Source organism: Acinonyx jubatus, chromosome C1, assembly GCF_027475565.1.
Source record: "Acinonyx jubatus isolate Ajub_Pintada_27869175 chromosome C1, VMU_Ajub_asm_v1.0, whole genome shotgun sequence".
NCBI classification, from domain to species: domain Eukaryota; kingdom Metazoa; phylum Chordata; class Mammalia; order Carnivora; family Felidae; genus Acinonyx; species Acinonyx jubatus.
The window spans coordinates 11689241-11808533 of record NC_069381.1 but is presented as its reverse complement, the minus strand read 5'-3'; the positions used below and the strand labels follow the sequence as shown (position 1 = coordinate 11808533).

The 119293-nt window shown below is 44.3% G+C and overlaps 2 protein-coding genes and 1 long non-coding RNA gene across 9 annotated transcripts; all 3 read left to right on the top strand.

Moving 5' to 3' along the window:
* The first annotated feature begins 3138 nt into the window (after positions 1-3138).
* FBXO42 (F-box protein 42) lies at positions 3139-95461 on the top strand. Of its 2 annotated transcripts, XM_027060308.2 has the most exons (10): positions 3139-3279; positions 48156-48422; positions 51607-51723; positions 62645-62779; positions 85341-85494; positions 86677-86787; positions 88242-88338; positions 88823-88879; positions 89528-89644; positions 90547-95461. In XM_027060308.2, exons 2-10 carry the CDS (start codon positions 48173-48175, stop codon positions 91660-91662), a joined length of 2154 nt encoding a protein of 717 aa, XP_026916109.1. In that variant the 5' UTR covers positions 3139-3279; positions 48156-48172; the 3' UTR covers positions 91663-95461. The 2 variants fall into 2 exon arrangements, with proteins under 2 accessions (XP_026916109.1, XP_026916110.1); XM_027060309.2 differs by lacking the exons at positions 3139-3279; positions 48156-48422; positions 51607-51723; positions 62645-62779 and adding an exon at positions 62794-69903.
* A 155-nt stretch (positions 95462-95616) lies between these two features.
* CPLANE2 (ciliogenesis and planar polarity effector complex subunit 2) lies at positions 95617-110216 on the top strand. Of its 5 annotated transcripts, none has more exons than XM_053207712.1 (6): positions 95617-100502; positions 105610-105748; positions 107004-107156; positions 107706-107830; positions 108134-108270; positions 108516-110216. In XM_053207712.1, exons 2-6 carry the CDS (start codon positions 105637-105639, stop codon positions 108763-108765), a joined length of 777 nt encoding a protein of 258 aa, XP_053063687.1. In that variant the 5' UTR covers positions 95617-100502; positions 105610-105636; the 3' UTR covers positions 108766-110216. The 5 variants fall into 5 exon arrangements, with proteins under 5 accessions (XP_053063687.1, XP_053063685.1, XP_014928425.1 ...); XM_053207710.1 differs by lacking the exon at positions 95617-100502 and adding an exon at positions 100530-103690; XM_015072939.3 differs by lacking the exon at positions 95617-100502 and adding an exon at positions 104874-105191.
* Positions 110217-110250: 34 nt separating this feature from the next.
* LOC128312699 (uncharacterized) lies at positions 110251-114960 on the top strand. 2 transcript variants are annotated; one of them, XR_008292341.1, is made up of 3 exons: positions 110251-110503; positions 113094-113213; positions 114768-114960. It is a non-coding gene; the product is annotated as an uncharacterized LOC128312699 (long non-coding RNA). The 2 variants fall into 2 exon arrangements; XR_008292342.1 differs by lacking the exon at positions 114768-114960 and adding an exon at positions 114122-114252.
* The last annotated feature ends 4333 nt before the right edge of the window (positions 114961-119293 follow it).

Sequence of the window (119293 nt, the reverse complement as noted above, 5' to 3'; positions counted from 1 at the left end):
TAAATGTTGTTTCCAAAAAAATTGGAAAAAATAATTAACAAAATTAACAACAACAACAACAAAGGCTTTGACGTAAAACCACCTGGGTTCAGACCTCTGCCTGTGATCATGGGTTGAGCTACTTAATCTCTGTATGCCTCAGCTTTTTTCTTTTTTTTTCTTTTCTTTTTAAAGATTTTATTTAAAAAATGTTTTTTAACGTTTATTTATTTTTGAGACAGAGAGAGACAGAGCATGAACGGGGGAGGGTCAGAGAGAGGGAGACACAGAATCTGAAACAGGCTCCAGGCTCTGAGCTGTCAGCACAGAGCCCGACGCGGGGCTCAAACTCACAGACCGCGAAATCACGACCTGAGCCGAAGTCGGTCGCTTAACCGACTGAGCCACCCAGCGCCCCTAAAGATTTTATTTTTAAGTAATCTCTGCACTCAACGTGGGGCTTGAACTCACAACCCCAAGATCAAGCGTTGCATGCTTCACTGACTGAGCCAGCCAGGCGTCCCTCCTCAGTTTCATCAGCTGCAAAATAAGCACAAAATGGCCCCTACTTAGCAGTTTGACTCATAAGACCAAACAATAAACATCAGCTGTGATTATTTTTGACAATTTTGTTTTAATGATAATACTTTCATTCTTATCGCAATTTATCCTTTCATGTTGGTTTATTTACTTGCTTATTGTCTGTCTCTCCCAGTAATGTAGGGGACTTCCATGGGTTCCTCCACGAATATATTTAAAAATATATTACCAGGGGCACCTGGATGGCTCAATCAGTTAAGCGACTGACTCTCAATTTTGGCTCAGGTCACGATCTCACGGTTGTGAGATTGAATCCTGCGTCAGGCTCTGCACTGGCAGCATGGAACCTACTTGGAATTCTCTCTCTCTTCCTCTTCCTCTGCCCTTCCCCCCTTGTATGTGCACACGTGCATGCATGCTCTCTTTCTCGACATAAATAAATAAACATTTAAATAAAATAAAATAAATAAAAATATATTACTATACATATTACATGGTTTGGCATATAGTAGGCACTCACTAAATATTTGCTGACTGCATGCTCTCTCACTTGGCAAATTCCCAATGTGTTCACTTATTCAACACATATTTAGCAAGTCTCTACTGTATGCCAATCTCTGTATTAGATAATAAAGCTGTGAACAAAACAGAGCAGTATCTGTTGTCTTTGAGCTAGGAGATTCAGGGTGGAGTAGTTCTATGTTTTAACCTGTTCTAACATGATCGAGCAGTTCCAAACCAATCCGGGCATCAGAAGCCCTAGAAAGTTTTAGAAAAAGTCTGAAGTGGGGTCTGAGGCCATCCCTGGAACCTGCATTTTTAAAAGGAAGGAGTTAGTAGCCAGCTCAGTGTTTCTAACATTGAGCTCTATAGAGTATTCTGGTGGGTGGTAGTCACAAACTCTATGGCAATTTTTATGCTTGGGTTTTTAGTGACAAGATCACATTATTATATTATATTATATTATATTATATTATATTATATTATATTATATTAATTACATGCTTATTTATTTTTGAGAAGGAGCAAGCAGGGGAGGGGCAGAGAGAGAGGGAGAGAGAGAGAATCCCAAGCAGGTTCAGCACTGTCAGTGCAGAGCGCGATGGGGGGGGGGGGGGGGGCTCGAACTCATAAACCGCGAGATCCTGACCTGAGCCGAAATCAAGAGTCAGTGACTTAACTGAGCCATCCACGTGCTCTTTAATGACAGTATTTTACGATTTCTTTTACCAGTTGCAATTGCCAAATTTCTCTTACACAGTGACATTTCCATGTTTCCTACCTGAAAGACTTGAGGTTGTTTTTTTTTTTAACCTTTTAATGTTTACTTACTTATTTTGAGAGAGAGAGAGGGAGAGCAAACGGGGGAGGAGCAGAGAGAGAGGGAGAACAAGAATCCCCATCAGACTCTCCACCGTCAGTGCAGTCACCGACATGGGGCTCAAACCCACAAACTGCAAGATCATGCTCTGAGTCGAAATCAAGAGTCAGATGCCTAACCAACTGAGCCACCCAGGCGCCCCGGGAAGACTTGAGTTTCTTAAATCGGTGTTTCTCATGCTGGGATTCGGTGAGTGTATCCCCAGGGGTTTCTGCATTATTCAAGTTTGAGGAACACAGATCCAGTGCCTTCTGAGGCTGACCCAAGTCTCCTCAGTAGCACCTTGCCCTCCCTACTTGAGAGGGGACTTGGGTTCTGACCCAGACCTACGTCCTAAGAGGTGTCCCAGAAGGTCCGCTTTATTCCAGAGTGGTGGGCTGGCAGCTTAAGATTCCTCCAGTCTCAGGTACAAGGGGTGTAGACTGAAACCCTTGGGCTCTGGCATTTCCTTAGACCACGCATGAGTTCATGAAGATTCTCACCTACACACCAGGTTGCTCCCTTGGAAGGGGTACTTTGCTGGACCCCGCCGCCTGGTGACAGTGATACCGTAAAGTATTGGAGCTTGTGAATCATATGTGCCTATTCTGTCTTGCTTCCCCCACCCTCACCCTGCCCCTCAGATGTGTGGCCTTGAGAAAATATACTCATACGACTCTGCACCTCAGTTTTCCTCATCTGATAAATGGAGCTGTAGGAACAAGTCACACAGCGGTTGCTTCCGTTAAGGGACACCTCGACTGCCCGATCAAGGCACGTTGTTTCCCTTCTTCAGTTGACATCCAAGAGTACTTCCATTCACCACTGCCCTCCCTTGCTCTCATCAGGCCTCCGGGGGTCCAAATGAGGTAATTCCAGGCCAGGGGTCTATCAGTCCCAAGCCTATGGGAAAACTGCCCAGTTGCCCCTAGGCAGTGCCAGAGAGGGTGGGTGCAGCTCTGAGGTCGGTGCCAGGGACCCAAGGAAGGCGGGCGCAGAAGCGCGACCCTTCTTTACTCCAGCTTCACACCCGCAGGCGGCGTTCTAACCCCTGGAGAACCTCTGCCCAGGACCGCCACCCTTCCCAACATGGCCGCACCATCAGGCCGCCTCGCGCGGGGCCGCCGCGCTGACGTATGTGCGAGCGCCTCCTCCGCGCCGGCCCCCGGCGCATGCGCATTCCGCGCTGTCTTCTCCCGGCCAGAGCAGCAGCGGCGGCGGCGGCGTTTGAGTGGAGGAAGATGGCGGCTCCGGGCGGTTCGGGGTCCCGCCAGCTGTGAGGCGCTTGAGTGCGGCAAGCGCGGCCTGAGGCGAAGCGCCTCTGCTCTGGCCCTGTCCCCGGCTCCCTCATCGCCGTCGCCAGCGGCGCGAACCCGAGAGCGTGGCGCGGGCTGGGCCAGGTGAGGCCTCTCCCCCTCCTGGGGCCGCGGCGGGGAGCCGGCGCCTTCTGCCCTTTATGCCCCAGGCCCGCAGGGGACAGGGGGCGTCCCGGGTCCCGCGCTGGACGCGCATCCTGCGCGGGGGTCGGTGCTGGCTGGCCTGGGGGCCTTGCTGTCGTCATCCTCGGCCTCCCTGGGTTGGGCAGGGAGGAGGAGTGCCCCTTTCCACCCGGCCCCTCTCCTCAAGCAGGGCGGTACACGTCCCCTCGCCGGGGCCACGAAAGGGGATCTGACCGGAGCAAGGATGGCTGTAAGGGTGTCAGGTAATCTTTCGCCCAGCCCCGGAATCCCGTAACGCCTTGCGCCGAGGAGCCGGAGCCCGGTGCCTTCCAAAATTGGGGCTGCGGCGAGGGGGCCAGCGTCTTTGAAGCTGAAGCTGCAAAGGAAAGATTTTGGAACTGGCTTTGAAAAATTAGACGCAAGCAGCCGGTCTCACCGCCTAGCTTTTCGAGGGTTCCTCCGGCGAAGTGGGAACCGCGGGTCTCCTTGCTTGAGACAGCCATCCACGTTGTGACTGTGAGAATTGTGCAAAGGGGACGGTGCAGGGTGGGAACGGGTCTGTAAGCGGAGAACAGCCCGTTCTGAGATCTTCGTGGTCTCTGCAGGCTCACTTAGGTGCTAGTGAAGCCTTCGTTTGTTTGAAACCTTTGTATTTTTGGGATTCGGCGTAGCCGGTTGCTTTTTGTCTGTTAAATCTCCCCGAATTTTATTAGGAAAATAAAAGCTGCTTTTCTTAATTGCCGAAGTCTTCGGAGTTTCGATGGTGGGATTCTGATCGCTCGGGGTGAAGATTCAGACACCTTACCAGTTCGCACTTGCTGGCAGGGGCCTTGTGCTATGCCTGTTATTCCTTTCTGAGAGTAAGTTTTTGTTGTTGTGCAATTGCTAATTTGGAGATTCTGATTTCGTTTATCTCACGCTGGGAAGCCGGTTTGAAGCCTTGTGGTCTCTTCCTTGAAGGATGATGGAATCAGTTGGAATTGTGCTATATGGGCGTTTGTTGAGGCGATGGCTTTGGGCTTGGACACACCGACTACCTTTGTAACTTAAATTTGCTTTGCTTATGTTTAAAATGATGACATCATAGGTAAAGGGAGAAGGAAATTAGAGGGGGAAATGCCCCATTTAGAACTGAACATTTACCATGCATCCTGAAAAAAAACAAATAAAATGCATCCTACATGTAGCTTTTACAGCGAGTAGTGACTCTCTGTGTCAGATTCCTAACTTTGTGCATATTCATGTGTCTAATCTGATTGGGTGTCCTTTGTATTGTGTGTTGTCATTTTATACCCTGTAAACTGTTTGCTTTTGACAAACCCAGTATGAATCTTAATCTATGTCGACCACGGATGTTTCCTTTACTTCAAAAAGCTTTTAATTGTTAAAATGACAACTGTTTGGTTTAATATTAGCTAATTCTTTGTGTTTTTTTTTTTCCTTAAAGCCTTTCCCATAGAAATTTGTAGATTTTCTTAGTGCCTTCCATAAGGACGTAAACGTGAGCAGATAACGTCTTCATCATAGAAAATTTGAGAGCCACTTTACATTTCAATTTGCTAATGAAGAGTCATGAAATTAATGCAGTAAAAGATCCCGATCGTTTGACATTATGCATCTTGGCATAATGTGTTGCATTGTTGTGCTAAATCATCACCAGGTATTGATGCAACTTCATGACATCCATGACATCATTCATTCTCCAGTGTTTGGCCTTTTGCAATTCTTTACCCTTCCAGAGTCACGAAAAGAATAGGATCAGGGGAAAAAAAATAGCTTAGGATGCTCTTTACTGTCTGATTTCTAAGAGCCTTTGTGTAACACTGCTTTATGTAGTTAAAACTCTCCTGTACGATTCAGGGCGGTGTGTGATTCCTACCTATTATGAAGAGCAGACACGGAAAATGCTAATAAAACCTCTGGGTTTTACAAGAATATTGAGGTCCCAAGGAGAAGGTATTTCAAAGATGAACACATACGTGATTATCTTTTGTGATTTCAGGGTTGTTTTAGTCTGTGCATTAACAATTCTTTATAAAACCAGAAGCTGTCTGGTTAACTAATGCCTTTTCCACTCCCAAGATTGTTACGTGAGTCAAAAGAGGTGATGTTTTGTGAAAGTTCTTTGTAAAATAAAAGGTAAACGTAAGATTGATTATTCGATGATCGGTTTCATGAAAATCCCTACCGAGGGCCCTCTAAATATGCTGGGCATTTTGGGAAGTAGGCACTAATGATTCTAAGATAAGACACCTTTTGATCTCAAGTTGCCTATAGTCTGGTTGGGGAGCCAGACAAGGAAACTGGTTAAGTATATTGTAGCGTAAGAAGTGAGAAATGCACAAAATCCAACCAAGGGAGTCAAGGAAGGCTTCTCAGGACCAGGATTACTCCCCATTCTTTCCTGTTGCTGCAGAAAAATCTGCCTTTTGTGAGTGACTTGCTTTTTATGAGACCTTAAAAATTTTTTTATCGTGAGTTCTTTCCCCCTTTTATTCATTCAGTGTCATGACACCTCCCACACAGTATGCCCCAGGTATGATTTCTGCATTCTCAAAAATCCAACAGAGTCTTGGGAGAACCTGAGAGTGAGTCATACACCAGGCAGCAAACACAAACATTGCAGCTGCAGTTAAAATATCTCAGATTACTGAATGGTGACAACGTTGGAGTGGTGCTGTTTTTGTTTTTGTTTTCTAAACTGGCACAAGAAGTACTGTATGATTTTATTTACTTTGATCATGTTTGGTTAATGTTTAGTTGTGAGTCCCTTAGAATCGTGATTATAAGTGGTTATTGGTACTGTCTCCCTTCTCCCAGTAATAAATTAAGTGAGAAAGTCCTTTGCCTTTTTGGGTGAAGTTGATAATTTAAACCAGAACTATACTAAGCTGTTTTATAGAATCTACTCATGTAGATTGAGATCGCTTAGAATCTGTGATACTGAGTTTCTGCATCCCAATACAGTTCCTCATCTTAGTACTGTGGTAGTTTTATAATTAATTAAGCATGTTGTCCCATATGTTGCGAAAATTTTGAGTTTTTGGATGTGTAGAATCTTTGGTGCAGTATTAATTGAATATTTACAATTTGGTAACACTCATGTTTACATGTTACCATGTAAACACTCAACACTAAAAATGAGGGCTTTAATGCTGTGGTTGACAGAAAAGTGAAAGTGATGTGTTCACTTATTTTTTTTTTGTAATTGTGAGTTTGTTACATGTACAAGGACAATGGACAAGTCATTTAAAAGTTGCCCAGGGGTGCCTAGCTGGCTCAGTTGGTAGAGCATGGGATTCTTGATCTTGGGATTGTGAGTTCCAGCCCCATGTTGGGTGTAGAGATTGCTTTACAAAAATAAAATATTTTTAAAAACTTGATTTGGGGGTTGTGAGTTCAAGCCCCACATTGGGCATATAGCTTACTGTAAGCCAAAAAAAAAAAAAAAGTGTTGGAAAAAAAACTAAATTGTTTTTAGTGACCTTCTAAATGTCTTATAAAATTATGACTTAGTGGTATTCCTGTAGTTTAATTTTACACTTCCTTACTCATGCATGTATTAGAAGGCAAATTTGCTTTGAATTTTGATTTGTTCTGTATGGAATTTCTATTAAAAAAAATTTTTTTTACATTTATTTATTTTTTTGAGAGACGGAGAGAGACAGCATGAGCAGGGGAGGGGCAGAGAGAGAGGGAGACACAGAATCCGAAGCAGGCTCCAGGCTCTGCACTGTCAACACAGAGCCCGATGCGGGGCTCAAACCCACAACCCGTGAGATCATGACCTGAGCCAAAGTCAGACGCTCAACCGACTGAGCCACCCAGCCGCCCCTGGAATTTCTATTTTTTAATTTGTAAAGTTTTCTCCCAAGTTTTTATTTATTTATTTATTTTATTAAAATTAAAAAAAAATTATTTAGAGAGAGACAGAGACAGCACAAATTGGGAAGGGGCAGAAAGAGAGGGAGAAAAGAGAGAATCCCATGCAGGCTCTACACAGCACAGAGCCCACGAAACTGTGAGATCATGACCTGAGCTGAAACCAAGAGTTGGATGCTTAACCAACTGAGCCACCCAAGTGCCCCTTCTCCCAAGTTTTTAATTTAATTTTTTCCAGTGTCACTATGTTTTACTTCCAAAGTGGAAGTAATCTTGTGGTGCTTTGATGCTTGTTTACTTATGATAAATATATAGATATTATATAAAGTATTGGTTGCTCATAAATTTTTACATAAAATTTTACTTTTCTGGACAGTAACTTATTTTATTTTCCAGTAATAAATAAATTTGAGGTAGTTCAGTTAATTTCAATAAAGGCAAACAAGATTTACATTTCAGCTATTAACATTCCTTTAGAATATTCAATATTGTGGATACTTTTTTAAAAAGTTTATTTTTATAGTTTATTTATTTTGAGAGAGAGAGAGCGAGAGCACTGAAGGGGTAGAGAGAGGGAGAGAAAACCATAAGCAGGCTCCACACCATCAATGTGAAGCCTGATGCGGGGCTCAAAGCCACGAACCATGAGATCATGACCCAGGCTGAAATTGAGAGTTGGACACTCTCGATTAGAGTTGGTTGGATTAGCCAACCAGGTGCTCTATTTATTTATTTTTGAGAGAAAGAGAATGCAGGAGAGGGGCAAAGAGGGAGAGAGAGAGAATCTCAGGCAGGCTCCACACCATCAGCCCAGAACCTGATTCGGGGCTCAATTCCACAAACTGTGGTCTGATCACCTGAGCCGAGATCAAGAGTTGGACACATAACTGACTAAGTCACTCAGGCGCCCCAAGGATACTTTAAAAAAATTTTTTTTATTTTTAAGTAAGCTCTATGCCCATTGTGGGGCTTGAACTCATGACCCTGAGATCAAGTGTCACATGCTTTACCAACTGAGCCAGCCAGGTGCCCCTATTTAGGATATTTTTATTTCAGTTATTTTAAGGAATTCATTGGTATGACATTATTTCCAAATTTGTGTTTCCCATGTTATTCTCATTTTATTTAAAAATTTTTTTTTAATGTTTGTTTATTTTTGAGAGAGAGAGAGAGAGAGAGAGAGAGAGAGAGAGAGACAGAGTGTGAGTCAGGGAGGGGCAGAGAGAGAGAGGGAGACACTGAATCTGAAGCAGACTCCAGGCTCTGAGCTGTCAGTGCAGAGCCAAACAAGGGGCTCAAACTCATAAACCACAAGATCATGACCTGAGCCGAAGTCAGACACTTAACCGACTGAGCCATCCAGGCATCCCTTGTTATTCTCATTTTAAATGCTTGGTTCATGTAGGGTGCCTGGTTCCTGGGTGGCTCAGTTGGTTAAGCGTCCAACTTCAGCTCAGATCATGATCTCACAGCTCATGACTTTGAGCCCTGTGTTGTCAGCTCTGCTGACAGTGCAGAGCCTGCTTGGGATTCTCCCTCTCTCCCTCTCTCTTTGCTGCTCTGGTCCGTGTACTCTTTCTAAGTAAATAAATAAGTTAAAAAAAAAATAAAGGCTTGATTCATGTTGCTAATTGGGAACAGGAATTTTTTTCCAGAATGAACCTCTTGGTGCATTGTTTGGAGAAAGATTGATTTTTTTTAAAGTTTATTTATTTTGAGAGAGAGCGAGAGAGCACACACACTCATTGGAGAGGGGCAGAGAGAGGGAGAGAGAAAATCCCAAGCAGGGTCTGCACAGTCAGCACATAGCCCAAGGCGGGGCTTGAACCCACGAACTATGAGACCATAACCTAAGTCGAAGTCGGACACTTAACCGACGGAGCCACCCAGGTGTCCTAAAAACAGTTAAGATGGCGTGTATGTATGTTACGTATGTATTATCACAATAACAATTTTTAAAAAGGTAATTTAATAGTTTATATATGCTCTGTAGGATAGCCTGATAACCATTTATTTTAACATAGTAATTAAGATCCTAGGCTCTGGTCCTAGGTCGACTCAGGCTCATAGTTCTTCTTTCCTTAGATATGGACCTTAGCTTCTCTGTTTTTCATCTATAAAATGAGGATACTGATACCTATGTTGTGGGACAATTAAATGTGGGAATGTATGTGATGATCATCTTAGTACATTGCTTAGCAAAGAGTAAACATCCAAATCTTAGATGTTATTATATTGTTTTTTTTAATGTTTATTTTGAGACACACACACACACACACACACACACACACACACACGGTGTGCATGCGCACATGTCTGGGAGGCTGGATCCCACAACCACAAGATCATGACCCAAGCCGAAATCAAGAGTCGGATGCTCAACCGACTGAACCACCCAGGCACCCCTGTTATGCTGTTTGTATGGAACATCGAAACTGGGACAGAGAGGGGTGCCTGGCTGACCCAGTTGGTGGAGCATGCGGCTCTTGATCTTGGGATTGTGAGTTCGAGCCCCAGGTTGGTTGTAGAAGTTACAAAAAATAAATAGCTAGGGCTCCTGGGTGGCTCAATTGATTAAGCATCCGACTTTGGCTTAGGTTATGATCTTGTGGTTCACGAGTTCAAGCCCTGTGTAGGGCTCTGTGCTGACAGCTCAGAGCCTGGAGCCCGCCTTGGATTCTGTGTGTGTGTGTGTGTGTGTGTGTGTGTGTGTGTGTCTTTCTCTGTCCCTTTCCCACTTGCACTATCTCTCAAAAATAAATAAATGAACATTAAAAAAAATCTTAAAAAAAAAAAAAAACCATGGTAACTCATTGCCTCTTTCCTCCACGTATCTTTTGAACTCTCTGATCTTCATTGTACCTTGCCTTGCCTCTTGTGTATATTATGCTCATTTGTACAAGAACATTCATCTTCCCAGGTAGGGAGCCTTCTTTTTTTCCTTTTTCATTAACTACTGTCTGCAGCTCTGTATAGTGTCTCCTGTATGCTATACCACTGAACCACTTGTCCTTGCACAATTAGGTTAAAGTTAATATCCAAGATGAAAATTGTGCTAATTAATTTCTGCCAAATAGCTTAAAAGGGATATATCATACAGTGTAATTCATATGTAATATTTTTAGTGCCCTGTTGGGCACATTTAGTGCTTATGTATTAGGCACTCAGATATTCATTTAGAATATACTTTTTTTTTTTAATTTTTTTTTTGACGTTTATTTATTTTTGAAACAGAGCATGAACGGGGGAGAGTCAGAGAGAGAGGGAGACACAGAATCTGAAACAGGCTCCAGGCTCTGCGCTGCCAGCACAGAGCCTGACGCGGGGCTTGAACTCACAGACCGCATGACCTGAGCCGAAGTCAGACGCTTAACGGACTGAGCCACCCAGGCGCCCCTAGAATATACTTTTAATTCTTACAGATTTATGTTCCTCATGAGTTTTCTGAGATATTGTGTGATCCCAAGTATCTGTTGAATCTTTCTTGCCTTTTTGCCATTGAATGCTATAATGGGATAGGGAGTAGGGATGGTTCAAGGTAGTAGGGATACAATATACAAAACAGGCAAGGTCTTTAATTTTCTGGATCTTACTTTTGAGATTGGAGAAACCAATTAATGAGTGAACAAAATCTGTGCTGACAGCTCAGAGCCTGGAACCTGCTTTGGATTCTGTGTCTCCCCATCTCTCAGCCCCTCCCATGCTCATGCTCTGTCTCCCTCTGTTGCTCAATAATAAATAAACGTTAAAAAACAAACAAACAAACAAACAAGCAAACAAACAAAAGTACCCTATGACCCAGCAATAGCACTGCTAGGAATTTACCCAAGGGATACAGGAGTGCTGACGCATAGGGGCACTTGTACCTCAATATTTATAGCATCACTTTCAACAATAGCCAAATTATGGAAGGAGCCTAAATGTCCATCAACTGACGAATGGATAAAGAAGATGTGGTTTATATACACAATGGAATACTACTTGGCAATGAGAAAAAATGAAAACATGCCATTTGCAGCAACATAGCTGGAACTGGGGGGTATTATGCTAAGTGAAATAAGTCAGTCAGAGTAAGACAGATACCATATGTTTCCACTCATGTGGATCTTGAGAAAGTTAACATAAGACCATGGGTGAAGAGAAGGGGAAAAAAAAGTTACAAACAGAGGGAGGGAGGCAAACCATAAGAGACTCTTAAATACGGAGAACAAACTGAGGGTTGATGGGGTATGGGGGAGAGGGGAAATGGGTGATGGGCATTGAGAAGGGCGCTTGTTGGGATGAACTCTGGGTTTTGTGTGTAAGCCAATTTGACAATACATTATATTTTTAAAAAGATTAGGTGGTTTAGAGAAGGCCTCTGTAAAAGGGTAATACAGAAGGCTGGAAGACACAAGGCTGAATGTTTAGTGTTCAGTTTTGGGGACAGAGAGAACACAACTGCAGAGGACTAAAGTAGGAACCAGGAACCAATGAGGATTCCTAAATTGCATTTGGCTGTTACTGAGTTTTTGCTTCTTAATCTAAAACAGCCCACCCCTCACTGACACCCCTCTCCCCTTTTCTTTCCCTAAATGACATTGGGTTTTTGAAGATACCAGTCTGGTTCTCTGATAGACGTTTCCACATTTGTGATTTGTCTTAGTGTTTCCTTGTGTCATTTAACTACTTTATCCCCTTTTAAGACAACTCTAAAGGCTTGATTATATTTATATCTGCAATCCTTTGTCATACCCTATACTCATATCAAACTAGATGTCATGTTTTTCCATGATAATGATGCAAAATTTGATCACTTGGTTAATGTGAAAATCTTGATCTTTGTATTGTAAAGCTTTCCCTTTACAGTGATCAGGTAATCTATGGGGTGGCAATTTAACATAATGTAGTAAGTAACCTGTTTCTCAACTGTCTTTCACTTGTTGGTTTTAGCATCCATTAATGATCCTTGTTTGAATCAGTTGTTTCATTGGAGGTTGGAGCAGGATGATTATTATTACTCTTGGTTCCACACTTATTAGCTGACAAGGAACCACCAAATGAGAATGAGCTACTAAAAATCTCTCCTAATCAGATAGAGTGTTTAATTCTTTGCTTTTCACTGTAGATTTTCTTAGTAAACAATTGGTCACCCCAGTGGTGGCAAGTAAGTTTCTCTGCTTTTTTCTGCATCACTGTAGGTACATGGATTTTTATTTATTCATTATTTCACACTTAGTTGCCGCCATTATTAGTCTTTTGATGCTAATGCTCTCCCTGGTCTTTGGATTGTTTTCAGTCACAGCAAGATATCCCAGATTCACCTTGTACTGTTCCTGTCCTTGACCTAAAATCAGTCATTTTTCTAGGAAGGCCTAGTTTCGTTTATAGGGAATGCCACTGGAAACCCAAGATCTGAGTGCTAGGGATGCTCATCGAGACTGGGTCTTCATTATTTCTGGGTCCTTTGGATGGGCCACTTGGAAAATGTGTTTTGTTTTGTTTTTTTAGAAATGAGAACTTCATATTGATATTTCCAGTTTAATTTGAACATATTGCAGTTTTTTTTTTCTTTAGATTTTATATTTGTCTCTCCTTAACTGGAAATCTTGGTTTTTAAGTACTGTTCACATTTATTTGCTTTCTCTTCCAATAGACCTAAGAAATTAAAAAATAGATAGTATCTATATTCTAACAAAATTACTGAGGCAAATTTAAGATTCCTTTGTGATTCTTTTTGCCCTTACCATTCTGTCAAGATCCAGTCAAGAGAATGGAAAACGTACTGGGTATTCAAATAGAGGAGATTTAATGTGGAGAATTTGTGATGCAAGACAGTAAAAAAAGAGTCGGGTGTAGTTTAGAGATTCCTAGCTGTAGGATGAAAGTATTATCTCAAGAGTCAGGGGAACTTAAGGGGTAGGTGGTGTTACCAGAACTTTTGAAGAATATGGAGGAGGGGTCACCATCTCAAGCATGCTGCCACTTGCAGAGCCGGGACCATGAGGAGGACTTGCCACGATGTGCCACATGGTTGGGGCCTGGACTGTCCTCTTACCCCTAAGTTTTGTTAGTTCTTAGTTTAGCCTTTTCAGGTTTTTTTTGGGGGGGGGGGCAAGAATCAGCAAATATCTGCATATATTCTTTTTACTCCTTCTTACACAAAAGGTTGCCGTATTATGTCCACTATTCAGCACCTTTCTTGCTGTGTCTTAGTGATCTTGTCATAACGGAGCAGGTAATCCTTAATCATTTTCACAGCATTTTTGTTATGTGGATGTGCTGGATTTGTTCTAGTCAGTCTTTGATAAACATCAGTAAGGAATGCTTTACTGCTGCTCTTTTGAAAATAGATCTTGGTATGGTGTGTTAGAAGGAGCACTGAGACACAGGTTCTGTTTTGTTCCCTTAGGAAGTGGCATGTTTTCTGACCTCAGTTTCTCCTCACTGGAAAAATAAGGGTTCAATTGCTGTATGATCTCTAAGATCTCCTGCTGTATTTTATATTTTTCTGGAAATTTTATTAGCCATTTTTTAATTTTTAAAAATATTTAAAAATGTCTATTTTTGAGAGGGGGGTGAGTGGGGCAGAGAGAGAGAGGGAGAGAGAGGATCCAAAGCAGGCTTTGCGCTGACAGCAGAGAGCCTCATAGGGGCTCAAACCCATGAACCATGAAATCATGACCTGAGCTGAAGTTGGACGCTTAACCAACTGAGCCACTCAGGCACCCTTATTAGCCATATTTTAAACCTATTGCTTACCAAAGTATGCAAGGCACAGGAAAACCATAAATGAGAACATTAAGCTAAGTTTTATTTATTTATTTTTAAAATTTTATTTATTTTTGAGAGAGAGAGAGAGAGAGCGAGCGGGGGAAGAGCAGAGAGACAGGGAGACACAGAATGTGAAGCAGGCTCCGGGCTCCGAGCTGACAGCACAGAGCCCGACGCGGGGCTCGAACTCACTAACCGTGAGATCATGACCTGAGCCAAAGTCAGATGCTTGACTGACTGAGCCACCCAGGCGCCCCTTGAGAATTATTTTAAATTAATTTCAAAGCCTGATTTATCCTCTTTTTTAAAAAATGGAGTCATAGAATTGGATTCAAATTCTTATTTTTACAAAGTTGTGTAATCATGGGCAAAGTAATTTATCTGAGCCCTGTTTCCTCATCTGTAAAACATGACTGATCATATGCCCCTTGCAGAGTTGGGGTAAGGCAGCTGGCACATACTCTCAATACCTGTTGATTCCCTTTCCGTTGATTATCTTGACACCAGCCACAATTTTTTACAGTTTATTTATTTATTTTTGAGGGGGGTTAGGGGCAAAGAGAGGGGGAGAGAGAGAATCCCAAGCAGGCGCTGCAGTGTCAGCCCAGAGCCTGATGTGGGGCTCAAACGCACAAATAGTGAGGTGATGACCTGAGCTGAAGTCAACAGTCAGACGCTTAATTGACTGAGCCACCCAGGTGCCCCTGACACCGGCCACATTTTAATGGTTACTCAAGAACTTGATACTCAGAGTCAGTGGGCTGGCAGCATTGGCATCACCAGGGTTAGAATGCAAAAGTATGTCAGGTTGCACCCCAGGCCTATTGGGTCCAAGTCTGTAGTTTAATGAGATCCATGTTACAACTTGAGAAGCACTGGAACCTTAAGAGATTTCTAGTGAGATTTCCTCCTTTTTGTCTGAGTTCCTAATGATTTGGTGGTTCTTTGTGCCTTTGGCAGCTTGGTTTTGCCATACACTATTAGCTGAAACTATTTTGTTTTATTATTTTTAAAGTTTTTGTTCTTTTGTGGGACTCAGACTTATGACCCCGAGAACAAGAGTCACATGCTACACCGACTGAGCCAGCCAAGCACGCCTGAAACTGTTTCAGATGAAATATATGAGCACCTGTTCAGGATAAAAGTTCAGTTGCAGAAATCTTTACATGCTATTATTAAATAGTATTAAAGATTAGGTTCAGCTAGATATTTAAGCATTATGAGACATTCCAAATAATGCATGAAATATGTGTTTAAAGAATAATTATAAGCGAACACCTATGTAACCACCAACCAAGTCAAGAAATAGAATATTGCTAGAGACCAGAGGCACTCCAGTGCACCCCACCCTTGATTACATCCATTTATCTCTCTTGAAAGTAACCGCTATTCTTTTTTTTTTAACTTTATTTTTTTAAAGTCTATTTTGAGAGAGTGTGAATGGGGGAGGGGAGGGTAAAGGGAGAGAGAGAATCTCAAGCGGGTTCTACGCTAAGGTGCCCCAGAAGTAACCACTATTCTTTCTTTTGTGATAATTTCCTTGCTTTTCTCGATAGTTTTATCACCTGCATATGTATCTCTAGACAGTAGTTTAGTTTTGCCTATTTGTCAACTTTATGTAAAGGAGACCATACTTTATGTATTCTTTTGTTGTCTTCTTTTGCTCAATTTTAGTATATGTGCTGCCGAAGCGAGCACATCTTTTGCTCAATTTTAAAGTAGTGAAGCCAAGAACAAAAGTCTGACAAGTTTCAGTTTTAGAACAATTTTAATTATAGCGTTAAGCCTTGATGTTCAGTTGTCTTTGTAGAGCACCCATTGATACAGAATTTGTTTCTGTCCTCTACTTAAAGATACACAGTTGTAATATGTAAACCATTTAGCACTTTGATTCTAAACATTACAAAATAGCTAGTTTTTTAATATTTATTTTTGGCAGGAATAGTATAAAATCTCCTAGGTGTCTTTTTTTTTTTAAGTTAGGCTATAGAATATTCTACTTTTAAATTTGTATTTTTATATTTAAAATTGGAACCACGTTGGATTTACTGAAAATTTGGAAGATATTTATTTATTTATTTATTTATTTATTTATTTATTTATTTAAGAGAGTGATCTTGTGCATGAGCAAGCACACACACATGTGCATATGGGAGGGGCAAACAGGGAGAGAGAGAGAATCCCAAGCAGGCTCTGTGCTATCAGTGCTGTCTGTCGCTGTATAGGTCCAGGCAGGGCTTGAACTCAGGAACTGTGAGATCATGACCTGACCCAAAATCAGGAGTTGGATGCTTAACCAACTGAACCACCCAAGGATCCCTGGCATGTGCATTTAAAATGTTGTCAGGTAACATTTTAAAAAAGATTTTAACAAGTATGGTTTAATTTTCCTTCACAGCCCTCAAGTTGATTGGAAATTTTGAATTAGGGAAAGGAAGGAAAAATAACATAAAAAAAAAGAGAAGGAGGCAAAGCATAAGAGACTTAAATGCAGAGAACAAACTGAGGTTTGCTGGAGGGGAGTTGGGTGGGGGTATGGGCTAAATGGTGATGAGCATTAAGGAGGGCACTTGTTGGAATGAGCATTGGGTGTTATATGTAAGTGATGAATCACTAAATTCCACTCCTGAAATGTAACATATTACATTCTATGTTAACTAACGTGGATTTAAATAAAATTTAAGAATAAAAAGAAATTTTGAGTTATCAGTTATGTTCACTTATTCATTGTCTACTACTGCTAGTTACTAAAGGCAGTACATACATAATTAGATATAGAACCATACTTGCTGAGAAAGGTGTGTACCTGATTATCATATTTGGTAGAAAGAAGGAAATATAAAGGGAATCCAGAAAAAGATCCCTTCTAGTTGGAGCAATCAGGGAAGGTTTTCTAGACTGGGTGGTGCTTGAGCCAGCCTTGAAGTATAGGCAGATTTGCATGTATGAAATTGTATCCCAGACAGAGAGCATCAAGGACAAGGGATCACAGAGGCAGGAGGAAGAGGCTCTGTGGAAATTTAGTTTGTCAAATAATAGAGGACTAGGCTGGAGTGGGAGAAGCACACAAAAAGTGAGGTTTGACCCAGGTTGTGGTGACTTTAAAGTGTTATGCTAGCTGTGGATACCAGTTCCTCAAAAAAGTAAACATAGAATTCCCACATGATCTAGGAATTCCACATCTAGGTTTATATCTAGAAGGATTGAAGTAGAAATTCAGACAGGTATTTGTGCATCAATACTCACAGTAGCATATGCACAATAGCCAAAAGGTGAAAACAACCCAAATGTCCATTGACAGATGAACAGGATATTAAAATACAGTGTTACAGCCAGCATTCCGTATGATGAATATTCTTCAGCCCTAGAAAAGAATGAAATTCTGACATATGCTACAACATAGATGAAGCCTGAAGACAGTGTGCTAACTGAAATAAGGTAGACACAGAAGGACAAATACTATACCATTCTTCCTATATGAGGTACCTAGAACAGTCAAATTCGTAGGGACAGAAAGTAGAGTAGGAGTTGTTGGGGCAGAGGAGAGGGGAGAAACGGGTTTGTGCTCAATAGATAGGGAGTTTCTGTTTAAGATGATGAAAAAGTTCTAGAGATGAATAGTGGTGATGGTTGTACAATGTGAATGCACTTAATGCCATTGAAATATATATTTAAAATATTTAAGTGTTATATTTTATGTTATGTATATTTTACAATAAAACACGAAAAATGCAATGCTAAAGACCTTAAATGTTAAAGAGAAAGCATTTAGTAATTGATGAAAGTTTTTTTTTACTGAAGTATAATTAATATACAATATTAGTTTCCGGTGTGCAACATTGATAATTCTTTTTTTTTTTTTATTGTTTATTTATTTTTGAAAGAGAGAGCATAAGCAGAGGGGGACAGAGAGGGAGACAGAGAATCCAAGCAGGCTCTGTGCTGTCAGCGCAAAGCCCGGTGTGGAGCTTGAACCCACAAACTGTGAGATGATGACCTGGGCCGAAGTCGAACAGTGAACTGACTGAACCACCCAGGCGCCCTCATTTGATAATTCTGTACATTACTCAGTGCTCATCCATGATAAGTGTAGTCCCCACCATCTACCACTATACAAAATTATTGCCAATTGCTGGCTGTATTCTTTATGCTGTATTTTTCTTTTCTGTGACTTATTTATTTTATAATTGGAAGTTTGTATCTTTATTTTAGAGAGAGAGCAGGGGGAGGGGCAGAGGGAGAAAGAGAATCTTAGGCTGACTCCATGTTCAGGGGGGGAGCCCAGTGCAGAGCTTGTGGGATCAAGGCCTGAGCCTGAGTCGGTAGCTCAAGCAACTGAGCCACCAGGTGCCCCTGGAAGTTTAGATCTCTTAATCCCTTGATTTTTTTCACCCATCCCCCCACTTGATGAAAGTTTTTGATCCAGATTTGCATATGAAAATTAATTCTGAATTAAAAGAGTAAATTGGAGGGGTGTCTGGCTGGCTTAGTTGGTGGAACATGCGACTCTTGATCTGAGGATCGTGGGGTTAAGCCCCATGTTGGGTGTAGAGATTACTTTAAAAAATAATAATAAATTGGAGAAGGAAGGAGTAGGCAGTGGAAAAACCAAGTCCTCCTTTTTATTAAAGTAGTTTAGTTAAGAGATGACTTGGGCCTCTAAGGCAGCAGTGGAGAGAAGTGGGAAGAAGGGCTAATGCTGGGGGGTGGGGGTGGGGTGGAATTTGACAACAGGTTAGATGTGGGAGGGAAGAGAAAAGGAAAGATAAAAGATGACCGCTAGGGGCGCCTGCGTGGCTCAGTCGTTAAGCATAGGACTATTGATTTCTGCTCAGGTCATGATCTCTTGGTTCACAGGTTCAAGCCCCATGTTGGGCTCCGCAGACAGTGTGGAGCCTGCTTGGGATTCTCTCTCCCTCCCTTTCTCTCTGCCCCTCCCTTGCTTGCTTTTTTTGTCTCTTGAAATAAATAGACTTAGAAAAAAAAAAAAGATGGCCGCTAGGTTTTGGGTCAGGTATGCAGGAGGATAAACAGGTGGCTGGAAGAGTGTTCATTATGAATCTGGCGTCACCTCCCCAGAAGGCAATAAAAATACGAAAGTGGAGAGATGTAATTCAGGAGAATCAGGCCTACAGATAAGTTGTGGGGTGGTTCTCCTGTCCGTCCATCCATCTGTCCTGAACATTTGTTCTGCCTTTGCTGGGCATATTAGATGGACACAGCAGTCTGTAACCTCAAGGATCATACAGTCTTGTGAGTCATTTAGTGGTTATATTCGAAACCATGTGATTGTCTAAGGAGAAAATGTGGCAAGGAAAGAGAAAGCCAAATGGAATTTTAGGGGCCACCTCCACATTTAGGTATGAAAGGAGAGAAGAACCCCAGAATGAGGGGTCAGAGAGGTAGTAAAGACCCAGGGGAATATATAGTCATCAAGAATTAAACGATTTGAGGAATCAAAATAGTGATAACAGGTGAAGTTGGAAATTTTCAGAAATGTGTTCTTCAAAATAAATTTAAGGTTTGCTATTTCACTTTTTTTGTCCATAGGTGTGACAAAAAAAATATTTTTTCTCTTGTGCCGTTTTTCATATTTTTTGATCCGTGACTGAGATAGAGTTACATCAGTGTGCCGTCGGCTGTGGTTTCAGTTTTGGATTTCTGCTGTTAAGCAGGAATTCCCACTTGGAATTTTTGTCCTTAGTTTTTTTCCCTGTCAGAAAATTCGTCTTGCTTCAACTTAAACTGGCTTGACTGATAATACTTTTCTTTCTTATTGTTAAAGTATGCATAACACAGAATTAACCATTTTAGCCATTTTTAAATGTGTAGTTCAGTGGCATTAATATATTCACCTTTTTATGTAACCAATAATACATTTCTTTGTTCTTCCTGCTTTTTAAAAAGCAAACCTCTTTCCTAGCAATTTTTTCATCTTTCCCACCCATAAGATTGATTCTTGTTTAATTTCACTAGAAGATTTAACACACTTAATTTGAAGTACCTAGTAGAGTGATTCAAGAATGATATTTCATTTTCCTAGGGTTTTTTTTGTTTTTTGTTTTTGTTTTCGTTTTTAAGAAATACAATGCCTTATACCACGTTTTACAGAAAGATACTTATAGGGGCAGTAAAATTTTTTAAACATTGTAGCTTTATCAAGTTTGTCTTTTTGCTGTATTTGCTTCAGATTTTTCTAAAAAATATAAGACACAGGTAACAGTTGAAACCCTGTATGTTCCCCATCCAATCCCAATTGCCTTGATGTCTAACCATAATGAATTTGGATCATTATTCCCATGCATGTTAGTATATTTTACTATATATTCATGTATTTGTAACACGATATAGTGATAGTTTTGTTGTGTAGGTATTTAATATAAGTAACAATTTTTATTTTTATTTTATTTTTGTTTAAGTGTCTATTTATTTTGAGAGAGAGGGAGCATGCATGTGGGCAGGTGAGGGGCAGAGAGAGAATCCCAAGCAGGCTCCACGTTGTCAGCACAGAGCCTGATGCAGGTCTCGAATTCTCGAACTGTGAAATCATGACCTGAGCTGAAATCAAGAGGCAGACACTTAACCGACTGAGCCACCCAGACACCCCCAAGTTTTATTTTTAAATGAGTAATATTGTACAAATTAGATTTTGTTTTATGAAGTCATTTTTGTGACTGTAAACATGAGTTAGTCAAGGGGTGCCTGGCTGGCTCGTTTGTAGAGCATGCAACTTGATCTTGGGGTTGAGAGTTCAGGCCCCATATTGGGCATAGAGAGTTAAAAATAAATAAAAAAAAGAGTTGGTTAAGCATGTCTTTCTGTACTAATGTACAGATTTTTTTTTTACTAATGACTTCCCTTTTTAGGTCTAACGTTAATGTAACTTTTTTTACACTGGAAATATGCATTTTATGAAATGTATACGTAATGAAAAATTTATTTCATTAATTTAATGAAAGTGTATTCATTAGTACTGCAACTAAGTTTTGGATAACTACTGCTGCTAAACCAGCAGAGGGGGCTCAGCAATGTAAGAAATTGCCAATGTCAGTTCTGACTAGAAAACTTGAAAATTTAAAATAGAAGAGTCTTAGTGATTCTATCTTTGCATGTAAATGACTACATCTTGATTAATACAAATTTTAAATCAGTACCACTGTGGGTGAAGGTTAATAACAAAAATCTTTTGTAACATCTAAATCTCAAGTGTTCACCCCCACTCCCCATATATATGTGTGTGTGTGTGTGTATACATGCATGCAATTGTATATTTCTTTCTAAATCAGATTCTGGTAGACAGCAAACATGTGTAGAATTCGTAATTGTGTTGTTTAAATTCTGAATACTTTTTTTCCTGTCAGTTCTTTAAATTTGCAAATAGCTTCTGGTTCTGGCCATACCACTATAAATAGGAAGATATTTATGCTAACCTGCAGTTTTAGTTAAGCAGGCTTTTCTTTATAAAATTAAACACTTAGAACTATAATTCTAGGCTTTCCTCAAGTAACACTGCATTCTATAAACAGAACTTATAAGTTCTGGCAAGCTGGTTTTAAAAGAAAGTTTTCATTATATTAGGCTTCCTGAATTGGAATACTGTAGTCAAGAACTCAGCTATAGGGGTGCATGGGTGGCCCAGTCAGTTGAGAGTCCAGCTCTTGATTTCAGCTCATGTCATGATTCCAGGGTCATGGGATCGAGCCCCTCCTTGGGCCTCTGCGCTGGGATTCTCTCCCTCCCTCTGCCTCTCTTTCTCTCTCTCTCTCTCTCTCTCTCTCTCTCTCTCTCTCTCAAATAAAAAATCAGCTGTCAATCATTTTGGAGGGAAATAAGAATATATTTCTCTTTTAGTGTAAAACAAGCAAATGAGCATTAGTATAAATAAATTGTCTAGATTTAGTTACTTTATCAGTAAAAGTAGTTTCCATACTAAATTGTTTGTAAAATGTTAATTTTACATAACATAATTAGAAAAATGTTTGCTTTTTGAAAAAATTTTTTACTTATTTTATCTTTATTTTTATTTATTTTTAATTTTTTAAAATTTTTATTTATTTTTGACAGAGAGAGAGCATGAGCGGGGGAGGGGCAGAGAGAGAGAGGGAGACAGAATCCAAAGCAGGCTCCAGGCTCTGCGCTGTCAGCACAGAGCCCGACACGAGGCTCGAACCCACATACTGTGAGATCATGACCTGAGCTGAAGTCGGATGCTCAACCGACTGAGCCACCCAGGCGCCCCGCCTTTTCAAAATTTAAAAGACAGTATTTTTTATTTACATTCAAAATGTTCTGCTCTGGCAAAAATAGGAATATTATTTATGCAAAGTAACAGTAACAAACTCTTCCATCAAAGTGAAACTAGAGATTCTAAAATCATTTGGAAATCAAGCAATACATGTTACATGATGAAAAATGACTGTCGGCACACAGCTGAGTGCATGGCTTGAACTCACAAACTGTGGGGTCATGAACTGAGTCGAATCAAGAGTCAGGCACTTAACCCACTGAGCCACCTGGGTGCTGCTACAGTTTCTGACAGTCATCATCACTGGTTCTCAGCAATTTGATTATAATACGCCTTGGTGTGATTTTGTCTTTGTGTATGTGTTTTTATCCTGTTTGGTTTGTTCAGATTCTTGGATCTCTGGGATTATAGTTGTCATCAAATTGGGAAATTTTTTCACCATTACTTCTTAAAATCTTTATCTGGCCCCTCGCCTCTTTTCCATAAGGACTCCAATTATGTGTATGTTAGACCATTTGGTATTTGTCCCAAAGGTCACTGAGGCTTTGTTAATTTTTTTCAGTCTTTATTCCCTATGTATTTCATTTTGGACACTTTGTGTTGCTGTATCTTAAATTTCAACTGATTCTTTTCTTCTGCATGCTCTAATCTGCCATTAATCGCATACAATGATATTTCCATTTCACATATTGTATTTTTCATCCCTACAAGTTTCTTTTCTTATAAATGTTTCCTGTTTCTTTCTGTTATAGTGATGTTTCCCTTTAAGTCCTTGAGCGTAATAAAGTTCTTAAAATTTTAATGTCCTTATCTTTTAGTTACATTTGCCATTTCCAGGTTTGTTCTGTTCACTAACTTTTCTCTTAGTATGGTTTTGTTTATTTTTTATTTTTTTTCTTTTTGTCTCTTGGCACATCTGAGAATTTTTGGTCGGGTGTTGGATGAGTGTCTGGCTTTTGTTGTCTTTCTATAGTGAGTGTTTTGGCTTTGTTTTGGTAGTTAAGTTGCCTGCTGATCATTTTCATGTTTTTGAGATCTGGCCTAAAGTCTTGCTGGAATAGATCTACAGTAGTCTTCATTTCAGGGACAGTTCAGCCCTATACTAAGGGGTGAACCCTCGCAGGTCTCTACTGAATATCTCAAGTGATCACTGAGGACTCTTTACTCTGACTTGCTGGAGCTTCAATATTTTTCTGCTTGTGAGCTGTGGCAGTTGACCAGATTACAACTTCCCTGTCATTCTTTGCCTGACTTTGTGGAGTTTTGCTATGCATGTGTTGCCCAATACTTAGCAAAGATTCAAGAGGATGCTATGCAGATTTTAGTTCTTTTTCTGCGTAGCTTCCTTCCTTTCTGGAATTTTGCCCTAGAGTTCTAAACTCTTCAGCCTCCCTGAGCCCTGTTATCTGTGTCCTCAACTCAGAGGCTAATGGGCTCTTTTGGTTCCCCCTTACTTCATTGAATATAAAAATTGCCTCTAGGCAGACAGCTTGGGCTATCAGTCTTTTGAATATCAGAATATACCATAGTCTGCATTTATCTGATTACTTGTTTATGGTATCATTTAGCTTGATCTACAGGCTAAATGTTTAAATTAAAAATTTACAGCAAGAACCCTTCACAGGCAGTCCTCAGTCCTGCAGACTTGCCATTGTTTGGCTCATGATGCACAATTTCTAGAGGCCTCGCTTTTTTTTTTTTTTTTTAATTTTAGAGAGACAAAAAGTGCAAGCGTGAGTGGGGGAGAGGGGCAGAGGGAAAGAGAGGGGATCTCAAGCAGGCTGCATGTTCAGCATGGAGACTGATGAGGGGCTCTATCCTATAACCCTAGGATCATGACCTGAGCCAAAATCAAGAGCCAGACTCTCAACCGACTGAGCCACCCAGTCACCTCAAGAGGTCTCCAGTTTTAACCGTGTTCAGATTGAGCATTGGGTTCAGATGATAGTAGCCCCATATCTCCATTAGAATATTTTCCATTAATCTTTCATGGAATGGTTTTAGTACCTGTTTGTTGACTGTAAATTATTTTGGGGATTGCAAAATGGTAATTTTCTTATTGTGGTGTTCTTCATATAAGTGGAATTTCCAGAAAGAACATTACCACATTAACTGTTTGGTTACTCTCTTGATTAGTGTAGGAAAAGTAGGAAAGGGACTTATTCTTTCCCTTATTTTTCGAGTAATTTTAGAGTAATCATGAATTAGTCCCTTTAGTAGCCTCCCCTGGTAACCATTGGAATTTTTTTTTAGTAGCGTTATGAACATACAGATTTTTATATATTTCATATGTTTTAATCCGTAGTAGTTTTGTTTTTTGTGGTTTTGATGCTCAAATTGTTTCCTCGCAGGCCTGTGGGAGTGAGTTTTATTTGCGTCCCATGACTTTTTCACATGACTATATTAGGTTTTTTTTTTTTTTATGTTTATTTTTGAGAGAGAGAGAGAAACAGAGCACGAGTGGGGGAAGGTTAGAGAGAGGTAGACACAGAATCCATAACATTCCATGCTACATGCTGTCAGCACAGAGCCTGATTCAGGGCTCAAACCCACAAATGGAGGGATCATGACCTGAGCCAAAGTCGGACACTTAACTGACAGAGCCACCCAGGCGCCCCTACATTAGTCTTTAATAAGTCTCCTTGCTTTGGGCCCAACAAGATGTTCCAGGCTCACCTTGTACATTTCCTGCCCCAATTTTAGAAACAGCCATTTCTCCAAGGAGACCATCTTTTTAGTGAAAAATAGGATATAAAGGCCACAATCTAGGTTCTGGGGTACTCTTCACTACTGAGAGGTCATTGCTTTTAAATCTTTTCAAAGTAATCTCTACCCTCAACACAGGGCTCAAACTCACGACTCTGAGATCAAGAGTAGGATGCCCTACTGACTGAGCCAGCCAGGTGCCCCAGGAAATGCTTGCTTGCTTTTTTCTTTCTTTCTTTTTTTTAAATAGTTTTATTTAAACTAAATAGTTTATTTATTTTGAGAGAGGGAGAGAAAGAGAGCTCAAGTGGAGAAGGGACAGAGGGAGAGGGAGAGAGAGAATCCCAAGCAGGCTCCACACTCAGTGTGACCCCCCCAACGTGGGGGCTCAGTACCCTAACCATGAGATCATGCCCTCAAGTGAAATCAAGAGTTGGACACTTAACTGATTGAGCCACCCAGGCACCTCAGAAATGCTTTCTTTAAAGAGGAAAAAAAATGAGTTCCTACTGATACCTTTTTTTTTTTTTTAATGTTTATTTTTGAGAGACAGGGTGCAAGCAGTGTAGGGGCAGAAAGAGAGGGAGACACAGAATCCGAAGTAGGCTCCAGGCTCTGAGCTGTGAGCACAGAACCCGACGCAGGGCTTGAAACCATGAACGGTGAGATCATGAACTGAGCCAAAGTCGAATGCTTAACCAGTTGAGCCACCCTGATACCTCTCTACTGATACTTCTGATTCAAATGTATAATTATAGGGTTTTTATTTGACCTCTTTAATTTTATACTTGTATATCTTTGTTTATGGTGAATGTTTTTGTTTTTTAATACTGTTAACATGTTTATTTGCTTTATCCTGTAGAGTATCTATATTCCTTTTTTTTTAAGTTTATTTATTTATTTATTTTGAGAGAGAGAGAGAGAGAGAGAGAGAGAGGGAGTGTGTGCAAATGGGATAGGGGCAGAGAGAGAGAGGATTCTGAGACCAAGAGTCACATGGTTATCGACTGAGCCAGCCAGGTACTCCATGCTTTTATACTTAAAATATAACTCACAGAAGATATGTAGTCAAAAACACTGTACTTTAAAACTGCTTGAATTAATTCCTCTCTCTATGATGTTATGCCACCAGCTTGATATAAAATTAGGTCATTTATGTATTAAAAATTTTTCTTTCCTTCCTGATAATATATCAAGGTCACCTTTTACCTTTATACCACTCACTCCCATTTAATGGGGATTTGCTTTCATCCAGAGAATTTCAGTGTATAGGAATAAGAGTATTTGAATGTTTCCATATACCTGTTTGCCTATATGGTTCATCTTCATGGACTCTCTACTGAATATCTCTCCTGAAGGTTAGGTTTATGGTTTGCAGCTTAAAAGAAGTAACAGAGAAGTAAATAACTCCTAATAACATAACTATTCTCTTTCTTTTGTATGATAATGTTATTGTGTGGGTGGGAAGTCTATCAATGTATGTCAGTTTTATTTTAGAGTGTGTAAACTGATCCAGAATAGTACATGTGAAGCAGTGAAATCAGAGGTATTTTGTTTTATATTACGTTCTTGTGGGTTTCTTTTAAAGAATTTTTAAAGTCAGCTGTTTAGAACAGACCATACAATTGACCTTTGACTTCAAACACCAGTAAAGTGTTGTATGAGGCCATTAGTTTAAGTGTAGCATCAATTTTAAGTAAGTACAAAATTTTGCCTTCACATATTTGTGTCTGATAGCTGAATTCAATATTAATAATTTGAATACATTTATATTTTGCACAGTCTTCACTTATTTTTATAGAAATGATATAAAATGCCATAATTTGAAATTTCTGGTAGATTTTTTTTTAACCAAATAATTGATATGGTATGCAAAATCAGTTTCTCTCAGGTCACAGCAAATTTAAAGGCCAAAGATGGAAATCAGTTTTCCTGACTCCATCCTTTCATATGTGTCGACTCCCTTTTTTTTTTTTTTTTTTTTTTTTATGAGAGAGAGCACACACGTGCACACCTGGTTGGGGGGTGGGGGGGGGGGGGAAGAGAGGGTGGAGAATGAATCTTAAGCAGGCTCCAAGCTCATCATGGAGCCTGATGATGCTGGGCTAGATCTCATGACTGAGATCATGATCTGAACCAAAATCAAGAGTCAGACAGAGGCTTAACCGACTGAGCCACCCAAGTGCCCCTAAACGTGTGGACCCTTACAGAGTGTTAAAGATTTTTAGCCATCACACTACTCATCTGAAGGACAGTATGAGGCAGCACATAAAAAAAGGGCAGTTGGCATTGGTCATTTTCACATGTTCCTAGACCCCTTATCTTAAAGTATATTGTCTGCCTGGAAGCAAAATTTGGGCTGTATATGTTGAATCTTGAGTGCTTTTTGTGCTGTTTCTTTGTCTGGACTTTATTGGAAACCATAGCAATAAGAAGTGAAATATGGGTTTTAATTAGGCGAGTTATTAATGAGCAGAATTGTAACTTGTGAAGTGATGAAAAGTAGGAACTATCTGTGTTATTTATCTAATGTTGGCTTAGGTCTTGTAGGCCACCTAACTCAACAAATATTTATACAGCTCTTAGGTAATGATGATACTGTACAAAATGAATAGAACGCCAGAAGGAATATTTAATAAGCTGGAGGGGATGGGAGGATCTCACAAGGCATAACTCTTAAATAACAAGTAGGAATTTGCCAAGCTGGCAAGTAGGAGAAGGGTATTTTAGGAAGGGGGGCGGGTAGCCAGCAAGAACAAAGACCAGCGATGGGAAAAGAGCTTAGTCTATTACAGGAACAAGTAGTTCAAAACGACTGAATTGAAATCTGTGAGAAAGAGACATTAATCTTATTCTTAAATCCCTGGCATGCTTTGGTAGCTATTCCTTAGTAATTTTATTCATTACTTCATCTAACCCTAATTACCTCTGAAATGCCCCATCTCCAAATACCATTGGGGTTAGGGCTTCAACATATGAATTTGAAGGGGACACAAACATTTAGTCCATCACAGAGGGCATTGAGTTCCTTGTCAGCATTTTATGTTTTTATCCTTCCAAGAAAATTCTCAAAGGAAATGAATAGAAGCTCTTAAGAGTTTGCTTAATAATGTGATCAAAACTGGGCTTCAGAAAATCCTGTCGTGGGGTTCAGTTGAGGCCTTGCCTCCTTAAGATTGTGCTTCTGTCCTACAGCTCTTTTACCAAAAATCTCTATTTTTCATTTGCACAGGATCTGAATATATATTAAGAAATGTCAATAGTTCACTTTAGTTAAAGGGAAAAATAGTTTGTAAGCAAGGGGGTCTTGTGATTATTATTATTAAGTCAGCTATCATTATCAAGTCAGCCACCAAAACTGGCAGAGTCTAGTTCTTGGTGTGCAAATATGAAGGAATGCTTGGTAGACAGACACAACTTGGAAATCATGCCAGTTGGAAATGAGGTGCCGGGTGCCTTGGTGATGCCTCTTAATGGAAAGTACTTGTTGGTTTTCATTAAAAAAATTTTTTTAATGTTTATTTATCTTGAGATTGCATGTGTAGGGGAGGGACAGAGAGAGAGGGGGAGAGAGAATCTGAAGAAGGCTCTGCCCTTACCTCATGTACTATGAGATCATGACCTGAGCTGAAATCAGTCGGACACTTAATCAGCCGAGCCACTCAGGTGCCCCTTCCTTCCTTCCTTCCTTCCTTCCTTCCCTCCTTCCCTCCTTCCCTCCTTCCCTCTTTCCCTCTTTGTTTCCTTCCTCCCCCCCCCACCTTCCTCCCTCCTTTCTCTTTCTTTCCTTCCTTCCTTCCTCTTTCTTCCTTTCTTTCTTCCTTTCTTTCTTGGGCACAAGTGAGCCAGGGGCAGAGAGAGAGAGAAAGAGAGAAGCAGGGCTTACCTGGGGCCTGTGTTTTACCTGAAGCAGGACTTGAGCTCACCTGATGTGGGACTCGAACTCACGAACTGTGAGATCATGACCTGAGCCAAAGTCAGACGCTTAACGACTGAGCCACCCAGGCATCCTTATTTCTTTATTTTTAACCTTTATTTCCCCATTATGAATTTCCTGGCATAGGTATACACAGTTTTATTTGCCCAAGGTATGAAGAGTGACATTATGCAGTAGTCTTCTGGTTGAAAGTATTTTCTATTTATTGTAAAATTACCTTAGTGTCTAGCTACATTGTGTGCTAATAAGAATTTTACCTAGGTGGAGAGAAGTTTAGGAAGATAGGGAAAATTAAGTCCCACCTATTGAAAGGGGGAGAATCTACATAAATTATTTGGAAATCTGCAAAGGGGATTTGTCTTCTGTATTTTTTTTTTTAACCAATCATTTATATTACTATAAACTCATGGATATTGTGCTTGAAATGGTTTAGCTTTGACCACTAGGAGCTCTTTTCATTTGTCTTGCGTGTCCCTCAGACATGATCTTATAAGTGTTTTGTTTTGGGATTGTATCCTTACTTCCTGACACTACAGGATTATCCAGGCTCATCTTGTACAGTTTCTGTCCCACTCGTAGATTCTGCCATTTCACCAAGGAGCCCTAGTTCCTTTTATTGGAGGATGGTATTAGAAGTTAAGATCTGGGTGCTAAGGTATGCTCATTGCTACTGGGGATGTTGCTGCCCTCTCAGCTGACAGAACAAAGAAATACATGTGTGTACACTAACTCATGTATATACATAAATCTATAAATATTTCTGTGTGTAATCATCTGTATCTATATGAAGCTAAACATGAGTTTATATTAATGCATTATCACGTGATCATTAAACCTTCTCCTTGCTTATCTGTGAGTTCCTACCCCAAAAGTGAGGAACTGGGCTCCAGCCATCAACTTTACTTAATTGTTCAAGTCCAGTATATGTGTATAGCTGTATTAGAATTATTAACTGTGCTCCTGTAGGAAACAACTTCATCCACTAGTAGAAACAGTAAGCTAGTGCTTATTTGCAGTGCCTTCTGTATGTAGTCTTACAGATGTCACGCGTTTTCAGAGTTACTTAGGTTAGCATGGTTTCCTCCACCCACAGCTCTTTTATGTGTTTGTAATACAGTTAGATTCTTTTGTCAGTCTCATTCCTTCCTAATAAGTTTGTTAAAATATGTGTACATTAAGGTTTTTTTAAGTATGCATATGTGTGTATATATATATGTGTATATATATATATATATATATATATTTTTTTTTAAGTAATCTCTGCACCCAACATGGGGCTCAAACTCGTGACTCCGAGATCAAGCTTTGCATGCTCTTCCAATTGAGCCAGCCAGGCGCCCCATAATTTGAATACATTAAGTTTCACTGTTTGTGCTGTAAAGTTCTGTGGGTTTTGACAAATGTGGATTGGGATAGTTTTACTAGAATTTTAAAATGCTAAATAATATGGTTTGGCCAAAATGATATCCGGCCCTAACTTTTAACTCTACAGTGCTGTGATTCTAACATTTATCTTTCTCATTTTGGCTTCCCTCTAATATTTTTCTTCTAGTACTTATCACTATTAAAAGTTGGCAATTTGGGGGGTGGGTTTGCTTCTTTCTTGTTTTGTCAGCTAAGCTCTTAAATCTAACATGCAGATTTTCATAAAGGAACAGTTAGATCTTTGAAGATTCCAGGCATTACCGAATCTGTGATTGAATTGATGACAGGTATTCAAAATCTGGCATTGAATAGTATCTTAGCATTTTTACCCTTGATTGTTTTGGGGTGTTATCCCTATTGGTCATTTTACAGTTTTATTCTTAGGTGGTTGACTCATTTGGTTAGCACGAAGTTACCTACAGCAAGTAGTTGAAGATTTATTTTTAACTTAGTAACTTAATGCATTAGTGAAGGCAAACCTGTTTAATGTTCTTCTCCCAACTAAGGCTGTCTTTCAGATGGCTTTGTGCCTTTGATCACAAGGAGGGCCATGTGAAAGTATTGTTCAGTAGGAGTCCTTCAACACTAAACATCTTAACAGTGGCAACCAGAAGTGAGTCAGTAACACTCATCTCTTCAGTAGGGGACCTTGTAACTTGTAATCTTCATTCATTAAAAAATACTCATTGGTAAGGTACCAGCTAATGTGCCAGGTGTTACAAAGATGAACATGACTTGGCCTCTTCTCTCAAGTAGTGTATCATGTAGTGGGAAGAAAGGAAGTTAGAATGAAATTTGGAAGCAGGTCATAGAGATGAAGTCTGTATAAGTGAACAGGACTTTTTAGTGACATCTGTTGAGATTAGAAGAATTTAAATGTCTCATCATAAATTGAAAGTTTTTGGAGGATATGTATCTTACTTAAGAGCATTTACCCATTACGTAGATGCCATCTATGTAATTCACTTCTGTGTTTTGGCAGTGGTGGTAAGTTTAAATTATGTTGGTAACGAAAGCTATAGTTGATTCTGACTAGTGAGTTTTCTCTTGGATGAAGTGTAAATTTCTAGAAAAGGATAGGACTTATTAAAATTAACTCAAGAAGAAACAAAACTCAAGTAGTCCTATTACAAAGGAAATGGAATTGGGACAGAAAAATCTCAAAAAGAAAACCCTAGGCCTAAATAGATTTACAGGTGATTTCTGCCAAATATTCAAGAAGCAGATAATTCCCCGTTTTATAAAAGTAAACTCTTCCAGAGAATGGGGGAAAGAGGAACAGACTTCAAATCATTTAGTTTTTTTAGTTTATTTTTTGACCCCAAATCATTTTATGAAACTAGCATACTTTTTGATTCTCAAACTGGAGATAGACAATAGAAGAAAGAAGAATTATAGGCCATGTCTCTCATGAACATAGATACAAAAATTCGAAACCAAACATTAGTAAACTGAATCCAGCATTGTAAAAAATAGAATAAATCATATTCCATTTTATCTCAGGAACGCAAGCTTGTTTTAACATTAGAAAATCAATTAGTAGGGGCACTTGACTGGCTGAGTCAGAAGAGCATGCAACTTGATCTTGGGTTGTGAGTTTGAGCCCTATGTTGGTGTAAAGAGTAAATAAATTAATTAATTAATAAGTTAACTAACTTTAAAAAAAAAAAAGAAAATATAATTGACTTAAACGGACTAACAGGAAACCATACATTTTAGTAATTGCAGCAAAAACAATTGATAAACTTTTAAAACCCATTTATGATTTTATTTTTTATTTTAATAAAAATTTTTTTTTAATGTTTATTTGTTTTTGAGAGACAGAGAGAGACAGAGCATGAGTAGGGGAGGGACGGAGAGAGAGGGAAACACAGAATCGGAAGCAGGCTCCAGGCTCTGAGCTGTCGGCACAGAGCCTGATGCGGGGCTCAAGCCCACAGATGGCAAGATCATGACCTGGGCCAAAGCCAGGTGCTCAACTGACTGAGCCACCCAGGCACCCCTATGATTTTAAAATAAAATAAAATTGGGGTGCCTGGTTGGCTCAGTTGGAAGAGCATGCAACTCTTAATCTCGGTGTCATGAGTTCAAGCCCCATGTTGGATGTAGAGATTACTTATAAATAAATAAACTTTAAAAAACTAAATTAAATTAAAATCACTTGTTACATACACTGCAGATGGGAGTGTGCGTTGGAATAATGACTTTAGAAGACAATTTGACATTACCTAGGGGAGATGCACACACTTGTACCTACACCCTGCAATTTCACTCCTAAATATGTAGTCTAAGTTCATTTATTTATTCATTTTTTTGAGAGCGACAGATGTTCACGAGAGTGGGAGAGGGGCAGGGAAAGAGGGAGGGAGAATCTCAAGCAGGTTCCATGCTGTCAGCATAGACCCTGATGTGGGGCCTGACCTGAGTTGAAACCAAGAGTCAGACACTTAACCAACTGAGCCACTCAGACACCCCTCCTAAATACGTATTCTAGAGCATTGTTTTCAACCTATGGTTTGCAGCCCATTAGTAAGAATGAAGGCAGTTTAATAGCATTTGACCAACAATTTTCTTAAGTGTTAAATACAACAGAAAATGTCAGTGTACCTCATTGTTAGGGTATTACTTTTGAAAAACTTATTCCCAATTATTTATCTGTAGGTGTAGGTGGACTGATTTATGAGGTAGAATGTGTTTTCTTATTTTGTTTGCTGTCAAGAAAGTTTGGAGGCCACTCCTAATCTACACAAACTAAAAAATGCTCATTATTTCATAAGAGCAAACATTGGAGACCTTGATTTCTTTCAGAATGGATAAATTGAGATGTATTCATGCAACAGTTTTACGCTGTGTTGAAAATGAACTACAACTACATCCATCAACTAAACAATATATTGCTTAGGAATAAATTTTTATGTGATATCCTTATGTGGCAAAACTATAAAGAAAGGTAAGAGAGTGATAGAGAAAATAGCATAGTGATTACTTACAGTTGAGTCAGAGGTAGATGGTAATGAGGGGGGCGTACAGAGGCTTTCTAAATGTCCTGGTGATGTCATATTTCCTAACTTGGATGTGGGTACGAAGTGGTTCATTTTATTATTTTTTAAATTGTGTATCTATGTCTATGAAGTTTTTTTAATTGTGGTAAAATATACATAAATTTTACTATTTTAATCATTTTAAGTGTGCAGTTAAGTGGCATTGAATATGTTCACATTGTTGCCCATCACCACTATCCATCCCCACATGTTTTCATCTTCCTTGATTGAACCTCCATACCCATTAAATAATAACTCTCTGTTCTCCCTCCCCTCCCTGCTGGCAGCCACCATTCTGCTTTGTATCTGGATGTATTAACTACTTTAGGTACTGCATATAAGTGGAATCCTGCGGTATGTCTGGCTTGGTTCCATGTTGTAGCAGGTGTAAGAATTTCATTCCTCTTTAAGGTGAAGAATATTCCATTGTGTGTATATGCTAGATTTGACTTATAATTTATCAGCTGATAGACATTTGGGTTGTTTCCACCTTTAGCTATTGTGAACAACGCTGTGAACATGAGCGTACAAATACCTGTTTCAGTCCCTCCTTTCAGTTCTTTTGGGTATATACTCAGAAATGAGATTATAGAATGTGGTAATTATGATTAATTTTTTGAGGAACTACCATACTGTTTCCCACAGTGGCTACACCTCTATACAGTTTTGTATGTATGATATTTTTGGCTGTTAAAAGTTAATTTTAAAAAGGTAAAGACTCCATCTTTCCCTCCTCAGAGATTATGTCTTAAATTTGATGTGTGTCTTTCTAGATAATTTTTCTGTGTTTATGGGGTACTACATGGATTTATGTTTGTTTATTCATTTGTTGTTGAACTGGCTGTGAAAGAGTTGTTGGGTGCTTCATTAAAGATAAAAATGATGGGGGGTGCCTGTGTGACTCAGTCGGTTAAGCGTCCCTATTTTGGCTCAGGTCATGATCTCATGGTTTGGGCGTTCGAGCCCTGCATCAGGCTCTGTACTGACAGCTCAGAGCCTGGAGCCTGCTTTGGAATCTGTGTCTCCCTCTCTCTCTGCCCCTCCCCCACTCATGCGCGCTCTTTCTCTCTTTCTCTCTCAAAGATAAACATTAAAAAAAAAAAAAGATAAAAATGACTGAGATCCACTGACCCCTCCACTGTGTGCCCCGCAGATTTTGATATGGTTGGTTTGAGTGATCAGGAATCTGAATTTTAATAGTTTTCAAGGGATTCTGATGGGCAGCCACTGATTTATTCCTTTTTTTTTTTTTTTTTAAGTTTTCTTTAAAGGTCATTCTTTTTTTTTTTTTTTTTAAGTTTATTATTTATCTTGAGAGAGAGAACGCATGTATGAGCAGAGAGGGGCAGAGAGACCAGGAGAGAGAGAATTCCAAGCAGGCTTCTTGCTGTCTTTCTGGAGCCTGGAGCCCGACTCAGGGCTCAATCCCATGAACCATGAGATCATGACCTGAGCTATAACCAAGAGTTACGCTTAACTGACTGAGCCACCCAGGTGCCCCTTAAGTTTTTATTTATTTTTTTAGTAATCTCTACACTTAACATGGGATTCAAACTCACAACCCTGAGATCAAGTCGCATGCTTTTCCAACTGAGCCAGACAGGTGCCCCTGATTTATTCTTTAACATAAATGGTATTATGCATTTTTTGCATAATAGTTTGTCTTGGAGATCTCTTCATGTCAGTATATGCTGAAATACCCATATTTTTAAAAACTGGTGTTCTAATTCTGTAATTTAGATTCAGCATAATTTATCTAGCCATTCCGCTAATGGGCATTTAGGTAGTCGCAAGTTTTTGTCATTACAAAGAAGATACAACAGACCTCTTGTGCATACATCTTTGGGCACGTGTATGGATGTTTGTGTTGGAAAGATACCTGGAAATTAAAATTTGCTAAGTCAAAATTTGCTAAGTCAAATTAAAAATTAATAAACATTGTAGGGGCACGGGCAACTGGGTGGCTCAGTGGGTTAAGCATCTGACTTCAGCTCAGGTCATGATCTCACAGTCCGTGAGTTTGAGCCCCACATTGGGCTCTGTGCTGACAGCTCAGAGTCTGGAGCCTGCTTCAGGTTCTGTGTCTCCCTCGCTCTCTGCCCTTCCCCCACTCACACTCTGTCTCTCAAAAATGAATAAACATTAAAACAAATTTTAATTGACAAATATTATTAAATCCAATACATTCTTGAACTTGTTTTTTTTTCTGTTTATTATCTTAATGTTTATTTTTGAGAGAGAGAGAGCAGGAGTGGGGGAGGCACAGAAAGAGAGAGGGAGACACAATCTGAAGCAGGCTCCAGGCTTTGGGCTGTCAGCACAGAGCCCTACACGGGGCTTGAACCCACAAACTGTTAGATCATGACCTGAGCCAAAGTCAGACACTTACTCAGTCACCCAGGTGTCCCTGTGTTTATTTATTTTGAGAGAGAGAGTGCACTCACGTAAGCAAGCAGGCAGGGGAGGGGCAGAGAAAGAGGGAGAGAGAGAGAATCCCAAGCAGGCTCCGTGCTGTCAGCGCAGAGCCCAATTCAGGGCTCGATCTCATGAAGCATGAGATCATGACTTGAGCCAGGATCGAGAGTTGGACACTTAACCAACTGAGCCACCCAGGTACCCCAAACTTTTTTCTTCTTGTGTATGAATTTCTTCTTCTGAAGGAAGTATTTATACAAATATTTACCTGTATAAAGTAAAATGAATTTGATTTAGAAAAATTTCTCCTTCCATTGAAATAGATCTGCAATGGACGAGTGAACCAGAAAGGTGTTAGCCTTTCTTAAAACTGAAGCCATGAGGTGGTGATTGCTTTAGTCAGTCTTTAACCCAGGAGAGACTTCTGTTTTCTTTATTATTTCAGACTTTCTACTGGATCTTGAAGAGTTTTCTAGCTTATATAATTTTGGAATGAAGTTTAGACTTGTGGTGTTTTTTTGTTTGTTTGTTTTGTTTTTTTAAGTAGCACAAATAGCATCTTTTGTGAGGACCTGGTGCTTAAAACTTTAGTTTCTATGAAAAATTTTGAAACTCTGGTTTGACTGTAATACTCCCAATAACAGTAATAAAATGTGACTAATATACTCAATTACAGTTTAAAAGAAGAAAAAGTGCTATAGTTAAATCTTAATAAAAATATAGACCTTAAAAAATATATAGACTTTAAGAATTTAGTGGAGAAAACACAAGAGTGAAAGTATTGTAAATGTAAAGCCTTGTAAATTAAAAAACATTATTAAAAAAGCCAACTAAAGAAAAGAACAGCTAAGATATTTTTAAAAGAAATCAGGTTGCATTCATCTTTTATGTATTCTTGCCAGTAGCCATCGTTGTCTCTGATTTAGTATCATTAGGGAATGGTTTCCCAGTATACTGGGAAGAGCTAGTTTTGTTAAAAATAACAACCTAGAAGAAATGGATAAGTTCCTAGAAACATATTACCTACCAAAACTGAAGCAGGAAGAAATAGAAAAATTTGAACAGACCAATTACCAGCAATGAAATTGAACCAGTAATCAAAAAAACCCCAACAAACCAAAGTCCAGAACCAGGCAGCTTCACAGGTGAATTCTACTAAACATTTAAAGAAGAATTAATAGCTATTCTTCTCAAACTATTCCAAAAAAAAAAAAAAAAAGGAAGAGGAAGGGAAACTTCCAAATGCATTGTATGAGGCCAGCCTTATCCTGATACCAAAACCAGTGTCTTAAAGACACTGTAAGAAAAGAGAACGAGAGGCCAATATCTCTGATGAACATAGATGCAAAAATCCTCAACAAAATACTAGTAAACCAAGTCCAACAATATATTAAATCATTCAGCACAGTCAAATGGGATTTATTCCTGGCATGCAAGGGTGGTTTGATACTTGCAAATCAATCACTATGATACATCACATCTGTAAGACAAAGGATGGGACGCCTGGGTGGCTCAGTTGGTTGTCTGACTTCAGCTGGAGTCGTGATCTCGTGGTTTATGGGTTTGGGCCCCACTTGGGCTTGCTGCTGTCAGCTTAGAGCCTGCTTTGGATCCTGTCCCTCTCTCTCTCTCCCTCCCCAACTCACACTCTCTCTCTCTGTCAAAAACAAATAAAAACATTAAAAAAAAAAAGGATAAAAACCATATGATCATTTCAATAGATGCAGAAAAACCATTTGACAAAGTACAACATCCACTCGTGAAGAAAACCCTCAACAAAGTAGATTCAGAGGGAGCATAAAGTCCATATATGAAAAACTCACAGCTTGTACCTTCAGTGGGGAGAACTGAGAGCTTTTCACCTGAGGTCAGGAATAAGACAAAGATGTCCACTCGTACCACTTTTATTCAATATAGTACTAGAAGTCCTAGCCATAGCAATCAGACAACAAGAAGAAATAAAGTGTGTCCAAATTGGTTAGGAAGAAGTAAAACTCTTACTTTGCAGATGACATGATACTATAATTATAAAGCTGTAGTAATCAAAACAGTATGGTACTGGTACAAAAATAGACACATAGATCAATAGAATAGAATAAAAAACTCAGAAATAAACCCACAATTATATGGTTAATTAATCTTTGACAAAGGAAGGAAGAGTATTACGATGGGAAAAAAATAGTCTCTTCAAAGATGCTGGGGAAACTGTACAACTACATGCAAAAGAATGAAACTGGACTACTTTCTTACACCATACACAAGAGTAAAGTCAAAATGGATCAAGGATCTAAATGTGAGACCTGAAATCGTAAAAATTCTTGGAACAGGCAGCAATTTCTCTGACATCAGCCACAGCAACAGCTTTCTAGATAGATCTCTTTGGGCAAGGGAAACAAAAGCAAAAATAAACTATAAAAAAGCTTCCGCACAGCAAAGGAAACAGTCATCAAAACTAAAACTCGTCATCAAAACTACAGAATGGGAAAAGATATTTGCAAATGACATATCTGATAAACGGTTAGTATCCAAAATATATAAAGAACTGATACAACTCAACACCTCAAACCAAATAACCCAATTAAAAAATGGGCAAAAGACACAAACAGACATGTCTCCAAAGACATACAAACGGCCAAAAGACTCATGAAAAGATGTTAAACATCATTCACCATCAGGGAACTACAAATCAAAACTACAATGAGATATCATCTCACACCTGTGAGATTGGTTAACGCAAAAACACAAGAAACAAGTGTTAGGATGGCTATGAAGAAAAAAGAACTTTCTTGCACTTTTGGTGGGAATGCAAACCAGTGCAACCACTGTGGAAAATGGTATGGAGTTGCCTCAAAAAATTAAAAACAGAACTATCATGTGACCCAGTAATTTTACTACTGAGTATTTCCCCAGAAAATACAAGAACACTAATTCAAAGGGATGCACACACTGTGTGTTTATTGAAGCATTGTTGTTTTTTTTTTAATGTTTATTTATTTGAGAGAGAGTATGCACGCATGAGCAGGGAAGGGGCAGAGAGAGAGGGAGACAGAGGATCCGAAGCAAGCTCTGTGGTGACAGCAGAGAGCCTGACCGTGAGATCATGACCTGAGCTGAAGTTGGACACTTAACCGACTGAGCCACTCAGGCGCCAGTTTATGGAAGCAGCCCATGTGTCTGTCAGTAGATGAATGGATAAAGAACCAACACACGCATGCACACACACACACACACACACACACACACACAGGGGAATGTTATTCAGCCATTTAAAAAGAATGAAATCTTGCCATTTGAAACAACATGGGTGGAGCTAGAGAGTATAATGCTAAGTGAAATAACCCAGAGGAAGACAAATACCGTGTGATTTCACTAAAGTGCAACTTAAGAAATAAAACAAATGAGTGAAGGAAAAGAGAGACAAACCAAGAAACAGACTCTTAACCTATAAAGAACAAACAGATGGTTACCACAGGGGAGGTGGGGTGGGGGTGAAATAGGAGATGGGGGTTGAAGTGTACACTTAACCGTGATGAACACTGAGTAATGTATACAATTGTTGAATCACTATACATCTGAAACTAATAGAACAGTGTGGGTTAATTATACTGGAATTAAAATAAGAAAATAAGGGCACCTGGTTGGCTCAGTCAGTTGAGCGTCTGACTTTGGCTCAGGTCATGATCTCTCAGTTTGTGGGTTCGAGCCCTGTGTCAGGCTCTGTGCTGACAGCATAGAGCCTGGAGCCTGCTTCACATTCTGTGTGTGTCTTTCTCTCTGCCCCACCTCTACCCCCCCTGCCCCGCCCCGCTCTTTCTCTCTCTCTCAAAAAAAAAAAAAATAAATAAATAAAAATTTTTTTAACAAAATTTTTAAATTCAGATTATATAACATTTTAATTGTAGGATTTTTTTCCCCACAAAGCAAAGTGTTAAAGTTTCCCCCACAAACCACAATAGTGGTTCCCAAAAATAGTCATCCACACTTATTATCTTGAGGGTGTGTGCATAAGTGTGTATATGTGTGTATGGTTTCCTTTCTTGGAAGGGAAACCTTTTATTCAAACACTGTGATCTTCCACCTTGTTCAGGTTTTTAAATGTCCTTTTGTGAAACTATATTAGATGGCAGGATTTGTGTATACGGTGTTTCTTTCCCCCTTGTCCTTACTTGGGAAAATAAAAATTTGTTGACCCTATATCAGTCCAAAGAAAATTGCTGATCTATGAAATTCAGAAGTCTGGGAACCACTGTGAAAGAATCTTTCCGCAAAAGGCTAAGAGAACCCTGGCATGCAGTGGTTTTTGTGCAGTCCTCTCTTGTCAGAGGGAAGGTGCCTGATACTGTATGTTTTTAATTTAAGAGTAAAAATTCCCACTTATTCAGGCCCGTTTTTTACTCTCTGCTCTCTGGTTTTGTTAGTCTTTAGCCATCTGAACTCTGATTTCATTGCTTTTTATCTTTTTGATATGGTTTGTTTCTTTCATGAGAATATGTAGGAATTAACATTTAGGTTTTGTTTTTGACTCAAGAATCAATTCACAAAGTTGTGTTTGTTCATTCAGCAGCCTTTTGTAGAGCTTGCCTGTGTGGATGCAGAAAACAATTTTCTATCCTGCGCTAAGGGGAGAGTAGGAGGCAGGCAGACAACTGCAGTGTAGTAATTTCTAGTACTGCAGGCACGTATGCAGTATTGTGGGAGCCATAGCATGTAGAGAGAGGTATGTATGTTCTGAGCATTTCCTACAGCCTGATACAGTCAACTTTGAGTTAATACAGTTTACTACTGTTACAGTATGGTTATTTGCTCCTTTTGCATTTTTCTTATTTTTTTAATTTTTATTTATTTTGAGAAAAAGAGAGAGGCAGAGGAGAGGGAGAGAGAGAATCCCAAGCTGACTCCATGCTGTCGGTGCAGAGCCCAACCCAGGGTTTGGTCCCACAAACTGCGAGATCATGACCTGAGCCGAGATCAAGAGTTGGACTCCCAACTGACTGAGCCATCCAGATGCCCCCATTTTTCTTAATGTCTTAAATAAATATTTTTGAGAGGGAAAGAATTTCCAAACCCAGAATAAGGCACCTTTTTTAAAAAAATGTTTATTTATTTATTTTGAGAGAGGGAGAGAACGCGAGTGGGGGAGGGGCAGAGCAAGAGGGAGACAGATTCCCAAGCAGGCCCCGACTATCTGTGCAGACAGAGCCTGACTTGGGGCTTGATCCATGAGCTGTGAGATCACGACCTGAGCCAAAATCAAGAGTCAGACGCTTAACCGACTGAGCCACCCAGGACAGCCCAGAATAAGGCACCCTTTTAATGTACCTTTTTTCTCCTCTAACTCCTCTATGATTTATACTGTACTTCAAATGAAAACCTATTGTTTAAAATTGTTATATGTTAAATTATTACAATCCAAATTATTCTATACTTTGTAAATTACTACTGTCTTCTCTTAAAATCTAAAGATTAAAAAAAATCTAATAATTCAAGCTCTCACACAATACAAATTTGCATGTTAAAGTTCTGTTATACTCTTTCTACCAAATGAAACATTTTGCTGAACCTAGAATATATGGTTCCTCCATATGGAATTTTCAGAACCTAGAGTATTTCCATTCATGATACGAAACCAGCACATTTTTCTTGACCGTTTATACTTAGTAATAACAAACCCTTTAGCTTCTACATATGAATATGGAGAACTCCTGAGAACTGGTCCATTTCTGTCATAAAGTGCTTTCATTTAATATCAGCCATTGTGAAGAATAGAAGTATACTAAGTAGGTAATTTGGCAAAATACTTCATTTCTCTATTTCATTGAAGAGAGTCTTCATTAGATAACACATTGATGAGTTAGCCACTTAAAAAAATTACTGCACCTGATATCTCTTTTAGGTTTGGAGTGCTTTACAGAAACAGCTCTCTGAATTTGCTTGTCAAAATAGCTCACAGTTTGCTAAAAGCAACAGTCGTTATGCCGAATTGTTCTATTTCTAGACTTTGTCACAACATTGACTGTCAGGAACTAAGGAGTATCCAGATTATGAGCTTCTGTTAATGTGGATAAAATAGTAAGTAGTGTGTACAAGTGGTAAAACATCCATCAAGTAGGAGATAGTTTTTACCTTTGTCCTAAAGGTAGTTGTGGAAAGTAGCAAAGCATATCATTTCAAGAGATAGTAATTTGAAGATCTTTATCCCTCCACCTTCCCCCATTTCATTCTCCGAAATCCTGCCTATTCTTCAAAGTTGAAATGCTTGCCTTTGTGTAATTTCCTGCTCAGACTAGTTGGAAGCCATCTCCTCCTTACCTGAACTGCTAAAGCTTCTTGTTTCATACCACAGGTCTGTCCTGTGTTGCTCTTCTTTATTTAGGTGCCTTTAGTTCTTACCATGTTAATCCCCTTGAGAGGAAAGAGTGGCATCTCTCTCTCTCTCTCTCTCTTTTTTTTTTTTTTTAAATTCTCATGGGATGTAAGCACAGTATTTTCTTCTTTTATTTTTTAAGTTTATTTATTTTGTGAGAGAGGGAGAGCGTGCTTGTACAGAGGTGGGGGGTAGAGAGAGGGAGGGAGAGATAGCAGGCTCCATGCTGTCAGCGCTGAGCCGACTGGGGGCTTGAACTCATGAATCATGAGATAATGACCTGAGCCGAAATCAAGAGTCAGATGCTTATCCGACTGAACCACCAGGCACCCCACACAGTATTTTCATGTATAGCAAATGTCTCATTGATATTTGTTGAACGCATGAAGGTATAAATTTTTATTTTCCCATTTTCTTTTTTTTTTTTTAACTTTTTTTTTTTTTTGCTTAGTTTTGAGAGAGCAAGCAGGGGAGGGACAGAGAGAGAGGGAGACAGAATCCCAAGCAGGCTCCATGCTGTCGATGCAGAGCCCAATGCGGGTCTCACAAATCGTGAGATCATAATGTAAGCCGAAATCAGAAGTTGGACACTTAACCAACTGAGCCACCCAGGCACCCTCCCCATTTTCCCATTTTCTATAACTCTTTCATTTGACTTAGTACAATGATAATGTATGTTATTAATAAGAAGGCCTTGTTATCTTAGATTGAATCATTTTGTAGTGTTCTATAAATCTTCACTTAACAGTATTTTATATTTTTAAGAGTAGAATTTAATACCTTTTAGTTCATGCTAGTACTGCTAAGGTGGATAACTTCATGAGTTCATATCGATATCCAGAAGCCTCAGAAGCCCTCATGTTGAGGGATGACTGGGGTGCTTTTCCATTCAATTCAGCCACATGATTTTCAGTTAAGTCTCAGTGCTTTATTTTACTGTCAGTAAGAGGTTCCCTTATTGAATTTTTGAAAAGCTTTTTGAAATTGTGAAGAATAATCTCGATTGCATTTTAAATGTTTGTTTGTTTGTTTTTGAGAGAGTGAGAGAGAGAGAGAGCGAGAGATAGAGAGCATGCACACGACGGGGAGAGGCAGAGAAGGAGAGAATCTCAAGCAGGCTCCGGTCTGTCAGTGCTGGACTGAGCCACCCAAGGGCCCCAATCTTGATTGCATTTTAAATCTTCAGGTTCCTTTTAGGTAGGTGAAGTGTATTTTGATTTCCATAAAGACATGTTTACTCCAAAAGGATTGTCAGATGTCTAATGTACAGAAACCAAGGCATAGTTAATCAAATATTGTACTAGGATCTGATAATAACTTTTACATGGATAACGAAGTAGTTTTGTTCCCATCCTGAATTTCTGTGAATTGATTTTAACTCTTTCCAAGTTAATCACTTTCCTCCAAGGAGTTCAGAGTAGTTTGTTGATATCTGCTACCATTATAGAATCTTCATATTGGTAGGGAATTTTCATTACTTACGGGTAAAGAGGGTTTTCCCACGTTGTTCTGTGTGACTTACCCTGGATCACACAGCATTATATAGGCAGACTCTCCATCTCAAAATCTTAACCTTAGTTTATACTTCAGAAGGGCAAGGTATTTGGATTTTTTTTTTTTTTTTTTTTGGTAAATAAACTCTACACCCAATGCGGGGCTTGACCCTGCCATCAAGAGTCACGTGCTCTACTGCCTGAGCCTGCCAGGTGCCCCAGGGCATTTGGATTTTTGAAAGTGATTTGTATTCAGTTGGATGTGGTCTGGTAGTATACTGTATATAGTATAGTATAGTATAGTATAGTATAGTATAGTATAGTATAGTAGTGATACTACTGGGCCAAATAAATGGTTTCTCTAGTACCACCCATCTTGACCTAGCCAAGGGTCATTGGGTCTGGCTCAGGAGTCCGGCAGCAGACTCACAGGCCAGTATACACCTTAAAAGGCCAAAATTCAAGGGACCAGAGAGAGATGTCCATTCTGACCAATAAAATACCTTGACAGCAGCTCGTAACATGTAAGGGTAGGGTCTGCTACTCCTGGATGTACTGACGATGTAATTTCGATTATAAAATAACAGGAAGTCAGCACAAGGGTGTTGTGAGTCCTTGTGCTAATTTGAATGTCTAGTGCTAGCGAGACAAGATGGCCAGGCAAATGGTCTCTGCCCTCAAGAAGCTCAGATTCCAGTAAACCGACTTCGTTTGATGTTTGTCCCCAAAACTTGGGGAAACTAAGAAGGCTTCACACAAACGTGAAGGGTATGGAAGATTTTTTTTTAAAGACTTCATGATCTCGGAGTTGGTTTGAGCCCTATGTTGGGTCTAGAGATTACTTAAAAAATATATATATCTTTAAAAAATAAATAAATAAATAAAGACTCCATGAAAACCGTGGCACCTGGCTGTCTCAGTCTGTAGAGCATGCAAGTCTTGAGTTCGAGTCCCACATTGGGTGTAGAGATTACTTTGAAAATAAAATCTTAAAAAATAATAAATACTTCATGAAAACCACATTCGGTGAGTTAACAACAATTGCATGTGAAATGTTTTATAGGGCTTCTTTTGGCATGAAAAAAACTGTTTCAAAATGCCTCCATATCCTGTGGGAATGTGAGTGATGATTTCATTACCTAATCATGGAAGTGAAAATGAGGGACCGTGCAAATTGGTGCTGGAAGTGTAATTACAAGGAATTACATCTGAGCCCATCCCTGTGTGTTCTTACTGGCATTTGTGCTCAAGGCCAAGTTCGCAAACGTGCCCCCAGGAGCATCGGGTTTGGTGCTTTTGTGGACAGTAAAATGGTTGAATGGTGAGAGTTACTTAAAACTGGGCATTACAAAAGTTTGCATCCCTTTATGTAGGCTTACTAAAGGGAGTAAGAAGTTGTTTTATTGAGCCAAACAAATTTATTTTGCTTGGGGGAAAAATAGTATTATACAAATAACCTTTTGCAGTCTTCATTGATTCAGTTTGTTCTGAAGCAGACCCTAGACTCACAGTCTGTCGAGTTGTTGAGTAAAGAACAACTATATTTGAGATCCTATGTTTAATTCAAATGTGAAAGATGCAGCCAAACTTAAGGAATCTGTTTCTTTGGACTCTTTTCCGTGGTGAATTCCAGAGCCGAATGGGAGTTAAAAATATGAGAAAGTCAATAAATTAGGGAAGATAGCCAGTGAGAGGTGAGAAATGATAACTTGTAGAGGGGAGAAAAAGAGGGAATATGGGAAGTAATTTTTTTCCAGTAGTAAAAGGTACCTTTTTTATCCCCCAGAAAAAATTTTTAGTTTTTGTTTTATATTGCACCCCAAACTGCACTCTTCCGGGTAGATGTTGGACCTGGAAAGGGAAAGACCCCCTCTAGCAAGTTAAGCATGTGGAAGAATCGCTCACCCAAAGTGGGGAGCAACTGTCTAGGATCCTTTATGTGCTATGGTTACAGTAACCCTACAGTAAACGCTTCTTCCCTGCTGCAGGGGAGTGGAAGACATTGCCACCACCTTCCTCTGCTGCTGCCCCAACGGGGGAGGGGGGGGATTTTGGCTGCCCCACTATGTGTATAGCTCGCCACCAGTCCTTCACCATCAGCAGGACTCCAGCAGCCACTCTGCCAGGATGCATTGTCTTATCATGAGCTAATTTGATAGATTAGTTTCTTGGAAGACTTGATTCACGTTTTCATTTTCCTTAATGTGATCATCCTTCCAGTTCTTAAGATGTACGCGATTTCCTGTATGATTTATAGGAGTGGCAAGGTGAGGTGGGAAGCTTCCCTTCTTTGCTTTCCTTGTCCCCCTCACCTTTGGGAACATTTCAGATCTTTGTTCGTTTTGTTCTGTTTTGTTTTTTAAAGATTTTATTGGGGGTGCGTGCCTGGGCAGCTCAGTTAGTTGAGTGTACGTCTATTGATCTTAGCTCAGGTCATAGTCCTGGGTCATGAGATCGAGCCCCACAACAGGCTCCACGCCTGCTTAAGATTCTCTCTCTCTCTCTCTCTCTCTCTCTCTCTCTCTCCCCCCCCCCGCCCCCTCCCCTGCCCTATCTCTCTTTTTAAAAAATTATAATAAAAAAAGTTTTTTATTTTTTTAAGTAATCTCTGTAACCAACGTGGGGCTCGAACTCACAACCCTGAGATCAACTGTAGCATGCCCTGATGACTGAGCCAGCCAGGTGCCCCTGGAACATTTCAAATCTTTCTCAAAACCCCAAGTGTATTTCAGAATCACTCTTCTCTTCCCATTATTTTTTGTTCTTTACATCAGTGCTAGAGGCAATGCTGGAAATTTGTAAGGTGAATGGCATAGTGAATGGTCTGGGTAGGTATGTGTGGTCAAGGGGAATAGGTGTATTAGAAAATAAGAAAACAAACTCAGATGTCCTTTCAAGAAAAGACTTCCTGCCCATCTGTAAGGAGTGTAACTGAAGAAAGCTGTTAGTCTCTTCAGGGTCAGCCTCAGCTTTGGAGCAGCCCCCCAGCCAGTGGCTGAGCAGAGCAATGACAGATATGCTGCATTCTGGAGCCTTCTAAATGGCCGCCTTGTTCCAGGCGTTGTCAAATCTGCATCACACTCTGCTCCCCCCGCCCAGTCCTGCTTCCTTCTTTTTTCTTCTCACAAGACTTCTCCCCATGAAACATTTTTTCATTCCGAATTTTGTTTTTTTAGCATTTGCTTCCTGGATAATATAACCTGTGACACACTTCTTACATAAATCACCCTACTCCCTTCATTTTACTGTTTTTTACCCCAGGCTGTGCATGAAACATCATGGGAATGGTGTGAGTGAGTTGCCTGCCTCTGCATGTATATTTCAACATGTTGTGCTCTTTCTAGAAAATTTAGGGAATAGAGAAATTAAAACTCAATCATAATGATTTTTTTAAATACCTTCACAAGAGGTAACTTGATAATGGCTTATTTTGATAAACTTTAGAGAAGTGCATTAAACATTAAGTGCTCATCTTGGTGAATTTATCACAGACTGAACATATCCGTATAACATTACCCAATCAGGAAACAACTTCACCAGCACCCCTGCGGCACTCACTTTGAAGAGCATGAATTAATTTTACCTGGTTTTGAATCTGATATAAGCGTGGCCATGTAGTATTCACTCTTCTGTCTTTGGTTCAGTGTTGTGTTTGAGAGTTACCTGTGTGGGTGTCTTGCAGAAGTTCCATTGTGTGAATGGACCACAATTTATCTGTAACATTGTTGATGGGCATATATATTATTTCTGGTTTCTTACTCCCTAGATCTGTTTTGATGTTTTCTAATACAAATGTTGCCTAGTAATTGGTATTTTAGCTGGGTAAGCCTATTCTTGGAATGTTTATTATCCTTGTAAGTGAATTGTCTTATGTAAGAAGACTTTGTAAGAAAAACTTTTCTTAATCCACATCCTCAGAATGTTCTTACTACTCTTTATAGGACCCTCAGTTAGTTTTTCCTTTGAAGTCTGAGGTCTTGAATCATGTTACTGGCCAAGGGAGTTTAGTTGCTGTTCCTTTTGCTGTCTGCCAGTCAGATGCTTGCCTTAGAGGAGCTGTTACGGAACAACTTTCGTGTTTTATGGTTATGCCAGAACTCGGCTGTCATTCTGATTTACAGTGGAGAGAAAAAATATAATCAGAAGCTTTTAGGGGTGCCTGGGTGGCTCAGTTGGTTGAGTGTCTTACTCTTGGTTTCAGCTTAAGTCATGATCCTGGGATAGAGTCCCGCATTGGCTCCACACTGACAGTGTGCAGACTACTTGGGATTCTTTCTCCCTCTCTCTCTGCCCATCCTGCATGCATTCTCTCTGTCTCTCAAATAAGTAAGCCTCAAAAAAAAAAAAAATAAATAATAAAGAAGCCTTTAGGGATTTGTTAGATATTTGGGATGGGCTTGGTATTTGAGCTCTACCTGTCAAATTAAGGTGGCTCTCAACTAGTGTGGGAAAGTGCTGGAGAACAGATTTCACACCGAGGGTCTAAAAAATATCATGTGCAGCTTGGATGCATGTGCCTGAGTTATTTCAGAGCTTCTGACAGTGTATACTGATGTTTGTTCATTTCCCACTATAGCTGTTGAGTGGAATGTCATGGCCAGCTCCTCGGACAGTGAAGATGACAGTTTCATGGCCGTGGACCAAGAAGAAACTGTGCTGGAAGGGACAATGGAGCAAGATGAGGAGCCCCACCCAGTACTGGAGGTTGAAGAGACTAGACATAATAGGCCCATGTCTGAGCTGCCAGAAGAGGTTTTGGAGTATATCCTGTCCTTTCTTTCACCATACCAGGAACACAAAACTGCAGCCCTTGTCTGCAAACAGTGGTATCGACTTATCAAAGGTACTGTGCAAAGTGGAAGGCTTATTTATCTATTTAAATGTGTTTTCATGGTTTATTTTTAAGGTCCCAGTTTCGTTTTCTCCTTTCTCCCTTAAATTTATTGTGGTTCTAAAATTTAGTGTTAGACAATTAAGCGTACATTTTCCTTTTCTCTTAATTCTGGTTAGTTTTATGAACAGCTTGGGTTTTGTAGTATTTGATCCAACTTGCCGTTTTAAAATGTGGATTCTTTTTTTGCATATTCTTAGAGTTGGTCTGGTAAATTGTGTTGTTCTTGAACAGACGAAGCAGGGACGGATGTGGGATAACAGTACAGCTAATGTTAATATACCTCTTACCATTGTCAGCCACTGTTGTGACTGCTTTACTATCCTCACAGAAAACTCTGAACAGGTGAAGAAACAAGAGTGTGAGAGGCACAGTTAAGTAACTTACCCAAGGTCACACGGGTATCACGGGGGATGGAAGATCCACATTCAGGCAGTCTGGCTTTAGTGTCCGTGTTCTTTAAGAGGATATCATTTTGTTTCTTAAAGTAGCTAATTGTGGCAAATATGGGATTGTGCAAGTATTTACTGCTTTATTTTATCTCTAAGTGATAAAGGCTCTATGCATATCTTTTACTTTTTAAAATGTTTTTTTGTTTAATGTTTATTTTCGAGAGAGAGAGACAGACAGAATGTGAGTGAGAAAGGGGCAGAGAGAGAGGGAGACACAGCATCTGAAGTAGGCTCCAGGGTCTGAGTTGTCAGCACAGAGCCTGACAAGGGGCTCGAACTCATGGGCCGCAAGATCATGACCTGAGCCGAAGTCGGACGCTTAGCCAACTGAGCCACTCAGGCGTCCCTCTTGTACTTTTAAAAATGAGTTTCTCCTCTTTTTCTCCCCATTTTTCTCTCTCTCTTTTTTTTAACGTTTATTTATTTTTGAGAGAGAGAGAGAGAAAGAGAGAATCCGAAGCAGGCTCTGTGCTGACAGCAGAGATGCAGGGCTCAAACTCACGAACCATGAGATTATGACCTGAACTGAAGGTAGATGCTTAACCAACTGAGCCACCCAGGCACCCCTGCTTTTGTTTTTTTTTCAATGTTTATTTATTTTGAGAGGGAGAGAGAGAGAGAACACACGAGTGAGCATGAATTGGGGAGGGTCAGAGGGAGAAAGAGAATCCCAAGCAGGCTCCTCACTGTCAGTCTACAGAGCCCTACTCAGGGCTTGATCCCAAGAACCGTGACCTGAGCCAAAATCAAGAGCCAGCAGCTTAACAGACTGAGCCACCCACACACCCGTCTTCCATTTTCTAATCAAGTTTTCAACTTTAGCTAAATGTACTTACCAGGGGTGGTGTATTTTTAATTTAATAGATAGCAGTTATTTTTTTTACATTTACAGTTTTACATTTACAGTTACATTTTAACTGGAAAGGGCCCATTTTTGAATGAAGACCAAGCCAGTTGAATAAACTTTGATCAAGCAGTTTGTTCCTTCCTAGTGGGAACAGGCAGTCAGAAATATGACAGGAAAAAACCTTTAGATCAGAATCAGTCTTAAAATCATTTCCTTTCATCAGGGTGGTTCTCATGGGGCATGGGGTCATTGTCAATTGCTCAGAACCCAACCTAGAAGGCTGAGGACCAGCTGTGTTGAAACCGTTTGCTGGGTCCTGTGCTCATCTGCTTACAACTGGTAATGCTTGCTTTCTCTTTGCAGATTTAATGGACCCTTCAGTAGAGATTGAATGCTTACCCTGTGAAAATAGATGATTTCACCTCTAAAATAGAGGTGGAAGAATCACAGATGAGGGGCTATGAACTAATCAAAGTTACGAGTTTATTCTTGGTTTTATATGGCATTCTTACTGTTTTGATATGTATGTATGTGTGTGTGTATATATATATATATAACATATGCACATAGATATGTGCATATGGTATGTATATATACATATGTATGTATATGCACATACATATACGTATACATACATGCATACATACATACATATACATACATTTATACACACACACACACACACACTTTTTTATTTTAAAGAGGGAGGAACCCTAATCTAGCACTCACAGTCTTAGATCTTCTGGGAGAAGGAAGTCACTGCCAGGATAGCTTCTTCTTTCCCCCTCTCTATCATTATGTATCTGTCCCTTATTCATTACTGCCTTACCTCAATTCAACATTTTCAAATCTGTTACTTTCTTCATCAGAGTATAGTTGGCACTGTAGTCACACATTAAAGATGACTATCTTTTCATATTCCAGTTCTTAACTGTGAGTTCAGCCAAAGGATAGTAATCATCATTGGAAAACATTTTTAAATACTGTGATCCTGCTTAAGGATCCACTAAGGTGACATGAATTAAAAAATGATACATTCTTTCAAAGTGTAACATAAATTATTGTACTCTTCATTCAAAATGTTGCTCTTTGAAATAAGGTAGTCATTTCATGTGTTAAAAACATAGATTGTTCCAGAAACATGAAGCTCTCACCTTTTAAAAAACAAAGACTTTTATTTTTCTTTCTTTCTTAAGAGAGCTCAAGCTAGGAAGGGGCAGAGAGAGGGAGACAAAGGCTCCAAAGATCCTAGCAGGCTCCATGCTGACAGCAGAGAGCCCAAAGCAGGGCTTGAAATCATGAGCCGTGAGATCATGGCCTGAGCCCAAGTCAGACGTTCGCCTGACTGAGCCACCCAGGCGCCCCCATAGACTTTATTTTTTAGAGTGGTTTTAGATTCACAGCAAAATTGAGCAGAAAGGTCAGACATTTCCTGTTTTCCCACATCCACAACCTCCCCTACTATCAACATACCCCGGTGCATTTGTTGCAGTTGACAGACCTGCATGGACACATCATCATCACCCGAAGTCCAGAGTTTACATTGGGGTGCACATTCTGTGGGTTTGAACAAATGTGTAATGATATGTATCCACCATTACAGTACAAGTGCTCACTTTTTAAAACAGCTTTCCTTAGTTGTAAATTCATCATTTCATAATTCAGTGTAAGCTAATTATTGTCTCTTCGTTTATTAAGATGGAATATGCTTCTTGGTTCCCATGGTCTAACCATAGGCATTTATGAACACCTGTTTTTTATATTCCAGATGCAGTTTTAATAATTTGGTTGAAAAGTGAAGTATCCAGGCTGAAGCATTTGTTATTTTTGTCTTTAGGTGTAGCCCACCAGTGTTACCATGGTTTCATAAAGGCTGTCCAGGAAGGAAACATTCAATGGGAGAGTCGGACTTACCCTTATCCTGGAACCCCGATCACTCAGCGGTTCTCACACAGTAAGTATTTACTGTGAGAGTAGATGCCATCCTGCCCGTGGTCATATTTCCAAAAATTCCTCTGGAGACATGTATTTTGTTTGACTTTTTAATGAAGAGAATGTAAAATGAGGCCTTATATTAACTTTAGAATCAGGGAAGAGTGTGAGCCTAAGTACAGCATAGGCACCTTGGTATAATTTTATATTTGAATTTTTCTAGTATCTCTACCCCCAAGAGGTCAAGGTGTTATCGTAGACTTGAACATTGATATCAAGTAAGAGGATATCAAAGAAGTACAGAAAGGTGTTTCCAAGATCCTGCTTAGGGAGTAGCCAGAATTTAACACTAAGAGTTAAAATAATTCTTTATTTTAACATAGTATATGTTTAGCCAACACTGAATTTGGCTGGGATCACACAAAGATTTTGAACATGAAGGGTATTAATTTTAAAATGTCAATTTAAATAGTAAAATTATAAATGCTCTGGTAAATAGGACACAATTTAGAGTTTTTATTTTTATTTAAATTTTTTTAATGTTTGTTTATTTTTGAGAGAGAGAGAGAGAGAGCGAGCACATGAGCAGGGGAGGGGCAGAGAGAGAGGGAGACACAGAATCTGAAGCAGGCTCTAGGCTCTGAGCTGTCAGCACAGAGCCTGAGGTGGGGCTTGAACTCACGAACTGTGAGATCATGACCTGAGCCGAAGTCAGATGCTTAACCGACTGAGCCACCCAGGTGCCCCTAATTTAGAGTTTTTAGATTATTCTAGAATTAACTCTCCATTTGAATTTGATTTTTGTAGACACCATTTTATTCTATTAGTGATTCATACCTTCATCAAAATGAGATTAAGATGTGGTATATCTTAGGCCAGTACAGGTATATTAACAATGGTTCTCCATCAAGAAAGCTCGTGGCAGTGGGGTGGGGGTGAGGGAGCTCTAAATACTTTCTCATAATTACAGCTTTAATTATATTACTTCCCAGTTCAGAAACCTTCAGTGCCTGTTGCTTACAAGATAAAAGCTAAACTTAGTCTTATATTCAGAGCCCTCTTTAATTTGACCTGTGTTCAGATTTACCACATCATCTCCCAGCTTTGCCCAAGAGCTCTCCTCTTTCAAGCGGTCACATTGCCATGCTGGATTCTTCCTCCCTGGAGTGTTTGTATCCACTTAGCTAAAGCCTGCCTTTCCTTGAAGACTCCATTGAAGTTCTGGCTCCTTCGTGAAACCTCTCAACTCTTTAGCTCATAGAAAATATTTTCCTGTTCTGAGCCTTTGTTGTTGTCTTCTGATACTTTTTTTTTTTTAATTTTTAATGTTTATTTTTGAGAGAGACAGAGCACGAGTAGGGGAGGGGCAAAGAGAGGGAGACACAGAATCCAAAGCAGGCTCCAGGGTCTGAGCTGTCAGCACAGAGCCTGACATGGGGCTTGAACTCATGAACGGTGAGATCATGACCCGAGCTGAAGTCGGACGCTTAACCGACTGAGCCACGCAGGTGCCCCAACTTTTTGATACTCTTGAATATTACTACTAATTTTGAACTCTTGTGTTATTCAGGTTTTAATTTTAATTCCAGTATAGTTAATGTACAGTGTTATATTACTTTCAGGTGTCCAGTGTAGTGATTCAGTACTTCTGTACAATACTCAGTGCTTATCATGATAACTGTGGGTATTTGGAACTCTTGAGGGAAGGAGAGTGTATTGGTTATTCATGTGTTTAAAAAACTTAGCAGCTTAAAACATTTATTATCCCACAGAGTTCCCAAGGGTCAGGAATCTGGGAGTGGTTAGCTTGGAGGTTCTGGCTCAGTGTCTCTGATGAGGTTGCAGCCAGTCTGTCAGGGCTGTAGTCACCTGAAGGCTTGACTGGGGCCCAGGCGGGCTGCTTCCAGGTTCACACAAGTAACTGTTCACAGGAGGCTTCTGTTCCTTAGGACTTGGACCTCTGGGGGCACTTGGGTGGTTCAGTTGGTTAGGCATCCAACGTTGGCTCTAGTCACGATTTTGCAGTTCATGGGTTTGAGCCCTGCGTCGGGCTCTGTGCTGACAGCTCAGAGCCTGGAGCCTGTTTCAGATTCTGTGTCTCCCTCTCTCTCTGTCCCTACCCCGTTCATGCTTGCGCGCGCGCTCTCTCTCTCTCTCTCTCTCTCTCTCATAAATAAACATTAAAAAAAAAGGACTTGGGCCTCTTTGTGGAGCTGCTCATGACTTGGTAGCTGGCTACCCACAGAATGAAAGAATGAATGATTGGGGAGAGAGAGAGAGAGAGAGAGAGAGGGAGGGAGGGAGGGAGGGAGAGACACCAAGATAGAAGCTGTAGTGTCTTTTACAACCTAATCTCTGAAATGAACCTCTTTCCTGATCCGTTCTATTGGTCACACAGATATTGACCAGCAGGGTAAATACCAGGCCGTGAGGACCTTTGGAGGCCATCTTGGAGGCTGGCTGTCCCAAACCCTGTGTTGTATTCTCATTTCCAGAGGAGAATTCAGTACATAACTATAATTTATCATTGTCTTGGAACTGGATCTAAATAGATCAAAGGAGCAGGCCAGATTGTTGCCGTGTTCTCCGTTCTCTCTAGGAGCTGTTTTACTTTTGCTGTCGTAACCCCCCTAGGGCAGTGGGTCTCAAAGTGTGATTCCTAGGCCTCTGGGGAAGAGGGCAATCTGTGAGACCCTTTTGGGGGTCTGTGAAGTCAGAACTGGTTTTCTTTGTTTTAATGCCCCTGCCTTGAGTTTTGCACAGGCTGTAACACTTTTACTCTGCATTGCTTTTGTACCATTAGTGCAAATGTCAACAGAGTGGAAAAGGCCATTAACAGCAACTACTGAAAAACAAAAAATGTAAACAGGGCACCTGAATGGCTCAGCCCATTGAGCGTCTCTTGATTTCAGCTCAGGTTGTGATCTCATAGTTCGTGAGATAGAGCCCCAAATTGGGCTCTCTGGTGACAGCATGGAGCCTGCTTGGGTTTCTCTGTCTCTCTCTGTGCCTCCCCTGTTCACACTGACTTGATCTCTCTTTCAAAAAAAAATTTTTTTTAATGTTTATTTATTTTTGACAGAGAGAGACAGAGCATGAGTGGGGGAGGGGCAGAGAGAGAGGGAGACACAGAATCCGAAGCAGGCTCCAGGCTGTGAGCTGTTGGCACAGAGCCCGACGCGAGGCTGAGGCTGGAACCGTGAGATCATGACCTGAGCCGAAGTCGGACGCTCAACCGACTGAGCCACCCAGGTGCCCCACTTGCTCTCTCTTTCAAATTAAATAAATAAACATTAAAAACAGAAACAGCGGCTACTGTCGGTTAAGCATCTGACTTTGGCTCTGATCATGATCTCGTGGTTCGTGGGTCCAAGCTCCACATCCAGCTCTGTGCTGCCAGTTCAGAGCCTGGATCCTGCTTCAGATTCTGTGTCTCCCTCTCTCTCTCCCCGCCCCCCCCCCCCCCCCCACTCTATCTCTCAAAAGATGAATAAATGTTAGAAAGCAAGCAAACAAACAAAAAACAAAGCCCAGGCTACTGTTACTACTACCGGTACTTCCTTCTCTTCCTCTCTCCCTTCCTTCCTCCTCCTCCTTCCCTTCCTTCCTCCTCCTCCTTCCCCCCCTTTCTCTTCCTCTCCTCCTTACTACAAAAATAGTTTTTGAAAGGGACTTGAGTGTTTTCAGGAATCCACACTTCAATACTTAATTCATTTAAGACTATAAATGAATCCTTGTCAAGCATATGTAATGAGGGGCACCTGGGTGGCTTAGTCACTTTAGCTCAAGTCATGATATCATGGGTTTGTGAGTTTGAGCCCTTAGATCTAGCTCTGTGCTGACAACTCAGAGCCTGGAGCCTGCTTCAGATTGTGTCTCCTCTCTCTGCCCCTCCTCCACTGTGTCTCTGTCTCTGTCTCTGTCTCTCTGTCTCTCTCTCCCTCCCTCTCAAAAATAAATAAACATTAACAAATAAATTTTATGTAATGAAATTACAGGAGAATCCATGTTAGGTCCAGTATTTGTTGTTGAGGGAGGGTTAACTTCAGTTACTGACAGATAATTGGAATGAGAGGCAGAGACAGAGTTTCTAAAGACTGTTTTAAGATGTTTTTTTGAAACAAGTATTTTTAAGAACCCTAAGTGAGGGAAATGGAGTGACTCTGGATAAAGTAGAAACCAAGCTGGGAAGTATTCAGGGGTGAGTAATTATCACAGGACAGACAACTTAGCTTTCTAATGAGAGAAGAAAAAAATTTTTCGATTAACTAGCTTTTGAAAGAGTATCATTACAAAATAGTGACAGTTATTTGCAGGGGACATAGAGAAAAAAAATAGAGTGAGTAATCTCACAGAAATTCAGAGGTTGGTGGATTTCAATATTTGTTTTTACCTTAAATTTTTTTTCATGTCTTCATTTAAAATCCAAGAAAAGGTGCCATAGATTTTTTTTTTTTTAAGTTTTTTAATGTTTATCTATTTTTGAGAGAGAGACAGCGAGCAAGCAGAGGACGGGCAAAGAGAGAGGAGACGCAGGATCTGAAACAGGCTCCAGGCTCTGAGTCATCAGCACAGAGCCCGACACAGGGCTCAAACCCACAAACTGCAAGATCATGACCTGAGCCAAAGTCGGACGCTCAACCCACTGAGCCACCCAGGCGCCCCAAAGGTGCTATAGATTTTTTAAAAAGGTGTCTGTGTGTCTGTTTCCTCTCTCTCAGCTCATCTCTCACTGTTGGCCTTTCTCTCTGCATGCTGGCAGACTGAAGAGAACTGTTACACAGAAATGGGCATTTTTCAGAATAGGTTGAAAACAAGGAATTCCTTCAGTGTTTTTCCTTAGCTCCTTCCTCTTCCTACTGCATGTTTCTCCCCAGAGTTCAATTTTATTTCTTTTTTCTTTTTCTTTCTTTCTCTCTCTCTCTCTCTCTTTTTTTTTTTTTTAGAGACAGAGCGCAAGCGAGAGCAAGCAAGTGGGGAGAGGGGCAGGCAGGGGAGGGAAGAGAGAGAGAGAGGGAGAGAGAGAATCTCAAGCAGGCTCCACGCTCAGTATGGAGCCTGACACAGAGCTCAATCCCATGACCCTGGGATCATGACCTGAGCTGAAGTCAAGATGTGGATGCAACTGACTAAGCCACCCAGATACCCCTCAATTGTATTTCTTATTCCTGATTCACATTGAGCTGGAGATCTGCATTTCCAATTCTTTGCTCATATTGCCACAGAGATACACAGATGCTTCATATCTAGTCAGCTAAAAGTGGAATTCAGTAGTTCCTCCCAAGTTTTCCCCTCTCCATAATTTAGTTAATGGCATTATCATTCTCACAGTTACACAAGTGTGAATTCTCGGATTTATCCTCAATTCCTCTTCTTCCTTCAGTAACAAAAGTCCAATCTTGTTGATTCTGTTCATCTCTGCAATCTCTCTCATATCTTTCCTTATTTTTCCCATTACTCACATTTATGAATGTGAGTAATGATTACATTACTCATTAGAATGATTACATTCTATCGTTCCTAAATCTTTTCTAAATGATTGCATAAATAAGTTCAGGTTCTCCATCTGAACCTGAACGAGACACTGTTGGCAACCATCTCTAAAGCTGGGGACAGTGCCACCTCCTAGGGCATTTGGAAATGTGTAAGGTCATTGTTCATTTGCTTGACTGGGTAGCACTGTATGCATTTAGTAGGCAGGAATGCTCGGTGTCCTGCAGTGAATGGGCTGCTATTCCACAAAGAGAATGGACCTGCCTAAAATAACAGGAGTCCCTGTTGGGAAACACTGTAAGTGAAGCATCAGACCAGTCTCGTCACTCCTCTGCTAAAAAACCTCAGTCTTTCCAGGCTGATGGAGGGGTTTCCACTCCCCTTGGCTTTCGAGGCCCCAGCTTACTCTTTCAGCCTGAATCTCTCCCACATCTTCACACAGCCAGGCTCCACCCACACGAGACTCTTTGTTAGGTCTTACACTTCCCTACTTGATGGCCTTGCTTGGATGCCTGATTTCCTTCTCCCTTCCCCTCCAGTTCCCCTTTTCGTCCCTGGACTTGTTTGCCCATTGTTAATGGACTAAAGTGTTCTATCCTCTAAAACCCATCTCAGAGATAAAGCCAAAAGCCACCTCTTCACAAGCTCCTGTCAGATTCCCTGCAATGGAGATTAAGATCTTTTTTTCCTCTGCCTATACACCCCTAAAACACTCCTCTTGCCTTTTCTTTTACTGTTTATTACCATCTGTCTGTCGCCATAATTGTCTGTGTTGGAGAGGCTGCATATGAAAGAAGAATTTTAAACTTGGGAAGTAAGTTCCTTGGCTCTTCTTTTTTTTTTTGAAGATTTTTTTTAATGTTCATTTTATTTTTGAGAGAGAGAGCAACTGCAAGCGGGGGAGGGGCAGAGAGAGGGAGACACAGAGTCCAAAGCAGGCTCCAGGCTCTGAGCTGTCAGCACAGAGCCCAACGAGGGACTCAAAGCCACGAACCGTGAGATCATGACCTGAGCTGACGTCAGACGCTCAACCAACTGAGCCATCCAGACGCCCCCAAAAATATGTTTTTAACTGCAAAATGATAGAGTGGTGAAGAGATCTCTTCCTCAAATGGTTGTCTGCTTGAGGACAAGCAGGTTCCAGGTGTTAGACATCCATGCACCTTTCACAACACTTGGTCCATAGTTGAAATCATTGAATTCTGTGAAATTAAGTGTAACAAAGATGTAGCAGTACAGCTTCTTTCCTGTTTAAAAGTCTGGGACAAAGAGGGGAAGGAAAATGAAGCCAGTTTTCCTAACTCTTTGGTGAGTGTGCGCGTGACCGATCATGCGAACCTTGACTAACAGAGAATGTCCTTTTCAGATTAATATAGGGATCTGTTGAGTCTCCAGCATCGTGCTTTTTGTATTTCAGTGAAGGCTGCAAATAGGGTCAGGTCATGTCACACCCATGCTAGCTGTGCTCCTGTAGTAGCTAAGCAGGCCCAAACGGGATAACCAGCCTTGCTTGTTCCATAGTTATGTAATTACAGGCCTTATCAAATATGTCCTGGCTTGTAGACGTGAGACACATGACAGCATGGTCTCTCTGAGCATGGGATACATGCCTCAGGACCTTTCCCTGGAAACAAGTGTGAAACAAAAGAGAATTTAACATCTGAATGCAAAAGTTAGAGTTAAGTAAACATTTCTCAAGTGACTCTCTGAAACAACTGGAAGACCTTGCACTAGAGAGGAGTATACTACAGTACAGAAGTGTTTAGGATGCCAAAGAACTACTGGTTTGCTGTGTGTTGATATGAATATTTGACTTGTCTTCGAGTAGGGATTATCAGATATTAACTGGAAATGTATGTTTTGCAATAGTTGTTCATGGAGCAGTCAAGCCATTTCAGAAAATTTGAAGAAATGTAGCAATTAGAATAAGCATTCTTTTTATTTTTTAAGTTTATTTATTTATTTTGAGAGAGACCGCGCAAGTGGGTGCGGGGGACAGAGCGAGACTGGGAGACAGAGAATCCCAAGCGGGCTCCGCACTGCCAGCACAGAGCCCAGTGTGGGGCTTGAACCCACAAAACCGTGAGATCGTGACCTGAGCCAAAACCAAGAGTCGGAGGCTTAACCAACTGAGCCACCCAGGAGCCCCTAGAATAAACATTCTTAATGTTACTAAGAGTATTCATACTGTACTATGAACTGTAACTTTCGTATTGCACATTCCACTGGTCTAGATGTTTTGAAAAGAAAACTATGTGGGTGGAGAACGTTGGTAAAAGGGAAATGACTACTTGAGCACTGGTATTTGCTTAAATTCTTAATTTTTTCTAAAAGGCCCATTGAACTTGTTGAGTCTCCCCACACCCACCCAGACCAACATGTAGATGTCTTAAATAAAAATAGACAATAAACAAAAGCTTAGTAGGATGCTTAAAATATTTGAGGGTATTATTGATGGCTGTTTTCTTATTCCATTATATTGGAGTTCTAAACATAGCTGCCCAAACTGACTCTCTTCCTCTCTAAGCTTCATTGCTGATTAACTGATAGACATTGAGAATACGGTGTGTGAAACTTGTCATTTTAGTCCTGCTAGCTTTGCACAGTTTGGCCTATGCCTTCCTCTTCCAGAAACCTTTGTTTGTTCCAAGAGAAGCAGGAGAATGCCGATTGCCTTATTTTAGTATAGGATTAAAATACATGTGGCAAGGACCTCATGGGGCCTGGCTGTTGGCTGGGTTTTCAATCCAAATAGAGAAGAAGAATGTTTGCTACCTCTTTGAAAAATAAAGGCACTGTGCTCTTTTGCTGTATGAAGGAAGCAGCTGCCAAGAGTTGATGTTTGAAGAACGGGGAGCCATAAATGAGCCCTTGACTCTTAGTTATGCAATCACAGATTTGTCTTATTAAAGATTGTTATAATGGACACACATTAAGGCTTTAGAGGCCATAGGACATTGCTAACTTATTTTCCGTTAAGTGTGGGTTATCAAGAAGAAAAGAATGTTCTTTTATGCCTGGTACCAGTTGGTTCCGTTCAAAATTTCAGTCAATTTGTTGGAGTAGCTAATTCAAGAAAGATATGAGAAGACCAAGATATCTGAAGCTCAGCTCCTTTAGTGGAGATTGAAATGTGACTCTAGCAATTATCCTTCTTGTTTGTCTAATATCAGCTAAACTTGATCCTTCATTATTTACAGTTCTTTTTAAAAAATGTTTATTCATTTATTTTTGAGAGAGAGACTGTGCACACACATGTGTGCAAGCAGGGGAGGGTCAGAGAGAGAAGGAGAGAGAGAGAATCCCAAGCAGGTTCCCTGCTGTCAGTGAAGAGCCTGACTCAGGGCGCAAATTCACAACCGTGAGATCACGACCTGAGCCAAAATCAAGAGTCGGATGCTTAACTGACTGAGCCACCCAGGTGCCCCTTGTTATTTGCAGTTCTTAACCAATCTGAAATATGAGCATTGGAGTTTCATAGGATTTTATTTCTTAATAGATTTTCTTGTTAGGATGTGGATTTTTTTTTTGAGGGGGGGAGGGGCAGAGGGAGAGGAAGAGAGAGAGAGAGAGGGAGGGAGGGAGGGAGGGAGGGAGAGAGAGAATCCCAAGCAGGCTCCACACCCAGCCGGGAGCCTGACGCAGGGCTCCTCTCATGAACCGAACTGGGAGATCATAACCTGACCCAAAATCAAGAGTCAGATGCTTAACCTACTGAGCCACGCAGGTGCCCCTGTGATGTGGATTTTAAAACATACAGATAAGAAGTTATTTGCAAAGGCAAAGAAAGTTAGTGGAAAGTGTAAGATCATTTAAATCTTCATATACTGTAGTGTGTCTGTTAATTTGAAAAGTCTGCAGCTCCATTGTTGCACAATGTCAGAGGTCAAGACGATTTGGATCTGTGCCTTCCACTGGCTGAGATCACTGGGTGTAAGTGACTAAATACACTACTGTGGTACCTCTTAACTCCTGAAGTTTTCTGACTTGGCCTTTCTAGTGCAGAGGTTCCTGAAAGGGCCTACGGGGTGGGCTGATTTAAGAAAAAAAAGGAGGGTTATTCCCAGAGCTAGTACGTATCACAGAGATAATTATAGCAGTAGCATTTCTCTTTTTCTGAATTTGACTAAGTGGTGCCAGAGTTCAGAAGAGATCTTAAAAACAGAGGCGTGCTAAACTGCACTAGACCTACAAATAAGCTGACTGGTCACTGAAACCATGCACTAGTGGATTGAATCTCTGAGTTTCTTTTCACTTTCCTCTTACGTAAGGGGAACATTGAGAATTCTTTTTTTTCCCACCAGTATGCATGAAATGAATGGAAAGGAAAGTTTTGCTTGGCCCCCTTCCTGAGATCCAAGATGGTAAATGCAAGTCTGTAAGGAGTGGGGTCATCGTTTCCAAAGAATAGAGACTAAGTGAACTTTTTAGGGCAAAACAAGGTGGCAGTGCCTCTCCTCTAGACTTTGGCTGTGGTCCTTCTGGTTTTGGAGGTACAGCCCAGCCCCTCTCACAGTCCTTACCCCTTTTCTTTGGAATGGTGTCTGTCGGTGAGGAGTGTATAATCATCTGATTGAAAAGGCTCTTCTCAGAGACCTGGATGCTTTTTAAATGTTACTTCACTGGTTTTCTGTGTAGCACCAAACAGCCTGTCTTGGTGGCTTTCTGATGCACCTTGGTGGCTTTCGGCTTAACGACCTCCATGCTGTTCTCTCCGTAGCTTGGGGACCATCCTACTTCTGAGATCCCCGAGATACATTGATCTTCATGTGTGGTTACTTCATGGCATCGATTAAAATGGTTTTCTGTCATTCTCTTCATGTAAAGATGTGTTTATTAGTTTGTGCTTCAGGTTTCATTTGAAAACAAAAGCAATAATAGGAGGGCTGGAGGAGAGAAACAGGAGGACAGAGTGCATCCATTGGCACTGGCTCTCTCTGCCTAGACCTAGAGGGTGAGGATGCAGATTTAGGTTAATTGTGCAGCTGTCCTGAAATTTTACCCATTGAGCACCCATAATCTGAATTCCTGTGTGTTCTTGCTGGAATTATACGGTCTTATTTAATGGTGACATTGTCAATTTGCTCAGTGTTCTCAGAAATGATATTTCTATAGCTTTCCTCTGAGCTTTCTTTTACTTTATTTTTTTAAGTTTATTTATTTTTCATAATCTCCACACCCCACACTGAGCCCAGACTCACGACCCCCAGATCAAGAGTCACATGCTCTTCCAACTGTCAGCCAGGCGCCCCTTGCTGGACCTTATTTTAAAGAAGAATGTGATATTAACCAATCTGAAGACAAGAGGCTGGTTATAGAAAGTTGGTACGTGGCCACAGAGTCGCCGAATGGCTGAAATTATTGATCTTTGAAAGATAAGTGTTACAGTTAAGGTGTCAGAGGGGCTTCAGTATTGAACATCAGTTATGCTTTTATTGTTTTCTTTCTAGGTGCATGCTATTATGATGCTAATCAATCTATGTACGTGTTTGGAGGCTGTACCCAGAGCAGCTGCAATGCTGCTTTTAATGACCTCTGGAGACTTGACCTAAATAGCAAAGAGTGGATCCGACCTTTGGCTTCAGGTAAGAGCCAAAGTGCTGATGTTTGCCTTCTTACCAGGTAACTCCCTTTGCATGGACATTCTATCTGATCTGTGTTGGTGTTGGTCTCTGGTACTAGGGTCCCAGGTCAAATCTGTGTAAATGCTAAAAGTAATGTGTTTGTATAAGGTCTTTGAATTAAAAAAAATTATACTTTATTACTAGTATTGGTGCCCTGCCAGAATTGTACTACTGTGTGAATTCATTTGTGTGGTTTTCTCAAGTCCTCGCACTGGTGTGATGTGCCTATTGGTATGAAGTTGAAGTAAGCAGAAACACAGCATCGTGAGAACGGTAGTTCACTGACAGAAGCTGTTGTTCCAGGGCTGAGATCTCTGAATATCTTTTGTTGTTGCCGGCTCAGACATTTGGGGAGTGTATGGAACATGCCTCTGCTGGTTACTCTTAACGACTCAGGAACGTGGGAAGATTCTCCAGTAGATACATTCCTGCATAGTCCCACTATGCCGAAATTCTGGCAGAAAGAAACTAGATTATTTTCTTTTAAAAAAATTTTTGTTTTAAATATTTATTCATTTTTGAGAGACAGAGCACGAGTGGGGGAGGGGCAGAGAGAGAGGGAGACACAGAATCCAAAGCAGGCTCCAGGCTCCGAGCTGTCAGCACAGAGCCCGACGCGGGGCTTGAACTCATGAACCATCAGATCATGACGAGCCGAAGTCAGACACTTAACCAAAGGAGCCACCCAGGAGCCTGATTATTTTCTCCTTTTTGATTTAACCTTTCGGGGATTTGTTTTTGCACTCTTGAGGCAGGACAGTTTGAAAAGGCACAGCCGTAAGACCGAAGGGGCTGGTGTGCTGGAGAAATAAGAGTCCTCTGAGCATAGAGTACTCTATTAGATTTGTTGACAAGCTTTTCCCAGACATTCATGTGGCTTTTCAAGATTGGAATTCACTCTAGGACTAAGGAGACTCAGGTTTTCTTGGGCAGATTCCTTACTCATTTAGGTCTTGATTTACTAGTTTGATAACTACATGGGAAGTGACTTGGTATAGTAGAAAGAGCCTAGGCTAAGAGTGAAGAGACCTGAGTTTCATCTCCTGCCATAATAGCCAAGTCTGCATTGTCAGTGAACAGATGACTGCATCTCTCTGGGACAAATACGGAGAGTAGTAATCGATGAGATGATTCTGTTTTCAAATGGCTAGTTTATGCTTTTCTTTTTTTCTGGAATGACTGCTATGATTGTCTAAGCCAGGGGCTTAAAACCTTTTTAAGAGAAGAAACTATAATTTGCTTCCCCAAAGCTGTAAGCTCCTGTTCCCCTGCAATAGAGAAATCTAGGAAGCAGAAGCCTACTGACAACAGGTACTCACAGGTGGGGCTGGGTTTTGTACAGATGAAATTCTTTATTAAAATCATTAGAAAGAAGACCAAGTGTTAATCTTAAAAATTTTGGAAGTTACTGCTATTTTAGGGCCCTTAGAATTGTGTGCTTTGGAGAGTTTCCTTTTCTAGCCCCCTGTCCCCACTTGCACTTAGAGCAATACTGATTAATATTTGGAATCACAGATCTAAAATGTCCAAGATTTCTTCAGCTTCAGCATCCTGTTGCCACTGTACTTGGTGTCCAGGTCCCGTTCCAGAGCAGTTTTGGCTATTCCAGTTACAAAACGCCAATACTGCCCCTTCTCTATTGTGTAACCAAGCTCTTTGCTTCTGATACTTTGGCCTGGGGGTTGATCTTCCTTCTAGAAGTGGAGCCCTGGACTGTGGGACCTTCATAGCATACTGCTACCTACTGGCTTATTTCCCTAATTTCCCTCTGTAAGGTAGACGTGGGACTTTTTTTTGTTTTTAAACCACTAAGACTCTGTTTTGAGATCCTCAAGGTAGAAGTATCAGAGAAATAACTGACTTTAAAAATACAATGGTAGACTGTTTCCTTTTGTAAAACATAGAAGCTCCTGAAGGTTCAATTTTCTAACAAAGTGTCTCAAAGAATCTGCTTGCCACTTCACTGTAATCTACAATTAGAGCCTGGTTTTCAAGGGGGGAAGACAGTTTTTTGAAATGTCTCCTTTTTTAAACAAACAAGCACTAGTTTTTAATAAAGAAGCCTGTGAGATTCTCCTTCGGGCAGAAATCCCATGGGAAGATTGCCTGAGGACATGCTTCTGTGTGCTGTCATGAGTCCCAGCCAAAATGACTTCCTCACTGAAACATCAGTGAGTCTTTCTGAACAGCACCCCGTTGTTGATACGCCTTGGTGTGCCTGACTCACCCGTTCTGGCGCACGGAGATGGGCAGGTTGGAAAGTGACTGAGGGGAGGGTGTCAGCTGTGGAGTCCCCTCACTTATATTTGTAAGCAGAGGGTATTTAAAGCCGTAACCTCAACAGGGTTCAGTCTTTGAAAGCGTAGCCGTGTGGAGAGGAGTAGCAGACAAGCAGTGGGGCAGTTTCATTTGGAGTGGAGAGTCTTTCTGGAGGGTGCTTCTGCATCAGGTGTCTTTTTCCTTGTTTATCGGCTGCCCCTAGGCATGAGACAGGAGCCCTGCCACGTGGGGTGGTGTCCTAGCCAGCTCAGGCTGCCGCAGCAAAATACCGCAGACTAGGGGCTTCAGCAACAGAACTTGATTTCTCACAGTTCTGAAGGCTAGGAGACTGAGATCAGGGTGCCGGTGAGGGTTGTCTTCTGGTCTTGGAGACAGCTGCCCTCTTGCTCTCTCCTCATCTGGCAGAGACAGAGTTCTGGTGTCTCGTCCTCTTCTTATAAGAGCACCAGTCCCTTTATAAAAGGCCTCAACTTTGTGACTTCATCTAAATCTCATTAATCTCCCAAAGGTCCTATTCCCAAAGGCCCTCACATTGGGGTTGGGGCTTCAACATATGAATTTTGAGAGGACACAGTTCAGTCCATAACCATGGGAATTAATGCGGCTTGCCTCTGAATCCCGGTTGTTAGTTCCTTTTGCAGTGATAGAAGCACTCCATCTAGAGGGAGTGTGGTGGTGACAAGTGTTAGAATGAGAACTCTTCCAGCTGAGCCAGACCTACCTATAGCTAGTACTTCTCAGATGTTTCCAGTGAGGTGCCCCCTGCTTCCTTTTACAGCTGTCTTGTAGCCCCTCCCCTCATGAAGTGTATATCGTATCCTGTAATGGGGGAGAAACAAAAACAAGCAAGCAAATTATTACAAAGTATGGAGAAAACAAGGAATGAGCCAGAATAAGAGGGGGAGAGCTACTTTAAACAGAAGGCAACTTTTTTTTTTTTTTGCTGAGATTTGAAGGATGAAGAGTGGAAAGGGCGAGGCCAGCATATGCAGAGGCCCTGGGGCAGCAAAGAATAGCACACGTAAGAGGACCCGAAAGTGGACCTTGGTGGACAGACATAGTATGCTGAGCAAGGAGCAGAGTGGCCCAGGTGGAGCTGAGATGTAAACAGGAGCTGACTCGTTCACGCTCCAGCATCTGAGAGATTTTGAGATTTTAAGCAGAGGAATATGATCCAATTTACATTTTAAAGAACACTTTTGCTGCTACTCAGGAAGTGGATTGAAGAAGGCAAGAAGACAAAGCCGAGAGAAGAGCTAGGCCCTCACATGGTATGGGTGAGGGGATGTAATGACTCGGACTAGAGTCCTAGGAGGAGAGGTAAAGGGAAACGGAAGAATTTGAGCTGAAATTCTGATAAAATCAGCAGGACTTCTTGATGGATTGGCTGTGGGAGGGTCAGAGGGCCGGTCAAGGCTGACTTATGCTTCAGTTTGACAGCTGGGTAGATAGAGGGCCCGTTCCCTAAAATGGACAATAAATATTTGGAAGAAGTTTAATTTTTTTATTTCTTTACACATTTCAGTGGTGGTATCATGTAATTAGTTGTTATGAGAGTTTGATGTTTAAAGTAGAGTGCTTGACATCCCGTAAACGACAGCACAGTCCTTCCTTTTGTTCCGTTAATTCTACTCTCATCCTTCATTTGTTCTTGCAGCAAATACTTATGGATTTCCTACTCTGTGCCTGGCATTGTTTTAGATGCTGGGGACACATGAGTGAATAAAACAGACACAAATCCCGCTCTTGATGGAGATCAAATCCAAATGAGGGAAGACATATTTAAAATGCCAAATAACATAATATAGAATGTTAGAAGATGGTTACTGCTACTGAAGCAAAATTATAGCATGGTAAGGAGGGTCAGGTGGGAGTTATAACTAGGTCCATAAGGGTAGACCTCATGGAGAAGGTAGCATTAGAACAAAGACTTGATTGGGTACAGAAGTGAACCAAGGGATAGCTAAGTAAAAGAACATTCCAAACTGAGAATAACCAGTGCAAAGGTCTGGAGGTGGGAGTGTGCTTGGGACAGTCAAGGGGTAATGAGGAATGAGAGTGAACAAAGGAGAATGTTCTAGGAAAGGGGGTTGGACAAATAATGGACGGAAATGTGTCATACACATAAGACTTTCAGGCTGTCGTGGGGACTTTTTCACATTTTTTGAGTGCAATGACTGGCCATTTAGGTTTCTGAGAAGAGTGTATAAGAAGACAAGTGTAAGAGTGAGGAGACCAGCTAAGAAGTGGTAGCAATAATCTAGACAAGAAATGGTGACTTGGGTTAGGGTGTTAGCAGAAAGTTAACAACTGGATGGATTGAATGGGGCCAGTGGGATTTGCCCATGATGTGGATGTGGAGTGTGATAAGAGAGAAGAGTCAAGGGCAGTCCTAAGGATTTTTAGCCTGGGCATTTGAAGGAATAGTGTTGCCATTAACTGAGATGGGTAAGAAAGGCTGTGGGTGGTCAAGGTCGGCAAAGTTCAGGAGAGATGAGAAATTCAGTTTGAAACACATTACATTTGAAACACACATTGGGACATCCAGGTGGAGTTGTGTCTGGAGTTCCAGAGAGACCTGCACGCCTGAGACAGTTGTCTAGACAGCCATATGGGAGTGATTAGCATCATGGATTCCCTGGGTGAGATGACCAGGGAAGTGAGTGAAGATAGAAGAAGGTAAGTCTGGGACATAGCTTTGTTTGGGGATCAGGGAGAGAGGGAGAAACAGCAAAAAAACTAGAAGAGGCATATCTGTGGAGGTGGGTGGGGGAAGACAGGAGAATGAGGCATCTTAGAAGCCACCAGACTTGAAAGTGTTTCTGGGAGGGGAGGAAATAATCAGCCAGGTCCTACTCAAGGAAGAGGTCAAGTCATTTGAGGACTTAGAATTGTCCTTAGGTTGAGTGAAGAGTATTTTATTTTCAATGAGTGATAAGGACGAAAGTGTATTTGGAATGGTTTCAAGACAGTGGGAAGAGAGGAGTTGAAGACAGGAAGTATAAACAGTGCATTGCCGTTTTTGAAGAGTTTTGCTGTAAAAGAGAGCAGAGGAACCAAGCACTGAGTGGAGGGGAATGTAGATTTGAGAGGTTTGTTTTTTTAAGATGGCAGATTTTATAGCATATTCATGCTGCTGGGAATGATCTAGAGGGAAGACTTGATGTGGATAGAGAGGAAGGATTGTTAGAGCTTGTCCTCGAGGGGTAAGAAAGGGAGAGGGCTGGCCACGGACGAGAGCACTGACCATTTATCCCAAGGAGCAGGAAGGAGTATGTGATTACAGACGCTGGCGGATGGGTAGACGTGGGAACCGGTAGAAGTTCTGATTGCTTTATCGCTTAGATAAAATAACCGAGGGGGAGCAGAACAGGCCATTGAACATCCTGGCGGTGATTATGAATGTACGATTGTCTACATTGTAGTCTTTGCCAGGTGTTCTAGGAAGTTGAATCTTCCGCCTTCTGGAGTTGTGCTAGGGGAACACCTTAATTCTTAATCAGCCTGTGCTGATTCCCCAGCAAACGCACAGCTCTTGGGACAGGTCCTTCAAAAGACTAATTTTTAAACACTGTTTCTAAAATACCCTCTAGTCAGACGGAAGCTAATCGTGGCATCTGTTTAATGTATAATAACATTATAAGTCACGGCCTTTTTTGGTTACTTTAAATCAAAGTAGAGATGTTCAAGTACACATTTTTGCACTTAAAATTGGAGTGTTCTGGTTTTCAGAACTTCAGGATTAGCCCACACCCATTTACAAAAGGGGAACAAATTTCAGTTTTAGAATTTTCCACAGGTAGGAGAGTTGATAAATGTTAGATAAGGATTTAAGACTCAACTTGTCTTCTCTGTTAACGAGTCCTAGAGCACAGTTGATTTTCCCACTACATTCTCCCTGTAGAATCTTATTGTCCAATACATTTTTTTGCTTTTCAGTTTCTACCCTATCAATCACACATGAAATTCCAAGTGATGGCTTATGGCTCAGACCCTTTGTTTTAGAAAACACTCAGGGACAGAGATACACAACCAGGCTACCCTTGCCACTCCAGAGCCACTTGCCTCTGAACTTAATCCTTGATCACTTCTGTATTCGTTGGGCCTCGGTTTCTTCTCTGTGAAAGAGGCAGAGACAAGATCACTGTTCCTAAAAGTCACAGGTTGACAAAAGTCACTTTTGTCCAAGTAACCTGGGAAGAAGCTTACTAAAAAAAATAGATTCCTCTGCCTCATACCAGCCTCACCTAATCTCAGGAGGTTGGGAATAGAGTGGTGGATCTCCATTTTTAAAAAAGAGAAAATATCCCTAGCTAAATTTGGAAATCCTGGATCCCTCCAGAATCTTTTGGCTTTTCTTACTGCACAATCTGTGACTTCACTTTGTTATCGTGGTCTGTTAGGTGAGTGTGTAATGCTCAAAGCTAGACTCCTAAACTGTTGTTAAGGAAGAAGGATGACTGCTCGGTGTTCTCTTAACTGCTTCTTTGTAGAAACAGCTACCTTTTACTCTGCTTAGTCAGGAGTGGCCTGCTGTCTGAGGAAATGTGTATGGCTGACACCCTTGAAAGCGTTTTAGGGGTGGGGTGTTGGTTGTCTCAGATTCTTCAAACAAACTATCTAACCTTCAAACCAACCCAGTTAGGTTGGCACTGCTATTATCCCCATTTTACAGATGAGGAAACTGAAGCTCAGAAAATCACCTAGTAATTTACCTAAGATCACACAGCCAATAAATGATGGAGCAGTGATTGAAACCCAAGATTTTGTCTCTAAAGTCTGTGTTCTTTCTCCTCTGCCATGCTGTGAGTAGTTTTATTTTTCTATAATTTCTTTCACGTTTTAAAAAACTTTTTAAATAGACTTATTTTAGAATAGAACAGAGTTCCCATATGCCCCACACCTAGTTTTCCCTATTGTTAACAGCTTGCATTAGTGTAGTACATTTATGACAATTAATGATCCAGTACTGATACATTATTATTAACTAAAGTCTGTACTTTATTCTTTTTTTTGAGAGAGAGAGAGAGAGAGAGAGAGAGAGAGAGAGACAGAGTATGAGCAGGGGAGGGGCAGAGAGAAAGGGAGGCAGAATTTGAAGCAGGCTCCAGGCTCTGAGCTGTCAGCACAGAGCCTGACGCGGGGCTTGAACCCACGGACTGTGAGATCATGATCTGAGCTGAAGTCAGACGCCCAACCAACTGAGCCACCCAGGCTCCCCAGTTCTTTTTCTTTTGTTTGTTTAATACATTTTTTCTGTTCCAAGATCCCATCCAAGATACATTACATTTAGTCTTTGTGTCTCCTTAGATTCCTCTTGGCTGTGATAGTTTCTCAGACTTCCCTAGTTTGATGATCTTGACAGTTTTGAGAAGTACTGTCAGGTATTTTGTGGACTGTCCTTCGTTTTGAGTTTGTCTGATGTTTCTCTTATGGTTAGATTAGAGTTACAGGTTTTGGGGAGGAACACCACAGTGGTAAAATGTCCTTATCACATCCTGTTGAGGGTACATACTATGAACATGATTTTTTTACCATTGATCTTAACCTTGATCACCTGGCTGAGATAGTGTTTATTAGATCTCTCTACTATAAAAAAAAAATTTTTTTTTTTGCCCTTCCTTGAAAATTCTTTTTCCTAGTTTGCTTTTCTTTCTTTTCCTTTGATTCCCTTTATTTGTAGTTGCCCGTGGTCCTTGATATTCTATTGAATTTGGGGAAAAACTAAGCACTCTGGCCGTTATGTCTGTCATCAGAGTCAGAAAAGGATAATGAGCAGAAGGGTATATGTCATTTGAGGAAACCTTTTCACAGCTTAGAGAATTTTCAAATATCAATATGATTTGCCTTTTCAAATTTCTTTTGGCGGGGAGCAGAATGCTGAAGACATCTTTTTTTTTTGACCTAACACATCAAGATTTTTCCAGCCGTGCAGAGTCAAAAGCTCTATTGGAAATAATTTTGTTTTCATTAAGACTGTTTCCTAAACAAATAATCACATCTTCCAAAATCACTGAGTAATCTAGCAGAAAAGCTAGTTTACTTTTGGAGTTGGGCAAGAAAAAGAAAGAATATTGGTCATATCAGATGTCTGTGGGAAGGCCAGAATATCCTTAAAGCTGGAAAGTTCTGGAACTGCCCAGAAATAACTGCCCAGAGTGTTATTGTTTCTCTTACTCTGTAAATGATATCTGAAAAATGGTGCACACAGGGCTCTTGGATCCATTGATGAAGCTTTGCTGTCCTGTGTCTGGTAGAAAAGTTTAGCCTTTCCTGAGCCTGTGGTAACATGTTCAGGAAATGTCAAAACAAAGAAGGGAGTGTGGGACTGATACCTGGCACCAGGTATACCCAGAACAGCTAACCAAGAGAGTGTGTTCTGGAAAAGATCACCCAGTCCTTCCCTTGGCTTAGGTCCCAGGTGTCAGTATTGACATTGAAATAGCTGGATGTGGAATTTTTTTAAATAACTTATTAGTGTGTTCAAAGGCGTTAGATTCTGCTTTGTAGTGTTGTTTTGAATCTAAACACTTTATACATTTTTAAAAGTTACCATTATGTTCTGAGAATGCCAGTTCTGTGGAGATGAGAGAGAGGTAGATGCCTATCAACTGGTAAATATTGGACCATATTTAACAAGAGGACTTTCAAATACAATCCAAGCTTCTTCTGTTCTCTGTGCTAAAAACTGATCATTGACCTCACTGTTTTAATACTTTCTTTATGAATGAGAAGGCCCAACTAATTTTACCTATGGATCTTTGTTTGTTTTTTAATTTTTAAAAAATGTTTATTTATTTTTTAGAGGGAGAGAAAGAGTATGAGCAGGGAAAAGACAGAGAGAGGGAGACACAGAATGCAAAGCATGCTATAGGCTCTAGGCTCTAGGCTCAGCACAGAGCCCAGTATGGGGCTTGAACTCATGAACTGCGAGATCATGACCTGAGCCAAAGTCGGACACTTAACCAACTGAGCTTCCCAGGTGCCCCTTTTTAAAAAAATTTTTTAATGTTTATTTTTGAAAGAGGGGGACAGAGGCTCTGTGCTGACAGCAGAGGGCCCAATGTGGGGCCCAGACTCACAACCATGAGATCATGACCTGAGCTGAAGTCGGATACTCCACTAACTGAGCCACCCAGGCGCCCCTGGATCTTTTCTTGATTATTTAATATCTTGATTGCCAAAATGTATTAAAATCTGTCCATGTTGAAAATTCTGCATCCTTTCACTTTTATTTACTTGGTCCAGCTCATGAGTTTTTCTGTCCTTTCTTAAAACTCTATAAACATTTTCTTATATTTTATTTTATTTATTTTTTTAATTTATTTTTTTAATTTAAGTTTATTTATTTATTTTGAGAGAGAGAGAGAGAGAGAGCAGGGGACAGGCAGAGAAAAAGGGAGAGAGAATCCCAAGCTGGCTCCACACTGTCAAGCACAGAGCCAAACGTGGGGCTCAAACCCACAAACTATGAGATCATGACCTGAGCCAAAGTTGGACGCTTAATCAACTGAGCCACCTGGACACCCCTGCCTTTTCTTATTTTAGATAGAAGTCTGAGTGTCACTGAGCATAAGCAGTGACGTTCCTTAGAATTGTGAGCCTCCATACCTGCACTGTTATCCTGTCTGCCTACCCTCTTGACAGGCAGTTTTTGGTTGCATTTCCTGTGCAGTGAGACTCTCAGACCATCTAGTGTTTGTTTTTCTCAGGTATCCATCCACATAACCACCCCCCACCAATAGCACTTGGTGTTTTATGAGCACAGTAGACTTCATTTTGTATGATGCTTTATCCCTATCTCCAGTGCTATTCAGATTTCTTAATTTTATTTTGTGTCCTGAGTGAAATTGCAGAAGGCTAATCTTATGTGGGGGAACACAAAAGATACTATGCTAGAGTCATTTCTGACTCCTTCCCCATGACACTATTGGTTTCTAGAAAGACTCGGCAGTGCCTTGCACCAGCTCATGCCCTAGTGCTTATTATTTGGCTCTTTATTCTCTGTACAGTCAGGATTGGGCTGGTTTTTCAAGTTTTTCAGTTCTTGTGACCTTGAGGAGATTTTGTAAAGAATCTGCAGGGTGGTTGGTCTTCTAGGTGGGTGAGAATTGTGATTGGTCATTTATTAATTTGAAATATCAACTTAGGTTCTTAGAGACTACTTTAACTTTTCAAAACTTAGAAGCTACCTCTCATCTCCTTTTTGGGAAATGAACTCTTGAAATACTGCTTTAATTAATTCTACTTTTTCAAACAACAGTGTGCCTGATAATTTCCTCTGTTCCATAGTTCTCTCTAGGAGTGATTATGGGCTATTTTATATTTGATTTGTCGGCTTTTATGCTGTGTTCCTTTTTTGCCTTCTTTCCCATTTAGTAATGTTTCTGAAATTCATTGCCCAATCTTAAGTTGTTTCTTGCTGTTTTATTTACATATATGAGTTACGGCGTGGTTGTGTTTTATGGAAGGAATATGTTCTCAAAGACCTCCCGTAATGAATTTTCTGGCAGTGGATTAGTCTTTCTGTTTCCTGGTAAAAGGAGGGGCTGATGCCATGTGACGGTGGTATAAACATGATTTACAGTTCACTTCATTCTATCAGCTCTGACATTAGCTAGTCTTTCTTTCTTAATACTTTATTAAAACATACTTTACATACAGTAAAATGAACAAATCTTAACTTAGATTTGCTCTCTGCACAACTCAGACTTTTTAAACTGTGTATACACCCATGTGATTATCACCCAGATCAAGAAACAAAATGCTTGTCACCTCAGAAAGTTCCCTCATGCCCTTTCATGTCAATACCACTCCCCACCGAGGTAACCACCTTCTGACTTCTAGGAGACTTGAGATTCATCTTGGTCTGTTTGAGATTCATCTGTGCGGTTACATTTATCAGGGGTTTATTCCTTTTCGTTGCTGTGACTGTTCCGTAATGTGAATATACTACTTTTTTTTTTTTAGCCTATTCTAATGTTGATGAATACTTGGGTTATTTCTGCTTTGAATATAGTTGCAGTCAACATTCTTATGTGAGTTTGTTTGTGGACATATCACTCAGTTCTTACTTAAGACCTACCATGTCAACTTTAAGAAATATTCTAGGGGCGCCTAGCTGGCTCGGTCAGTAGGGCATGCAAGTCTTGATCTTGGGGTTGTAAGTTTGAGCCCCACAATGAGTGTAGAGATTACTTTTTAAAAACCTTAAAAAAAAAAAAAAGACATATTCTAGATACAGTGAGTATCCCAGAGAGTTCTCTATTCACTTAATCCTGCTCTAAGTAGAAAGATCTGATGATCTAACTAAGTATTATAGAGATTTGGGGGAGGAAAGACTGCTTGGCTAATAATTAAAGGTACTGCTCATAATTAGGGCCTCCCTACCTAAAATGATGGGAGGAATGTGTTGTGAGAAGGAAGGAGACTGGTTAGTAATAACATTAAGAGCTTGGTTTTTGTGCCAGGCAAACACAGGTTTGCATCAGATCTCTGTTGCTTAGTAACCGGTGACCGTAAACAGGTTATGTAACATCTCATTTGCCTCACCTTTAGAATAGAGATGGTGATATCTACCTTTCATAGTTTTTGTTCAGATTACATGCAATACAGTATTCAGATGGAGGGAGATGTAGAATCTGATCAAGTTCAGTTTGTATATATACAGAAGTACTAGCTAGGGAGTGGAGAGTGGTCAGAAGTTATCCTCAAGTTCCCAAAGCTTGAAAAGGGATTGCCTTCATCCCTTTGTTTATTCATTTCCATGCCTTTATTTATTGAATGTTTATGCCCGGTGCTGTCCAAGCTGGGGCAGATATAGGAGTGAACAAGACGCAGGTCTGTTTGGGGGGAAGACAGCCCATAAACAAATCAGTCAATACAAAGAAAATCTAATGCACTAGGAAGAAAATTAACTGGTGATGCAAGAGAGTAGACGGAGGTGTTTAAAGTAAGTTATAAACTGTATCGATCCAGGACTTCTGTATGGATGGATAGATTGTTAAAGGAAATCTGATTCATGAAGAGAAAAGTAGCAAACTAATGAATTTGGATTCTGTTCACAATTTGTTACAGTTTATTTTTAAGGCCAATTACATGTTTGTATTAAGATGATGTGCTTTTGATTAAAACGCCTATGAAGTATCCTAAATATTTTTCTGTTTTCATAGAAGGAAGGCACCCAGCGCTCAGCACTTCCATGTACTAATCTCTGTGAAGAAGGCATAGGATGTTACTTAGGCAACTACTTTCAGTTCTTTGCAATATGTTACTATATTAGCTCCTTCCCGATCCCTGGACCCGTTCCTAGTTAATCTATATGAGCTGGTGATTTCTCCTTGTCTCCTCTAGCCATTTGCAGTCCTAGAACAACCTGGGTCTGTGGTGGTCTCAGGACAGGTGAATGAGAGCAGAGCCTTGGGGTTCCCCTAGGAAAGGAAGGAACTCTTCCTGTTTGTTTATAAAGTTCAGATGCTGGGATTTTTCCAGAATACATACTTTTCTGAGGTGGGTATACATTATCTCCTACTGGAGAGAAGAGTGGGAAAATGTGCATAGCACAAGTCTGGGTAAAACCTCAGTCTTCCAGGGGAGAGAATATATAGATTATACCATATTTCAGTCTGGCTCTCTCCTGCCTGACTAGGATTTCCCTGTTTTGACACCAGGCCAGAAACTTTATGACTGGCAACATTGTTTTTACTTCTAAACAGAGCCACTTCAAAGAGTACCCGCTCTCCAACCCCCATTAGAACTGCAATTAACAAGTTATCTGATTAAACTGACTGTGGACCTCCTCTCTTCCAGGAGAAATTGGATCAAAAGACCACTTGAAATGGTAACAAGGAACTATTATTGGTTTTCATGCTGTTAATTTTTAGCTGATAAGTACTGCCCTATTCATCAAGTGGCCTTTCTCATGGGTTTATTTAGAAGTGAAAACAATGCCAATATGGAATTTCTTTTTTTTTTTTTTTTTAACGCCTGTGGTATATGCAGTCATACAGGATCTAAACTTTTCTCATGCCCATTACAAAAGTTCCTCTTGTTTTGGATGTTCATCTTGCTTTGGATGACCTAAGGAGCGATGTTTTTAAAGATGTAGGTATAATTATAATAATGAAAATGTATGCCCTGAAGCCCAAGATCCAGACAAGCTTTTGTCTTAATATTAGTGAGTTGTTTTGATATCAATCAGTAACTTTCTGGCCATGTTACAACTGAAGAATAAAATAGGAAAAGGAAAAAAAAAAAGGCAGTGTAAGGGAGACACCCAGAAAAGTGTTTGCCCTCAGCCCTGCTGAGTTTGCTGAGCCCTGCTGAGCCACTTCTTATCCCACCTCATGAGGAATCTATAACCATTTGGTTTCCAGGATTGGGTTTAGTTCAGCATTTTCATAAGAAACAGTTCCTGTCCTTTAGGATAGTATAATCTTACTGGGAGAGTCTAAATGGATAATTTCAACACAATGTGCTAAATTCTGGGATTGGGGTTGATACAGTACCCTTCCCCCTCCAGGAGGCTCTTTAGCCTAGTGTGGGAAGGGATGTGCTGGCAGAGGTCCCAAAGAAGGCCATGCCTGTGCAGAAGAATTTAGTACCATGTTCTTTGTGAGTAACTGAAGTCTCTATTTTAGACTGAGTTTAAATAGCACACTTGACTAGAACCAAGTTCTGGAAAGCAGCATAGGGATTCTGTAGAGACTTTACCAAAGAGCAACTTTGTATTTGTTTCCTACTTTGTTTCTGTCAAATAAGCTCCATATACTTGTATCTTCTGAGGGCATCTCTGTAAATGCAAAGACTTCTTGTAGTTACTATTGGCCACATTGATGGTAAATTGGAAATGTTTTCATTATCGGGGAGAGACTGATTGCGTTGCAGACAGAACCCCTGTGGTCTTTCCTGGAGAACATTTTGAACAGTTAGTCTTCTAGGTGTTTACAGCCCAAGATGGACTTTACACTCAGGGATTGTAAAATGTTCTTCTCAGTTTTCCTTTTGTCTCTCCATTCCTCAAATAATAAAACCGTGAAACATGGCTTTTCTTGTTTCCGTGACAGAGTATTATTACCTATAAAACCAACAGTTTGGAGATATAAGCAGTTAAATTATAACTCCAGTAGTTTTTCTTTAAGGAATTTCTCCCCTCCTAAGTTATCGATGCCAGCCTGTCCTCTCCTGCCCTCTAGGTTTTCTAATTCAGATGCTAATATGGTGTTCTGGGAAATGCCTTTCCAAATTATTCTTTTCCTGACCTCTGAACTCTTGCTATCAAGGTCAGTTACTTCACACACTACCATAATGACAGCTCTATCAAGCCAAAGGCTTGGTCGGCTTCCCAAGACCCAGCTTGGATTCTGTCAGCAAAATGCATCTCCCCTACCCACTGTGCACACACCAGCTCAAGGCTCCTGGCTACCACAGAGAAGAAGTAGCCACACAAAAGAAACTGGGCCATATGGTTGTTGGTCAGTCTGGTCTGTCTGGTCTTGCTTTGCCCTTGAGGCCAGTTCCGTCCTGCAGATGGAGCTTCTTTGGAGCTACCCTGAGGAAGCGAGTGTTTGCGAAGAGTGGCTAGAATGAGGTGGGACTGTGACCTGAAACCTCAACAGTTACTCTTGAATGTCCCATTTGGCATCGTTACTGTAAAAGATTTGAAAGCATCCTAGGGAAAACTTTTTGATTGCCAGATAAGAACCAGTTCAGAGTGGCTCAGTCAGTTAAGTGTCTGACTCTTTCTTGGTTTAGGCTTAGGTCATGATCTCGTGGTTCGTGAGTTCAAGCCCTTGATTCCGGCTCTATGCTTACAGCGCGGAACCTACTTGGGATTCTTTGTCTCTCTCCCTCTCTCTGTCCCTCCCCCGCGCATGCATGTGCTTGCTTGCTCTCTCTGAAAAATAAGTAAACATTTTTTAAAAATCTGCAAAACAAAACATTCTATTTTTGGAAGAGAGAGCAGGGGAGGGGCAGAGAGAATCCCAAGCAGGCTCTGCACTGTCAGCACAGAGCCCAACACAGGGCATGATTTCATGTTCGTGGGAGTGAGCCATGTGTAGGGTTCTGCACTGAGCATGGAGCCTGTTTAGGGTTCTCTCTCCCTCTGCCCCTCTCCCCCACTTGTGCGCACACGCGTGCGCGTGCATGCTCTCTCTCTGTCTCAAATAAAAAATAATAATTAAATAATTTAAAAAAGAACCACATGGTACAACATTCTGGAATTCCATGAGCAAAGTAAAGATTTTGCCTAGGACTTCTCTTCTGGATTTATCAGTATGCTCATGAATCCCATGGTTAAATTTTTCATGCTCATAGTTGTTTTCAGACTTTACCTCCCGGAAGTCCCCAATTCCTAGTCTTAAATCTTCTGTTTTCAGAGTCATGGAGAACTATTAGCAGCTCACCTATGTCGCTATGAGTAGGTCTTAAAGTGATTTGCCTGAAAGCCAGTAGACAGAACGTGTTTTTTTTCCTTTTATTTATTTTGCAAAGTGTAACTTCAGTGACATAGAGACGAGAACGACTGGAGAATATTTGTATACTGAAAATGTGAGTGTTCTTTTCAGCACCCCCATGAGCAAAGCATTTGTCAAGGGAAGCCCACCTTGGACCCTTGTCCTTACTCTGTTCACCATAATGAAGGGTTCCATGTAGTCACATACTGAGTATGCTTAGAAAAAATTCTGCATATGGTCCATGTTAATGTCATTTTGGAGCACTATTTAAAGGCTCACTCAACGATGGTTTAACTCTACAACATGGTTCTCTAAGTCTGGTCCCCAAACACAAGCATCACCTGGAAGCTTTGTTAAAAATGTAAGTTCTAGGCCCCCACCCTGTACCCACTAAACGGGGAGCGCAGAGTGAGGCCCACAGTCTGCATTGTAACAAGTCCTCCGCCTATTAGCAGAAGCTGGAGTTTGAGAACTAACGTTCCAGGGGAATGGTGGCTGTTGTTTAGACCATTGTAATAACATCTCAATAATATTAACAAAGACTGATCATGGTATAGAGATGTAGAAATAACTTTTTAGTCATGCATAAAATATAGGCATCCCTAATTAAAACCAGTCCTTGTTTTGTCTTGTACCCGCAGTAGAGCTGCTCTTCTAGCCCTTGGTTCTGTGTGAGTAGAAACTCCAGTTGTGGGAAAGTGGCAAAGAAACCAAACCAGAATTTGGAATTGCTTCACCATTTTACCATCTTTGCAAAAGTAAACAAGAATGCCTTGTAATTCTACCACTGTCTTCCGCATGTGAGATTTCCTGATTTCATAGGAACCTTGGGAAACATCTGAACTAATGAGCAATTTTAGGGAATATTAGTTCTGTGTATAGGGTGCCTCTCTGATTATCCAGTTTCTCACAGCTGCCTTTCTGGCTCGTGCCTCATTCAGAGATGTCCATTGATCATGTCTGCTGTGTGATTAGGAGACCTTTGGTATGTTTGGGGAATGAAGCCTATGAGGCTAACCGTCGGCTCTGGGGGAACAGGCCCAAGTAACATGTCCCTCCAAGTTTGCTGGTGGGCACATTTGGTCCCGTGGTGCTCAATGAGAACCTGCATGGGAGTGACACCCTTTCTTCCTCTACTTCTGTGATACAACGATTTTAGAGTCTGTCTGGAGGCTCAGTAGCCTCATTATGTTGAAGGTAGGCCAAGAAACGTCCTAATGAGTATAAAACTTTCATGTATAAGTTTTCTTGAGGGCAGGGGATTTATTTCATCATATGTCACCGTGATGATGATGGGCCTTTTAACTGTGGAGGGTCTGCAAGTGTCAGAGTACCTTCTACCAGACCAGATTCCCAGTGAATCAGTCTGTGGTGTGGTGGGCAGGTGTGTGTTAATAAAAATTTATTGGGGCACCTGGGTGGCTCAGTTAGTTCAGCATCTGACTTCGGCTCAGGTCATGATCTCACAGCTCATGAGTTTGAGCCCTTCATCGGGCTCTGTGCTGACAGCATGGAGCCTGCTTGGGATTCTCTCTTCCTGTCTCTCTGCCCCTCCCTGGCTCACATTCTCTCCCTCCCTCCCTCCCCCCCCGCCCCTCAAAAATAAATGAACGTTAAAAAAAAAAAAAAGAAATGATAAAATTAGGGACTTTTTAGAGAGGCTTCACACTGTTGATTTTTAAGTAACAAGAATTTGGGGCGCCTGGGTGGCTCAGTCGGTTGAGCGTCCAACTTTGGCTCAAGTCATGTTCTCACAGCTCGTGAGTTCAAGCCCTGCGTCGGGCTCTGTGCTGACAGCTCGGAGCCTGGAGCCTGCTTCGGATTCTGTGACTCCTTCTCTCTCTGCCCCTCTGCCTCTCACGCTCTGTCTCTCTCTGTCCCTCTCTCAAAAATAAATAAACATTAAAAAAACAAAAAAAATAGTAAAGTAACAAGAATTTAAAAGTATTCAATTTGCAACAAATGCAAACATTATATGCATAATTGGGGTCGCAGAAAATTTGATACACCAGTATCTTTGACCTCTCCTTGGTGAACAATTTTATATAGAGGTTGTATGTTGAATTCTCTGCCTGCCCTCCCCTGCTGCTTCATTTGTTTTCTTATGGTAATTTTTTCCCACTTTCAAATTTAGGTGGAGGAACACAGTTAATTAACTTTAAGTGTGACCCTACTTTAGTTGGCTCAAAATGTTAAGGTGCTGAAATTAAAGTGTGTATTTGTGACATGAAACAGGCCTTGGAAATACTGGATGAGGGAGTTCTCCCACTCCTTGGGATAGGAAGTAGAGGGAAGGATTTTGGCTTTCGCAAAGCTCAAGATATTTGTGTGAAATCACTTTGGAAAGTCCTTACCTAAGATAATCCATAAGGATTGAGTTGTCATTGTCACCGGCCCCAGTTTACCTTTCCTTGGAAAGTCCCGAGGACAAATAAAGGGTCCTGTAATAGAGGTAGGGTGTGACCCGGAGCCTTGTGGAGAAAAGGAGGTCCTAAGAGTAGCCTTCTGTTCAATTTACTCAACTCTCATCTACTCTGTCTCTGTGGCCTACCTAATTAATTAAGACTTAGGAAAGTGCTTTTTCAGCTTTGAAACACTCCCACCTTTTACGGTATCTGACTTGTTTATGGCATCTACTCAGAAGGAATGTCTCCATATGCATGAAGAGCAGTTTAATACGATGGCTAAGAATGAGTTTTAAATCCAGACTAAACGGATCAGAATCCTGGCTTCACCACTTATTAGTTCTATGACCTTGGGTAAACTATTTATACGAGCTGTGCCTCTGTATTCTCATCTGTAAAATGGGAATAAAACTAGGAGTTTGGGGGAAGAATTAAACTAGCTTATACATGCAAAGCACTTAGGTGCCTAGCATATGATACATGCTTAATAAATATTAGTCATTATCATTAGTTGTAATTGCAATTTCTCTTAACAATCAAGTCCCTGGGGCACCTGGGTGGCTCAGTCAGTTAAGCCTCTGACTCTTGATTTCCGCTCAGGTCGTGGTCTCACGATTCATAATGGGTCCGCTGACAGCCTGCTTGGGATTCTCTTTCTCTCTCTGTCCTTCCTGCTTGCTCTCTCGCTCTCTCCTGTGTGCGTGTGTTTTCTCAAAATAAATAAACAAACTTTTAAAAAAAGTAGGAAAAAGTCAAGTTACCCATCCATTCCTACCATCCCCATAGCCCCTAAAACAGACACACTGTCACTTGCTACTTTCAGTTTCCACCTAATAAAGCATGGGCGTTGATTGTTCTAAGACAAATAAAGAGCCACCGAATTTTTTTTAAGGTTTATTTATTTTTGAGAGAGTGCGAGCAGGGGAGGTACAGAAAGAGAGGGAGACAGGAGCTGAAGCTGGCTCCGTGCTGACAGCAGAGAACCTGATGCAGGGCTCAAACTCACACATCGTTGGATCATGACCTGAGCCACCCGGGTGCCCCCAGAGCCGCATGATTTTTAATTACCACATACTGTTTTTTTATATGGATATTTCTTGGTCTACTTTAACACTTTAAATGAGCATCTTTGTATCTATTTCTTTTTTCATTTTGCCCAGCTATCATTAGATTAATCCTTAGAAATGGAATTACTGATTGAAGTATATGCTTTCAATACTGATTGAAAGTATATGCACTTAAAATTTTTTGATATAAATTTGATACAAGTGTTCAATGAAAAGTTCTGTTTGGGGGCGCCTGGCTGGCTCAGTCAGTTGAGCATCCGACTCTTGATTTCAGCTCAGGTCATGATCCCAGGGTTGTGGTATCAAGCCCTGTGTTGGACTCCTTGCTGGCCATGGTGCCTGCCTGAGATTCTCTCTCCTTCTCTCCCTCTCCCCTGCTTTCTCTCTCTCAAGAAATAAAATAAATTCTGTTTGGTTGTTTCCGTGTCTTTTAACTTAATTAATTAATTTTTTTAAAGTAAGCTCTAGGCCCAACACGGGACTTCACCTTACAACCCTGAGATCAGTAGTCCACGTGCTCCGCCGATGGAGCCAGCCAGGTGCCCCTGATGGTTTCCATGTTTTGCTGTTTTGGGAACCCTGGGTCTGCTGCCTCATTTTATTCTTTTAAGCTTTTGTTTAATTTCCGGTTAGTTAACATACAGTGTATGTAGTATTAGTTTCAGGTGCATAATATAGTGATTCAGCATTTCCATACAGTACCCTCTGCTCATCACAAGTGTGCTCCTTAATCCCCTCTCACCTATTTAACCCGTGCCCCTGCCCACCTTCCCTCTGGTGCCATCAGTGTGTTCTCTACAGCTACGAGGAGTCTGTTGGTTGGTTTCTCTTTTTCCTTTTGCTCATTTGTTTGTTTGTTTGGTCTTTTTTTTTTCTCCTGTTGATTACCTTTTTTTTTGTTTGTTCGTTTGTTTTGTTTTTAAATCCAAGTTAGTTAACATACAGTGTAGTATTGGTTTCAGGACTAGAACCCAGTGATTCATCACTTACATAGAACAGCCAGTACTCATCCCAATACTCATCACTTACATAGAACACCCAGTACTCATCCTTAATACCCATCACCCATTTAGCCCATTCCCCCCAGCAACCCTCAGTTTGTTCTCTGTATTTGACTCTCTTAAGGTTTGCCTCTTTCTCTGTTTTTATCTTATTTTTCCTTCCCTTCCTCTGTGTTCATCTGCTGTGTTTCTTAAATTCTGCATATGAGTGAAATCATATGACACTTGCTTTCTCTGACTTATTTCGCTTAGCAAATAATACACTCTGGTTCCATCCACGTTGTTGCAAATGGCAAGATTTCATTCATTTTGATCACCAGGTACTATTCCAGTGTGTGTGTGTGTGTGTGTGTGTGTGTGTGTGTGTGTGTGTGTGTGTGTACATATCTTCTTTATTTGTCATTCTCTTACTGACTTATTTTGCTTAGCATCATACTCTCTAGCTCCATCCATTTCATTGCAAATGGTGCTGCTTTATTTTATACACTTGATTTTAAAAGCCAGGATTTCCAGTATTTCAAATCCAAACCCAGATTTTAGTCTGGTAAGTTTTTTAAGCTTTTCCCAACTTTTTCATAGTATTTACGAGTTCCAAGGTAAGGGTAAGAACTTGAAGCTTTGTTTGATATTTTACAAATTAAATAATTTGGGGATAATACTAACATTTTAACTAGACCGTTGTATTAGGTTTTCTCATTGGTCTAGGAGGCTTCCTTCTGGGAAGGCAAAAAGTTTACCCCAGAAATCACAAGACTCTTTGAAGGACAGTAGCCCCTTAGTCATGATACCTGGGGGGTAGGAGGGTAGCAAGAGCGAACTCATGCAATACCTCAGCCAGTATGACCTCAGTCTGTGCTGCTGATTGACAGGAGAATCATTCCTAGAGAAGACTCATTTCTGTGGTCAGATCCTGTCTGGATTGGTGTCTGTTCTATTAGGAAAGTATTCAGAATAGCTGATGCCACATCGTACTCTGAGATGCCCACTCCATATTCTGAGAATTGGTACCTTCTCATTACATGGTAAGTTACTCTTAAGTTGGATCCCAAGAAGACCATCACTTACTCCGCTTTTTCAGCCTTGAGACGTTGTCATCAACACCGTGTCCCCAAAAACCCTTTGCTGAAGGGGAAGGCACCTCTGTCTCCCAGAATGGGAGCACCTCCGCTGCCATGAGGTTAATACACTGTTGGGATTCCTTCTGCTGATGATTTTTGTCTTTTTTAAGGGACCCTGCAGCTTTAACAAATTTTTCTTCTTGAATATTAGTATTTACTGACACCTGGGTACATGTGTACATATTTACATATGTATTGAGACAAATTTCTTTGGTCTTAAGCAAACTAAAGCAAACTCACTCTGGCATGCAGAGTAAGAGGTTGGGAGAACTAGCAGTTGTTACATAAATGCAGAAAGGGCTCTGAAAAATCATGCTCCTGTGTGACATTTGTTATCTGTAAGGTTTTCTAGCATAAGCCACATTTCTGTTGTTCCAAAATTTGGTCAGCAAAGCTCACAGATCCAGCCTGGAGGCCTTCATAGCCACTCTTGGTACCGCGGCCTACCTCTTCACTGGAATGTCTTCATACTGTGCCTGAAATTTCGCCCCCATTTGTGCTAGTGAAGCCCACAGTTAGAGGCCTAGAGGCCACTATGCTAACAAATGAGAACTGCGTGCCTCCTTTTTTACCTGTGTTGGGTAACAGCAGTTATTTTATTTTTTAAGTTGCATCCAGGAACTAGCCTGTATATATACTCCTTGAGCTGTTATTTTCTTTCCTTTGTTATGTCTATTAAGCTTATTAAAGGGATGGGCAGGAGAGTCAACATTTATTGAGCACCTACTAGGTGCCAGGCACTGTGCTGTGTGCTTCAGATGTATTATTTAATACTCAAAACAGCCTTATGAGATAGGTACTCTCATCCCTCATTTCAGGTAAGCAAACTAAGTAACTTTCCTCTAATTCAGGTTTCTCTGTTTTAATTATAAAAGACGTATAAATTGATAGTGATATTGTAATAGTCGATGTAGCTATTGATGGTAGCTACACTTGTGTTGAACTTAGCATAGTGTATAAACTTGTGGAATCACTATGTTGTAACATTGTGTGTCAACCATACAAAAAAAAAATGTATAAATTGGTGATGGTTTTCTGTCAGACCTGCAAACCAGTTTTGTCTCCGCCTTTCCCTTATGTTTTATGGTATTGGTTCCCCTTTTGTGACTCTTCCAGGGAATGGTCATATATAGACAACCTCCCTACCGCTTGTGAGACCCTGAATCCTGACGATGGTGTTATTGACTTTCCTAGGGTCCTATCCTTCCCCTAAAGCTGGGGCAACTCTGGTCGTGTACAAGGACCTGCTGGTGCTGTTTGGTGGCTGGACGCGGCCAAGCCCTTATCCCCTACACCAACCAGAGAGATTCTTTGATGAAATACATACTTACTCTCCCTCTAAAAACTGGTAAGCCACAAAGATAAGATTCTTCCAATCTGGAATAAAAGATTTTAGATAAATGGATTCCTGGGGTGCCTGGGTGGCTCCGTCAGTTAAGCGTCTGACTCTTGATTTCAGCTCAAGTCATGATCTTGCCATCTTGAGATCAAGCCCCTCCTTGGGCTCCACTCTGAGTTCCTCACTGGGCATGGAGCCTGTTTAGGATTCTCTTTCTCCTTCTGCCCCTCTGCTGCTTGTGCTCACTCTCCAAATAAATTTAAAAAAAAAAAAAAAAATATATATATATATATATATATATACACACACACACACATATATTTATATATACATACATATATGAATAAATGAATCTTTTCTGTGACCAGGAATCTCTTTGAGAATTTGGTAAAAGCTATGGACTCTTTTCCAGGAAAAAAATTTACATATTCATAGATTTTGCTGACAGTTTCAGAGAGTTTACAGGACCCCCTGAAAACCTAAAGCTAAGGGGTGTCCGGCTGGCTCAATCGGTAAGAGCACGTGACTCTTGATCTCCAAGTCGTGAGTTCAGGCTGATAGAGCTTACGTTTTTAAAACATTTTTGTTGTTGTTGTTAAGTTCAGAGAAAAGGTTAAAAATTTTTTGAAAGAAAAAGAAACTAAAGCTATGAACCTTTATTCCCAAGAGAAAAAGTGGAAGAGATTTATTCCTCTTCCTAGAGAAATGAATGTGCCAGTTGGAGAATAGTTCTGGCTGCTAATTCCCCAGGTGTGCTGTGGATTCAGATGATTCATTGTTCCTTCTGCCCAAGACTGACTCCTGACTCTTTTTCCTTTGTTCTTGGAACAGACTACTTAGTACAGGGCTCTCAGTAGCTGCAGCTGATCGGGACTGTAGAAGGAAGTACAGGTGATGCTCCTTTAGCACGCTAGCCTGGAGCAGCGAAGAGCCACGGTGGCTTCCCTGGTCCTCTCTCCGCTCTACCCCTAAGCCATACACACTGAGAACTTGAAAGTGAATATAGCTTTAGTAGGTTTATAAGAAGGGCATAAGTACCTTCTGCCATCCTCCATTTATTGTCCTACCAGTAGCTCTACTGAAGGTGATAGAATCGTCACGTCAAGTGGATACTGACTTACTGCTGCCACCTGAAACACATACGACCAGGTGGTGCTGACTTCTTGGCTTCTTTCTGTCTTTTTATATTAGGTGGAACTGCATTGTGACAACCCATGGGCCACCTCCCATGGCTGGCCATTCCTCCTGTGTGATAGATGATAAAATGATTGTCTTTGGTGGCTCCTTAGGATCCCGGCAAATGTAAGTATATTTGGTTTGCTGACTATCAACCTGAAGGTAAATACTCCTGGGAATAACAGGTCAGAAGAGTGAACTAGTCAGGTTAGTATTCCTGAGCATGGTTCTAATTAATCCAACCACGTGTTGCTTCCTAGCATTCCAGTTGTTGATCCCCTCATCATAGAGCAATACATTGGAAACCTTCCTCCATAAAGTCAGAGCTGTGTAGGATCTTTTTATTTGGTATGTGGTTCATTCGGTGGGATCAAATTCTGAGATAGCCTCCACCTTGTCTGTTTCTACCTGTGCTTACGGAAGGCTGCTGTCCAAGAAGCACAGGGTGCTTTTACCTGCTCTCCTTTGTGAGCCAGCCTGTGCCCTTTTGGGCTTTAGCAGAGAGAGCTAGATTGACAGGACAGGTGAAAATGGTTCCTTCTCCAGACAGGATGGGTTGGGGGAGTGGGTAGGAGCAAGAAATCTGTCAGGTCTGATACACCGACTATCCTCATCATCTCTGGCCATGACTCAGCAGCTCAGGCCAACGTCAAGAGCCAGAGCCATCCATCTGAATCCCTCTTTATCTGGTTTGGTGGTAGCTGCAGTAGTGGTCATTTTCCCTGTGCTCTGAAAGGCAGGTTGATGGGCTGTCAGCAGTAAAACCATTCCAGACCCAACCCTGTTCCCTGTCAGGCAGCGTACCCCACATCTTCCTGTTTTAAAACAGTTGAGACACCGTGAGCTGCCCTTCAGCTGAGACAGTTTAGGGCTTTACGGTATTAGAGTTCTTATTCCGTGTTCCTCTATGTGAATAAACGACCTTAGCAAGATGACTGTAAAATAGAGACTGCCTTCCAGGAGTCTGTCCTTGCCGTACTGGTCCCTTGGGGGTTGGAGATGCCAGTTTGTCCTTGATAAAACTGCAAATCTCATTAGCCACGGTGAAATTAATTTGTATAGCCAGAATTGACAAATCTTTATCTCCTAGACAATCATAGAGCTACTTTTTGCATCAGTTTTTTTCTCTTCCTTGTGGCTTTTGCTTTTGAAAGACTGTATCTTGACCAGTAGCTGTTGCCAATTAAACTTCCAACGAAAATTCATTCTTACTTTAGATACTAGTATGTCGCTGTAGGTTTGACTCAAAAGAGGACTTACGGGTCAGTGGGAAGAACAAAGGTTTGAAGTTCTTGAGGTGGGTTCCAGGGAAAGAAGGGGAAGAAAAATATAATTTAAGATGGCATCAGCATGGCACTTTGCTAGGCATCTTTATAAATGTGACTTCAAGGGGCACCTGGCTGGCTCAGTTGGTAGAGCATGCAACTTTTGATCTCAAGGTTGTGAGTTCAGGCCCCATGTTCAGCATGGAGCCTACTTAAAAATAATAATAAATAAAATATCAATGTAACTTCATTTATATCAGCTCTGGGGTCCCTGGTGGCTCCTGACTCCTTCATTCTCCTGTCCTTATCTTATAGGAGCAACGATGTCTGGGTCCTTGACCTCGAGCAGTGGGCGTGGTCCAAGCCGAACATCTCCGGCCCCAGTCCTCATCCTCGAGGTGGCCAATCTCAGGTGCTCAGGAATTAAAATAACTATTCAGCAAACACTGTAGCATCTTCCTGTTAGGATGGGAAAGGGAGGAGGGAGTCAGGTAAGATGCCAACATGCATAAGCCAAAGAGACTTTGTCGTTCTTTTTTGCTGGTATTTATTTTTCAACTTCTAATGGGTTGTATTAATTTTTAGTGGCTTTATATTATGCCTCTCCCCAAAGCATTTACTTTGCTATTTCATTTCTCAAGAGAACCCTGCATTTTATGTGGTTGGTACGCTCATTTTAATGTTTGATCAACAAAGGATATATCCATTCAGGTGAATCATCAGTAATTTGCCCCCAGACATCAGAATTAACATGGTTTGGGGAGACTGGAGAGCTTATGATGACTAGAATACTCTCATTTGGGATCTGGGTAGGCTGTTTTCATATACCACTGATGCGTAGGAGGTCAGGTGCCTGTGTCTTTGTAGTTTTATTTTAAATGTCTTCCTCTCTCCAGATTGTCATAGATGATGCAACTATCTTAATCCTTGGAGGGTGTGGCGGTCCCAACGCTGTGAGTATTGCTGGTGTGGCATATTCTGATGCACACGTTGCTAAGTGTTCGAAACTTGTTTCCCTGTGTCACCTTGTAAGCAGTGATAAGACCATTTCCACATTTGTACTTAGAGAATACGTTTTCACTTTGGGTATATATATAACCTTTGTATTTTCTGGCTGAGATCTGCTTTTTGTTTTTGTTTTTTGGAGGGGGGAGAGGTGCTTTTAATCAGAGATGTTCGTCTCTTAAATATTTGTATATTCTCCCTACTCCTACTTCCTCTTTTAGGCTGTAATGTGCTGTCATGTTTCTAGGAGGAGTGGGACAGAAAAACAGTTTACATGGAATTTATTTAAGAATGCAGATTCAGAAAGTTATGGATATGTATTATTTACGCCACCTACACATGCGCTGTACCACAGGCAAAATTTAGAACCACTTAAAATTCATTCGTAGGTCACAAGCACAGTTTCATATTTCCAGGCCAGTGGTGGTATATGAATAAATGAAGGGGCATGAATGAATGGCTAACCAAAAATTTTGCTCTTCTGAAGAGCCCACACACTCTCTAGACCAAACAGCGTGGCTTTGAGATTCCAACTGTGTGTGTATGTTTTGTGACCTGTCCACACCTGAGCCCTCCTGTCGGTCCTTCTCTTACAGCTCTTCAAGGATGCTTGGTTGTTGCACATGCATTCAGGCCCCTGGGCCTGGCAGCCACTCAAGGTAGAAAATGAAGATCATGGGGCTCCAGAACTGTGGTGCCATCCAGCTTGCCGGGTGAGCAGAGGACTGACAGGCCAGTGAGAGAGGACGTCCTAACTGTAGGGCCAAATTAGCTCGTCAGACTTCCAAGCAAATTTGTCTAGAAATGAAAAACACCTTGACATCATAAAAGAAGTGGGCATTAACCATAACTCCTTGGGCATTGCTCATATATGAACCTTTAGATGAGAAACCTGTGTGGGCCCCACTGATCCTATTTTTTTTCTTTTAAGTGTATTTATTTATGTAATCTCAACACCCAACGTGGCGCTCGAACTCACAACCTCAAGATCAAGAGTAGCACATTCTCCTGACTGACCTAGCCAGGCGCTCCCCACCCCACCCCATAGACCCCACTGATCCTTTTAGTGCTAGCTTTTTTTTTTTTTTTTTTTAATTTTTTTTTTTTTTAACGTTTATTTATTTTTGAGACAGAGAGAGACAGAGCATGAACGGGGGAGGGTCAGAGAGAGGGAGACACAGAATCTGAAACAGGCTCCAGGCTCTGAGCTGTCAGCACGGAGCCCGACGCGGGGCTCGAACCCATGGACCGCGAGATCATGACCTGAGCCGAAGCTGGCCGCTTAACCGACTGAGCCACCCAGGCGCCCCTAGTGCTAGCTTTTTAAGCACCTCTTTGTCTATGAACCTTTCTTCAGGGTCCCCAAACCAAAACTGATTCCTCCCTCCACCCCTCCCCTGTCCTGTACATACAACTCTAATGGTAACACCTGTCTCGCTCCAGCAAAAATTATCCCCATGTCTATGTCCCCTTCTAGCCTAGAAGGCAGGCTCCATTATTTTCATCTCGGTGTCTCAGGTACCTACAAAATGCCTGGCCTCCCCAGATGCTCATGATCAAATGTTTGCCGTTTAGATGAATGATCAGAACTGAGCACAGGTCTTTTGTCTTCCAGGTGGGGCAGTGCGTGGTGGTCTTCAGTCAGGCTCCTAGCGGGAGAGCCCCACTCAGCCCAAGTCTGAACTCTCGCCCGTCACCTATCAGCGCCACTCCTCCAGCCCTGGTTCCCGAAACCCGAGAGTACCGCTCTCAGTCTCCAGTAAGGAGTATGGATGAAGCTCCTTGTGTTAACGGCCGCTGGGGAACACTGAGGCCCAGAGCTCAAAGGCAGACCCCCTCAAGTTCCCGGGAAGGGAGCCTGTCCCCAGCCAGAGGAGATGGCTCCCCCATCCTCAACGGTGGGACTTTGTCTCCAGGAGCAGCAGTGATTGGCGGCTCTTCCTTGGACAGCCCTGTGCAGGCCGTGTCTCCTAGCACCCCGTCTACCACTGACGGACATGACCTCAAAATGGGACTTTCTTTGGCCCCCCGGCGAGGGTCACTCCCAGATCAGAAAGATCTGAGGTTAGGATCAATAGATCTGAATTGGGATCTGAAACCCACTCCGAGTAGCAATCATATGGATGGTGTGGACAACAGGACAGTTGGGGGAAGCACGAGACACCCTCCCGAACAGACGAATGGTGTGCATACCCCACCGCACGTGGCCAGTGCCCTTGCAGGGGCTGTCTCCCCAGGTGCCCTGCGTCGGAGCCTAGAAGCCATCAAAGCAATGTCATCCAAAGGCCCCTCAGCGTCCACAGCACTAAGTCCTCCTCTGGGGTCTTCTCCAGGCTCCCCCGGGAGCCAGAACCTGAGCAGTGGAGAAACCGTGCCCGTCCCTCGCGCAGGGCCCGCCCAAGGAGATGGGCATTCCTTACCTCCCATTGCCCGCCGCCTGGGCCACCACCCTCCGCAGTCCCTGAATGTTGGCAAACCTTTGTACCAGAGTATGAACTGCAAGCCCATGCAGATGTACGTGCTAGACATTAAAGACACCAAGGAGAAGGGGCGGGTCAAATGGAAAGTATTTAATAGCAGTTCTGTGGTCGGACCTCCTGAAACCAGCCTGCACACAGTGGTACAAGGCAGGGGCGAACTCATCATATTTGGAGGACTCATGGACAAGAAACAGAATGTGAAGTACTATCCAAAAACAAACGCCTTGTACTTTGTGCGAGCAAAGAGATAATATGTTCTAAACCCCCTTCCCTTTCTGTGGCTTTTAATTTTCCAGTGTGCAAGCATTTGGACTGCGAATTGGGAAAACAAAGGACAGAATTACCCCATAAACCAAACCCCCAGTTCCCAACCTCACTCACTGCAGGCTGGGGTCAAACCTCCATTACGAAAAAAATGATATATAAATATATAAATATATATTATATAGCCGACTGTGTTTACAGAGAGGGAGAGGTCTCCGTCCTGGTTCAGATCAAATTGTTGCTGTGTTTTAGCAGAGGCTCGGCTGCCTTTTTCTACGTTGCTGGTAACTAGACCAAGAGTTTAGGGAACAGACTAATGTCAGAACGCAACCTAGGGCAACTGAAGAGCCCCCATAAGTCCTTACGTGGCCTTCTTGGAGTTAGAGAAAGAAAGCGCGTGTGTCAGGTGCACAGGTGGAGGCTCCAGACCCACGAGCTCCAGGAGCTGGCAGAGGGAAAGGAGCCTGTAGAGAACTGTTCCTCCCTTCCCTTGAAAAGCACAGAGGACCCGAGCGGTAAAGCCCTCTGCCTGGCCCCGTTCTGCCCTCGTGACTGAGGAAAGTTACCCAGCCGGGAATTCTTTTCCACACGTGTGTGCCAGGATCACCGTGAGACGATGTTTATGCAGACACGCCTGTCTACCTCGTGTCCACTGGTCTTTTGCGTGCTCCCTCTGTGTCTCAGAAAAAACATTTTGGTGTCTGATTTTGGAATTTTCTGACAATCGTATTTGATTGCAAGTTGCCAAAAACCACATTTGTTCCCTTAAAACTTGATCCTCAGAGGCTGCCTTTTTCTTTTCTTTTTTTTTTGGGGGGGGTGGGGGGGGCATATGTGGATTTTTTTTTTTTAAGCCCTAAAAGCTTTCTCATTTTCTGTTTCTCTTACAAAGCTAAGGTGCCCAGGGAAATCTCTTAGAGATATTTCTTTTCTGGAACCCTTTCTCCGGTACCACTTAGGAGGCTGGTAGGGAATTCCAAGATGCCAGTATCATGAGAAATCCTTGAAGCATCAAAAAATACTGTTTTTTCCCTTTGGGGCTTGTTTTTACTTCCAGAGCACATGGGGCCCACCCGTCCATATTCATGCAATGTGGAAATTGATCCTGGAAGGAAATCCTAGTGATAGCTCCTTCTAGAAATGATTTTTGCCCTTGTCCTGACATGCGTTTTTCTGCCTGGCTGTTGAGTGGTGGTTGGGTTGAGCATCACGTGCTTAGCGTCTTTGCAAGGCTGACCTCGGGAGCAGCCCCTCCTTTGTGATTGTGCTGTTCACGTATGACACAAATAAGGTTTGGGTTTTTACTTCACGCCATTTCTGAGATAAAGTGCAACCAGCTGGAGCATGTCTTTGGTTGACATAGGAAGTTACAAGTTTACCAATCTTCTTGGAAGTTACCAGTCTCTAAACCATGGTCTGGACGTAGGAGATGTTAGAATAAAGTCAAATGTCACCACTTCAATGTGGATTCTTGGTGATTTCTCATCAGTGCAAAGAGGATTTTTACTTTGCCCTTAGGATTTGAATTTCAAAACATTGCATTTCCCATCTTTCACACTCCCCTTTTTCTCGTTCGCATTTCCCAAGCACAAGCCTGCTACAGCTGGCCCTGGGTCCTGGCTCTCGGCCAGCACTTAGCAGTCTGTCCGATAAGTGTGTTTTCTCCTATTACATCATGTTGAATTCTTTCCCCTGGCCATTAGCTTTTACAATGTGGTCTTGGTGGGAAAGCCCTGTGGTGCCAAGCGCAGGAAGGGGCCAGCTCGCAGGGAGAGGTCTGTGTTCTAGAAACTGTTCCATGTGCTCCCTTAGATGAGGAAACTACCAAGCCTGCTTGCTGTGGTGTGCACCTACTCACAGCTCAGCACTTAGCTTTCCAGACTCCTCGCTCTTGGGCTGTTGCCGGTCCTTCTTTGGCAAAGACTGTTAGACCACGTGGGGTCCTTATCCACAAGATAAAGCAGCCTGTGAGATTAGATACTACACTATTGCTATTGCTGAACCTTGTTTATGACGTTGCACTTGCGCATGGACAGCATCTCCTAACTCAGTTCCTATTGAAATATAAAGTATTTGGAAGCCTGAAAGTTCAGACTCTCAACTTGGTGATCATTCCCTTTGTCCTGTGGCCTCCCTAAGCCAGCTGTTAGCTTGTGGATTCCCTCCGTTTTCCCCAAACAGGGAGGCAGTGGAGATGATGATGCTCTTAGAAAGTAACCAGCTCCTCGGCACTCCGTGGCATCCAGTATTGTCTACACCGCTCCGAACCGGGCTGTTGACAGCTCCTTAAGAAAAATTTGCCTCATCCGCACCCGGTGGTGTTGGTCTCGGTGGCTCCTGGGCACTGTGGGCAGATACCTTAGGAGAGCGACTCGACACAGTCAAGGCGATTGTGTCCTCAGGCCCTTGTGAAGCCACACGCGCGCGCGCGCTGGGACTCCAGGCGTCTCGGCTGCAGAGAGCGTTCTGCCAGCCGCCCCCCCCCCCCCGGGGTGCTTCCGCCAGGTCACATCTAACCACAACTCTGGTTTTTGACATGACGCCAGTTTTGTCTTAAAATTCACTGAGAAAAAGGAGACAATTTCTTAAGCCTTCAGGACCACCTAAATTAGCAACTATTTATCAGTATTTAAGTTATTTAAAATACATTTTGTTTCTACTTGAAGCTTTAACCCCTTCCATTCCTGCACGTGTGCCTTTGTGAGCCCCATGTCCTGTCCGCTTCATCGGCCACCCTGCTGAGACTCTCACGTGAGAGTCTTGGTGTCTTCCTTCCCTCTTGGACGGAGCTTCCCTTTCCTCACTTTACAGGCTGGGCAGCAGAGAGGGTTCTGTGTTTTCGCTCACATTTCTACTAACGTGGATGGTGGGCTGCACAAACACCCCTTCATCCCCCCCAAATAGTATATTTTAGGAGCACAAATGAGGTGTTGAAACAAGCTTAAATTTAGTTGTAATACTAGGCTCACTCTCCTTCCAGCCTTCTACGGATTGATCTGATTTTAATGTTTGAGTTCTGTATCAAGAGCTAAAACCATGAACTATCCTAGGAACTGTGTTGGAACTCTTTAGAGAAAAGAAGAAGAGGAGGATGAAAGAAAACCAGCTTGAGAAGTCTTGACTTTGGAGAACAGAAAGCCACCAGCTGTTGGAGAACAGAGGGATACTTCTTGCCCTCTGACTTTATCTTTCTGTGTTTCCGCCTGCTTTGCTCTTTCCTTCCCCGTAAAAGTGATGTTCCTGGTGGGTTTGTCTGTCTGTCCTTGTCCTTGTGGTGATCCTGGCATGGTGATGTGCTCTGCTTTGCGTTGTCTGTGCTCTCTTACCAGTGCACGAGTCAGTGGGGAGGATCTGAATACCCCCAGGGGCAAGGAAGCCGAACTCTGAGGCCTGCATCCCGTGCAGCCTCCCCGCGAAGTGCAGAAGGCATGTTCTGCACGGTCACCAGTAAGTGGCTCCCTCTCACTCTGTCCCTTGTCAAATGAGAGCAACCCCTAGGTGTTAACTCCACCCCTGCTCTCTTTCCTTCGCTCTGCTCCCCTCCCACCAACCAGGGTACATGTCAGCGCACACCCATCGTGCCCTGGCGAAGCTGGTGCTGTGAGTGAGGTTTCCCTGCAACTCAGGGGTCCCAGGTGGCTTCCCCTGAGATGGTCATCTTAGGCACGTAACAGTGTAGGAATGAAAAGTGGACTTCACTAATATCTTAATCTCTGTTTCATTTTTTGTTAAGGTTTTCCCTGATGACTTTTTAGCAATTTAACAAATAAAACAAAATGGACAGAATTGTCTTAACTGTTTCATTAGTAGAAAAGAAAGAAGAAAGAAAGCTGTAGTAGCAAGCAGTTGAGGTTGGAGACGGAAGTTGAAAGCAAGGTAGTTGGGAGACTCCCTCCTCCTCCGGGAGGGGTGTGTTTTGGGGTTGAGGCGGAGAGCTGCCCTTCCCCAGGGACAGCTCCATTTAACAGTGACGTGGCTCCCTCAGTCCTGCTTGAAGGACTTGGTGTTTCAGAGCCTCAGTTACTACCCTGTGGTGCACAGCTAAGAGAGGTGATCAGCTTGGAGCGGAGGCCCCGGGGGCCAGGACAACAGCCACCCCGTCACTGGCCTCCTGGGCGAGACGAGGACACGGAGCCCTTGGATCTTGGGACATAGTCGCGGATGGTGGTGAGAAGCAGGCCTGCGGCTCTAGAGGCCTCTGACCTGATCTCGCCTTCCCCCTGTTAGTACTTCCCCTTGGATACAGGTTTCCTCATGTGTAGTTTTAGTTGTTTTTATCTGAAAGGATCGTGAGGGTGAACCGAAGTTGAATACGAAAGCACTAGCACAGGCCCTGGCACATGGCGAGAGCTCGTTAGGTGGTGGGTAGTGTTTGTAATTAACCCTTGAGAAAAATACAGGATCGTGAAGGAAAGGGTTGGGCTCGTCGTGTAAACCGTCACGAGCATGCCCCTGCTGAGGATTATGCGTGTCTGTGGTCGTCCGGGTCATCTTTTAGATGTCACCGTGAGAACCTCTGGGGCTTTTGCCTCTCGAGAGCAGTAAGTAGCAGCTGCTGCCATCAATCAGGTCAGAACTGTCTCATCGTTTAATCTCCCTTCCGGACTTCATTCTGCGGTGTGCTCGTTGAATTCTGCCTCCGGCACGTGAGGTGTCCTTCTGCCTGGTTGCAAGGGCACAGTTAGTGGGCTCCCAGTTTGGAAGTGTCGATTAGGGACCGACGACACGAGTCTGCCCGGTTGTGTGGGGGCCTGGGAGGAGACAGGCACCACCAGGGCAGGGGGCTGCCCCAGTGCTGAAGCCACCTGCCAGGTGTGTGCCAGATCCTCACACCCACGGGCCTTTGGGCCGAGCACCATCACGGGCTTTTCGTTCAGCGGTTACTGTACCAACTTCGTCCCAGGTTCAGGTGCTGTGGAGCTGCGGCTGTCATCCCGTCTGCACGGTTGTGTTTCCCAAGCTGTGGGGTGAACCTTCCACCTCTAACAGCAGGTGGTCTGATGCTGTCTGTTCCGTTTACCATACTTTAAGGCGGATAGCAAACTACAGCATGGTCTGGGGAAGGGCCCTGGGGTACAAATGGCCCAGCACCACGTGCTGGCTGCTGCTGAATTGGCAAGGGGTAGCATGATTGTTCTGAATTCTGTCACAGTCACCCTGCGGACGGGTTGGACTTGTCCCTGGTGGGTCTGTTGGGCTGAACAAGGTCCGGTGGGTAGAAGCTCTAGGGAAGAGATTTCAGCATCATTGGGAAATTCCTCCCAATGGCCAGAACTGTATGTATCAGGTAGAACCAGTTTGGCACCATTGGGGGAATTCAAGCACTGCCCAGGCAGTCTATGTACGGAATGTTGTGGAGGAGGCTGTGTTTGGTGGGTAGGGTGCTAGGGGTGACTGATTGGTGGTCCTGGGGAAGGAGGCAAACACCGGTGCCTGAGGAAGGCCCCCCGTGCCCAGTCTTCAGGATAGGTCAGACCTGCACAGCCTCCCAGACCACATCCTAACTCGGTCTGTCCCTGCCAAGGGCCATGCTCCTACCCCCTGATGAGCATGTTTCTGCTCCAAAGATGACCTGAACTTGACAGCAGCCTGATCAGCCCCAGGTCAGAGGGTGTGTGGGAGCATAGAAGAGAGGACATGCCAGTCTGGGGGGAAACCTTAATGTGGAGACGAACAGAGAAGATCCGTGACTCTCCCAAGGCCTGACCGGAGGTGGCGACCACTGCCTTCTCACGCAGGCCTAGCACAAGACTCCCTCGCCACTCCCCTGGGTGTCTGCAGGCCAGAGGCCTTTGCACATTTGGGTGTAAATCTCAGCACCTAGCAGGGAAAGGGCAGCTCCACACTGCCCTCTCTCCTTCCCAGGCCTTGGCCACTCTTCTCCAGCTGGCTCTGTGGGTCGGCAGTGCAGGAATCACTGACTCAGACTGGGAGGCCAAGGCATCGCACAGGTCGCTACCGTCAGCCAGCTCTGCAGCCCAAGGCTTTGCCTCGCATCACCCTCATCTGGGAGCCTCTGCAAAAAGCCAGCCTTTGAGCACCCTGTTGTCCAGTGGGACAGGAGGCATCACCTCAAAATCTTGCAGGCTGGCCTGCTTGTAACGCTGCCACGGGGGACCGGACCCTTGCTTCTCTGTGCCTTGCCACCGCCCCCCACAACAAGGGAGCATCCCTAGCTTAGGTCTGCCTTCTGCTCTCAGTGGCCACAACTGTCCCCACTTGCCCACAATATACCACTGACAAAAGCAGCCAAGTGCCCTTGTGGATACTTTGTGAGGTAATGATGTCGCCGTTGCTGGAGGTGCTCAAGCAGAGACTGATTAACTCTCACGGGAAGGGAAGGTAGAGCTGAGGTATGCATCCGGTCAAGAATGGGGCCAAGGGACCCCTCCGTCCCCTTTGCACTCAGAAAGGACTTCCTAGAGAGGCTGCAGGACAGGGACGAGGGCCGGCTTTGAACCAGAAAAGACCTTGGTTTCAAAAGCTGGCGCTGTCACTTTGGGCTGACACAAGTCATCTCACAACTCAAGAGCTGAGAGGGCACCTGGGGGTCCCTTGGTCCCACCTGAGCCTCAGTTTTGTCACTCAAATGGCGGTGATGCTGCTAGCCTCACAGATGAGCGGCCTAGCTGGATCCAGCAGTAACTTGGTCCACGGAGTGGGTGCGCTTCCCCAAAAGACCACTTGGGGGCACCCCGTGAAAGGCTTTGTGGCCTGGGCACTGCATCAGAGGCTGACTTCAGAGGGAAACTGAATGGGCTGGAGGAGAAAAATGCCCATTTCTCCCCTCCCACTGTTGGTAGAGCCCGGGTAGGGCCCCTTCCCTGGCCTCTGCCACATGTCTGAACACCGTCCCAGGCTGCCTTCTGCCCACGCCCCCCGCCCTCTCTGCCTCAGCCTCCAGCTATGGGAAAGCCAGTGTTGTCTCCACTGGGCTGGGCTGTGGGCCCAGGCCCTGTCAGCCTGCACAAAGCTGAGCCGATGTTACAAGTAGATGCCTCAGAAGCCTGGCAGAGTGTGCCATTTCCCCACCGGGGAACCTGTCTGCCCCCGCCCACTGCAGGGAAGTGAAAGAGGGCTGAGGACCAGACCTTACCAGGCAGAACCCTGGAAGGAAGAAGGAAGCTGCTGCCCACCCATCAGCAAGGCCAGGAGAGCCCGGGACTGCCCTTCGGGGTCAGTCATTCTCGGCACACCTGAGCACACACTGACCCTCGAGGCACTGGGACTCAGATGGCTGAAAAGAGGCCTGCTCCTGGAGGAGCCCACAGCCTCATCACAAACCAGGGAGGCATCACACTGGGCTGAACAAAGATGACAAATCCTGAGCTTCAGAAGCCAAAGACAGTCCAGGTGTCGTACTAAAAAGATACAAAGGAGGCAGAGTCAGAACTGTCTGTAACCAACATAGCCAGTCAAAGGCAGGACAGTTGTTGGGAAGCCAGAGAGCGCTAACAGATGGGTTTCTCGTTGCCCCAGCCTCACCCCACTGAAATGAGAATAGAGCCTTTCTTGGGGGGATCCCAGGCCTGGCCTCTGGCAGTCAGTAATGCAGGGTGTTGGCGGGCCTCCAGGCCTCACCCTGGGAGGACAGACTCACTGTGGTCCAGGAAAGGTGGAGAAGGGCTGTGGGAGGTCTGGCATATCCAGAGGGGCTGGTGTTTGGGGCTGAGGACAGTACAGAGTGGCCCATATGGATCTGTTGACCAGAGGTCATCCCCTCAGATGTAGCAGGGAAAGCAGCTTATGAGCAGAATCCACAGTGGGAGGAGAGGCCCGCACAGCTGGGGCCATGGCAGAGTGATGACAGAGAGTTCTCCCAGTAGCGGGAGGCCCACAAAGGTCCAGGACAGAGGACACCCAAGGAGTGGGTGCCCTCCACAGACATGCTTCCCTGGCATTTGGGCAACACCTCCTACACACTGAAGATGAGCCCCAGGGCCGGAGGAGGGGGAGATGAAAAGAAATAACCTCGAGGAGATTGAGTTTAAACAGTAGAGAATGAGAAATCCATTGAATGTAAGTTTACCAGGAAATTATTGGATTAAAATGTCGGCAGACAGACTAAATCAAGCCAGGAAACAAAGCTCTGTTTCTTAAACATCTGAGTCTGCCAAGGTAAAAGCTTGCACTTGCTCCAGTAGAAGGAGAGAAATCAGATAAGGTGCTAGGGAACCCCAAGACCCAAGGGTGAGAGGGGCTGTGGCCGGTGCCAGAGGAAGAAAGGAGAAGGGTATTCCCGTAGATGGAAGAGCCTTTGCAAAGAAATCCGAGTATGACCAGCCCTTCCGGAATCTTGAGAAGGTCAGTGTGAGACTGGAGTGCACGGGGCAGAGCTGGAGAATGAATTGGAGATGGGGACGAGAGGCAGGGGGGGAGTGGGATCTGGGCCCATGCAGTGGCAACCGACAGAGGACAGGATGTTAAATGTGTAGGGAGAGGAGGCCTGGTGGCTGCCTGGATCAAGGGGGGCGGAGGCCGGCACTCATCCCTGCATGGAGCAAGTGTGGAATGCCACTGTGTGCCAGGCACTGGCCCTCCCCGTGGAGGTGGTATTTCAGTGGGGGGTGAGGGAGAAGGGGCAAACGTGGAAAGAGCTAAGCAGGACCATTCCAGATGAGTATCCCGAGGAAAATTAAAGGGGGATGTGACAGAGTGTGATGGGCTTGGGCTCATCAGAGAAGGCCTTTCTGAGGAGGAGACATTTCAGCTGAGACCTGAATGTAAGAGCAGCCATGCGGAGAAAACAGCAGGAACAAAGGCCCAGAGGCAGGCATGAACTCAACAAATTCAGGGAGCAGAGGAAACGCCGGAGTGCCTGGGGCATGTGAGTGAAGGCAGAGGGCGCCAGTGAACCTCGTAGGCCATGGGGAGGGAGGGGTGGACAAGACTCCAGGTGCAGTGCGAGGCCATTAGAGGGTTTTAAGCAGGGAAGTGACACATGAGGCTGTCCGGGTCGAGGACACCAACCTTGCTGCCAAGCACAGGCCTGGCACATTCCAGGCTCAAGAAAACCTCCCTGGGATGATTTGGCAGCTCCAGTCCCAAACCCTATATTTAAATGGAATCTGGACATTTTTAATCTACCCTCCCGCCCTGCTTATAAGTGCAATTCCCTGGTTATTGGATTATTGTCCCCAGCGGAGTGTGGAATGCACAAGGACAGGGTCTGTAGCTCCTTTACAGTCGTCTTTCCAGTGTCTGGCCTGGCACGGGGAGTGCTCATACGCATTTGACAAGTGCATGTCTTCACCCACTCGTGCCTGTAATGTTGGCCGGGCTTCCTAACTGGTGGCTTCTTCCAGGCACCCTCTTCAGGCCATTCCCCAAGCTGCAGCCACAGCCAGTCAGCCAACACGTTTCTATTGAGTTTTTACTGTATGTCCAACATATTCTAGCTAGTAGGGGTTATTATGGGCTTAATTGTGTCCCTCTGCCCCCCTCCCTTCTCATACTGAAGTTCTAACCCGCAGAACCTCAGAATGTAATCATATTTGGAGATAAGGTCTTTACTGAGGTGATTAAGTTAAAATGAGGCCATTCAGGTGGGTCCTTATTCAGTGTGACTAGTGTCCTTATTAAGAACAGCAAATTTGTACTCGGATTTGTACGGAGGGAAAGTGATGTGAAGACGTGAGGAGAAGATGGTCACCCACAAGCTAAAGAGAGAGGCCTGGAGCAGATCCTTCTCTCCTGTCCCTCAGAAGGAACCAACCCTACCAACTCCTTGATGTATTTCTTTAAAAAAAAATTTTTTTTTAATGCTTATTTACTTTTGAGAGATAGAGCATGAGCAGGGGAGGGGCAGACAGAGACAGACAGACAGACAGAATCTGAAGCAGGCTCCAGGCCCTGAACTGTCAGCACAGAGCCTGATGCAGGGCTCAAGCTTGTGAACCGTGAGATCATGAGCGGAGTTGAAGTCGGACCCTTAACCAACTGAGCCACCCAGGTGACCCACTGATATATAACTTCTAACCTCCGGAACTGAGAAAACACATTTGTGTTGTTTAAGCCACCCAGTCTGTGGTACTTTGTTACTATAGGTGTAGGAAACCGATACAGGGGTATAACAGAATGAAAAGACAAGGCCCCTAGCCTCATGGAGCTTATGTTCTAGGTGAGAGAGACAATAAATTTAAAATTTCAGAATCAAGGGGCGCCTGGCTGGTTCAGTTGGTAGAGCACACGACTCTTGATCTTGGGGTTGTTAAGTTCAAGTCCCATGTTGGGTGCAGAGATTACTTAAAAATCTTTTAAAAAATAAAATTTCAGAATCAAGAACAGGAGGGCGTGAAGGAGTGAGTCTCGGAAGGTAAGGGCGAATCCTTGAGTGGAGGAGGAGGAAGGCCTCTGTGCAGGTGAAGCAGCCATCCACGGGAGGTTGTGGGGGTGATGCAGGGAGGTCTGGGTGTTGGACACTGGAGGGCAGAGGCCTGTGTGGGAACAAAAGGCCGGGCTCGCTGGAGGGCATTGGGCAAGGGGAAAAGCGCGACCATTGAAATGAAAGCAAGAGGTGGTCAGATGGCCACAGATGGCCTTGACGGCATGGAGTTTGGATTTTATTCCGAGTGCAGTGAAAACCATTGGAAAACTATAAGCATGGGTGTGGCATTGCTGGATTTACTTTGCCTAAAGACGACTCTGGTGCCTCCGTGGCATTCCAGAAGGCAAGCAGAGAAACCTACAGGAAACAGCTGCAGTGTCCAGGCAAGAGAAGAGACGGACACCCAAATCTGACTGTCCCTCCTCCACTCATCCTCCTGGGCATCCCACCCACCCCTGCCCCTGAGGGCCTCAGGCCTGTGTGTCTGCCCATCCAGGCCTTATGGTGCCCTGTCCAGAAGGTGCTCAATCAATTTGGGGGATGGGGGGAGACCAAACCATGAACAAATGAGTAGATGAATCAGAAAGTTTTACGCCATATGGGCCTTTAGATAGATGGTCCACCTGCTTCACCTTAGGCCTTGAGAGGAGAAACATTTTGCTTTAGAGGGACACTCAGTTTAATGGTCAGAGGGGGCACAGGACAGCAGAACTCACTAGACCAAAATGGTCCACAAGCCTCCTCTGAAACGAAATTCTGACCACCTCACTCCCAGGCTCTAACCATTGACTGGCTCTCTCACCAGCAGTGACGTCTAAGTGAGGTCTGTGGACCCTGCCATGGACTGAATTGTGTGTGACTCCCCTCACCCCCGGCCAAAATCCATATGCTAAGTCCTAACCCCCAATGTGACTTACTTGGAGATAGGGCCTTTAAGGAGGTAATAAAGGTTAAATGAGGTAATAAGAGCAAGGCCCTAATCCAATAATACTGGTGTCCTTATAAAAGGAAAAGACATCAAGGGTATGTGTGCACAGAGATGAGACCTTGTAGGACACACTGAGAAGGCGGCTGCCTGCAGGCTGGGAAGAAAGGCCACACCAGAAACCAACCCCGTTGGCAACTTGATTTTGGACTTCCAGCTTCCAGAACTGCGAGAAAATAGATTTCTGCTGTTTAAGCCGCCTAGTCTGTGGTAGTCTCTTACGGCAGCCGCAGCGGACTGATACAGAACCCAACTTCTGAACTGCCCCGTGTTCACATGCAAGCTTACAGACCCATCTGGCCCCCCAGAGCAGAGTCTCTGGAGGATGGACTCCAAGAACCCATGTTTTGAACAGGCTCCTGATGCTCCCCAAGTGTCCTCTCCATGAGCTCCTGAGGGCGGTGAAGGCTGATTCCCCCAAAAACCTCTGGCCCCTAGATCCTCTGATCACCGGCCTCCCCCTCTGTCCAAGAGGACTTCACATCTGGCCTCCAGGATAACTGGCAAGCTCATCCTGCCAAGCTGCTTCATTTCCTCACACTCCCCGAGCCCTCCAAGCCCTCCAAGAGTCAAGACCGGGCACGGCTAACGATGAAGTGCAGAAACTCAGAGATAAGTCAGATCTGAGCCCTGCCATGGAGGCACTTCAGGTCCACGGAGAGAGGGCGCTCCACACAGCGTGACCAATCCTGAGTCTGGGCAGGTGCGGTAAGAACGGCAGGAAAGGGAGCTGAGCAACCTGGGACTGTGGGCAGGGGTTTCAAGCTGCAGAATCCCGGAGAAATCAGTGCTCATTTGTTATGTTTCCGCCTAGCTGCAGTGGAAGCAACTGACAGCAAGCACCCTGTCTTATACAGCCACGTCCCCTCTACTCTCTCGGACATAATGGACCTCGATGCTTTGTGGGTTGATGGCCCTCTGGCTGCTTTCAGCATGACTAAGAAGGGCCCTCCTAGTGGCTGGGGACAAAGTTTAAAAAAACACGAGACCCAGTCTGGCAGAACAGATGTTCAGAGTCCAGGAATCCTGGGTTCTGAGTCTAATTTTGCCACTGGCCAGCCGTGTGATGTGACCCCAGAGAATCATGTTGTCTGAGTTTCCTCACCTGTAAAAGAAAAGGGAGATGATAATATTTCCCATACAGGTTTGTTTATAGAATTAAACGAAGTTAACCTCTGTAAAGCCCCCGCTGTCTGGCACCAAGTTGGCCTTCAATAAAGGTTAACTTACAGATTATTCCTTACAAAGCAGTGATTTGTCCTACTTGACAAATTTGTCCCACTTGAAGGACAAATCTTCGTGCTACTTGCACGAAGATACGGGTAAAAATTAAGTGTAATAGATAACCTCTCAGCAAGGACCCACCTGCATCCTGTCCAACTAACAGGCATTTACTGAGCACCCACCTTCTGGTAACAGGTCGGTGCCCATAGTTGGAAGGGTGGAGGGGGGCTCATGGCCTCAGTGCTGAAATGTCAGCCGCAGAAGGGTAGTACTTCTTGTCTTTCCATTGTCAGTGCCTATAACGGGCAGAACACTTAATAGGTGCTCAGTAATTATTTGTTGAATGGATGGGATGAATCAATAAATGAATGGCCGGTAGATTCCTGTGGCCCTCTGACTCATTTTTAAGACTTTGAGCAAGTCCCTAAACCTCTCTGAGCTGCTGTTTCCCCACTTACGAAGCCATAGGCAGAATTAATAGAGCGATAACAATAATAAGCAACACTAACTAAACTTATTGAGCACTGCTATGGGCTGAGCACTGTTATAAAAAAAAACAAAAACAAAAAACAACAACCCTAGGAGGTAATAGTATTTTATAGAAGAAGGAACTGAGTCACTGAGGCAGAGAAGGCTCCTGGAGGAGGGGGATTTGATTTGGGAGGAGTTTGGGGAGAAAGCCTGGGAATCGGACTGAGCAATAGAAAGGACCCACGGCCCGGAGCGTTAGGCCCCGTCCGGGGTGCCCCCGCGTGGTGGTAGCGGCAGACAAGAGAGGGACCAGTCCCGCCCCCGGCGTCTCCTTGACAACAGCCTCCGCACATGCGCCTCAAGCTCCGACGCCGAGCCAGGCTGAGCGCTCCGAAGCCAGACGCAGGCCGGGCGGAAGCAACGCGGGCGGACTGGGCGGCGGGAGCGCGGGTGGGCTTTTAAAGGGACCAGCTCCGCCTGAGCCCGTTCGCCGACGGGGACTTCTGATGGTGAGGGCTGGGTGGCCCCAGGAGTTGGGATCGAGGAGGCAGAGGAGAAACAGGGCTGTGTAAAAACCCTCGCTCCTGACCCGAGATGACAAGGGAGAGGGGGTTGTGTAAGTGCCCCCCGGGGCAATAATGCGATGGCTGTCCAGGGGGCAGTATGGGGACGAAGGGACTATGGAATTGCACGGTCTGGGTAATAAGAGGGAGACGGGGAGTGTGTAACCCCCCAGGACCATGAAAGGAAACTGGGACTCCAAAAGCGCTAATGGGGATAATAAGGGTGAGGTGCAGTAAATGACGCCCGCCCCCCCACCCCCCACCCCAAGGAGGGAGCTGGGGTTCTGAGGAAGAGTCAGAGAGCAGGTTGAGAGGGATCGCAGGTCCAGCTCAGGACATTTACCCTCTCCCCTCCCCTACTCAGCATTCTACCCTGTCGCGGTGCCAGGCCATGGCCAGACCACCCGCCCCGGGCTCGGTGATTGTCCCAGACTGGCACGAGAGCGCCGAGGGCAAGGAGTATTTAGCCTGCATCCTGCGCAAGAACCGCAGACGGGTGTTCGGTAAGTGCCTGCCCCCAAGCCTGTCACTCCCCTGGAAGAACAGTGTCACCTGTTGGGAAGGGTGGGGAAGGTGGCAAAGCGGTAGGGCAGTGAGGGCCTGCTTTACTACACTCCTCAACCTTGGAGACCCCTGGAAGCCCTATCCCTGGGGCCCCCGAATCTCCTTAGAGCGAATTCCACCATCAGAGCCAGGAGCATGGAAACAGCCCCAACCCTGCCAAGAACAGTCACCAGAGAGGCTGTTGATGGAGTTCTTACCTCTGTGCCAGGCCCTCTGCTGGGCATGTTGCACAACAGACTCCCGCCTGCCCTCAACAGCACACCTTACAGACTTGTCCGAGACCCAGCCTGGTAAGTAGAGGCAAGCCTCTTCCATATCCTACAGTCTCAAAGACGAGACATTCACATCTCCCAGGATGAAGCCACCTCACCCAGCGTTGCACTGACAGGTCAGCAGAGGGGCCTGGCATCTGCTGTGAGAGCTCAGCTCTGGCCAGAAGAAACAAAGCGCCAGGGGGTTGAAGACCATAGAATGACAGGGCAACCCACAGCTGAGGACTTTCAGATGCTAAGCCTATACATGTATCATAATTCAGCCTTTTTTTTTTTTTCAAATTAAAAGCATTCATAAAGATCTCAGTGTATTGATTCTAACAACTTTATTTATAGTAACTGAGAATATTTTTGCTGATATTTCTCCATTGAGGAAAGAATTATGAAGAACCTTGCCTTTACATGTGGGAAATCTAGAACAGGTGATAATAGTATCAATAAAAACAATCTCATGCGTCAAACTTTATTTATTTATTTTTTTGTAATGTTCACTTATTATTTTGAGAGACAGAGCGCCAGCAGGGGAGGGGCAGAGAGAGAGGGAGACGCAGAATCCGAAGCAGGCTCCAGGCTCTGAGCTGCCAGCACAGAGCCCAGTGCGGGGCTCGAACTCCCAAACCGTGAGATCACCACCTGAGCTGAAAGTGGGCCGCTTAACTGACTGAGCCACCCAGGTGCCCCTCGTGCATCAAACTTTAAAGAAAAGTAATTCGGTATTATTTGGAATGGGCCTTGGTGCACCTAACAGAGCACAGGTGTTTGTAACAGAGCTCATCCAGGGACCCTGCCTGTGTCCCAGGCCTCCGTACCAAGTATAGAGAACCATGGATAGCTGGCACCAGAAAGCCCTTAGAGCTGATGGGTCTGATGGGGCAAGCGCAGGTTGACCTCTTGACCCCACCTGGCTCCCTTCTTGTCCCAGGGCTTCTGGAACGACCAGTGCTGCCCCCTCCCGTGGCCATTGACACAGCCAGCTACAAGATCTTCGTGTCTGGAAAGAGCGGCGTGGGCAAGACAGCACTGGTGGCCAAGCTGGCTGGCCTAGAGGTACCCGTGGTACACCACGAGACCGCTGGTGAGTGCATCCCGGGAGGCCTTCCCTGGGGTGGAGGAAAGACTGGCCCTTGACCCATCGTTTACTCCGCAACCTTGGAAAGGCGTTTCACTGGCTCCTCTATTCGTCAGAGATGATAGTTCCAACCCCAGTGTATTGTGGGATTGGTACTAGAGATCGTGTTGGTAACACGCCTCGCGCCGAACTGGCACAAGATGGGCGCTCAGGGAACACCGATCTTCTCTTCCGGTTTCCTTCCGTTGGATGCTGATTGACCAGCAGGTTGCAACTGGATCCTCCAGCATCCAGTACGTCTGGGTCCCCTCGTACGTACGAGTGAACTGCTTTGTCATGGCTAGGGCTGGGGCTGCATCTCTCTGGCAGGCTGGAGACCCTTCTAGAGCAGTTTGGTTTCCCCCCATCAGCCTGAGAATTTTCCCGGGTCAGCGACTATGCTTTCCGCACCAGGCTGGTGGACCCACCGGGGATGTATCTTCTTCCTATTTCTTCCTGGCCCCTGGCCCCTCTCCACTCCGCCTCTCCCATGCTGAATAGCTGACCCTCCCCCAGGCATCCAGACCACCGTGGTATTTTGGCCAGCCAAACTGCAGGCCAGTGACCGTGTTGTCATGTTCCGCTTTGAGTTCTGGGACTGCGGGGAGTCTGCACTCAAAAAGTTCGACCACATGCTGCCGGTGAGCAGACAGGTGGGCCTGGGAGGGGCCGGGAGGAGCTGGTTGTCTGAGGCGGGCTTCTGAGTACCTGCCCGGTCTGCAGGAGGCAGAATTGGGCGTGGCCTGGGGGGTGCTGCCCCGGGTGGGAGAAGGCTGAACTGGCCGTGGGGACCGGGTCTCAGCCCCAGCTCTGCCCTGGGCCAGCCAGTGCCTGCTCTGGGCCTGTGGAAGGAGGGGATCTGCTGAGACTTCTCAGGGCCCTGCGGCTGATCAGAGGTTCTGGCCCCCTGGTTACAAGCCTCACATCGGCCTCTCCCTCCCCAGGCTTGCAAGGAGAAGACAGATGCTTTCCTCTTCCTCTTCTCCTTCACCGACCGTGCCTCCTTTGAAGACCTCCCTGGACAGCTGGCCCGAGTAGCAGGCGACACCCCTGGTGTTGTCAGGATGGTCATCGGCTCCAAGTATCCTTTGGGTGGCCCCTAGGACAGTCTGAGGCCACACCTGGCAAGGCACAGAGCAAGGGGATCAGGGACTCTGCCTCTGCCTAGCCGTGGGCTCTACGCCCATGGACAGTATCTTAAAGGCTGCAGCAGCCGCCTCCCCCCCCCCGCCCCCACCGGATGGGGCTCCGGGGAAGAGGGCTGAGGCTGGGTGCGACGAGGTGGTAAGCAGAGACACCCGGCCAGGCTCCTTGACCCTCCTCCAGATTTGACCAGTACATGCACACTGATGTGCCTGAGCGTGACCTCACGGCCTTCCGGCAGGCCTGGGAACTGCCCCTCTTGCGGGTGAAGAGCGTGCCGGGGCGGCGGCTGGCAGATGGGCGCACACTGGATGGGTGGGCTGGGCTGGCCGACGTTGCCCACGTGCTCAACGGCCTGGCGGAACAGCTGTGGCACCAGGACCAGGTGGCAGCTGGCCTGCTCCCCGACACCTCAGAGAACTCCCCCAGCTGATCTCTACTCCCAACCGTGACCCAAGGCAGAGGGCAGGACCAGGTCCTAAGGCTGAGGCAGGAACATTGACCTCATCCTGAGGACTGGCCAGAGGGGCCTGCCAGGAGGACGAGGAGGCACCTTCCTTGCAGAAATCACAGCAGTGAGGTGGGGACACGAGGCTCTGTGCATCAGTGGCCTAAGGGCATCCGGGGGCCCCCTGGCCTTCTCCCTCCACCTTGGAGGGTCTGGGCTCTGGAAACTGAGGAAGTATAGGGGCAGAACCTTAGGGCTCAAGCTTCTCCCGCACCCCCCACCTGCTGTCCTCCCAGAAAGGGCGACTGGAAAGGGGGGGCATCCCAGCCGGGCCCTGGACCCCAAGTGACTTCAATCAAGAGCCTGTATTCCTTGAGGCAACACCATCTGCTATATCGGATAAACCCTGAAATCTCAGTGGCTTAACTCTATAGAAGTGTTTTCCTTGCTCAGCCTCACTTCAACTGGAAGTGAAGGGATCTGGGGGCTCTGCTGAATGAACCCTGACTCTGAGGTCTCTAACACATGGCTTCCCGGTTTGCCCTGGGGCATCAGCATCCAGTCAGCAGAGGGGGAGTGACTGCTAGTGGAGGGTCACCTAGGAGGTTTCCCGGGACCTGGCCTCTGGGGGGTGTGCCTTCTGCCCACCTTCCATCGGCCAGCACCCAGTCACATGGTTACATGGAGCTGCAGGGCAGGCTGGGAAATGTAGTCCACCTTCATGTTAAGGGGGTGAGCCCTCCGTGCAGTACCTTTCTTGAAAATGAAGGTGTCAGGCTAGGCTTGGGAAGCAGGGCCCCGCCAGCCTGGGGTATCAGAAAGCTCACTGGGCAGGGCCAGGGACTGGACCAGGTGGGGTCAGGGAGTGAGGTGCCCTGTTTGGCAGCTCTGCCCTGTGGGAAGCCAGCAAGTGCAGGAGCAGGAAAGTGAGGGAATGTGCCCATTCTTGTGTCTCACCCCTGCCCCATCCACCAGAGACACTCGTGAATGCAGGCTAAAGTATGGGGTGGGGGGAGGGGTGGTGCTGATGCAGAGGGCCTTTATACTTTCGGACACCCCCTGGTTGGAACCCTGGGTTGAGGCCTGGCCTGAGTCTGAGCCAGCTGGAAGGACCTGGGGGCCCAGATATGTGACCCCCAAAGCCAGCGGACCCTTGGAGCCGCCTCTTGAGAGGGGAGCCCTGGCAGCTTTGTATACCACATCCTCACAGTCATGATCACATGCTCACACATACCAGCCCTTGTCCTAAAACACCGCCCTCCACCCGTGTGCACAACCCCCTGCTGGCACACCCAGGACGTTCATACATAACCCACTCTGGCTCACCGTCCTGGGCACACTGACCACCTGCCTGATGGCATTTACCATGTCTGCTACCCTGGGCACCACCCACAGGTTCGTCGGTCACCCCTTCCAGGGCCTAAAAGACCAGCGCTGGTTCAGAGCTGAGTCCTGAGCTTGTCCCACACCCCAGAGAAAGAACGTCCCTGTGCGGGACCCTAAGCCTCATGGTGGCACAGCCGGTGGGCTGGCTCCCGCTCCTGAGCTCCTGAGCCATAGACCTGTCCCCTGCGGGCTTCAGCTCTGCTTCCGGGCAGCCGGCTCAGCCCATTCTTTTCTGTTCTTAGCTCCAGTAGACCGTACCCGGGAGGCAACAGCAAAGCTTGGGAGTGGGACCCGGTGAAGGTCACCTCTGGGCCTGAATGTGATGCTCTAGCTACAGGTGCCTGTGTTGTGAGCACCAGCCAGTTATCTCTGGGCTTGAAACTCCCCCAGAAAGGAAGCTACTGGATCCTTCTTGGGTCCCCGCTCTGTACCCGCAGGCCAGTTTTCTCCTGGTTAGCCCTGCCCCAATCAGAGAATCACCCTGTCACCCACCTTCCCCCCAAACCAAGGAGGTGAACAGTTCTCTGCTGTTTTCCTGCGTAAGGACAAGGTAGGGAGGCCAGGGGGACTGGGACTGGGAGCCTGGCCACCTGCCCTCCCAGCACCACTTTCTGTGCCCCTGCGAGCCCTGCCGCCGTGTCCCTTCAGCACTTAGCAGACTGCTTATCCGGGGGGCCTCCTCCGTGGCAGTGCAGAGCTGGGAGCCCTTATCAAAATAGCAGGTGACTGCACTTACAGTGTGTTCCCTGGGCAGGGCCACGTGGAAAGGGAGCGAGAAGAGCGTGCGGACACACGCGTGTGGTTTTGAGCCAGCTTCACGGCCCTCAGAGGGGCCCTCCCACCTGGTTTGAAGCTCTGCTCTGGCCATCTTGAAACTCTGGACACCGCACAGTCTGTAGCGGGTCCTGGGTGTGTTATCCAGGGAGAGGGTCTGGGCTCCAGATAAAGCTCCTCTCTCAGGGTTTGGGGGGAGGGGCCACTCCGGGGAAGTGTCACAAGGCCATCTTTTCTCCCTGCTTTGGTGCCCCAAATTCCACCGTTAGGTTAAGCCTCACAGCAGTTCAGGGCAAGTATCTCTCCACTCACCCCACCCCTCCATGGGCCCTGAGGCTCCCTGGAAGGAAGGGGTAGTGATGATGCCCCAGACTGGGTCAGGGGTGGGCCCTGACTTTGGGAAAAGGTCCTGGAGGGCCCTGGAGCCACTGAACTTTGGGGCTCTGGAGGGAAGCCGCTGGGAGCCATCATCTTTTCCTGAGGCGAGGGTGGGGGTTAGCTCTGCTGTGGCCTGGCCCCACTGCTGTTCCCAGAGTCCGGATCTATCAGCTGCTTCTTCCTTCCCCAAACAGGCTCTCAACAGAGCCTACAGATGGGGAGTGCCATGGTCTGAATGTGTCCCCCCCAAAATTTATACTTTGAAATCCAAATCCTTAATGTGATGGTATTTTAGGGACCTTTGGGAGGTCAAGAGGGCAGAGCCCCATGCATGGGATTCGTGCTCTTACGCAAGAGACCCCACAGAGCTCTGTAGCCCCTTCCACCCAATGAAGACACAGAAAGTGCAGACTATAAACCAGGAAGAGGGTCCTTGAGGACCCTGCTGGAGCCTTGATCTTGGACTTCCCACTTTCGGAGCTGTGGGAAATAAATTTCTGTTGTTTATAAGCCACCCGGTCTGTGGTATTTTGTTATAGCAGCCCGAACAGACTAAGACAGAGAAGCTGAGGTCCAGAGAGGGACAAGCATTTGCCCAAGGTCGCAGAGCCACGAAGCAGCCCTGATGCTCTCAGCCCTCAGCACTCTCCTCCCTTGGACCATCCCTCCCCCTCATCCCCTAATGCAGTCTTCAGGATTCAGCCCCTCACAGGCCCTCTCCCAGTCCTCCCAATTTTTCCAACTGTGAAGCCTGGGGTTGCCTGTAGGAGGGGAAATGCAGTGCTGGCCCCTCCCTCTCCTTCCCTTTTCCTCCCCGCACCCCACCCCGCCCCCAAAGCTTCCCAGGTCCTGCTGAGCTGAACTGTTAAGTGAGTTCTTCTTCGCTGCCAGCCTAGGCTGGCTGGCCTCTTGGGGAGCAGGGAGGACCCCAGGTGAGGAAGCTGACCCCAGGATAGGAAGGGGCTGCAGGAATCCCCCCTCCCTGCAAAGGCTGCTGGCTGGGCCTCCTGGGCCCTGGCTGAGTCCAGATTCCAGTTGGGGCTTTCTGGTCTTGCCCTGGATCTCCTTACTCCCTAGGCAGCCTGGTGCCAGCTGTGATGCCCCTGTGCCAGGCACAGGCTTGGGGGGGGGGAGGGGGGGGAAGTGCCCAGATGGAGGCAGGGGGCTCAGAGGCTAGGACAGGTTGGGGCCAGACCCCCAGAGGGCCAACCAGGAGATGGGGAGTGAATCTGGGAAGTGGTGAAGGTTCTTCCCTCCCTGTGACCTCAGACCCAGAGGCTGGGGCAGTGGGGATGGAGGAAGCTGGTGTTCAACTCTATTCTAGAAAGTTGGGGTGGATTCTGGGAGCAAAGAGGACTGACTGAGGCTGGGGGTGGAGAAGGGGTCCAGAAGGAAGGTGAGGGAGAGTTCGGGCCTTGGGCCATTCACTTCAATTCCCATGCATTCATTTATCTGTAAAATGAAGAGGACAGTAGCACACATTTCTCTGGATTGTAGCTAAATGTGTGGGAAATGTTTAGTACTGTGCCAGGCACCAAGTTAAGGGCACAATAAATGGTGGTTGTTCTCTTCGTCGTTGTTCTTATGGTAGTGGTGGCGGTTGGGCTGGAGAGGAGGGACACCGGTCGACTGCGCCAGGGCAGTTGGATGCACACTGAGCCAGGGGTGGGCGGGCCGAGCGGCAGCCCAGCAGGGGCGACGGAGAATGGAGAAGCTCCTGGCACCAGTAACCGCTTCCGGTCCTCTCGCCCTTCCTCCCGTCCTGTTGTGCCCAGGACGGTGATGGCACCGTGGACGAGGACCCCAACGACGACCGTCTCTGCGCGTCCTGCGTCAACATTTGTGCCTCCGACTCCCGGGGGGCAACCTTTCCCGCGGCAGGAAAACCGAAATCGGTGAGACACGTCCCCCGAGGCCCGAGCAGCCAACCCACAATCGCGCTCTTAAATCCCCTCTTCCCTCGGCCGAGCAATCCCGTGGCATCACTCGTCCATTTCTTGCAATGGGCAGTTCCGCCTTGGAGCTAAACCCAATCCTTCTTGCTGCAGCACAAATTATTTCCTTTAATTCCGGCTTCGCTGGGACTGATAGGCCCAGGAGGGAAGTGAGGCAGACAGTTCCCAACTGCCCTCCCACCCCGCGGGCTGGAGGTCACAGCAGTTGCGATTCCCCAGTGGCCCTGACACTGTAAGTGCCAGCGGAACCTGCGCGCGCGGCGGGAACGGGCAGCGCGGGCTCTGTCCCCGAGGCTGAGCGCGGGCTCCACTAATACGCTCTTCGACCTGCGCAAGCGACTTCAGCATCTCATCTGTAAAATTGGCTTTACCGTGGTGTCAGCCCCCCTCCCCCAACCCCCAACCCAGAGGGTCTGTGATGCTGAAGCGGGAGAAGTGTGTCCAGCGCCCAGCCCAGGGCCTGGAGATGGCCAATACACGAGAAACAGCAGCCACGACTCTAGGACGCCGGCCTGCTCAGCGTCATCCACGTTTATACACCGGAGGTGCTAGCTCCCTCCTCGTTTGAATTTCAAACGAGAAAACGCGCGTCCGGCAAGGCGCTTTTGCAGGTCAAGGCGCTTTTGCAGGCCGGAAAGGACCCTGGCACAGAACGGGATCTGCCACCTCCCAGCTAGGGTCGCAAGGGAAGGGGCCCGGGGCTCTGGCCCGCCGTGCACTTCGCCAAGCTGAGCGCGCCCTGGGAGCTGCTCCTGTTCCACGCGGAAGAAATGAGAGGAGTGGGGAGGGGTCGGCTGGGTCGCCGAGTTTTGCCAGGCGCGCGTCACCCTGCTCTCTTCCTCCCCCAGGCCCGACCCACCCTGGATTCGGACCGCTCTGCGGGGCCGCCGCGGCGCCTGCGCCTGAGCAACTCTCTGCAGCAACACGTGGCCAAGCGGCCGCGGGACTTCTGCAGGAGCCCAGACCGCAGCTCCTCGCGAGCCGGGAGAGGCGGGGCGGGGCGGGGCGGGGCCTTCCTCGGAGGGGCGGGGCCTTCCGCAGAGGGGCGGGGCGCTTTGCTCCCTGCTTCCGCGCGGAGGCAACTCCTGCCTAACTCGCTTGAGGTCTTCAGCCAGTCGGTGTCCTAGCGGCTCCCAGTGCCTGATTCCCACCCGTTCGGTCCCCCTCAGGTGCTCATCTGGCTGGAACACACCAGCCCAGGCTGAGCTTTGTGGGGAGATGGGCTCTCTGGCTTTAGCAACTGGCGCATCTCAACCCTGTGTCCCCAGCCTAGAGACTAGACTCTGCACTCCCATTGTGTTAGGTCTCGCACTGGGCAGAGGGCTTCTGACCCCTGCTCTGCTCACAGATTCCTAGGCAGGGATTCCCACGACTCCTACTTCTCCAACACAAAGAGGCAGAGGTGGTGAGACAACTGCCTGGGGGCGGGGCGGGGGGTGGGATGGGGCAGGGACCTTAAGGGGAGGGAGCTGACACCAGGATTCTTTCTGGCAGGTGGCAGTCTATGCGAAGTAGAAACGCACAGAGATGGCCATTTCCCGTCTGCTGGCCAGGGGAGTTGACCCTGCAGCCTTCCCACTGCATGAACTGGAGATGACCCAAGCTCAGCTCTCTCCCACTGCTGGGGCATCAGGAGGGAACCCTGCAGCCCTCCCTCCTTTCATCTGCCTGGGGCCCTTTGACCCGCCCAGGTACCAGGTGCCTGATGCAGACTCCACCCCTCACCAATTGCTGTGCTCCTGCTGGGCTTGCTGGAGATGCTGGCACAAGTACCAGCCCCCGCACCTTGTAGGAGAGTAATCTGCGGAGAAGGTCATCTACTTTACCTGGCACTGGGGGGGGGGGGGGGGGCTGGGAGCTGGGGTCAAGTACAAAGATGGCGGCTCGCAAACTTTGTCGTCTTGTCAGGCTTCTGCACAACCTCGCTGCTGCCTGCCTGCTGCCCTTGTGGGCACCCCGGTCTTTATTTCTGGCCTTACTGTCATGGGCACCAACACGCCAGCATGAGTGGCTGGAGCTAGGGGCAGGAGGACAGGCTGGGTGGGCCAGATCAGATGGTTGGTTGAGGATAGACTCTCCCAGGATGGGCACTTTTTGCCCATAGGGAACAGACCTGTGCCATGAGCGTACCTTCCTCATGTGCCCACTCTGCCATACCTGTGCCGTATGGAATAATTCCAAGATCTGCCCCATGGCAAGGTGAGACAGGGACAAGAGCAAGGGAATGGGTAGGTGTTTGGGACACCTGGGTCTGGCTGTGGGGAGGCAGTGCTGGCCCTGCAGTATGTCCCCTCTCCCTTTCTTGCAGTTGGGCTACTTCTCTGTCTGGGGACTGTGTTCTTCAGCATCTTTATGTCCTTGTGGGCCACGGCCTTCCTGGAGCACCGGAAGTGCAAGAGCATCACCCTTGTCCCCCACTGGGACCGCAGTGACTTCCAGGAAGAGGAGGTGAGGCCCAGCTCAGCCCGCTAGGCCCAGAACTCCATTTCCCAGAGTTCTCACAAACCACAAGGCATGATGGGAAGAGACTAGACTTTGGAGTCCAAAATTCCAGGATCCAAATCTGGCTCCTTCCTACACCTCCCAGGTTACTTTTCCACCTGCCCCTGATATCAAGATGATATAAGGTTTGGTGAGGTTAAAGACTGGGTGCATTTAGGGTCTCAAAGAGAAACTTTGCCACAGGGAAGAAGGGGAGAAGCATTCCACTCACCCATCCAGCCAGCCACCCACCAGCCCATCCAAACACCTAATCATTGATCCTGTATCTGCTTCTCCCCACCTCCACTGCCACTCCCTCCCCTGCCTCCTGTCCCCAGTCCAAGCCACCATCCACCATCGTTTCACCTGAACCACTGTGGTAGCCCTCCAAAGGTCTCCCTGCTCCTGGACTTGCCCTACTTAATTTCTTTTCAGCTGCCAGGGTGATCTTTTGAAAACACAAATCATGTTGTGCATTGTCCTTCCCAAAGCCTTCCAGTAGGATGCATTCTCATATGGGATGCATTAGGTTAAACAGATGTGGGGGGAGTGAAAAAGCAGGAAGGAAACATTGAGGTAACAGTCAGTGTGAATGGTGCCCCCTAGAATAGTGTGGTATACAACTCATGTGACCTAAAGAATGGCCCTGCCTTTGCACACATGGTTCCTCCCTGCCACCACCACCACCACCATCACCACTGTGGGACACTGTCTTTCCACCTTCTTCTTACTTAGCATCATTCCTGCATAGGACTTCTTCGCAATTATGTATTTGTGCTTATTTGTTTGATGTCTGTCTCCCCAACTAGACTGTAAAATCCATTAGGGCTCGGGCTTTGTCCAGGTTGTTATCACATTGTATCCAGTATCTACTGTAGAATAGTATGCAGTCAGTGATAAGTTACCGAACACACTAATCCATGATCTATTACACATTATATCCAGCATCCATCCCACCCGGCTTTCATCTGCCATCCAACCATCTATGCACCCACCTGCCCTTCCACTCACCCACTTGTGCACCCACTTACAGACACGTGCCAATTGTTGGCCTGTCCGGTTTACCCACCCATTTGTCTTCCTACTGCCCACCCATCTGTCAGTCTACCCAGCCCTCTCCCACAAGTACATCCATTTGTTGTTTACATTTGTTTTTACCTTCCCATCCATCCATCCAGCCAGCCAGCCAGCCAGCCATCCACAGGCTCTTAGCCAGGCCCTTGAGGGGTGGGGAAGGCCCTGCAGAAACAAAAATAAATGGAACCTCATTCCTGTACTTCCAGAGCTCCTTGCACAGGCGGAAAAAGATGGGGGCTCCCCCCACCCCAGGGTTGTGACACCCAGCCTGTTGGGCTGCAGGAAGCACATCTATCGCCTCTTTGGACAGGAATGTGTGTGTTTGCTTTGGGCCCAAAGAGTTTGCTTTGGGCCCAGGACCCAGTGATAGGCTTGAAGGAGTCCTTCAAGGACTGCACCCGCCTTCCCCACCTAGTCCCCAGCTCTTCAGTCATCCTTGTCATGGTGAGGGAGCTTTGGGCCCTTGCTTTGGAAGGACCATACCCTCCAAAGTGGGCTGGGATCCTGGGGGCCTGCCCTCCAATTCTGACAACACTCCTTGCTGGCCCCCTGCTCTGTGTGGTGATGAGTTCCTGGTGTCAGTCATCATTTTACTGTGCCATCGTCAGCAATGGCTGATGCCTTTTCACACAGGCAACCCCATGTCCATGACCCAAGTGTGTGCCCCTTTGGGGGTAGCAGAGGGTGGGGGCACTGTTCTAGACTCGAGGCACAATATGGGCATCTTCAGATTCCTCCTACCCCTACCCACCAGGCTGGGCTTCAGGTGATGGCCATAGGTCTGCCACAATCAGCAGAACTGTGCTCAACCTGGTACTGATCCTCCTCTTGGGTCAGGTCTGTTACTTGCGGGCTGAGCAGCTCACCAGGTGGGGTGAGTGAGGGCAGGGGCTCACAGGGGTGCCCAGGAATCATTTGAGTCCTGGGAGCCCTGAGGCAAGGCTCCATACACCTCAAAGCCTTCAGCTCCCATCTTGGTGTCCCCAGCCTACTCAGCCATCCTCAAATGAAGATGGCCAGGGGCGCATGGCTGGCATTAAGTGCAAGTGGGTTGGGGACAGAAGCATATGGACTGACCCTGCTAAGCTGTGCCTTCCCCCTTACAGCCAATAGAACTCTGACCATCTCTACCTTTTGCCCAGAGATGCACAGAACCCAGACCTTCCACGAAGACCTTCACTTTCAGAGTCTTCTTCTTTGAGTTTGTCGATTTTCTACTTTTCCTTCTACATGGCATTCTTCAAAGGCAGGGGAGGACCCCCTACCCCACCCGGGGCTGTTGCCTCCCAACAAAGTGGGCCGACAGAGTGGCATCATCCTTGAACCTCCAGATTTGTTTCTACCAAGGTCTTGCCGTTGACCTTGAAATTGGTCCTCGATTTCCCTGGGCTTCAATTTTCTCAACTGTAATGTGCTAACACATCATTGGGTCAATATGAAACTTCAACACCTGCATTCATCATTCACTCAGCCCTCAAGGTGGCCCAGGTCTGACACCCCACTTCTCAGCGCTGCCGTTTGTGTTCATTGCCATCTTTGTGGCAGGTTTCCTGCTGGCACCCCTCTTTGCTGTGCTCAACAACTGGGTGGAGATCCGACTTGGACACCCACAAGTTTGCTGTGAGTATCCACCGCCGGTGGCTAAGCGGGCACAGGACATTGGAATCTGTCTGCTTCCGCTTGAGGCTCCAGCCCACCTTCTGGTCATTATGAATGTGAGCATGGGGCGGAAGAGGGGAATACAGGGGCAGAGGGGGAAATGGAGATTAGAGACTGGGAAAGGTGGCTTAGGAATAGGGAAACGGGTGCTGAATTCCAGGGTCAGAGATAGAGAAATAGAGGCAGGGGGCTAGGATTCTGGGCGCTGGCTCATCTTGCCCACACAAGTGGGTTTGGGCCCGGGTGGAGGTGAGTTTGGAGATTGGGCCCTGGAATCCCTCTGGCCCTGCAGGCTTTCCTCCTCGTCGCCTTCACCTCGGACTTAACGCGTCTCCTGTACGAGTACGAACACTACAGCCTGCTGTATGTACAGCTTTGTCAACTTCACACCTGCACCCACACCTCCAGCCTACCTTGCCCAGGAGGACCACTGCCCTGGGAGCCTTCAGGCTGGGATCTGGGCCTCTCTGGGAGGGGCGGGGCTCCGGAGCCCGGGGCCGGGCGGGGGGGGGGGGGGGGGCTGGCTGGGGGGCGGGGTGCTGAATCTGGAGGCGGAGCGGGGAGCCGGTGGGAGGGGTGGAGCGGGGCCTAACTGGGAGGACCGGAAGCTGAATCTGCGCGGCGGACTGCCGGGCCGAGCTGAGCGGGTACGGGCTGAGGGGGCGGGGCCAGGCTCCAGGGAGGGTTGGGGAGGGAGAGCCTCGCGGGACCCCGCGCGCTCCTCAGCTCAGGTACGCGGCCTTTCGCGCAACGCACAGGAAAGCTGCTGGCCGTGCGTCTGGGTTTCACCATCTCCTTCCAGG

What these genes read in the sequence shown, in the direction of transcription:
- FBXO42 (XM_027060308.2), top strand. Translation starts at nt 48,173, where the DNA reads ATGGCCAGCTCCTCGGACAGTGAAGATGACAGTTTCATGGCCGTGGAC. An exon ending in GTGGTATCGACTTATCAAAG is followed by an intron (nt 48,423 to 51,606) that starts GTACTGTGCAAA and finishes TTTTGTCTTTAG; the next exon opens with GTGTAGCCCACCAGTGTTAC. An exon ending in GGTGTGGCGGTCCCAACGCT is followed by an intron (nt 88,880 to 89,527) that starts GTGAGTATTGCT and finishes CTTCTCTTACAG; the next exon opens with CTCTTCAAGGATGCTTGGTT.
- CPLANE2 (XM_053207691.1), top strand. An exon ending in GAACCGCAGACGGGTGTTCG is followed by an intron (nt 105,749 to 107,003) that starts GTAAGTGCCTGC and finishes TTCTTGTCCCAG; the next exon opens with GGCTTCTGGAACGACCAGTG. An exon ending in GGTACACCACGAGACCGCTG is followed by an intron (nt 107,157 to 107,705) that starts GTGAGTGCATCC and finishes ACCCTCCCCCAG; the next exon opens with GCATCCAGACCACCGTGGTA.